General features: G+C 46.5%; 1 long non-coding RNA gene across 1 annotated transcript; it reads right to left on the bottom strand.

The window, feature by feature from the left end:
- Positions 1–129,122: 129,122 nt before the first annotated feature.
- Positions 129,123–131,837, bottom strand: LOC123497560 (uncharacterized). Its single transcript, XR_006671362.2, has 3 exons — positions 131,257–131,837; positions 131,107–131,160; positions 129,123–130,998 (listed from the first exon to the last, which is right to left on the bottom strand). It is a non-coding gene; the product is annotated as an uncharacterized lncRNA (long non-coding RNA).
- Between the last annotated feature and the right edge of the window lie 12,342 nt (positions 131,838–144,179).

Here is a 144,179-nt window from a genome sequence, read left to right as displayed (position 1 = left end):
TATATTTGGTATCCATGGGTTATTTACCAATGTTAAACACCCTGCCAAATTGCAGCTAAATTGGAATAAGGAATAAAGCACTTCCTTTGCAAAATTTCAGAGAAGGCAGAAACTTGCATTGGGTCATGTGCCAAATTTTCAAACTGAGGAACATATGATTAGGATGGAAGTAGTGATTATATAGCAAGGACAAGCTCCATAATTTATGTGTGAATTTTCTCTACTATAAAAATAGTAGTTCCTTTGGAAAATGGCAGAAATGCAATATTGGCATTATATAGTGCTGATAAATCACCATCTCAGATCTCCATAACCATATCTCTCTTGGCTAACCGGCCAAGCAATATACCATCTCGATCAACTCATGATCAAAACCACACGGTGATCTTTCCGGCGATCGCTACCATGACCAACACTTGGTCTCAAATTGTGATCTTTCCGGCGATCACAACCACGACCAACACTTGGTCTCCAACATCATCATCAACATCCTGCCAAAATGTACTGCTCAACATATCAACATATAAATCACCTATAAGTCATTCCGTGATGTGAGTGTTGATCAAACGGTGGGACCTAGTAGTTGTGTACTTGACAAGTTCGATATTTTGTCCATCTATTTGTACGCTGCATGCTCATTGTTGCACTCATGTTTAATATGCTCATGATAATGGAGAAGAAAATAAAATGACTTAATAATAACAAACCTCCTCCGTCATCGATGGGATCGAGGCATAGTGCCACCAAATCGAACTTTTTCAGTGCAGCCACATTTGCCTTTGTGGGAAGGCCTTAATGCGAGCTATTGTCGTGACCTCTCGCCGGTGCCTCCCACTAGGGAAGGTTATGGGCGTGCTTAACGTGATCAGGTAAGCAGACATAACCTTGTGTGCTCGTTTTTGAGATTTTTAGTACCAGTCCCCGAGTGGGAGTGTCCCCGAGTGGGAGTTGACCACGACGGTGGTCGGGGTGTCTTTGGTAGACACGGGGCCACCCAGGACCAGCCCATTGCGGATTGGGTCGGAGTGGCCGGGAGAGCGTCATGGCAGTAGGTTGGTTTCGTCGGAATGCCGTTGGTCCACCCGAATGGGATGACGAGGTCATGGGTTCCGTGGTGTGGGTACAGTGTGCTACCTCTGCAGAGTGTATAAAGTCTATCGATAGCAACAGTTCGTAGTAGGTCCCACTATCAGGTCTTGGTCGAAATGGAGGACAAACCGAAATAATTAAGTTGGTAAATAAATATGTGATAACAAGAATATGGTAACTTGAACTATGAGATAGTCGTGAGGAGTCACGATGATATTTTGATGATGAGATAAGTGGTTGTGATCGCCGTAAGGATCACGGGCCAAATATTGGTCGTGGTTGTGATCGCCGTAAGGATCACGGTTGGAGACCAAGTGTTGGTCGTGGTTGTGATCACCGTAAGGATCACGAGTTGTTCTTGAGAAAGACCACTTTGGTGGTGTGTTTGTGATCCAGAGATGATCACAGTTGATAAGAGAGTCCGAGGGACTCGGTGCACAAGTTTGGTTGCATTGCTGGAATAATATATCATTATTTGCATTTAAAGAACCATGATAGAACAGAAGATGATTGCATAATGTTAACATGCTATGTCTGCATTGGATATTATTGGTAGTTTATTTCCAGCCTAGTTTCTTGATGCCATGCTATGCTTTGATTGACATGTTAAATTATGCCATGATTGAGATGATATGCTTTGCCATTGCCATGTTAGAAGCAATTACTTAACATGGCATGATATAGATCAACTGAGCATGAACCACATCATAGCATCTACTAACATGGCAATAACATGGCATATAAAAACATGCTTCTAACATGGCAATAGCAAAGCATATCATCTCAGTCATGGCATAATTTAACATATAAATCAAAGCATGGCATGACATCATGAAACTATGCTGAAAATAAATTACTGATCATATCCAATGCAGACATAATATGTTAACTTTATGCAACCATCTTGTGTTCTGCCTTGGTTTTTAAATGCAACATATTACTCATGCAATGCAACCAAACTTGTGCACTGAATCCCTCGGATTCTCTTACCAACGGGTTGCCTCGCAACAGAACGGTGATTTTTCCGGTGATCACAACCATGACCAACACTTGGTCTCCAACACTTATCGAGACCTCGTCTCGTGATCATATCAAAACATCATCGTGAATTCTCACGACTATCTCATAGTGCAAGTCATCATATTTTTGTTATCACATATTTATTTACCAATTTAATTATTTCAGGTTTATCCTCCATTTCGACCAAGACCTGATAGTGGTACCTACTACGAACTGTTGCTATCGATAGACTTTATACACTCTGCTGAGGTAGCACACTGTACCCACACCACGGAACCCATGGCCTCGTCATCCCATTCGGGTGGACCAACGGCATTCCGACGAAACCAACCTACTGCCATGACGCTCTCCCGGCCACTCCGACCCAATCCCCAACGGGCTGGTCCTGGGTGGCCCCGTGTCTACCAAAGACACCCCGACCACCGTCGTGGTCAACTCCCCCTCGGGGACACTCCCACTCGGGGACTGGTACCAAAAATCTCGAAAACGAGCACACAAGGTTATGTCTGCTTACCTGATCAGGGTAAGCACGCCCATAACCTTCCCTAGTGGGAGGCACCGACGAGAGGCATGACAATAGATCGCGTTAAGGCCTTCCCATAAGGCAAATGTGGCTGCACTAAAAAAGTTCGATTTGGTGGCACTATGCCTCGATCCCATCGATGACGGAGGAGGTTTGTTATTATTAAGTCATTTTAATTCCTTCTCCATAATCATGAGCATGAATGCAACAATGAGCATGCAGCATACAAATGCATGAACAAAATATTGAACTTCTCAAGTGCACAACTATAGCATAATGAACGTGACAATACCAAGTAATAGCATATCAACGGTGCATTACAATCCTCATAACATTTTATAACGATGACATGCAAATAAAGTAGAGTAGTGACATGGCATTATTAATACTAACATTCTAATTAGCATGGCAAAGATATCATGAAAACACAAGCGTGCATGACAGGCATAATGGAATAACTGTAGACGAAAACGATGCGAAACAACTGCAACTACACACACACAAGGTGCAAGCAAAGTCAACATGCAAGTTCGGGACTCATGATAAGAGGTTGGCTTGCCTGGGGGTCGACAAATACTCCGGGAAAAAGTGCAGAACGATCGCGGAAAGATTTGCCGGAAACAGTTCTCTCGCGGAGGGGGCTATTTACGGGCAAGGGCATAGTGGTCATTTTCACTGCGTGAAAACATTATGAAAATTATACCAACGGAAAGAGCTCGACGAACAGAGAACATGAGCGCTGGAATCACGTTAATCGGAGTTACGGTTGCAAAGATACGGCCATTGGAATGATAGGGACTAATCTGTAAAATAAAATTCATAGACAGGCCCTTGTCGTTTAAAACAGAAAGCGCACTAAGGAAAATACGTTTTCAGAGAAGGGAAAGCACATTACTGACCGAAGGCGACAGAAAGTACGTTTTTAGAAAACGAAAACGCATTCCTATCTGAAGCGCGGCGAAGTACGCTTTCGGGAGATGAAAGCGCATCCGACCCGGGGCGTATCCACTTACGCCAGGTCAGCGAGCCAGGTCAACCCCTGGGTGGCTGACTTGTGGGGCCCGCATGGAGGTGGGGCCCACCCGGTCGGTCTTCTCCTTCCTCCCGCGCGGTGCTCGCCTGGCCGAGGGAGCAGGCGCGCCCCAACGGCGACCTTCGGCGCATCCGGCCACCATAGGAGACGGGCGACCTACCGAAATGCGCAGGACGGAGAGGCGCATCTCGGGGTGGTGGTTAGTGCCGCCGAGGAGCACCAGAGAAGGGACTGCAGGGCCCGCGGCGGAGAGGAGCTTCGGTCGCCGGTGAAGTGGGGGCTACGGTGGAGGAGAGAAGAGGCCGAGGCTATGGGGCGGCTCGCCAGACCTTGGGGAATGCTCTGGTGGTGGAGGAGCTAAGGGGGAAAGAACGAGGTCGCCGGATTCAAGATGGACAGAGGCGGCAGCCACGACGGCGATGGAGAACAGAGAGGGGCTCCGGGCTCAGGGAGGGATGGTGGACTACGAGAGAGCTCGGGGACGCTATATATAGCCGCGGGGAGAGCTCGGGAAGGAGGGGAGGAGGTGGCACACGGCAAGCGACGTGTCCGCGCACCAACAAGGGCGCAGTGTCGGAAGGCGCGGCCAAAGCTCACGGGCAGCAGCGGGAAGGCGACGAGGAGGAAGCAGACGCGGAGCAGAGGCTCACGGAGACGAGCAACGCACGCGGACGAGAGGGAGAAGAAGACAGAAGCGAGGAAGAAGACGATGGCTACAGCAGCTCACTATTTGGTCGTTGGCACGGCTCGTTGGAGAAGAAAACAAAGGGGGCTAGAGGTCCAGGGGAAGAGGACGGCGAGGGGGAACTGTGGGGCATTAATGGCGAGGCCAGAGCTGGTCGGAGCAGCGCTGCCGACGACAACAGTGGCTAGACCACCATTTTCGCTGGTTACACGCGTGGTCACCACTGGCATGGCACGCTCTGGGGTTTTTACTGATGTAAGTTCATGTCTACCGCATAGTCCTTCCAGCGTGGAGTGTTACCATGGTGAAAGATCGGGCAGAGACAAATGGAGATGAGTGAAACAAGCTCCACAAGTTTGCTGTTGCAAACTTGGCAACATCCTAGAGATTAAACCAGAGAGGGTAAATGGTAAACTTGATGTCCGGGAGGCTTGGGGTAGAAAGGGCTACGATCCTGGGAGTTTTGAGGTAAAATGGACAACTATTTACCATAGTTGCTGTACAACCACCAAAACTGACCCAGAAACTTAATCATGATGAAACACTCACTAGGAGTGATGGATTGGGCTATAACTTGGCAAAGCCTGATGATTCGAACATACCATGATGCTGTAAAAAGTTCATACCAAATGGACTCACCAAAATGGTACTTCCTTCACAGCTATCATTTCTGTCCAAAAACTTCAGAAAAATCCTCAGGGCAATTGGTCTAGTGAAATGAGCCACAATCTTGTGGAGATAGGTTATATGAGTAGCAGAAGGCCTCGAAAAATTATCAGCCATAATGGAGCAAGATAAAATACACTTGCTTCACAAACTGAAAATTTGGACAGAAAGCAAGAATTGCTCCTGTGCTCACATAGTTCAATGAAATGACCTGAATTTGGGTGGAGACTAATGATTTGAAATATAGGAGAGGATGGCAAAGTTTCATCCCATTTTGAAACCCTATGAAGGTACTTCCTTCACAAAGTTGTATTTTGGTCAGAAACTTTGAAAAATTGCACAGGGAGCTAGGATAAATGGATTGAGCTTATCTTTGGTATCCATTTGTGGTTTACCAATGTTAAACACCCTGGCAAATTGTAGCTCAATTGGATTTAGGAATAAATCACTTCCTTTGCAAAATTTCAGAGAAGGCAGAAACTTGCATTGGATCATGTGCCAAATTTTTGAACTGAGGAACATAAGATGAGGATGGAACTAGTAATTATATAGCAAGGACAAGCTCCACAATTTATGTGGGAATTTTCTCTGCTATAAAAATAGTAGTTCCTTTGGAAATTGGCAGAAATGCAATATTGGCATTAAATAGGAAAATGCAATTTTCCTTATTTAATTATGGCCAATATACTTGCCAGAGCTTGGATTAGGCATAAGCATCAACTCCACCAATTCCCATGAATTTAGGAGATGGCTAGATATGCCTTTGGATTTTATTCCTAAGAAAGGCAAGAAAAGGAATAAATCATAATTCAAAAATATTGCATTGGACTTAGCAATATTTTTGCATATCCAAGGTTAAGAAATATAGGATGATCTCTGGGATCAATTGGGAGGATCAACAGAACAAGGAAAATGGTGGATCCTTTGTAATCACAAAGGCATATCCAAATTCCAAAAATTTGGAATTAGGGTTTAAGAGGAATTGAGCTGATGCAAATGAGGTCTTGCCCACTGAAAAAGACATGAGCAAGATTTTGAAAGGTTGGAAATGACAAAATTTTCTCAGGGTCATCCAGCAAACTTAGGAGAAAATTTTGAAAATGAGTGCCAGGAGAGAATAACAGCACAAAAATTGATAACCCAATTTTGGGGCTGTTACAACTCTTCCCCCCTTAAAAAGAAATCTCGTCCTCAAGATTCCTAGGGTTACGGCACAAACGAAAGAATAACAACTCCGGAGAAAAACCTCGGGGTTAATTTTTAACCCTTTGGTTAAATTCAAACGAGTTGGGGGCACCGAGAAAAAAAAATCGCGGATTCCTCCACGAAACGTAGGTGTCGAGGTAGAATCAAGGGTGAAACCTGTATCGGGGTAGATGTACTGGATCGAGTGAAATAAAGTTGGCAGTGTTCCTCTGGAAAGGAAATCGGGAGAAAGAATTAGAGACGAGGAATTTCCAGACGGAAATACCTCTGTGAGGTTCTGGATTTGAAAATCCGGCACACGGTGTATGCACAGATAAATAGGGGTATGTGACTTTGCATCTCCCCGAGTACTGCCCGAATGTAGTCGTGGGTGAACCGGGTATGCGTGCAGTATTCAGAAAAATCTAAACTAGCAAACAGACACAGGCAATAAACATGCAATGGAAAACACACCTGGCAAAATCATTCTAAGGTGTTTTAATGCTAGTGGGTATATATATAATCCTGGCATATATATACCTACACCAGCGCGCATTTTATTATAGACTCGAGACGAGTCAATGTTATTTTAGTGTATGTGATCTACTAATTAAAATCTTGTTAGCAACACAGTGTCAACCCTGTCAAACATTTCTGCTTAACAGAGAGACAAGCAAAAACAACACAAAAACAAAAGCACAAAAACATACATAGAACACAGAATACGGACTACAACAGTACCAGCAGACAACAGAACACGAACGCGCTACGCGCTAAACGAAGCAACTCATCTAGGGATACATAGTTCTACCCTCATATCGAGGATGAACTGACAGACTGATCATCTTACTGCTTGACTGAGGTCATGCAGAGGATTTGCCTTGCTGGGGCTCTCCGGGAGGACGAAGACTGAGCGAATCTCCATCTTCATCATCCGACACTTCTATGGGTTGGGGTTCGGCTGCTGGGGGTGTTGCAGAAATTGATCCGAGCAAATGCTGCTGGTGGATCTGTAAAAGAGCCTTGTCGAGGGTGACGATGTTGGGTCTAGGACACAACACGGGTTGAGAGGACAGCACTGGTTCGGATGACGTTGGACAAATGACTTGAGATGCGAATTTACGAGCCTCGCGGTAAGCTTCCTTGACGACTCGCACCGCATTGTTGTCCAGAGTTCGAAACTCGGCAAGCATCTGGGAAATCATCATCCCCTGGGCTGTAATATACTGCACCAGGCGAGCGATTGCAGGGTCATCTCCTTGGCTAGCGGGAGAAGGCTGCATTCCTACCTCTGTCACAATGGGGTAGAAGCAGAAATCACGCCTTGCTGCCATATGCGGGTATCTGGTTTGGAGGTGAAGCATAGCCTCCAGAGCAGCGGCCTGAATGGCTAAATCAGAGGTAGGCATAGCTCTACCCTGAAAAACCAACGGCTGGCCATCCGCTGCTAGGCTGATGCACACTCTTGCATCGAAGCGATGAAGGTGAGGGACGGGTGATGATTGGAACACCAGGTAATCGGGCCTAGCCTTGCAGCCAAAGGCTTTGGTGAGCATCTCAGTAAGAAGGGGTGGAAAGCCAGTGTGGTTGACGGCACCGGTGCGGCTGTGAATCTTGGGAGCGTTGAAGGTGCCAGTCATGGCTGGAGTGCTACTAGCTAGGCTTCTCTGCAGGGACATGGTTGACTCAGGGGTGAGCGATACGGCGAGCGGACAGGGGGATTTCATAGGCAGCTATGCGGGACATGCCCGCATGGTGTGGCCCCTTTCCCTTAATGGCGAAGGGTGAGCGGTGTGGCCGACCAGAAAGGATATGGTTGCTATTCGCACCACGGATAACTAGGCGGGGACAGCGGGGTGAGGACGTGTCCATCCCGACTGCGCCACCAATTGATTAACAGTGGCCATGCCAGATGCAGGGATGGGTCAAATCCCTTAGGGCCATTACTGGTTAATGGTGGCGATGATCTAATGCTAGGATAACCAGCCCGACTCCGGGAGTGGCTGTTTGTGCTTCGGCCCCTCTTCCTCTCGTCGGTTTCGCGTGCGCGAGCGTGTCCAGCAGCTGGCCCGTGTCATCGGCGATCACCTGGACCCCTCTCCCCCACCGTCCGCTTCCTCACTGACGCTCGTCGCCGAACGCCCACGAGAGCACAGTGCTCCGTTTGGCTCTGCTCGTCGCCGTCGTCATCCTCCCTGTGCTCGCTTGCCCGCCTCTGCCCCGTGAGAGACTCCACTGTGCCTCCCTCGTCGCCTGCCTCCAAGTTCATGCGCGCGGGCACGCGTCCACGGCGCCGGACACGCGTCCGCGGCGACGCCAACCTAGCCTCCTCGTCCCGCAGCTATATAAGCCCGTCCCGGGTGCGTTTCTCCTCACCAGCGACCTCTACCCACTCCCCACGACTCCCTGGCCACTTCCCCGAGCTCGAGTCGCCCTCCAGGACAACCATTGCCGCCATGGCCGCTTCGGGTCTCCTCCTCAATTGGCTCGAGCTGAGCCCTCCCTGTCCTCATATCCACCACCACTAGAAGCCCCTCACTCCTGCGACCCTCCCCACCCCCTCTGCTTCTCGCCGGAGTGCCTCAGGCTGCCGCTACCTCGTTCGGTCTCCGCCTCGCCGTCCCTCTGGTGTCGCGGGTTCTAGCCACCCTAGCTCTCCCCGGCGCCCGCTTCCTCTCTGAATGGAGGTGGCGTGGACTCCCGAGCCCTCTGGTGGTGTCGCCTTCGCCGGAGACGGCCGGAGCCGGCCGGCCCGTCGCCGGTGACGCGCCCTCCCCTGCCTCCTCTGTACCGTGTGGGAGCAGGACGAGGAAGAAGAAGACAGGGGCCAGGAGGGCCCTCTTCTCATCGCGGGCCCCGCGTGGCAGCCTCAGCCCTGTTGACCCAGGTACGCTGACGTGGATAAGTGGAGGCGTAATCCACAGATTACGTCTTCGCTTCCCGAAAGCGTAGTTTCGTCTTTCTTTAGACCAGAATGCGCTTTCGCTGATCTGAAAGCGTATTTCTTTTCTGTTTCAGCGTGGAATATGTTTTCCAGAGGAGAAGGCGTATTTCTGCCTAGTGCACGTTTTGTTTTTCTGGCTGAGGACCTGTTTGTCATGATTTTATTACAAATGGGTCCCTGGCAGAAAAACTATCATATCTTTTCACTCCCAACTCTAAATGAGGTGAATCCAAAGCCCACTTCTTCGTTTCATCGAGCCCGTTCTGATGGATTCATTTTCACGATGTTTTGACATTCTGAAAATGACCATTTTACCCCTGCCCTTATTCAGCCCCCTTCGAGAGAGTACGTTTACCGGTGATTCTTTCCGCGAGCCTCTCACACTTCTTCACGGAGATTTCTACCACCCCAGGCAAGCCACACCCTCCATTTGCATGATTGCAATGCAGTGACATGGTTTCTTTATTTAAACTTGTTTAAAATATTGTGTTAGCTAGGTATGATTTGTTCATGGCATTTCTCGGAGTATTGTTTGATCTTGATATTGCCATCATATTGCTTGGAGTTCTAGGATTAATATTTTGATGATTATGTGGATGACATGTTGTAACACCCCGCATGTAACTTGCCATATTTGTAACTCCGACTCTTGCCATTTTCGGCTATGTGATATGTTTTTCCCTCCGTTGTCGGGTTTTGTCTTTCGTTTTATATTTTGTCATGTCATGCATTTGCATATCATGTCATCATGTGCATTGCATTCGCATACGTGTTCGTCTCATGCATCCGAGCATTTTCCCCGTTGTCCGTTTTGCAATCCGGCGCTCCTATCTCCTCCGGTGCACCCCTCTTGTTTTCTTTCGTGTGCGTGTGTCAAACTTTCTCGGAATGGACCGAGGCTTGTCATGTGGTCTTATTACACCACCCGGAGACTACCGGTCAAGTTTCGTTCCATTCGGAGGTCGTTTGGTACTCCAACGGTTAACCGGACATCCGCAAAGTCCATTTGAGTGTCCAGCAAAACCCCCCTCTAAAACCAGCCCAAAACCCACCAAACTCTCTTCCATGCTCTAGGTCGTTCGATCACGATCGTGTGGGCGAAAACCGCACCTCATTTGGAGCCTCCTAGCTCCCTCTACCTATATATATATGTGGGCATCCCGAATTACAAACGCAGTCTAAACCCTAGCTCCTCCCTCCGCGCCGCGCCGGACGCGTCCGCCTGCGCCGGACAACGTCCAACCGCCACCCCTCCGCGAATCACACGCTGCCACGTGTCCTCCGCCGCCGTCTCGCCCGCACCCCCGCGAGCCCACGGCCGGCCCGCCCCGGGCAGCACCGGGCCCGCGCGCCTCGCTACCCGCGCCGCCGGGCGCCGCCGCCGCCATCACCGCCGGGCGTCGCCGCCGCCATCGCCGCCGGCCGGCCCCGCCTTCACCGCCACCGCCCGCCGCCGCCGGTCTCCCCGCCGGACCCCGCCGCCGGCGCACCACCGCCTCCTTCCCCGGGCCGCCGCGCCTCCTCTCCCTCCTTCCCCGTCGCCGGCCAGGAGCTCCCGTCGCCGGCCAGGGGCACAGGCCCGATCCGATCTGGTACCCTCGTGCCTGTTGACTTCCTCTCGAGCCCCCTCTTTTCTTCCAAGTCTGGAAATCTTATCAGTATCTTGCTCTGTTCCCGATGCGATAACTTTGTGCATGTAGCTCCGATTCGCGCGTATAGTATGTCTAATTGTTCGACTCGTGATGCTCTTCATTTTGTTCAATTGCACCATGTTCATTAAAGGTCATCTTGATGCCCAAATCTTCGTTGGAAGAGGGCTAATTGCTGTTATTCTCTGCTTCTTATACGAACTTGTAGATTTGTCATTTTTGTATCATTTATTCTGTGCATCTTTTGAGCATGAGCTCTACATGTGTTTTGGAGTATGCCATGCCATCTTTCCAGTGGTGTAGTCCATGTATTTTTGTGATCTCTGTGGTGACTAGCACAAGCATGCAAAATAGGTCCCGTAATATTTCTGATTTCAGGGACTTAGTGATTTCTCTAAGTCCTTGTCGGCTGTAATTTTGTTGCCATGTAAACTTGATGCTACAGAGAGATCCATGCATATTTTGGAGATGTTCAGTAAGGATGTTTTGTAGCTATAGTTGTAATTGATCCATTCCTGAATTTTTTGCAATTTTAGAGTGACATAGCATGACTCAATCTTGCTCTACTTTTGCTATAAAATATTTCTGGCAGATTCTTAACATGATATGCAGTTTTGCCAAGCTTATTGTAGTTGATCCATACATGCTATGCAATTGTTCTTCGGATGGTTAGCTTAATAAACATGCCATATTGCTGTAGGTATGCTTGGTTTGTCATGCATTGCTCTGTAGTGAGTGCATCAAGCTCACAAAGAGGCCTACATATTAATATTTCTGCCATGCTCTGATTTCTGCTAAGTCTGAAACCTGATAACGAAACTTGCTATGTTTACCTGCTTGCCATCATATCTTCTGGTCCTTTTTGGCTTATAGTCAGTAAGGGACTTTTGTCATGTGCATTTAGTAGAACACTACCATGCCTTGTTTTGCTATGTTAAGTTCCTGTAGCATGTTGATTTCGTGCTCTGTACATTGCTACCTGATGCTGTTTTCTGTCATGTCCAGTTTTTCACTAAGTCTGTGAACCTGTAATCTTTTGCACTTTTGCCATGCTTGTTTGAGCTTGATATTTTGTGAACTAGCCGTAGCTCAGTGTTCATTGTTTGTCAAGAATCTCCTGTAGATTACTGTAATGTGCTTTGTTGCTATGTTGGGGTGCTGTAGCATTGTTACTTGTTGTATTTTAAGTGCTATCTTGCTGTTTATCGCAGATTAGTGTCATTCTTGTTTTGCTTGCCATTTGCAAACCGTGCATCCGATTCCGGTGATCTTTATATCGATTTCGACCGAAATCATCTCATCTTTCCAGTGGCATGCTTGATTTGCCAAGTTACTGCCATGTTCATCATTTTCCTTCCGGAGCACGCATATGCATCGCATATCATATCTTGCATATCATACATGTTTTGCATCATGTTGCTTGCGCATTTCTCGTTGTTGATTGTGGTTCCGTTTGTTTGTGTTCTTGTCTTGGGTAGAGCCGGGAGACGAGTTCGTGAACAAGGAACCTGTCGAGTACGCTTACGAGGATCAAGCTTTCGACAACTCTGAGAATCTTGCAGGCAAGATGACCACCCCTCGAAATCACTTCTATCTTTGCTATGCTAGTTGTTCGCTCTATTGCCATGCTCGCTACCTATCACTTGCTATATCATGCCTCCTATTTCAGCCATGTCAGCCTCTAACCATCCTCTCCTAGCAAACCATTGTTTGGCTAAGTTACCGCTTTTGCTCAGCCCCTCTTATAGCGTTGCTAGTTGCAGGTGAAGTTGAAGTTTGTTCCCTGTCGGAACATGGATATGTTGGGATATCACAATATCTCTTATTTAATTAATGCATCTATATATTTTGGTAAAGGGTGGAAGGCTCGGCCTTATGCCTGGTGTTTTGTTCCACTCTTGCCGCCCTAGTTACTGTTTTACCGGGATTATGTTCCTTGAGTTTGCGTTCCTTACGCGGTCGGGTGATTTGTGGGACCCCCTTGACAGTTCGCCTTGAATAAAACTCCTCCAGCAAGGCCCAACCTTGGTTTTACCATTTGCGACCTATACCTTTTTCCCCCGGGTTTTCTAGAGCCCGAGGGCCATCTTTATTTTAAACCCCCGGCCAGTGCTCCTCTGAGTATTGGTCCAAACTGTCAGTCGCCGGTGGCCACCAGGGGCAACTCTGGTCTGGCCTATCGGAAGCTTGGACAATCCGGTGTGCCCTGAGAACGAGATATGTGCAGCTCCTATCGGGATTTTTCGGCACATTCGGGCGGCTTTGCTGGTCTTGTTTTACCATTGTCGAGATGTCTTGTAAACCAGGATTCCGAGACTAATCGGGTCTTTCCGGGAGAAGGTTTATCCTTCGTTGACCGTGAGAGCTTATGATGAGCTAAGTTGGGACACCCCTGCAGGGTATTATCTTTCGAAAGCCGTGCCCGCGGTTATGAGGCAGATGGGAATTTGTTAATGTCCGGTTGTAGATAACTTGTCACTTGACCCAATTAAAATACACCAAGTGCGTGTGTAACCGTGATGGTCTCTTCTCGGCGGAGTCCGGGAAGTGGACACGGTCTGTGTTATGTATGACGTAAGTAGGTGTTCAGGATCACTTCTTGGTCATTGCTAGATGACGTCCGTTCCTTTGCTTCTCTTCTCGCTCTCATATGCGCAAGTTAGCCACCATATATGCTTTTGCCGCTGCAGCTCCACCTCTTTGCACCATTCCCCCCTTTAAGCTTAAATAGTCTTGATCTCGCGGGTGTGAGATTGCTGAGTCCCCGTGACTCACAGATTCTACCAAAACAGTTGCAGGTGCCGACGATGCCAGTGCAGATGATGGCGTCGATCTCAAGTGGGAGTTCGACGAGGAACGTGGCCGTTACTATGTGTCTTTTCCTGATGATCAGTAGTGGAGCCCAGTTGGGACGATCGGGGATCTAGCATTTGGGGTTGTCTTATTTTCATCTGGATTTTGACCGTAGTCGGTCTATATGATTGTATTTTGGATGATGTATGAATGATATTTATGTATTGTGTGAAGTGGCGATTGTAAGCCAACTCTTTATCCCATTCTTGTTCATTACATGGGATTGTGTGAAGATGACCCTTCTTGTGACAAAACCACTATGCGGTTATGCCTCTAAGTCGTGCCTCGACACGTGGGAGATATAGCCGCATCGTGGGCGTTACAAGTTGGTAATCAGAGCCATCCCCGACTTAGGAGCCCCCTGCTTGATCGAATCGCTGGCGTTGTTGAGTCTAGAACAAAAATGTTTTGAGTCTTAGGATTATATATATCGGAGAGTAGGATTATTTTTACTCCTCAGTCCCTTCGACGCTCTGGTGAGGTCTTCTGACGTAGAAGTTTTGACTATTCTCTCCTCAAATTTCACTAAATTTTTTTTTAGGATCACGCGGGTATCTTGGAATCGTTCCGATGGATTTGTGACGAGAACATTGTTCTTGGTGCCTCCTGTCATTTAGGGGTTGTGGCAGTGTCTCGGGGAGTTGAGCTCCGAGGTGTTGTCGTCACAATTTTATCGTTGCAGTTCTGGAATACCTGAGTTTCGCCGACATCGAAATCTCTTTTATGCAGTTGTTGGTGAGATCACCTCGACGCCACCCAGTACTGGGGCGGGAGTTCGGGAGTATTGCCATAACTTGTATAACGGATGTTTTTCGAAGGTTGAGGTAAACGATTTCCGAAGGTTTCTTGGTTATGTGTTGACGGATGGATACAGCTGGATCTAGGGATTGTTAGTTTGGGTGATATATTTGTGTCCCCTGTATCCCCTACACCAGATTGCATAACCAGAAAGTTTCGGGAGTTTATAAGTGGGAATTCAAGTAGCCTTAGGATATCTTCCGACAGACGCATGATATGAGATTGGGGTTCGACGTCTAGTGGTCCGCCTTTCCACGGTTGATTTTATAGTGGTCTCGTTGTTTCTTAAAGAGTCCATGGCTTTGCCGACTCGGGGACGCTTCGTATGTCATGTGCACAGCCTTGTACATGATGGTGCTGTACGATTGAGCCCGTGTGGGCCCCACCACGAAAACTTCGAACGAAATATCTATCATATGTTTGTTCCGGCTTATTCTGCAAGCCAATACTTGTTTTATTTTGTATTGTGGTATTCGAGTTGCTTCGAATTCATATGTTCGTTCCATATCTTTTCAAGTGGCTTCTCAACCTATGGAAGTGTGATGATTTACTACGGAATTCATTCGTTCATCTTCGTTCGAATGTTTATTGTGAAGAATATATGTTGCAATTTCTATCCGTTGATTCTACTTATCTTTTGTCTATCTAGATGCTAACGGATGTCACCCTCTTCAGGATGGCTCCGCCAATGCGTCAGAATCCGGATCGCAATGAAGGGAGTCAAGCGAACCCTCCGCCACCACCTCCACCTCCGGAGGCATGGTAGGCAATCATGGCAGCCACCAACGCCAATGCTCAGGTGATTCTGCAACTCTTGCAAGAACGTACTCAAGGGCAAGGCAATCAAGGTCAAGGCAACAATCAGTTTCACTTTGCCACTCTCAACCAGTTTCTCGCAAATCAGCCCAAGTCTTTCAGCTACTGTGCCGAGGCCACGGATGCCGATGATTGGCTCGTGGTCATCAACAAGCATTTTGAATGTAGCAATGTCAGGCCTGAGGACTTTGTCAAGTTCGCTTCTTTCCAGCTCAAGGACCAAGCTGCTGATTGGTATCAACAATACAAAGATTCCAGAGGAGGTCGTGTGATCACTTGGACTGACTTCTGTCGGGACTTCAAAGCGCACCACATTCCACAAAGTGTTGTCGAGAGCAAGCGTGAGGAGTTCCGCAATCTCAAGCAAGGAAACATGTCTGTGTATCAATACAACATTCAGTTTCAGAAACTTGCTCGCTTCGCTAAACAAGACGTTCCTGATGAGAAGAGCATGATCTATCACTTCGTGGGTGTTACACATGTGCCTTCGGATTCTTAGTGGTTATTATGATTTTTTACATGATGGTATCTCGTGATATTTTGGAGTATTACTTTGGATATCATGCTGCCTTTGGATTATTAGTGGTTAGTATGATTATTTTTCATGATGCTAGTTCACGTTACGTTGCTTGGAGTATTATTTTCGGAGATGATGTTTACATGTGGATCTTAGCCGAATAGCTTCATTCTTGTTATTGGAGTAGTAGGATTATGGATTTTTGGATTCATCATGACAGTAGTGTTGTGCTACCCTTGGAGTATTTTGAGATGAGGAGATTATGCTTGGATTATTTGTTGGATATTGATATGACATGGATTATAGGTTGATAGATGATATTGGAGTATCAGTTACCACAGTTATATATTTGGGGATAAATTCCGTCATTAAGTTGGTCAGGTGCCACCGAACCGGGCTTTTCTAGTGCAACCACATTTGCCTTTATGGGAAGGCCCTAATGCGGTCTATTTTCATGTCTCTCGCCGGTGCCTCCAACGAGGGAAGGTTATGGGCGTGCGTACCCTGGCCCGGTAAGCAGACGTAACCTTGCGTGCCCGTTGTTGTTGTTATGTATCCGGTCCCCGTGAGGGACGTTTTGGCCACGATGGTGGTCGGTGTGTCTTTGCTAGACACGGGGCCACCCAGGACTAAACCCAGAAGGGATGTTGGTCGGAGTGGCTGGGAGAGTGTCATGGCAGTAGATCGGTTTTGTCGGAACGCCATTGGTCCACCCGAATGGGAGTACGAGGCAATGGGTTCTGTGGTGTGGGTACAATGTGCTACCTCTGCAGAGTGTACTAATCTATCAATAGTCGTGTCCTCGGTCATGGGCATGGGTTCGTACTAGGTCCCACCATTTGATCAACACTCACGTGACGGAATGACTTATAGGTGATTTATATGATGATATATTGTGAGCACATTGTACCCACACCACAGATGATGATGATGATGTTGGAGACCAAGTGTTGGTCATGGTTGTGATCGCCGGAAAGATCACAGTTTGAGACCAAGTGTTAGTCATGGTAGTGATCGCCGGAAAGATCACCGTGTGGTTTTGATCATGAGTTGATCGAGATGGTATATTGCTTGGCCGGTTAGCCAAGAGAGATATGGTTATGGAGATCTGAGATGGTGATTTATCAGCACTGTATTAGTTTCATCTCATGCTTAGTAGTTGCTTCATCATGGTAGTTGTTAATTAATTAACCTATTAATGCTATGTTATTGTCTTGCCTTGATGTTTATGGTTGTTGTGAGCTTGCAAGTACATTCAATGTACTGACCTGGCGTGTCATGCCAGATTGCAGGTGATGCCATGATTGCTTGATTGCTTGTCGAGCTTGCTGTGCGTGCGAGCTAGATCGTGTCCCAGCCAGAGTCCCTGCGGAGTGGAGTTCACCACCTTCGTCGTTGTTCCGCTGCTAGAAGTATTCCGCTGCTACGAGTTGTTCCGCTGCTAGCATAGAGCAAGTATAGTATCGCAGGCGTGGTGTCGCAGTGCTGATTTGCTTCTTTGTAACATCGGACCCTTGTAATTATTATTCTTGTAATAAGAGCTGATTTGTTCTATTTCAAGCAGTGCCGTATTCCAGAGAATTCTCCTCGATCTCTGGGCTGGAATATGGGGCCTTCTGGTTTCTCTGAGCCGGGGTGCCACATGCTTGGTATATGCCCTGTGGCACCCCGATCCGCATGGAGTAGGGGGCCTTCGCACGTCAACCCAGGATAACACCTGACGCACGACAGGTCCAAGATACAACATGGCAGGTACAAGAATATTCATCAAATACATGTATAGAGGAGTACATCATTGATGAATACAATCATCTAGCATAGCCCTAAGGCTATAAACTGACAGCGGAAGTCTGATAAAAATGGCGGCGGAAGTCTTGGTTTGGCAGCATAACAACTCTGGCTGGGCTCCACAACTCACAGGACTGGCAAGATTACGGCCTAGCACGACGGATCAAGCGAGGAATACGGGTACGACCTACAAAACTGGCATGACACGCCAGGTCAGTACATTGAATGTACTTGCAAGACAACCAAATACATAGCATCCAAACAAGCAGAAGACAAAGCAAGAACTAAACATGGCATGATAAAAATCAACTAAGCATGAACAAAATCATAACATCTACTAACATGGCAATGACATGGCATATCAGAACATGATTATAACATTGTAATAGCAAAACATAAAATTTTATCTCAATCATGCCATAACTTAACATGTCAATCAAAGCATAGCATGGCATCAAGAAACTATGCTGAAAATAAACTACCAATAATATCCAATGCAGACATAGCATGTTAACATTATGCAATCATCTTCTGTTCTATCATGGTTCTTTAAATGCAAATAATGATATATTATTCCAGCAATGCAACCAAACTTGTGCACCGAGTCCCTCGGACTCTCTTATGAACTGTGATCATCTCTGGATCACAAACACACCAACAAAGTGGTCTTTCTCAAGAACAACTCGTGATCCTTACGGCTATCACAACCACGACCACCACTTGGTCTCCCACCGTGATCCTTACGGCGATCACAACCACTTATCTCATCATCAAAATATCGTCGTGACTCCTCACGACTACCTCATAGTTCAAGTTACCATATTCTTGTTATCACATATTTATTTACCAACTTAATTATTTCGGTTTGTCCTCCATTTCGACCAAGACCTGATAGTGGGACCTACTTCGAACTGTTGCTATCGATAGACTTTATACACTCTGCAGAGGTAGCACATTGTACCCACACCACGGAACCCATGGCCTCGTCATCCCATTCGGGTGGACCAACGGCAATCCGACGAAACCAACCTACTGCCATGACACTCTCCCGGCCACTCTGACCCAATCCCCAACGGGCTGGTCCTGGGTGGCCCCGTGTCTACCAAAGACACCCCGACCACCGTCGTGGTCAACTCCCACTTGGGGACACTCCCACTTGGGGACTGGTACCAAAAATGTCAAAAACGAGCACACAAGGTTATGTCCGCTTACCTGATCAGGGTAAGCACACCCATAACCTTCCCTAGTGGGAGGCACCGACGAGAGGCATGACAATAGATCGCATTAAGGCCTTCCCAGAAGGCAAATGTGGCTGCACTGAAAAAGTTCGATTTGGTGGCACTATGCCTCGATCCCATCGATGACGGAGGAGGTTTGTTATTATTAAGTCATTTTAATTCCTTCTCCATCATCATGAGCATGAATGCAACAATGAACATGCAGCATACAAATGCATGTACAAAATATTGAACTTCTCAAGTGCATAACTATAGCATAAAGAACGTGACAATACCAAGTAATAGCATATCAACGGTGCATTACAATCCTCATAACATTTTATAACGATGACATGCAAATAAAGTAGAGTAGTGACATGGCATTATTAATAATAACATTCTAATTAGCATGGCAAAGATATCATGAAAACACAAGCGTGCATGACAGGCATAATGGAATAACTGTAGACGGAAATGATGCGAAACAACTGCAACTACACACACACAAGTTGCAAGCAAAGTCAACATGCAAGTTCGGGGCTCATGATAAGAGGTTGGCTTGCCTGGGGATCGACAAATACTCCGGGAAAAAGTGCGGAACAATCGCGGAAAGATTTGCTGGAAACAGTTCTCTCTCGGAGGGGGCTGTTTACGGGCAAGGGCACAGTGGTCATTTTCACTGTGTGAAAACATTATGAAAATGCAACCAACGGAAAGAGCTCGACGAACAGAGAACGTGAGCGCTGGAATCACCTCAATCAGAGTTACGGTTGCAAAGATACGGCTTTTGGAATGACAGGGACTAATCTGTAAAATAAAATTCACACACAGGCCCTTGTCGGTTAAAATAGAAAGCGCGCTAAGGAAAATACGTTTTCAGAGAAGGGAAAGCGCATTACTGACCGAAGGCGACAGAAAGTACGTTTTTAGAAGACGAAAACGCATTCCTCTCTAAAGCGCGGCGAAGTACGCTTTCGGGAGACGAAAGCGCATCCGACCCGGGGCGTCTCCACTTACGCCTTCGGATTCTTAGTGGTTATTATGATTTTTTACATGATGGTATCTCGTGATATTTTGGAGTATTACTTTGGATATCATGCTGCCTTTGGATTATTAGTGGTTAGTATGATTATTTTTCATGATGCTAGTTCACGTTATGTTGCTTGGAGTATTATTTTCGGAGATGATGTTTACATGTGGATCTTAGCCGAATAGCTTTATTCTTGTTATTGGAGTAGTAGGATTATTGATTTTCGGATTCATCATGACAGTAGTGTTGTGCTACCCTTGGAGTATTTGGAGATGAGGAGATTATGCTTGGATTATTTGTTGGACATTGCTATGACTTGGATTATAGGTTGATAGATGATATTGGAGTATCAGTTACCACAGTTATATTTTTGGGAATAAATTTCGTCATTAAGTTGGTCAGGTGCCACCGAACCGGGCTTTTCCAGTGCAACCACATTTGCCTTTATGGGAAGGCCCTAATGCGGTCTATTGTCACGTCTCTCGCCAGTGCCTCCAACGAGGGAAGGTTATGGGCGTGCGTACCCTGGCCCGGTAAGCAGACATAACCTTGTGTGCCCGTTGTTGTTGTTATGGATCCGGTCCCCGTGAGGGACGTTTTGGCTACGACGGTGGTCGGGGTGTCTTTGGTAGACACGGGGCCACCCAGGACCAGCCCGTTGGGGATTGGGTCGGAGTGGCCGGGAGAGTGTCATGGCAGTAGATCGGTTTCGTCGGAACGCCGTTGGTCCACCCGAATGGGATGACGAGGCCATGGGTTCCGTGGTGTGGGTACAGTGTGCTACCTCTGCAGAGTGTATAAAGTCTATCGATAGCAACAGTTCGTAGTAGGTCCCACTATCAGGTCTTGGTTGAAATGGAGGACAAACCGAAATAATTAAGTTGGTAAATAAATATGTGATAACAAGAATATGGTAACATGAACTATGAGATAGTCGTGAGGAGTCACGACGATATTTTGATGATGAGATAAGTGGTTGTGATCACCGTAAGGATCACGGGCCAAATATTGGTCGTGGTTGTGATCGCCGTAAGGATCACGGTTGGAGACCAAGTGTTGGTCGTGGTTGTGATCGCCGTAAGGATCACGACGTGTTGCCTCGCAACCGAGCAGTGATCTTTCCGGCGATCACAACCATGACCAACACTTGGTCTCCAACACTCACCGAGAGCTCGTCTCGTGATCATATCAAACCATTGCCGTGACTTCTCACGAATATCTCATAGTGCAAGTCATCACATTTTTGTTATCACATATTTATTTAGCAATTTAATTATTTCAGGTTTATCCTCCATTTTGACCAAGACCTGATAGTGGGACCTACTACGAATTGTTGCTATCGATAGACTTTATACACTCGGCAGAGGTAGCACACTGTACCCACACCACGGAAGCCATGGCCTCGTCATCCCATTCGGGTGGACCAACGGCATTCCGATGAAACCAACCTACTGCCATGACGCTCTCCCGGCCACTCCGACCCAATCCCCAACGGGCTGGTCCTGGGTGGCCCCGTGTCTACCAAAGACACCCCGACCACCGTCGTGGTCAACTCCCACTCGGGGACACTCCCACTCGGGGACTGGTACCAAAAATCTCAAAAAGGAGCACACAAGGTTATGTCCGCTTACCTGATCATGGTAAGCACGCCCATAACCTTCCCTAGTGGGAGGCACCGGCGAGAGGTCACGACAATAGCTCGCATTAAGGCCTTCCCATAAAGGCAAATGTGGATGCACTGAAAAAGTTCGATTTGGTGGCACTATGACTCGATCCCATCGATGACGGAGGAGGTTTGTTATTATTAAGTCATTTTATTTCCTTCTCCATCATCATGAACATATTTAACATGAGTGCATAATGCCGCATACAACTATAACATAAAGGACACGACAATACCAAGTAATAGCATATCAACAGTGCATTACAATCCTCATAACATTTTATAACGATGACATGCAAATAAAGTAGAGTAGTGGCATGGCATTATTAATAATAACATTCTAATTAGCATGGCAAAGGTATCATGAAAACACAAGCGTGCATGACAGGCATAATGGAATAACTGTAGACGAAAATGATGCGAAACAACTGCAACTACACACACACAAGGTGCAAGCAAAGTCACCATGCAAGTTCGGGGCTCATGATAAGAGGTTGGCTTGCCTGGGGGTCGACAAATACTCCGGGAAAAAGTGCGGAACGATCGCGGAAAGATTTGCCGGAAACAGTTCTCTCTCGAAGGGGGCTGTTTACGGGCAAGGGCATAGTGGTCATTTTCACTGTGTGAAAACATTTTGAAAATGATACCAATGGAAAGAGCTCGACGAACAGAGAACATGATCGCTGGAATCACCTCAATCGGAGTTACGGTTGCAAAGATACGGCCGTTGGAATGATAGGGACTAATCTATAAAATAAAATTCATAGACAGGCCCTTGTCGGTTAAAACAGAAAGCGCACTAAGGAAAATACGTTTTCAGAGAAGGGAAAGCGCATTACTGACTGAAGGCGACAGAAAGTACGTTTTCAGAAAACGAAAACGCATTCCTCTCTGAAGCACGGCGAAGTACGCTTTCGGGAGACGAAAGCCCATCCGACCCGGGGCGTCTCCACTTACGCCAGGTCAGCGAGCCAGGTCAACCCCTGGGTGGCTGACTTGCAGGGCCCGCATGGAGGTGGGGCCCGCCCGGTCGGTCTTCTCCTTCCTCCCTTGCGGTGCTCGCCTGGCCGAGGGAGCAGGCGCGCCCCAACGGCGACCGCCGGTGCATCCGGCCACCATAGGAGACGGGCGACCTACCGAAATGCGCAGGACGGAGAGGCGCATCTCGGGGTGGTGGTTACTGCCGCCGAGGAGCACCAGAGAAGGGGCTGTAGGGCCCACGGCGGAGAGGAGCTTCGGTCACCGGTGAAGTGGGGGCTACGGTGGTGGAGAGAAGAGGCCGAGGCTACGGGGCGGCTGTACCCACACCACGGAAGCCATGGCCTCGTCATCCCATTCGGGTGGACCAATGGCATTCCGATGAAACCAACCTACTGCCATGACGCTCTCCCGGCCACTCCGACCCAATCCCCAACGGGCTGGTCCTGGGTGGCCCCGTGTCTACCAAAGACACCCCGACCACCGTCGTGGTCAACTCCCACTCGGGGACACTCCCACTCGGGGACTGGTACCAAAAATCTCAAAAACGAGCACACAAGGTTATGTCCGCTTACCTGATCAGGGTAAGCACGCCCATAACCTTCCCTAGTGGGAGGCACCGGCGAGAGGTCACGACAATAGCTCGCATTAAGGCCTTCCCACAAAGGCAAATGTGGCTGCACTGAAAAAGTTCGATTTGGTGGCACTATGACTTGATCCCATCGATGACGGAGGAGGTTTGTTATTATTAAGTAATTTTAATTCCTTCTCCATCATCATGAACATGAATGCAACAATGAGCATGCAGCATACGATTGCATGAACAAAATATTGAACTACTCAAGTGCACAGCTATAGCATAAAGAACATGACAATACCAAGTAATAGAATATCAACGGTGCATTACAATCCTCATAACATTGTCTAACGATGACATGCAAATAAAGTAGAGTAGTGACATGGCATTATCAATAACAACATTTTAATTAGCATGGCAAAAGATATCATGAAAACACAAGCATGCAAGATAGGCATAAAGAAATAACTGCCGATGAAAACGATATAAAATAACTGCAACTACACACACACACACAAGGTGCAAGCAAAGTCAACATGCAAGTTCGGGCTCATGATAAGAGGTTGGCTTGCCTGGGGGTCGACGAATACTCCAAGAAAAAGTGCGAAACGATCGCGGAAAGATTTGCCGGAAACAGTTCTCTCTCGGAGGGGCTGTTTACGTGCAAGGGCAAAATGGTCATTGTCACTGTACGAAAACATTATGAAAATGATAGCAACGGATAGGGCTCGACGAACAGAGAACGTGAGCGTTGGAATCACCTCAATCGGAGTTACGGTTGAAAAGTTGTGGCCGTTCACTTCTTAGGCAGAAAATGCACTCAAGCAGTGAACGTTCACAAAATAAGCACTTCAGCGAGCGGGGCTGAAAAGAGAAAACGCATTTCAGAAAACACGTCTTCATAACACTGAAAGCGTATTCCTGACAGAAGAAGCAGCAGAGTACACTTTCGTTAACCGGAGACGTACTTACATGAAATGCACTTCCACTTAATCCAGTCAGCAGGTCCGCCACGTCAGCACTGAGACAATGACAGGCGGGGCCCATGGCCTCTTCCCTCTCCTCCCACCTGGCCTTCTTCTCCAGCGCGACGCAGAGAACAGGGGCAGGCCGGCCGCCGACCTGGCCGTTGCCTCGCTGCTCCCCGGGGACGGATGACAAGCGGAGGGGCTCCGCCACTCCACGCCGTGCCTGCTGGTGGCCGCGGGGTTGCGTGGGACGGCCCACAGTGCCGACGCCACGACTCGGGCGCCATGGCCGGAGCAAGGCAGGGTCAGGGTCGCAACAACAGGGCTTCCCCGGTGGAACTGGAGGGCGGCGGAGACTCCGCGGGATCCAGAGGGAGTAGGGGACGCCGAAGAAAGGGAGGGGAAGGGCCATGGACAAGAAGTGGCCGAGGGGGATCGGCGGCGATGCTTTGGCCATGGAGCGGATAGGGGAGCTCCAAGGCGAGGGGAGAGCTACGGGTGTCGAGGGGAGGAGTGGAAGGGGTCGGGGAAGCTGCAGATGAGCTCGGACGAGGCGCGGACGGGCTATATATAGCCGGGGCAAGGGCACCCGAGCTGAGCTCCGCCGAGCGAGTCCGGCCACGGCTCTGCCGGCCGCAGCAGTCATGGGGGCGCACGGGAAGGCGACGAGGAGGGTGCGGACGAGCGCCAGGGAGTCACGGAGACGAGCAAGGCTCGAGGACAAGAGGAGGAAGCGGACACCGGCGATGAAGAGGACGAGCTCACGGGCACGCACTGTTCGAGCGTTGGCACGGCTTGCCGGAGAACAAAACTAAGGGGGGCAGCGGTCCAGAGGGAAGACGACGACGAGGGGGGCTACTGGACATTAATGGCGAGGCCAGAGGCGGTCGAAACAGCGCTGCCAACGAGAACAGTGAATAGACCACCGTTTTGGTTGGCTGCCCTCGTAGTCACCACTGGCATGGCACGCTCTGGGGTTTTAACTGATGTAAATTCATATCTACCGCGTAGTTCTTCCAGAGTGGAGTATTACCATGGTAAAGAAACGGGCAGAGACAAATTGAGCTGAGTAAACCAAGCTGCACAAGTTTGCTGTTGCAAACTTGGCAACATCCTATAGATAAAACCAGAGAGGTTAAATGGTAAAATGGTTGTCTGGGAGGCTTAGGGTAGAAAGGACTACGGTCCTGGCAGTTTTGAGGCAAAATGGACAACTCTTTACCATAGTTGCTGTACAACCACCAAAACTGACCCAGAAACTTAATCATGATGAAACACTCACTAGGAGTGATGGATTAGGCTATAACTTGGCAAAGCCTGATGATTTGAACATAACATGATGCTGTAAAAAGTTCATACCAAATGGACTCACCAAAATGGTACTTCCTTCACAGCTATCATTTCTGTCCAAAAACTTCAGAAAAATCCTCAGGGCAATTGGTCAAGTGAAATAAGCCACAATCTTGTGGAGATAGGTTATATGAGTAGGAGAAGGCCTGGGATGTGAAGGTACAGGGAGTACCATTGCCAGGCCTTCTCCTACTCATATAACCTATCTCCACAAGATTGTGGCTCATTTCACTTGACCAATTGCCCGGAGGATTTTTCTGAAGTTTTTGGACAGAAATGATAGCTGTGAAGGAAGTACCATTTTGGTAAGTCCATTTGGTATGAACTTTTTACAACATCATGGTATGTTCAAATCATCAGGCAGTTTTGGTGGTTGTACAGCAACTATGGTAAATAGTTGTCCATTTTACCTCAAAACTCCCAGGACCGTAGTCCTTTCTACCCCAAGCCTCCCGGACATCAAGTTTACCATTTACCCTCTCTGGTTTAATATCTAGGATGTTGCCAAGTTTGCAACAGCAAACTTTTGGAGCTTGTTTCACTCATCTCCATTTGTCTCTGCCCGATCTTTCACCATGGTAACACTCCACGCTGGAAGGACTACGCGGTAGACATGAACTTACATCAGTAAAAACCCCAGAGCGCACCATGCCAGTGGTGACTACGAGGGCAGCCAGCCAAAACGGTGGTCTAGCCACTGTGGTCGTCGGCATCGCTGCCCCGACCGCCTCTGGCCTCGCCATTAATGCCCAGCAGTTCCCCCTCGTCGTCGTCTTCCCTCTCGACCGCTGCCCCCCTTCGTTTTCTTCTCCGACGAGCCGTGCCAACGACCGAAACAGTGTGCTCTTGTGCATCGTCGCCTTCCTCCCCGGTCTCCTCTTCCTCCGTTCGTCTCCGAGCGTTGCTCATCTCCGTGAGCCTCTGGCGCTCGTCTGCATCCTCCTCACCGCCTTCCCGCCGCTTCCCGTGAGCCTTGGCCACGCGTGCGCCGTCGCCGACGCGCGGACACGTCGCCCGCCGCATGCCACCTCCTCCCCTCCTTGCCCCGGCTATAAATAGCCAGCCTGAGCCTTCTCCGAGCAAGCCAGCCCCCTCCCCTCTCCCTCTGGAGCCCTCTCACAGCCGTGCCCGGCCGAATCCCTCGCCGGAGCCCGGCAATTTAGCTGGAGTTTGTCCTCGGCCTCCGCACCCAACCTCCCTCTCAGGCCATTCCCTGCCCAGTCTGAGCCCATGGATGGACGCGCCACTCTCCGGCGACCTTTCCCGACCCGTCGTCCCTCCATTTCCCTCACTGGAGCCCCGTGTCCACCCGAGCCCGAAGCCCCTCTCCGCTGCGTGCCCCGCTGCTTCTTCTCCCGCGCTCCTCGCCGGCAACAGAGCCCACCATGAGATGCGCCTAGTCCTCCTGAGCTCGTGGGTAGGTCGCACGCCGCGAGTGGTGGCCGGAGTCGCCCGCGCTCCTCGTCGGGGCTATCCCCTGCCTCGGGTCGTCGAGCCCCCGAGTGGGAGGAAGAAGAAGGCCAGGCGGGCCCCGCCCAGCGTTGACCCTGCCTCTGGGCCCCGCCTGTCAGGCTCTGCACGCTGACTAGGGCGGCTCGCTGAGCTGGCGTAAGTGGAGACGCCCCACGCGAATGTGCTTTCGTTTCTCGAAAGCGTACTTCGTCGCGGCTTCAGAGAGAAATGCGTTTTCGTTTTCTGAAACGTACTTTCTGTCGCCTGCGGTCAGTAATGCGCTTTCCTTTAGCCGAAAGCGTATTCCTCCTCTTCTTCGGGCCAGAATGCGCTTTCCTCTCTGGAAAGCATATTTCTGAGAAAGACGCGATCTGTTTTTCTGCCAGGGGCCAGTTTGTAATGATTTTCTTTACAGATAGGTCCCTGGTAGTTAAACAATCATATCTTTTTACCCGTAGCTCCGAATCTGGTGATTCCAAAGCCCACGTCTTTGTTTCGTCGAGCCCGTTCTGTTGATATCATTTCCATAAACAGCCTCCTCCGAGAAGGAACTGTTTCCGGCAAATCTTTCCGCGATCATTTCGCAATTCTTCCCGAAGTATTTGTCGACCCCCAGGCAAGCCAACCTCTTATCATGAGCCACGAACTTGCATGTTGACTTTTCTTGCACCTTGTGTGTGTGTAGTTGCAGTTGTTTCACATCATTTTCGTCTGTAGTTATTATGCCTGTTATGCATGCTTGTGTTTTCATAATATCTTTTGCCATGCTAATTAAAATTTTATTATTAATAATGCCATGCCACTACTCTACTTTATTTGCATGTCATCGTTATAAACTGTTATGAGGATTGTGATGCACCGTTGATATACTATTGTCGTGTCCTTTATGTTATAGTCGTGCACTTGAGGAGTTCAATATTTTGTTTGTGCATTTGTATGCGGCACGTTGCACTCATGTTAAATATGTTCATGATGATGGAGAAGGAAATAAAATGACTTAATAATAACAAACCTCCTCCTTCATCGATGGGATCGAGTCATAGTGCCACAAAATCGAACTTGTGCAGCCACATTTGCCTTTGTGGGAAGGCCTTAATGCGAGCTATTGTCGTGACCTCTTGCCGGTGCCTCCCACTAGGGAAGGTTATGGGCGTGCTTACCCTGATCAGGTAAGCGGACATAACCTTGTGTGCTCGTTTTTCAGATTTTTGGTACCAGTCCCCGAGTGGGAGTGTCCCCAAGTGGGAGTTGACCACGACGGTGGTCGGGGTGTCTTTGGTATACACGGGGCCACCCAGGACCAGCCCGTTGGGGATTGGGTCGGAGTGGCCGGGAGAGCGTCATGGCAGTAGGTTGGTTTCGTCGGAATGCCGTTGGTCCACCCGAATGGGATGACGAGGCCATGGGTTCCGTGGTGTGGCTACAGTGTGCTACCTCTCCAGAGTGTATATAGTCTATCGATAGCAACACGTTCGTAGTAGGTCCCACTATCAGGTCTTGGTCGAAATGGAGGATAAACCTGAAATAACTAAATTGGTAAATAAATATGTGATAACAAAAATATGGTGACTTGCACTATGAGATAGTCGTGAGAAGTCACGACGATGTTTTGATATGATCACGAGATGAGGTCTCGATAAGTGTTGGAGACCAAGTGTTGGTCATGGTTGTGACCGCCGGAAAGATCACCGTTCGGTTGCGAGGCAACCCGCTGGTACGAGAGTCCGAGGGACTCAGTGCACAAGTTTGGTTGCATTGCATGAGTAATATGTTGCATTTAAAGAACCAAGGCAGAACACAAGATGGTTGCATAAAGTTAACATATTATGTCTGCACTGGATATAATCGGTAGTTTATTTTCAGCATAGTTTCATGATGTCTTGCCATGCGTTGATTTATATGTTAAATTATGCCATGTTTGAGATGATATGATTGATTTTGCTATTAGCATGTTAGAAGCATGTTTTGATATGCCATGTTATTGCCATGTTAGTAGATGCTATGATTTTGTTCATGCTTAGTTGATTTTTATCATGGCATGTTAAGTAATTGATATGAGATAGGTTGTTGCATACGCTTGGTTCTCGCTTTGTCTTATGCTTGTTTGGATGCTATGTATTTGGTTGTCTTGCAAGTACATTCAATGTACTAACCTGGTGTGTCATGCCAGTTTTGTAGGTCGTACCCGTATTGCTCGCTTGATCCGTCGTGCTAGGCCGTAACCTTGCTAGTCCTATGAGTTGTGAGCCCAGCCAGAGTTGTTATGCTTCCAAACCAAGACTTCCGCCGCCATTTTTATCAGACTTCCGCTGTCATTTAATAGCCTTAGGGCTATGCCAGATAATTGGGTTATCAATTTTTGTGCTGTTATTCTCTCCTGGCACTCATTTTCAAAATTTTCTCCTGAGTTTGCTGGATGACTCTGAGAAATTTTGTCATTTCCAACCTTTCAAAACCTTGCTCATGTCTTTTTCAGTGGGCAAGACCTCATTTGCATCAGCTCAAATCCTCTCAAACCCTAATTCCAAATTTTCGGAATTTGGATAGGTCCTTTGTGCTAACGAAGGAGCCATCATTTTCCTTAATCTGTTGATCCTCCCAATTGTTCCCAGAGATCCTCCTATCTTTCTAAACCTTGGATATGCAAAAATATTGCTAAGTCCCATGCAATATTTTTGAATTGTGATTTATTCCTTTTCTTGCCTTTCTGAGGAATAAACTCCAAAGGCATAGCTAGCCATCTCCTAAATTCATGATAATTGGTGGAGTTGATACTTATGCCTAATCCAAGCTCTGGCAAGTATATTGGCCATAATTAAATAAGGAAAATTGCCTTTTCCTATTTAATGCCAATATTGCATTTCTGCCATTTTCCAAAGGAACTACTATTTTTATAGCAGAGAAAATTCCCACATAAATTGTGGAGCTTGTCCTTGCTATATAATCACTAGTTCCATCCTAATCTCATGTTCCTCAGTTCAAAATTTTGGCACATGACCCAATGCAAGTTTCTGCCTTCTCTGAAATTTTGCAAAGGAAGTGCTTTATTCCTTATTCCAATTTAGCTGAAATTTGGCAGGGTGTTTAACATTAGTATATAACCCATGGATATCAAATATGAGCTCAATCCATTCAACCTAGCTCCCTGTGCAATTTTTCAAAGTTTCTGACCAGAATACACCTTTGTGAAGGACGTACCTTCATAGAGTTTCCAAATGGGATTAAACTTTTCCATCCTCTCAAGTATCTCAAATCATTAGCCTCCACCCAAATTCAGTTCATTTCATGGAACTATGTGAGCACAGGAGCAATTCTTGTTTTCTATCCAAATTTTCAGTTTGTGAAGCAAGTGTATTTTATCTTGCTCCATTATGGCTGATAATTTTCCCAGGCCTTCTCCTACTCATGTAACCTATCTCCACAAGATTGTGGCTCATTTCACTTGACCAATTTCCCTGAGGATTTTTCTCAAGTTTTTGGACAGAAATGATAGCTGTGAAGGAAGTACCATTTTGGTGAGTCCATTTGGTATGAACTTTTTACAGCAGCATGGTATGTTCAAATCGTCAGGCTTTGCTAAGTTATAGCCCAATCCATCACTCCTAGTGAGTGTTTCATCATGATTAAGTTTCTAGGTCAGTTTTGGTGGTTGTACAGCAACTATGGTAAATAGTTGTCCATTTTACCTCAAAACTGCAAGGACCGTAGTCCTTTCTACCCTAAGCCTCCCAGACAACCATTTTACCATTTAACCTCTCTGGTTTTATCTCTAGGATGTTGCCAAGTTTGCAACAACAAACTTGTGCAGCTTGGTTTACTCAGCTCACTTTGTCTCTGCCCCTCTCTTTACCGTAGTAACACTCAAGTTACGAGATCATGTCTTCTGGCAACACACAACATATTAGTACAGAAAACAACCGCTTTATTGATGCTAGCGGAACAGAGTTCATATTACAACAGTGGTCGAGGCCAAGCGGCACACTCCGTGCGGCCTCGACTCGAACAACTACGTGGCAGCGGAATAACCTCGTAGCGGAAGCTCCATATCACAGGGACACTGATGTGGACACGATCTAGACTCGAACAGCGCTCCTTTCCAACGAGACTTTCCTGAAATCTAGCATGACACGCCAGGTCAGTACATTGAATGTACTTGCAAGCTCACAACAAGCATAATCATAATGACAAACAATACCATGATATTTAACCAATTATTAATAATGCAACATTATATGTCAACATGCTGTGATCAAGCCCGAACGTCCCTCAGGACAGCTTACCAACTGTGATCATCTCTGGACCACATACACACCACCATAGTGGTCTTTCTCAAGAACAACTCATGATCCTTACGGCGATCACAACCACGACCATCATTTGGTCCCAAATACCTCGATGGCCTTTCTGCCATCCATTGACAATGCAAAGTTCATAGCTTAGTGTGCAATTTTTATTAAACGTTGACTCATGGTGGGACCTAGTACGAGGTGTCCGTGACCGTGGACTCGGCTATCGATAGATTATACACTCTGCAGAGGTAGCACACTGTACCCACACCACGGAACCCATGGCCTTGCATTCCCTTTCGGGTGAACCAATGGCATTCCGACAAAACCCCTCCATTGCCAAAGCACTCTCCCGGCCACTCCGACCCAAATCCCCAACGGGCTGGTCCTGGGTGGCCCCGTGTCTACCAAAGACACCCCAACCACCGTCGTGGTCAAAACACTCCCACTCGGGGACTCGGTACCATAATCTCATCAATGAGCACACAAGATTATGTGTGGTTACCGGGCCAGGGCAAACACGACATAATCTTCCCTAGATGGAGGCACCGACCAGAGGCCGTGTCAATGGACCGAATCAAGGCCTTCCCACAAGGCAAATGTGGTTGCACTGGAAAGAAACTCGATTCAGCGGCACCATGACCCAATTAACGGTATATTCAAGTTGAGTTATATTCAGGATTAACTTTTAACTAAAAATGACCAGTGTCATAGCATGCCATGAAATGCAAAACAACACATGCATCACATATTGATAAAAATGACCGACGTCATCCATATGCACTCCAAGCATAAACATCAACAACTCATATTACTCTACTTGGTCAAAATGACTCACAACTTAACCAAAATATTTGGCAACAAGTTTTATTAATTTCCTACGCAAGAAAGTAACTCCGATAAATTTTTCATATGCTTGACCAAAAGATATCATTATCAACAACTCTTAATTTCTTTATCACTAAGTTGGGTTCAAACATTCTGTAAGACAAGTAATATGATTAAACAAGTATTTGACAGAATATTTTCTAACAAATTTTTATCAATTTAAGAATGCAAACACAAAGCTTTAAATAATTACTCACATGCATAAAAAAATTATTTCTAACATCACCTCAAATAAATTTTAACTTGCTTTACCCACTTAAACTAGTTTCAACTATTCTGTAAATCAAGCATAACAACTGACCAATACTTAACAGAATACAAATAATTCAATAATTATTTAAATGCATGGGTTAATCATTTCATTTAAGTGAGAAAATCACAAATATTGAAATGGCATCATAAAAATGTTGATGTGGCTTGCCTTAGTGCAGATGAGGTTCACAAGCCTCCTGGTGATCCTCAAGACAAACTCACCTTCTGAAAATAATTTTAAACACAAAAAGAGAATATCAAGAACACTTCTGAAATTCACCAGAAATTCTAAACAGCTCAGAAAAATCTCATCTTTGGTGAGCTATTAGATTTCCTTTCAAAGAACACAATGCAAAGAGAATCATCTCATTTGGACTTATGGTTAAAAAGTTAAAATTGTTTGAAGCTCTCTGGAATATAAATGAATTTGAATAAAAAGAAACAGCTGGGGGTGTGACGTCGAAGGCGTAAAGCCCAGGGGCGCCACCACTCGTACCGCTTCGCGCGTCTACTGAGTGGCTGACTAGCGGGCTGATACCATGCCCTGTGGCACCCCGATCCGCATGGAGGGGGCCTTCGCACGTCAGCCCAGGATAACACCTGACGCACGACAGGTCCATAATACAGCATTCCAGGTACAAAAATATTCATCAAATACATGTATACGAGATTACATCATTGATGAATACAATTATCTGGCATAGCCCTAAGGCTATTAAATGACAGCGCAAGTCTGAAAAATGGAGGCGGAAGTCTTGGCTTGGCAGCATAACAACTCTGGCTGGGCTCCACAACTCACAGGACTGGCAAGGTTACGGCCTAGCACGACGGATCAAGCGAACAATTCGGGTATGACCTACAAAACTGGCATGACACGCCAGGTCAGTACATTGAATGTACTTGCAAGACAACCAAATACATAGCATCCAAACAAGCAGAAGACATACCGTGAACCGAGCGTATGCAACAACCTATCTCATATCCATTACTAAACATGGCATGATAAAAATCAACTAAGCATGAACAAAATCATAGCATCTACTAACATGGCAATAACAAGGCATAATAAAACAAGATTATAATATGGTAATAGCAAAACCTATCATATCATCTCAAAGATGGCATAATTTAACATATAAATCAATGCATGGCATGGCATCATGAAACTATGCTGAAAATAAACTACCGATTATATCCAATGCACACATAGCATGTTAACTATATACAATCATCTTCTGTTCTGCCTTAGGTTTTTAAATGCAACATATTACTCATGCAATGCAACCAAACTCGTACACTGAGTCCCTCGGACTCTCTTACCAGCGGGTTGCCTCACAACCGAAAGGTGATCTTTCCGATGATCACAACCATGACCAACACTTGGTCTCCAACACTTATCGAGACCTCATCACGTGATCATATCAAAACATCGTCGTGACTTCTCACGACTATCTGATAGTTCAAGTCACCATATTCTTGTTATCACATCTTTATTTATCAACTTAATTATTTCAGGTTTATCCTCCATTTCGACCAAGACCTGATAGTGGGACCTACTACGAACTGTTGCTATCGATAGACTTTATACACTCTGCAGAGGTAGCACACCGTACCCACACCACGGAACCCATGGCCTCGTCATCCCATTCGGGTGGACCAACGGCATTCCGACAAAACCAACCTACTGCCATGACGCTCTCCCGGCCACTCCGACCCAATCCCCAACGGGCTGGTCCTGGGTGGCCCCGTGTCTACCAAAGACACCCCGACCACCGTCGTGGTCAACTCCCACTCGGGGACTGGTACCAAAAATCTCAAAAACGAGCACACAAGGTTATGTCCGCTTACCTGATCAGGGTAAGCACGCCCATAACCTTCCCTAGTGGGAGGCACCGGCGAGAGGTCACGACAATAGCTCGCATTAAGGCCTTCCCACAAAGGCAAATGTGGATGCACTAAAAAAGTTCGATTTGGTGGCACTATGACTCGATCCCATCGATGACGGAGGAGGTTTGTTATTATTCAGTCATTTTAATTCCTTCTCCATCATCATGAGCATGAATGCAACAATGAGCATGCAGCATACAAATGCATGAACAAAATATTGAACTTCTCAAGTGCACAACTATAGCATAAAGAACGTGACAATACCAAGTAATAGCATATCAACGGTGCATTACAATCCTCATAACATTTTATAACGATGACATGCAAATAAAGTAGAGTAGTGACATGGCATTATTAATAATAACATTCTAATTAGCATGGCAAAGATATCATGAACACACAAGCGTGCATGACAGGCATAATGGAATAACTGTAGACGAAAACGATGCAAAACAACTGCAACTACACACACACAAGGTGCAAGCAAGGTCAACATGAAAGTTCGGGGCTCATGATAAGAGGTTGGCTTGCCTGGGGGTCGAGGAATACTCCGAGAAAAAGTGCGGAACGATCGCGGAAAGATTTGCCGGAAACAGTTCTCTCTCGGAGGGGCTGTTTACGTGCAAGGGAAAAATGGCCATTTTCACTATTTGAAAATATTATGTAAATGATACCAACGGAAAGAGCTCGACGGACAGAGAACAGGAGCGTTGGAATCACCTCAATCGGAGTTATGGTTGCAAAGATACGGCTGTTTGAATGACAGGGACTAATCTGTAAAATAAATATTCACAGACAGGCCCTTGTCGGTCAAATCAGAAAGCGCACTAAGGAAAATACGTTTTCAGAGAAGGGAAAGCACAGTACTGACCGTAGGCGACAGAAAGTACGTTTTCAGAAAACGAAAACGCATTCCTCTCTGAAGCGCGGCGGAGTACGCTTTCGGGAGAGGAAAGCGCATCCGACCTGCCCTGTGGCACCCCGATCCGCATGGAGCAGGGGGCCTTCGCACGTCAGCCCAGGATAACACCTGACGCACGACAGGTCCATAATACAACATTCCAGGTACAAAAATATTCATCAAATACATGTATATGAGATTACATCATTGATGAATACAATTATCTGGCATAGCCCTAAGGCTATTAAATGACAGCGCAAGTCTGAAAAATGGAGGCGGAACTCTTGGCTTGGCAGCATAACAACTCTGGCTGGGCTCCACAACTCACAGGACTGGCAAGGTTACGGCCTAGCACGACAGATCAAGCGAACAATTCGGGTATGACCTACAAAACTGGCATGACACGCCAGGTCAGTACATTGAATGTACTTGCAAGACAACCAAATACATAGCATCCAAACAAGGAGAAGACAAAGCGAGAACCGAGCGTATGCAACAACCTATCTCATATCCATTACTAAACATGGCATGATAAAAATCAACTAAGCATGAACAAAATCATAGCATCTACTAACATGGCAATAACAAGGCATAATAAAACAAGATTATAACATGGTAATAGCAAAACCTATCATATAACCACAAACATGGCATAATTTAACATATAAATCAATGCATGGCATGGCATCATGAAACTATGCTAAAAATAAACTACCGATTATATCCAATCCAGACATAGCATGTTAACTATATACAATCATCTTATGTTCTGCCTTAGGTTTTTAAATGCAACATATTACTCATGCAATGCAACCAAACTCGTACACCGAGTCCCTCGGACTCTCTTACCAGCGGGTTGCCTCACAACCGAACGGTGATCTTTTCGATGATCACAACCATGACCAACACTTGGTCTCCAACACTTATCGAGACCTCATCACGTGATCATATCAAAACATCGTCGTGACTTCTCACGACTATCTCATAGTTCAAGTCACCATATTCTTGTTATCACATCTTTATTTATCAACTTAATTATTTCAGTTTTATCCTCCATTTCGGCCAAGACCTGATAGTGGGACCTACTACGAACTGTTGCTATCGATAGACTTTATACACTCTGCAGAGGTAGCACCCTGTACCCACACCACAGAACCCATGGCCTCGTCATCCCATTCGGGTGGACCAACGGCATTCCGACGAAACCAACCTACTGCCATGACGCTCTCCCGGCGACTCCGACCCAATCCCCAACGGGCTGGTCCTGGGTGGCCCCGTGTCTACCAAAGACACCCCGACCAACGTCGTGGTCAACTCCCACTCGGGGACACTCGCACTCGGGGACTGGTACCAAAAATCTCAAAAACTAGCACACAAGGTTATGTCCACTTACCTGATCAGGGTAAGCACGCCCATAACCTTCCCTAGTGGGAGGCACAGGCGAGAGGTCACGACAATAGCTCGCATTAAGGCCTTCCCACAAAGGCAAATGTGGCTGCACTGAAAAAGTTCAATTTGGTGGCACTATGACTCGATCCCATCGATGACGGAGGAGGTTTGTTATTATTAAGCCATTTTATTTCCTTCTCCATCATCATGAACATATTTAACATAAGTGCAACATGCCGCATACAAATGCACGAACAAAATATTGAACTCCTCAAGTGCACAACTATAACATAAAGGACACGACAATATCATATCAACGGTGCATTACAATCCTGATAACATTGTATAACGATGACATGCAAATAAAGTAGAGTAGTGACATGGCATTATCAATAACAATATTTTAATTAGCATGGCAAAAGATATCTTGAAAACACAAGCATGTAAGATAGGCATAAAGAAATAACTGCCGATGAAAACGATATAAATCAACTGCAACTGCACACACACACACAAGGTGCAAGCAAAGTCAACATGCAAGTTCGGGGCTCATGATAAGAGGTTGGCTTGCCTGGGGGTCGAGGAATACTCCGAGAAAAAGTGCGAAACGATCGCGGAAAGATTTGCCGGAAACAGTTCTCTCTCGGAGGGGCTGTTTACGTGCAAGGGTAAAATGGTCATTTTCACTATACGAAAACATTACAAAAATGATACCAACGGAAAGGGCTCGTCGAACAGAGAACGTGAGTGTTGGAATCACCTCAATCGAAGTTACAGTTGAAAATTTGTGGCCGTTCACTTTTTAGGCAGAAAATGCACTCAACCTGTGAACGTTCACAAAATAAGCACTTCGGCGGGCGGGGCTGAAAAGAGAAAATGCATTTCCGAAAACACGTCTTCATAACACTGAAAGCGTATTCCTGACAGAAGAAGCAGCAGAGTACACTTTCTTTAACCGGAGACGTACTTACATGAAATGCGCTTCCACTTAATCCAGTCAGCAGGTCCGCCACGTCAGCGCTGAGACAATGACATGCGAGGCCCACGACATCTTCCCTCTCCTCCCGCCTGGCCTTCTTCTCTAGCGCGACGTAGAGAACAGGGGCGGGCCGGCCGCCGACCTGGCTGTCGCCTCGCTGCTCCCCGGGGCCGGATGACAAGCGGAGGGGCTCTGCCACTCCACGCCGTGCCTGCTGGTGGCCGCGGGGTCGCGTGGGACGGCCCACAGTGCCGACGCCACGACTCGGGCGCCATGGCCGGAGCAAGGCAGGGTCAGGGTCGGAACGACAGGGCTTTCCCGGCGGAACTGAAGGGCGGCGGAGACTCCGCAGGATCCAGAGGGAGTAGGGGACGCCGAAGAAAGGGAGGGGAAGGGCCCGAGTCGTGGATATGAGATCACCGCTAGACTATGGGTCTAATGACAATAGACTATGACGTGTTAACTGGACGCTAGACACGAGTAAATGTGAGTGTCGGTAGCAGTTATAGCTGGTTGTTGCATTGTAGTCATTTGATTATTATTTTTATGCTAACCTATTAATGGTTGTTAGTGTAGATGGCTCCGGTGCCGTATCCGTGCCAGTTGCAGTTGATGCCGTACACGTCACCGCACCTTCTCCGCAACGTGTGGCATCGGCTGTACCCTCACGGAGACAAACCAGTCTACCGTGTGTACCGGGAGCGTCTAGCAGACTCAGTGTATGAGTATCACGCAGTGGTTACTCTGCGCACCAGTGCCGATTCCGGCTCTTACACTCGCACTTCTCGGAGCGGTTACGCCTCCACCGCTTCTCAGGCTGTCCAGTTTGCCGCATTTGAGGTCCTTGTCGAGCTTCGTTATACCGAGGTTCAAATGCAGCATCACCCAGGATTCTATTACTACCCATCTCTGCACGACAACGGTCGTGTCCGTTTTCCTCTCGTTAACCCGGAGTCTGATAGTGTTGCTAGCCATCTTGCTCGCTATATCACTGCTAGCTATCTGATGATCCACGAGCTGGCTCGAGAGCTGACTCGTGGCCGTACTGCTTTAGCCACTACCTTGGTCACTACTAGATCCACCACTACTCCATCTTCACTGGGATTTACCCCTCATGTCCCAGTTAGCTATAGCTCCCCTATTTCGCCGGTTACTCCCCAGAGTAGCACAGGCGTTCCGACCGTGAACCCTCTCAGTACTCCTGCCGAGTGGGTCTCACTTCTTGCTACCCCTGCAGCCCCGATGTTTCATCCTACCCCTGCCCCTGAGGGAGAGCCCTCGAGGCAGCGTCGTCGTGTTACCTTTAACCCGGAGGTTTCCGTTAACCACGTCAGTTCGGGATCTGAGACCGCTTCAGGGGAGGACACCGCAGCACCAGCAGAGTAGTAGTGTCTTTGAGTATTCGCAGTCGTTTAGATGGTGTACGGATGTAGTTTTATGAGTCATGATGCTTCATGTATGAGAGTAGTGGAACCAGTCAGGTTGTTAAATTTTCATGTATGAGTCTATGTATAATTATGATGGGACTTTAATCGCCGTATTCTCTTCGCTCTTTTGTCTTTTTCGAGAATTGTTGCTGGCTTTTCCCCAATTTTATTCTTGGATGTCTCTCATCTCGATTTCGTTGCCTTGGGAAAAATACTCAATAGGATGACGCGGGGAGGCGGCAGTAGCAACGTTCATGAGGGAACTCCTATTCGTCGTTCTGCACGACAGGTAGGATATTCTCCCGAGCCGTATGTTCAGCCACCACCTCCTCCGCCTGATCCTCCCTCCATCGAGCAATTTTTGCCTATGTTTGAAGAAAAAAGGAACAATGATCTGATTGAAATATTGAGAAGTGTGCAAGCTATAGTTGGACAAAATGGAAATCAGAATGGTCATCACTCAAACTGTCAGATTTTTAGAGGACCAATCCACCCAATTTCAGTCAGGTTGTTGACCCATTGGATGTAGACGATTGGTTGCGCACCATGGAGAAAAAGCTTGAGATCGCCCGTACTGAAGGAAATGATAAAGTCCCATTTGCAACCCATTACCTTGAAGGCGCAGCTGCCATACGATGGGAAAATACAAAAGCCATGTGGCCGATTGATGAGGAAGTCACCTGGGAAAAATTCAAGGATAAGTTCCGCAAATATCACATCACTACTAGAGTTATGAAGGCCAAGCAGCATGAATTTCTCGCGCTTGTCCAAGGAAATCAATCTATGGCCGAGTATCTGCAAAAATTCAATCATCTGGCCCGTTACTGTCTGTATGACGTAGCCACCGAAGAAAGGAAGATGGACAGATTTCTTGAAGGGTTTTCAAAAATTGCTAAACCTATGACGGAACTGCTCAAAAAGGATACAAAGTTTGAGTGGACCAAGGACTGTGAGAAGAGTTTTTATGAGCTAAAGATGCGTCTGACAACCACACCCGTATTGACTCTTCCAGACATTTATCGCAGCTTCGACGTGTACTGCAATGCCTCCAGACAAGGTATTGGTTGTGTATTGATGCAAGATGGCAAGGTAGTAGCCTATGCATCACGACAACTACAACCACATGAGGGAAATTATCCTACTCGTGATTTGGAATTGGCTGTAGTGGTTCATGCATTAAAAATTTGGAGACACTATCTCATTGGAAAAAGGTGCCAAATTTTTACCGACCACAAAAGCCTCAAGTACATCTTCACTCAGCCAGATTTAAATCTCCGTCAGCGAACATGGTTAGAGTTGGTCAAGGATTATGACCTTGGAATAAATTACCATCCAGGCAAGGCCAACGTCGTTGCCGATGCGCTCAGTCGAAAGCCCGTCAGCTTAAATGTCATGTTAAAATCATTGCCTACCGAACTTCAGGAGGAGATCGCTCAGCTCAACATGGTCATCGTGGATGCTGGCCTCACTAATATTTTGGAAGTTACCCCCACATTTGAGATGGAAATCAGCAAGGCCCAGCCAGATGACGCCAAGCTACAAAAACATGCAAGGCAGCCCCCAGATTTCTTCAAGGACAACTTCGGTACCCTCCTATTCCGTGGACGATTTTGTGTACCAAATCAACCGGACGTGAAGAGGAAAATCTTGTCAGAAGCACACGAATCCTCGTATTCCATTCATCCGGGAAGTACGAAAATGTATGCAGACCTTAAACAAATATTCTGGTGGAATGGGATGAAGAAAGACATTGCCTATTTTGTAGCCTGTTGCGACATATGCAACAAGGTGAAAGCAGAGCATCAGAAGCTAGCCGGACTTCTCCAACCACTGCCAGTTTCACAATGGAAATGGGATGATGTTTGCATGGACTTCATCACCGGATTGCCTAGGACTCAGCGAGGCAAAGATGCAATCTGGGTTATAGTGGACACCCTAACCAAGGTTGCTCATTTCATCCCGGTCAGCACCAGATACAGAGCAAATGAACTGGCGCAACCGTATGTATCCAGAATCGTCAGTCTGCATGGGGTACCCCGGACTATCGCTTCCGACCGAGGTTCTTTGTTTACCTCTGCTTTCTGGTCCCGCCTCCATCAAGCCTTGGGGACAGCACTAAAATATAGTACTGCTTATCACCCCCAGACGGACGGTCAGACAGAGCGAGTAAATCAAATACTCGAAGATATGTTGCGAGCCTGTGTGCTAGCCAACGGGGCGAACTGGGAAGATTGCTTGCCATACGCCGAGTTCTCGTATAACAACAGTTTGCAGACCAGTCTAAAGATGTCACCCTATGAAGCTCTATATGGTCGTAAGTGCCGCACTCCTCTAAATTGGTCTCAAGCTGGAGATAGCCATATCTTCGGAACGGATCTCAGGATGGAAGCCGAGAAACAAGTCAGGGAAATCAGAGACCGACTGCAATTGGCCAAATCCCGTCAGAAGAGTTATTATGATGCAAAGCACCAGCAGGTCAGTTTTGAACCCAGTGAACATGTGTACCTCCGAGTCACTCCTATGAAAGGAGTTAAGCGATTTCAGACTCGTGGAAAGCTGGCACCCAGATTCATTGGTCCATTCTCAATTATGTCTCGAGTGGGTACAGTTGCATACCAACTGGAACTACCCCCGGAGTTGTCAGAAATACACAACGTGTTCCATGTTTCGCAATTGAGACGATGCATATCCCTGCCTGAGAAAAGGACTGTAATGGCTGAGATAGAATTGACAAAGGATTTAACTTATGAAGAAAGACCGTCCAAAATTTTGGATCAAGTGGAAAGGGTCACTCGCAGCGAAGTCAGAAAATTTTCAAAGTTCAGTGGGAGCATCACACCGAGTCAGAAGCAACTTGGGAGCAGGAAGAGTTCCTTAAGAGTCAGTATCCAGAGTGGTTTTCCCAAGCAACCGAATCTCGAGGACGAGATTCATTCTAAGTGGGGGAGGTTTGTGACAGCTTGGTTTTTGCCCTTTTCTTATTTGCTTGAAATTTCATTTGAAAGTTTTTGAAACTTGGAGTTTCTGAATCTTTTCATTTGGACTTAAACACTTGGGCATCCTTGGCTTTCACCCAAGTGTTCACTTCTCTCCCAAACCATCACTTCACTTCTGATCCACCACAAAATAACCTTTTTAATATCATTTTCTCTCAAAAACCCTAAACAGATCTGTTTGCTTCAAGGCAACCCTAATTTTTATGGCTCAGAAAATTCAAAGATAATTCACAAATATTCTAGGGACCCTAGGGCACCTCCCTGAGCAAAAATATCTCATCACTTTTTGGAATATTTTTACTACAGAAAATCTTTTCTGTTCTGGACAGAAATGGTGGTTTCTACCGCAACTATCATTTTACTTGCTCCATTTAACCTGAACTTTCTTGTGCATCTTTACCTTAGTAACTTATAACTAGCCTCCAAAGCACAGCCCCAATCTCCCAGCCATTTGACCACAGTAACATCACAAAGTTACTGACCAGAAACTTACCTGGCTTGTAAAATCTTCTCTACTGCACCTGGATCCAAACCAAACCGTGGTAACCTTCAAAACTACCACGAACAACATGCCAGACATGATTTTTGGACGAAGCCTGGCCTCAGGAGAGAGTTCGCGCGGTGACCACGCGTGTCCACGATGCCAAGCATGCGTGTCGACGCGCTTTGGGTGACGCCGAGTGCTCTGTTCGAGCGTGGTCGCTTCCCCCGCCTGCCCAACCATGCCAAACCCCGCCACCATCATCGTCTCGATGTCCTTAGCTCCTCCCTGGCACTCGCCGACGCTAGAGCTCGCCGCAGCGAGCACGGGCAAGGTCCGGCCAGCCCAACAGTGCGGAGCGCACTGTGCTCGTCGCCATCCCCTTGATCCTGTGCTCGTCTCCGCTCGCCCACAGTGGCCGCGTGACCTCCGTCGCCTTCTCCCCCTCTCACTGACGCCGCTCGTTGCCGGGCGCCGTGGACAGGTGTCCACCGGCGGAGCCCGAAGCACCCCCGCCGCTCGCCTATAAATAGAGCCACCCCCAGCCTCCTCGAGCACCATCCAACACTCACACACACCCCACGATCGAGTAGGAAGCCGTAGCCCGGCCGGGCAGGCCTCGGGCCGCCGTCCCCAAGCTCGAGCTCGCCGGCGATCCCCTTTGGTCGGCGCGGTAGCTCCAGCCCCTCCCAGGCCTGGGCGACCCCTCCAAGGCCTCCGCCTCTCTCCGGTGAGGCCATCTCGCCCACTTGGAGCCTCTGGAGTGACCTCTGCTCGCCGTCTTCCTCAACTCCGGCGAGCTCCATGTTCTGCCTCCGCTTGCGAGCTAGTTTCCGACGCCGTTCGACCACCCCTAGCCACGCTACGGGTACGGGCAGGTGCTCCATCGTCCCCTTTCTCAATCCCTCCCTCTCGTTTGGGCCAAGGAGCCCTCGTCGCCGGCGAGAGCTCCGGCGAAGCCGCGGCCCTCTGTTTCTCTCTCCCTCTTCCCCCACCTGACTAGCGGGGCCCGCTAGTCAGCCACTCAGTACACGCGCGAAGCGGTACGAGTGGTGGCGCCCTTGGGCTTTACGCCTTCGACGTCACCCCCCAGCTATTTCTTTTTATTCAAATTCATTTATATTCCAGAGAGCTTCAAACAATTTTAACTTTTTAACCATAAGTCCAAATGAGATGATTCTTTTTGCATTGTGTTCTTTGAAAGGAAATCTAACAGCTCAGCAAAGATGAGATTTTTCTGAGCTGTTTAGAATTTCTAGTGAATTTCAGAAGTGTTCTTGATATTCTCTTTTTGTGTTTAAAATTATTTTCACAAGGTGAGGCTTGTCTTGAGGATCACCGGGAGGCTTGTGAACCTCATCTGCACTAAGGCAAGCCACAGCAACATTTTTATGATGCCAATTCAATATTTGTGATTTTCTCACTTAAATGAAATGATTAACCCATGCATTTAAATAATTATTGAATTATTTGTATTCTGTTAAGTATTGGTCAGTTGTTATGCTTGATTTACAGAATAGTTGAAACTAGTTTAAGTGGGTAAAGCAAGTTAAAATTTATTTGAGGTGATGTTAGAAATAATTTTGTTATGCATGTGAGTAATTATTTAAAGCTTTGTGTTTGCATTCTTAAATTGATAAAAATTTGTTAGACAATATTCTGTCAAATACTTTTTTAATCATATTACTTGTCTTACAGAATTTTTGAACCCAACTTAGTGATAAAGAAATTAAGAGTTGTTGATAATGATATCTTTTGGTCAAGCATATGAAAAATTTATCGGAGTTACTTTCTTGCGTAGGAAATTAATAAAACTTGTCGCAAAATATTTTGGTTAAGTTGTGAGTCATTTTGAGCAAGTAGAGTAATATGAGTTGTTGGCGTTTATGCTTAGTGTGCATATGGATGACGTCGGTCATTTTTATCATTATGTGATGCATGTGTTGTTTTGCATTTCATGGCATGCTATGACACCGGTCATTTTTAGTTAAAAGTTAATCCTGAATATAACTCAACTTGAATATACCGTTGACTGGGTCATGGTGCCGCTGAATCGAGTTTATTTCCAGTGCAACCACATTTGCCTTGTGGGAAGGCCTTGATTCGGTCCATTGACACGGCCTCTGGTCGGTGCCTCCATCTAGGGAAGATTATGTCGTGTTTGCCCTGGCCTGGTAAGCACACATAATCTTGTGTGCTCATTGATGAGATTATGGTACCGAGTCCCCGAGTGGGAGTGTTTTGACCACGACGGTGGTCGGGGTGTCTTTGGTAGACATTGGGCCACCCAGGACCAGCCCGTTGGGGATTTGGGTCGGAGTGGCCGGGAGAGTGCTGTGGCAATGGAGGGGTTTTGTCGGAATGCCGTTGGTCCACCCGAATGGGAATGCGAGGCCATGGGTTCCGTGGTGTGGGTACAGTGTGCTACCTCTGCAGAGTGTATAATCTATCGATAGCCGAGTCCACTGTCACGGACACGTCGTACTAGGTCCCATCATGAGTCAACGTTTTATAAAAATTGCACACTAAGCTATGAACTTTGCATTGTTAATGGATGGCAGAAAGGCCATCAAAGGATTTTGGGACCAAATGATGGTCGTGGTTGTGATCGCCGTAAGGATCACGAGTTGTTCTTGAGAAAGACCACTATGGTGGTGTGTATGTGGTCCAGAGATGATCATAGTTGGTAAGCTGTCCTGAGGGACGTTCGGGCTTGATCACAACATGTTGACATATAATGTTGCATTATTAATAATTGGTTAAATATCATGGTATTGTTTGTCATTATGATTATGCTTGTTTTAAGCTTGCAAGTACATTCAATGTACTGACCTAGCATGTCATGCCAGATTTCAGGAAAGTCTCGTTGGAAAGGAGTGCTGTTCGAGTCTAGATCGTGTCCACATCAGTGTCCCTGTAATATGGAGCTTCTGCTACGACGTTATTCCGCTGCCACGTAGTTGTTCGAGTCATTAATACACTCTGCAGAGGTAGCACATTGTACCCACACCACAGAACCCATGGCCTCGTACTCCCATTCGGGTGGACCAACGGCGTTCCGACAAAACCGATCTACTGCCATGACACTCTCCCGGCCACTCCGACCAACATCCCTTCTGGGTTTAGTCCTGGGTGGCCCCGTGTCTACCAAAGACACACCCACCACCGTCGTAGCCAAAACGTCCCTCACGGGGACCGGATCAATAACAACAACAACGGGCACACAAGGTTATGTCTGCTTACCGGGCCAGGGTACGCACGCCCATAACCTTCCCTCGTTGGAGGCACCGGCGAGAGACATGACAATAGACTGCATTAGGACCTTCCCATAAAGGCAAATGTGGTTGCACTGGAAAAGCCCGGTTCGGTGGCACCTGACCAACTTAATGACGGAATTTATCCCCAAAAATATAACTGTGGTAACTGATACTCCAATATCATCTATCAACCTATAATCCAAGTCATAGCAATATCCAACAAATAATCCAAGCATAATCTCCTCATCTCAAAATACTCCAAGGGTAGCACAACACTACTGTCATGATGAATCCGAAAATCAATAATCCTACTACTCCAATAACAAGAATAAAGCTATTCGGCTAATATCCACATGTAAACATCATCTCCGAAAATAATACTCCAAGCAACAGAACGTCAACTAGCATCATGAAAAATAATCATACTAACCACTAATAATCCAAAGGCAGCATGATATCCAAAGTAATACTCCAAAATATCACCAGATACCATCATGAAAAATAATCATAATAACCACTAAGAATCCGAAGGCACATGTCATCCACAGAATCATCAAAATATTAATCCTAGAACTCCAAGCAATATGATGGCAATATCAAGATCAAACAATACTCCGAGAAATGCCATGAACAAATCATACCTAGCTAACACAATATTTTAAACAAGTTTAAATAAAGAAACCATGTCACTGCATTGCAATCATGCAAATGGAGGGTGTGGCTTGCCTGGGGTGGCAGAAATCTCCGAGAAGAAGTGTGAGAGGCTCGCGGAAAGAATCACCGGTAAACGTACTCTCTCGAAGGGGGCTGAATAAGGGCAGGGGTAAAATGGCCATTTTCAGAATGTCAAAACATGGTGAAAATGATTCCATCAGAACGGGCTCGACGAAACAAAGAAGTGGGCTTTGGATTCACCTCATTTGGAGTTGGGAGTGAAAAGATATGATAGTTTTTCTGCCAGGGACCCATTTGTAATAAAATCATCACAAACAGGCCCTCGGCCAGAAAAACAGAACGTGCACTAGGCAGAAATACACCTTCTCCTCTGGAAAACGTATTCCACGCTGAAACAGAAAAGAAATACGCTTTCAGATCAGCGAAAGCGCATTCTGGTCTACAGAAAGACGAAACTACGCTTTCGGGAAGCGAAGACGTAATCTGTGGATTACGCCTCCCCTGATCCACGCCAGCGTACCTGGGTCAACGGGGCTGAGGCTGCCACGCGGGGCCCGCGATGAGAAGAGGGCCCGCCTGGCCCCTGTCTTCTTCTTCCTCGTCCTGCTCTCGCACGGGACAGAGGAGGCAGGGGAGGGCGCGTCACCGGCGACGGGCCGGCCGGCTCCGGCCGTCTCCAGCGAGGGCGACGCCACCTGAGGGCTCGGGAGTCCAAGCCGCCTCCATTCAGAGAGGAAGCGGGCGCCGGGGAGAGCTAGGGTGGCTGCAACCCGCAACACCAGAGGGACGGCGAGGCGGAGACCCAACGAGGTAGAGGCGGCCCGAGGCACTCCAGCGAGAAGCAGAGGGGGCGGGGAGGGTTGCCGGAGTGAGGGGCTTCTAGTGGTGGTGGATATGAGGAGAGGGAGGGCTCGGCTCGAGCCAATCGAGGAGGAGACCCGAAGCGGCCATGGCGGCAATGGTGGTCGTGGAGGGCGACTCCAGCTCGGGGAAGTGGTCAGGGAGTCGTGGGGGAGTGGGTAGAGGTCGCTGGTGAGGAGAAATGCACCTGGGACGGGCTTATATAGCCGCGGGGCGAGGAGGCCGAGCTGGCGTCACCGCGGACGCGTGCCCGCGCGCATGAACTTGGAGGCAGGCGACGAGGGAGGCACAGTGGAGTCTCTCACGGGGCAGAGGCGGCCAAGGTAACACGGGGAGGATGACGACGGCGACGAGCAGAGCCAAACGGAGCACTGTGCTCTCGTGGGCGTTCGGCGGCGAGCGTCAGTGAGGAAGCGGACGGAGGGGGAGAGGGGTCCAGGTGATCGGCGATGACGCGGGCCAGCTGCTGGACACGCTCACACGCGCGAAACCGATGAGAGGAAGAGGGGCCGAAGCACAAACAACCACTGGACGCGGCCACTGCACACAGAGCGCGTGCATAGAAATGCCATTAACGCAGTCACCGTGTGCACTGGCATGTAGCGGGGGAGAGGGGCTTGACCATGTTGTCTAGTGGTAAGTTCATCCAGTGTAGGTTTCAACTCCGGTGGTAGCTCGGTTAAAAGTGATCTGGTTAAACGGTAAGAACCCTCTGAAGTTTACTGCAGTAAACTTGGGTGAGCACTAGTGATCAACAGGAAGGGTTTTGGATCCAATGGAGTTGTCTGCGAGGTTGAGGTAAAGAAGGACTTTCATCCTGGTAACTTGGAGAAGAATTGTATCAAGATAAATCATAGTTGCTTTGCAACTGACCAAAATGGTCAAGAAATGAGATTTGGATGATGCACTCAAGTGGTGTGGCCACTTGAGCTCAAGTTTGGCAAGGCTTCATTATTTGATCATATAAAGATGTTGTATAAGTTTCATACCAATTGGATTCACCAAAATGGTACTTGCTTCACAAACATCCTTGCTGACCAGAAACTTGCACAAATTCTAAAGGAAGAATAGCTTGATGAACCATGCCCAAAATGTGTGGAGGTAGGTTATATGAATAATAGAAGGCCTAGAAAAACTGGCAGCCATAATGGAGAAAGAAAAAATATACTTGCTTCACAGACTGAAATTTTGGGCAGAATCAAAGAATTGAAGATGAGCTCACATGGAGGCATGACATGAGCTCTACTTTGCTGGAGGGCTATGATCTGATGATATGAGGGATCATGCAAAATGGCAACTCATTTGGATATGCCTAGCTTGCACCTCCTTCACAAAGCTTCTTTCTGGGAAGAAACTTTGGAAAATCATAATTAAATATTTACTAGGCAAATGAGGTTGCATTTTGGCATGTGGGAATGATATGGACAGGAAAAGGTGTCCAAGGTGTTGGAGATCAATTGGGAAAAGGAAAATAGCACTTGCTTCACAATGTGCCATTTAGGGCAGAATAGGAAATGAATTATTTCAGCATGATGATAAACATGACAAATGAAATATTTTGCCATATTTGAGAAAGATATGATCCAAATTTTTTTTGAGAATTATTTGGGAATTTTAGGAGTGATGGAAATAAAGGTTGCTTCACAACCTAGGGCAGACAGGGTTATTCCTTTAATAGAAAAAGAATATTCCCGAGAAAAAGAAATTAGGGTTTGGTCAAGCAGGGGAGTGACATGATCTTGGCAAGGTTTTGAGAATGATGAGCCACTTGGGAGGGAAAAAGAGGATGATTTCCCAGGTGACAAGGCCACAGAACCACTCCAAAAAGAAAAACAGAGCAAAAACCAATTAAATTAAAAGAAAAAGAAAAGGGCCAAAATCCAGGCTGTTACAACTCTTACCCCCTTAAAGAAATCTCGTCCTCGAGATTTAGTTGCTCTGGGAACAAGTATGACTTGAGGATACCGTTTCCAACTCGGGCATCCTTTTTCCTTTATTTATTGTTCCCCCAAGATTTAGATGATCAACTTACCTTGCTCTGGGGTGGCTATTCCCCAAATTTTGATGGGTCTTTGCTCATATACCTGACTTTGATTTTCTCATATCTGCGGTGATGTCCGATGGATCTGATCATAAATTTCCTTTTGGTCATGAGAACCTTTTTATTTCTGTCATGGGGTTGCTGCAAGCCTTCTGGGTTCAATAAATGCTTAGAATTAATCATGGCCATCTTCTGACGGGATCTGACTGCTCATAGGTGCACTGATTTATCTTGATTTATTTCCTTTGGCTCGAGCCTCGAATATTTATATCTTGAGACTATGCCCGACAGGGGCTGGCGGTCAAATACTTTTCCTGACAGACTGACCGTGTACTTGATTCTGTCGGCGAGTATACCGGGTCTGAGCTGATTATTCGGCTTTTGACTTTCTCATTTTGTTGGTATACCCATTTTTGGTAATACGCTGTGATATGTTTTAACTCTGCCGTTGAGGTCAAACTGTTGAGGTTGCAAAGGAATCTTGGATCTGACAGAACAGACTTGGATATTCCGCACTAACCATATGAAGCGGTCAGCGAGATATGAAAATCCTTGTAAATAGAGTAGGCCGCTGAAGGTGTATGTCATTGTGGATCCATATGGAATTATGGCCTCCAACTGACTTGGGGTATCCGGACCCTGATGGTTGTGCAAAATACATCATACATTTGTTGTCAGTCTCACCCTTTAACGGTCATGATTTTCTTTGTCCGGATATCTTACTGAAATAACTTGGCATTATTCCTTCTACTTATTTTCTGACCTGTGTTCGCACATATATGACATATACTCGGGGTTTGTAGCTGTACGGAGCTCATTGCTTTCTTAGGTATATCTGCTGGATCAGTGTCGTATCCCGTATAAGTGACCGATCTGACCCGGCATACATGCGTACCATATGTATAATAATCATATGCAACTGAATACCCTATTATTGCGGCAGGCATATGTTTTGACTGAATTGCTCCGATCCCATGCCTTTGCATGGTGACCACACTATGCACCGTTCTCAGAGATTATATGATGAGTTGGCAGTATATGGCAGAGCTGAGGAAGAGGCCGAGCACCATTAAAACATGTCGGGGCACTGTGCTCCCGTGGGCGTTCGGCGGCGAGCGTCGGTGAGGAAGCTGCCTGAGGGGGAGAGGGGTCCAGGTGGACGGCGACGATGCGGGCTAGCTGTTGGACACGCTCACGCGCGCGAAGACGACGAGAGGAGGAGGGGCCGAAGCACACACAGCCACTGGGCGCGGCCACTGCACACCGAGCGCGTGCATAGTGATGCCATTAACGCGGTCACCGCGTGCACTGGCATGTAGCGGGGGATAGAGGCTTGAAAATGTTGTCTAGTGGTAAGTTCATCCAGTGTAGGTTTCAACTCCGGTGGTAGCTCGGTTAAAAGTGCTATGGTTAACTGGTAAGAACCCTCTGAAGTTTACTGCAGTAAACTTGGGTGAGCACTAGTGATCAACAGGAAGGGTTTCGGATCCAATGGAGTTGTCTGAGAGGTTGAGGTAAAGAAGGACTTACATCCTGGTAACTATGGGGGGGTTTGGATCAAGATGTAACAGAGTTGCTTTGCAACTGCCAAATATGGTCCAGAATCAAGATTTGGATGATGCACTCTGATGAAGCATCAACTTGAGCTCAAATTGGGCAAGGCACAGTCATTTGGTCCTATGAAGATGCTCAAAAAGTCTCATACCAATTGGCCAAGCCAAACTGGTACTTGCTTCACAGACATCTCCTCTGGACAGAAACTTGCAAAAATTCTAGAGGAATAATGGCTTGATTAACCATGCCCAAAATGGGTGGAGGTAGGTTATATGGATAATAGAAGGCCTAGAAAAATTGGCAGCCATAATGGAGCAAGATAAAATATACTTGCTTCAGAAACTAAAATTTTGGGCAGAATCAAAGAATTGAAGATGAGCTCACATGGAGGCATGATATGAGCTCTAGTTTTGTGGAGGGCTATGATATGATGATATGAGGGATCATGCAAAATGGCAACTCATTTGGATATGCCTAGCTTGCACCTCCTTCACAAAGCTTCTTTCAAGATAGAAACTTTCGAAAATCATAATTAAATAATTACAAGTCAAATGAGGTTGCATTTTGGCATGTGGCAATGATATGGACAGGAAAAGGTGTAAAAGGAGTTTGAGGTCAATTGGGAAAAGGAAAATAGCAATTGCTTCACAATGTGCCATTTAGGGCAGAATAGGAAATGAATTATTTGAGCAAGATGATAAACATGACAAATGAAATATTTTGCCATATTTGAGAAAGCTATGACCCAAACAATTTATGAGAATTATTTGGGAATTTTAGGAGTGATGGAAATAAAGGTTGCTTCACAACCTAGGGCAGACAGGGTTATTCCTTTAATAGAAAAAAGAATATTCCTGAGAAAAAGGAATTTGGGTTTGGTCAAGCAGTGGAGTGACATGATCTTGGCAAGGTTTTGAGAATGATGAGCCACTTGGGAGGGAAAAAGAGGATGATTTCCCAGGTGACAAGGCCACAGAACCACTCCAAAAAGAAAAACAGAGCAAAAACCAATTAAATTAAAAGAAAAAGAAAAGGGCCAAAATCCAGGCTGTTACAACTCTTACCCCCTTAAAGAAACCGCGTCCTCGAGATTTAGTTGCTCTGGGAACAAGTATGACTTGAGGATATCGTTTCCAACTCGGGCATCCTTTTTCCTTTATTTATTGTTCTCCCAAGAATTTCAGATGATCAACTTACCTTGCTCTGGGGTGGTTTTCCCAAATTTTGATGGGTCTTTGCTCATATACCAAATCCTTTTGCTGACGTTGATTTTCTCATCTCTGCGGTGATGTCCGATGGATTTGATCACAAATTTCCTTTTGGTCATGAAAACCTTTTTATTTCTGTCATGGGGTTGCTGCAAGCCTTCTGGGTTCAATAAATGCTTAGAATTAATCATGGCCATCTTCTGACGGGATCTGACTGCTCATAGGTGCACCGATTTATGTTGATTTATTTCCTTGGGCTCGAGCATGTGGCATACACCAGAGATTTGACTGCCTTCTGTCGTGAGCAATATAACGGTGCATGGAGTTATAGCTATGTCATACCTCAAATATTTACATCTTGAGACTTTGCCCAACATGGGCTGACGGACAAATGCTTTCCCTGACAGACTGACCGGGTACTTGATTCCGTCGGTGAGTATACCGGCTCTGAGCTGATTATTCGGCTTTTGACTTTCTCATTTGGTCGGTATACCCATTTTTGGTAATACGCTTATCAAGCGGGTCAGCGGGATATGAAAATCCTTGTACATAGAGTAGGCCGCTGAAGATGTATGTCTTTCTGGATCCATATGGAATTATGGCCTCCAACTGACTTGGGGTATCCGGACCCTGATGGTCGTGCAAAATCATCAAACCTTTGTTGTCAGTCTCACCCTTTAACGGTCATGATTTTCTTTGTCAGGATACCTTACTGAAATAACTTGGCCACACATGTCCTTGATTCTTCGTATGACCATGACTGTGGCTAGTGCAATATTGTTGGCATTATTCCTTCTGCTTATTTTCTGACCTGTGTCCGCACATATATGACATGTACTCGTGGTTTGTAGCTGTACGGAGCTCATTGCTGAGGCCAATCATACAAGAAGGTGACAAGAGTTCATGAGATCCCCTTGTAGGTGCGGAATATTGGCCTTGGTGGGCATTGTCAAGACTGTTACTTCCGCGATGTCATATTCAGATCTTGTCGATCCTTGCATTACATATGGTGTGTATCTCTGCTTATCTTCATTTGCATGACTTATGAGGTTGTTGGTTTCGTACTTGAGAAGATTCTCCTCGGGTTTGCTTGTTGAGAAAAATTTATTTCCGTCTGTCAGAAGCTTTAACGAGGTATCGTGTTGAGAAAGACCGGGTACCGTGGACCAGAAATTTTTCACATATCATGTTGAGGAAAAATTTGAGGAGCCTTACCTCATAAATTTCTTCCTATAGCGTGTAGAATAATGCTGGGTTTCTTATATCCAAAACTTCATACTGATATGCTGACTGGAATCCATGCACACTTCCATAATATTTTGCGGCTCATTATTTGCATGAGAAAATTTGTTTGACTGTCTTCCTTGAGCATATCACATCCCGACTTTCTCTGGGAGTATAACATATTTCAAGTACCATTTATTGCTGAGCCAAAACTTTGCCTATGATCCATATCTTTGACTGAAAAATATACCGTTGGTCTTGCATCTGACTTGTCTTTCTGCTGGCTGGATCATTACTGCTGTAGAATTCATGCGGATAATCAATCCAAGACACAATTGGTATTCTGAGCAGATATTCCTTATATCATGCGGTTGACTGAGAAGGCCATAATGTTTAGCAGAGCTTCTTCCAAATATTTGAAATACTTATTACTTCTTCGAGTCCGGTGTCAGTTGATGAGCAACTCTTTATAGGGGAAAAATAATGTAACACCGGGGCCCAAAAAGAAAGAAGCAAAACAAAACTCAACTAAACAAAAGCACACAACAACAATCAATTCACACACAATCAATATCACATATTACTGCTAGTCACACAATATGCATGCCTACTTAAGCACACAAATTTCGTGGGATCTCCGGTTCTACGATCTAGCATGCTGTGACGATGTGCACGAGGATGAATAAATGTGTGGAAGAATTGGTGTAAACAGCGCTACACGAAGTGCTAGCTTAGCCAGGTAGCAGCCTGGACTAGCTCGGAGGTGAGGACACACTCGGTAATCATGTAGCGGGACACGAAGGTCGCAACCACATTATTATCAAGCGGACAGAAAAAGATCCGTACTCGTCCAAGAAATAGGATAGCGGGGAAAAACTGAGGCTGCTGACATTGCCCTTTCTTGATAACTACGATCATTAAGGGTTGCCAAAATGACAAGAAAAAGGACAATCCGTGATAGAAGCATGTCTACCACCGAAACAAAAGGTGGGGCTGAAGGAAATAATTCGGCGCGATACCTGAGCACCATTTTTGCAAATAGTGTCAGGATCACTTGGCATCACTCTGCTGGGACAGGAATGACGCCAAACACCGAAGAATGAGCAAGAAAAGAAATCTGGAGATATGCAAAGGCTGAGCTGTAGTGGATCCGGACCGATGCCATCTACACTCACCAGATTAAACCGTTAGTAAAAAAATAAGGCTACATGCATGCTATGCAACAAACAAATGCAGCAACCAAATGCAACAAACAAGACCACCTCTAAACTACCGATTTCTACCGGTTTCTACCGCTCGCGCTGACTAGTTATCCCTGCAGAGAAGCCTAGCTAGTAGCACTCCAGCCATGACTGGCACCTTCAAAGCTCCCAAGTTTCACAGCCGCACCGGTGCCGTCAACCACCCCGGCTTTCCACCCCTTCTTGCTGAGATGCTCACCAAAGCCTTTGGATGTAAGGCTAGCCCCGATTACCTGGTGTTCCAATCATCACCCGTCCCCCACCTTCATCGCTTCGATGCAAGAGTGTGCATCAGCCTAGCAGCGGAGGGCCAGCCGTTGGTTTTTCAGGGTAGAGCTATGCCTACCTCTGATTTAGCCATTCAGGCCGCTGCTGTGGAGGCTATGCTTCACCTCCGAACCAGATACCTGCATATGGCAGCAAGGCGTGATTTCTGCTTCTACCCCATTGTGACAGAGATAGGAATGCACCCTTCTCCGGCTAGCCAAGGAGATGACCCCGCTATCGCTCGCCTGGTGCAGTATATTACAGCCCAGGGGATGATGATTTCCCAGATGCTTGCCGAGTTTCGAACTCTGCACAACGATGCGGTGCGAGTCGTCAAGGAAGCTTACCGTGAGGCTCGTAAATTCGCATCTCAAGTCATTTGTCCAACGCCATCCGAACCAGTGCTGTCCTCTCAACCCGTGTTGTGGCCTAGACCCAACATCGTCACCCTCGACAAGGCTCTTTTACAGATCCACCAGCAGCATTTGCTCGGATCAATTTCAGCCACACCCCCAGCAGCCGAACCCCAACCCATAGAAGTGTCGGATGATGAAGATGGAGATTGGCTCAGTCTTCGTCCTCCCGGAGAGCCCCAGCAAGGCAAATCCTCTGCATGACCTCAGTCAAGCAGTAAGATGATCAGTCTGTCGGTTCATCCTTGATATGAGGGTAGAACTATGTATCCCTAGATGAGTTGCTTCGTTTAGCGCGTAACACGTTCGTGTTCTGTTGTCTGCTGGTACTGTTGTAGTCCGTATGCTGTGTTCTATGTATGTTTTTGTGCTTTTGTTTTTGTGTTGTTTTTGCTTGTTTCTCTGTCAAGCAGAAATGTTTGACAGGGTTGACACTTTGTTGCTAACAAGATTTTAATTAGTAGATCACATACACTAAATTAACCCTGACTCGTCTCGAATCTATAATAAAATGCGCGCTGGTGTAGGTATATGTATACCAGGAGTACATATACCCACTAGCATTAAAACACCGTAGAATGATTTTGCCGGGTGTGTTTTCTGTTGCATGTTTATTGCCTCTGTCTGTTTGCTAGTTTAGATTTTTCTGCATACTGCACGCATACCCGGTTCACCCACGAGTACATTCGGGCAGTACTCGGGGAAATGCAAAGTCACATATCCCAATCTATCTGTGCATACTCCGTGTGCCGGATTTCCAACTCTAGAAACCCCGCAGAGGCATTTCCGCTTGGAAATTCCTCGTCTGTAATTCTTTTTCCTGATTTCTTTTCCGGAGAAACACTGCCAATTTTATTTCACTCGATCCAGTACATCTACCCCGATACAGGTTTCACCCTTGATTCTACCTCGACACCTACGTTTCGTGGAGGAATCCGCAATTTTTTTTCTCGGTGCCCCCAAATCGTTTGAATTTAACCAAAGGGTTAAAAATTAACCCCGAGGTTTTTTCCCGGAGTGGTTATTCTTTCATTTGTGCTGTAACCCTAGGAATCTCGAGGACAAGATTCTTTTTAAGGGGGGAAGAGTTGTAACAGCCCCAAAATTGGGTTATCAATTTTTGTGCTGTTATTCCTTCCTGGCACTCATTTTCAAAATCTTTCTCCCGAGTTTGCTGGATGACTCTAAGAAATTTTGTCATTTCCAACCTTTCAAACCTTGCTCATGTCTTTTTCAGTGGGCAAGATCTCATTTGCATCTGCTCAATTCCTCTTAAACCCTAATTCCAAATTTTTGGAATTTGCATATGCCCTTGTGATTACAAAGGAGCCACCATTTTCCTTTTTCTGTTGATCCTCCCAATTGATCCCAGAGATCATCCTATCTTTCTTAACCTTGGATATGCAAAAATATTGCCAAGTCCAATGCAATATTTTTGAATTATGATTTATTCCTTTTCTTGCCTTTCTGAGGAATAAAATCCAAAGGCATATCTAGCCATCTCCTAAATTCATGAGAATTGGTGGAGTTGATACTTATGCCTAATCCAAGCTCTGGCAAGTATATTGGCCATAATTAAATAAGGAAAATTGCCTTTTCCTATTTAATGCCAATATTGCATTTCTGCCAATTTCCAAAGGAACTACTATTTTTATGGCAGCGAAAATTCCCACATAAATTGTGGAGCTGGTCCTTGCTATATAATCACTAGTTCCATCCTCATCTCATGTTCCTCAGTTCAAAAATTTGGCACATGATCCAATGCAAGTTTCTGCCTTCTCTAAAATTTTGCAAAGGAAGTGCTTTATTCCAAAATCCAATTGAGCTGAAATTTGGCAGGGTGTTTAACATTGTTAAATAACCCATGGATACCAAAGGGGAGCTGAATCCATTCATCCTAGCTCCCTGTACAATTTTTCAAAGTTTCTGACCAGAGCACAAGTTTGTGAAGGAAGTACCTTCATACTGTTTCCAAATGGGATGAAACTTTTCCATCCTCTCAAGTATCTCAAATAATTGTACGCCAGCCAAATTCAGTTCGTTTCATTGAACTATGTGAGCACAGGAGCAATTCTTGTTTTCTGTCCAAATTTTTAGTTTGTGAAGCAAGTGTATTTTATCTTGCTCCATTATGGATGATAATTTTTCCAGGCCTTCTCCTACTCATATAACCTATCTCCACAAGATTGTGGCTCATTTCACTTGACCAATTACCCTGAGGATTTTTCTGAAGTTTTTGTACATAAATGATAGCTGTGAAGGAAGTACCATTTTGGCGAGTCCATTTGGTATGAACTTTTTACAGCATCATGGTATGTTCAAATCATCAGGCTTTGCCAAGTTATAGCCCAATCCATCACTCCTAGTGAGTGTGTCGTCATGATTAACTTTCTGGGTCAGTTTTGGTGGTTGTACGGCAACTATGGTACATAGTTGTCCATTTTACCTCAAAACTCCCAGGACCGTAGTCCTTTCTACCCCAAGCCTCCCGGACATCAAGTTTACCATTTACCCTCTCTGGTTTAATCTCTAGGATGTTGCCAAGTTTGCAACAGCAAACTTGTGGAGCTTGTTTCACTCATCTCCATTTGTCTCTGCCCGATCTTTCACCATGGTAACACTCCACGCTGGAAGGACTACGCGGTAGACATGAATTTACATCAGCTAAAACCCCAGAGAGCGCCATGCCAGTGGTGACTACGAGGGCAGCCAGCCAAAACGGTGGTCTAGCCACTGTTGTCGTCGGCAGCGCTGCTCCGACCGTCTCTAGCCTCGCCATTAATGTCCTATAGCTCCCCTCGACGTCGTCTTCCCTCTGGACCTCTGGCCCCCTCCATTCTCTTCTCCGGCGAGCCGTGCCAACGACCGAGCAGTGCGCGCCCGTGAGCTCGTCGTCTTCCTCGCCTCTGTCCGCTTCCTCCTTTCGTCCCCGAGCGCCTCTCGTCTCCGTGAGCCTCTGGTGCTCGTCTTGACCCTCCTCGTCGCCTTCCCGTGCGCCTCCGTGACGGTTGCGGCCGGCAGAGCCATGGAGGGATGCGCTCGGCGCTGCCCGGCTCGGCCACCCCTCGCCGCGGCTATAAAAGGAGCCCGCGACCCCCTCGAGCTCTTCATCAGCTTCCTCACCCTCCTCTACGCCTCCCCAACCCATCCTCTCGTCCCCGGTGTCACCCCTCAGGAACAACTCGTAGAAGCGGAAAACTTCTAGCAGCGGAATAACGACGAAGGTGGTGAATTCCACTCCGCAGGGACTCTGGCTGGGACACTATCTAGCTCGCACACACGGCAACCTCGACAAGCAATCAAGCAATCATGGCATCACCTGCAATCTGGCATGACACGCCAGGTCAGTACATTGAATGTACTTGCAAGCTCACAACAACCATAAACATCAAGGCAAGACAATAACATAGCATTAACAGGTTAATTAATTAACAACTACCATGATGAAGCAACTACTAAGCATGAGATGAAACTAATACAGTGCTGATAAATCACCATCTCAGATCTCCATAACCATATCTCTCTTGGCTAACCGGCCAAGCAATATACCATCTCGATCAACTCATGATCAAAACCACACGGTGATCTTTCCGGCGATCACTACCATGACCAACACTTGGTCTCCGACATCATCATCAACATCCTGCCAAACTGTTACTGCTCACAATATATCATCATATAAATCACCTATAAGTCATTACGTCATGTGAGTGTTGATAAAACGGCGGGACCTAGTACGAACCCATGCCCATGACCGAGGACACGACTATCGATAGATTAATACACTCTGCAGAGGTAGCACATTGTACCCACACCACAGAACCCATGGCATCGTACTCCCATTCAGGTGGACCAACGGCGTTCCGACAAAACCGATCTACTGCCATGACACTCTCCCGGCCACTCCGACCAACATCCCTTCTGGGTTTAGTCCTGGGTGGCCCCGTGTCTACCAAAGACACACCGACCACCGTCGTGGCCAAAAGTCCCTCACGGGGACCGGATCCATAACAACAACAACGGGCACACAAGGTTATGTCTGCTTACCGGGCCAGGGTACGCACGCCCATAACCTTCCCTCGTTGGAGGCACCGGCGAGAGACATGACAATAGACCGCATTAGGGCCTTCCCATAAAGGCAAATGTGGTTGCACTGGAAAAGCCCGGTTCGGTGGCACCTGACCAACTTAATGACGGAATTTATCCCCAAAAATATAACTGTGGTAACTGATACTCCAATATCATCTATCAACCTATTATCCAAGTCATAGCAATATCCAACAAATAATCCAAGCATAATCTCCTCATCTCAAAATACTCCAAGGGTAGCACAACACTACTGTCATGATAAATCCGAAAATCAATAATCCTACTACTCCAATAACAAGAATAAAGCTATTCGGCTAAGATCCACATGTAAACATCATCTCCTAAAATAATACTCCAAGCAACAGAACGTCAACTAGCATCATGAAAAATAATCATACTAACCACTAATAATCCTAAGGCAGCATGATATCCAAAGTAATACTCCAAAATATAACCAGATACCATCATGAAAAAAATCATAATAACAACTAAGAATCCGAAGGCACATGTCATCCACATAATCATCAAAATATTAATCCTAGAACTCCAAGCAATATCATGGCAATATCAAGATCAAATAATACTCCGAGAAATGCCATGAACAAATCATACCTAGCTAACACAATATTTTAAACAAGTTTAAATAAAGAAACCATGTCACTGCATTGCAATCATGCAAATGGAGGGTGTGGCTTGCCTGGGGTGGTAGAAATCTCCGAGAAGAAGTGTGAGAGGCTCGCGGAAAGAATCACCGGTAAACGTACTCTCTCGAAGGGGGCTGAATAAGGGCAGGGGTAAAATGGTCATTTTCAGAATGTCAAAACATGGTGAAAAGGATTCCATCAGAACAGGCTCGACGAAACGAAGAAGTGGGCTTTGGATTCACCTCATTTGGAGTTGGGAGTGAAAAGATATGATAGTTTTTCTACCAGGGACCCATTTGTAATAAAATCATCACAAACAGGCCCTCAGCCGGAAAACCAGAACGTGCACTAGGAAGAAATACGGCTCCTCCTCTGGAAAACGTATTCCACGCTGATATAGAAAAGAAATACGCTTTCAGATCAGCGAAAGCGCATTCTGGTCTAAAGAAAGACGAAACTATGCTTTCGGGAAGCGAAGACGTAATCGGTGGATTACGCCTCCACTTATCCACGTCACCGTACCTGGGTCAACGGGGCTGAGGCTGCCATGCGGGGCCCGTGATGAGAAGAGGGCCCGCCTGGCCCCTGTCTTCTTCTTCCTCGTCCTGCTCCCGCACGGGACAGAGGAGGCAGGGGAGGGCGCGTCACCGGCGACGGGTCGGCCGGCTCTGGCCGTCTCCGGCGAGGGCGATGCCACCAGAGGGCTCGGGAGTCCACGCCGCCTCCATTCAGAGAGGAAGCGGGCGCCGGGGAGAGCTAGGGTGGCTGCAACCCGCGACACTAGAGGGACGGCGAGGCGGAGACCGAACAAGGTAGCGGCGGCCTGAGGCACTCCAGCAAGAAGCAGAGGGGGCGGGGAGGGTCGCCGGAGTGAGGGGCTTCTAGTGGTGGTGGATATGAGGAGAGGGAGGGCTCGGCTCGAGCCAATCGAGGAGGAGACCTGAAGCGGCAATGGTGGTCGTGGAGGGCGACTCGAGCTCGGGGAAGTGGTCAGGGAGTCGTGGGGGAGTGGGTAGAGGTCGCTGGTGAGGAGAAACGCACCCGGGATGGGCTTATATAGCCGCGGGGCGAGGAGGCCGAGCTGGCATCGCCGCGGACGCGTGTCCGGCGCCGCGGACACGTGCCCGTGCGCATGAACTTGGAGGCAGGCGACGAGGGAGGCACAGTGGAGTCTCTAACGGGGCAGAGGCGGCCAAGGGAGCACGGGGAGGATGATGATGGCGACGAGCAGAGCGAAACGGAGCACTATGCTCTCGTGGGCGTTCGGCGGCGAGCGTCCGCGAGGAAGCGGACGGAGGGGGAGAGGGGTCCAGGTGATCGGCGATGACGCGGCCACTACACACAGAGCGCGTGCATAGCAATGCCATTAACGCGGTCACCGCGTGCACTGGCATGTAGCGGGGGAGAGGGGCTTGACCATGTTGTCTAGTGGGTAGTTCATCCAGGGTAGGTCTAAACTACAGTGGTAGTTCGGTGAAAACTGCTATGGTTAAGTGGTAATCACCCCCTGAAGTTTACTGCAGTAAACTTGGGTGAACACTGGTGATCAACAGGGATTTTACTGGTGCCAAAGAGTTTGTCTGGGGTGATTAACTAAGGAAGGACTATGATCCTGGAGGTTTTGAGGCATAATGGAGCACAAACTAACATAGTTGCTTTGTAACTCACATTATGTGTCCAGAATCAAGATTTGGATGATGCACTCACATGGAGTAACCACTTGAGGTAAAACTTGGCAGGGTTTCGTGATTTGTCCAGATAAAGGTGCTGTAAAAATTTCATACCAATTGGTTTTACCAAAATGGTACTTCCTTCAAAGCGTTCCCTCTGTCCAGAATCTTGCAAAAATTCTAGAGAAATATTGGCTTGATGAACCATGCCCAAAATGGGTGGAGGTAGGTTATATGGATAATAGAAGGCCTAGAAAAATTGGCAGCCATAATGGAGCAAGATAAAATATACTTGCTTCACAAACTAAAATTTTGGGCAGAATCAAAGAATTGAAGATGAGCCCACATGGAGGCATGACATGAGCTCTACTTTGGTGGAGGGCTATGATATGATGATATGAGGGATCATGCAAAATAGCACTAATTTGGATATGCCTAGCTCGCACCTCCTTCACAAAGCTTCTTTCTGGGAAGAAACTTTGGAAAATCATAATTAAATAATTGCTAGGCAAATGAGGTTGCATTTTGGCATGTGGGAATGATATGGACAGGAGAAGGTGTCCAAGGAGTTGGAGATCAATTGGGAAAAGGAAAATAGCACTTGCTTCACAATGTGCCATTTAGGGCATAATAGGAAATGAATTATTTGAGCATGATGATAAACATGACAAATGAAATATTTTGCCATATTTGAGAAACATATGATCCAAACAATTTTTGAGAATTATTTGGGAATTTTAGGAGTGATGGAAATAAAGGTTGCTTCACAACCTAGGGCAGACAGGGTTATTCCTTTAATAGAAAAACGAATATTCCTAAGAAAAAGAAATTAGTGTTTGGTCAAGCAGTGGAGTGACATGATCTTGGCGAGGTTTTGAGAATGATGAGCCACTTGGGAGGGAAAAAGAGGATGATTTCCCAGGTGACAAGGCCACAGAACCACTCCAAAAAGAAAAACAGAGCAAAAACCAATTAAATTAAAAGAAAAAGAAAAGGGCCAAAATCCAGGCTGTTACAACCGTTGTGCCACCCTGGCTCAGAGCAACCGGTTTTACCAAAATGGTACTTCATTCACAGCTATTCCCTCTGTACAGAATCTTGCAAAAATTCTAGAGGAATATTGGCTTGATGAACCATGCGCTAAATGGGTGGAGGTAGGTTATATGGATAATAGAAGGCCTAGAAAAATTGGCAGCCATAATGGAGCAAGATAAAATATACTTGCTTCACAAACTGAAATTTTGGGCAGAATCAAAGAATTGAAGATGAGCTCACATGGAGGCATGACATGAGCTCTACTTTGGTGGATGGCTATGATATGATGATATGAGGGATCATGCAAAATGGCAACTCATTTGGATATGCCTAGCTTGCACCTCCTTCACAAAGCTTCTTTCTGGGAAGAAACTTTGGAAAATCATAATTAAATAATTACTAGGAAAATGAGGTTGCATTTTGGCATGTGGGAATGATATGGACAGGAAAAGGTGTCCAAGGAGTTGGAGATCAATTGGGAAAAGGAAAGCACTTGCTTCACAATGTGCCATTTAGGGCAGAATAGGAAATGAATTATTTGAGCATGATGATAAACATGGCAAATGAAATATTTTGCCATATTTGAGAAAGATATGATCCAAACAATTTTTGAGAATTATTTGGGAATTTTAGGAGTGATGGAAATAAAGGTTGCTTCACAACCTAGGGCAGACAGGGTTATTCCTTTAATAGAAAAAGGAATATTCCTGAGAAAAAGAAATTAGGGTTTGGTCAAGCAGTGGAGTGACATGATCTTGGCAAGGTTTTGAGAATGATGAGCCACTTGGGAGGGAAAAAGAGGATGATTTCCCAGGTGACAAGGCCACAGAACCACTCCAAAAAGAAAAACAGAGCAAAAACCAATTAAATTAAAAGAAAAAGAAAAGGGCCAAAATCCAGGCTGTTACAACTCTTACCCCCTTAAAGAAATCTCGTCCTCGAGATTTAGTTGCTCTGGGAACAAGTATGACTTGAGGATACCGTTTCCAACTCGGGCATCCTTTTTCCTTTATTTATTGTTCCCCCCAGATTCAGATGATCAACTTACCTTGCTCTGGGGTGGCTTTTCCCCAAATTTTGATGGGTCTTTGCTCATATACCGAATCCTTTTGCTGACGTTGATTTTCTCATATCGGCGGTGATGTCCGATGGATCTGATCATAAATTTCCTTTTGGTCATGAGAACCTTTTTATTTCTGTCTTGGGTTGCTGCAAGCCTTCTGGCTTCAATAAATGCTTAGAATTAATCATTGCCATCTTCTGACGGGATCTGACTGCTCATAGGTGCACTGATTTATCTTGATTTATTTCCTTTGGCTCGAGCCTCAAATATTTATATCTTGAGACTTTGCCCGACAGGGGCTGACGGACAAATGCTTTTCCTGACAGACTAACCATGTACTTGATTCTGTCGGCGAGTATACCGGGTCTGAGCTGATTATTCGGCTTTTGACTTTCTCATTTTGTCGGTATACCCATTTTTGGTAATACGCTGTGATATGTTTTAACTCTGCCGTTGAGGTCAAACTGTTGAGGTTGCAAAGGAATCTTGGATCTGACAGAACAGACTTGGATATTCCGCACTAACCATATCAAGCGGTCAGCGAGATATGAAAATCCTTGTAAATAGAGTAGGCTGCTGAAGGTGTATGTCATTGTGGATCCATATGGAATTATGGACTCCAACTGACTTGGGGTATCCGGACCCTGATGGTCGTGCAAAATACATCATACATTTGTTGTCAGTCTCACCCTTTAACGGTCATGATTTTCTTTGTCAGGATACCTTACTGAAATAACTTGGCCACACATGTCCTTGATTCTTCGTATGACCATGACTGTGGCTAGTGCAATATTGTTGGCATTATTCCTTCTTCTTATTTTCTGACCTGTGTTCGCACATATATGACATATACACGGGGTTTGTAGCTGTACGGAGCTCATTGCTTTCTTAGGTATATCTGCTGGATCAGTGTCGTATCCCGTATAAGTGAACGATCTGACCCGGGATACATGCGTACCATATGTATAATAATCATATGCAACTGAATACCCTATTATTGCGGCAGGCATATGTTTTGACTGAATTGTTCCTCTAACAAAATTATTGGGAATCTGATCCTTGAGATGTACTGCCATATACTGCGAACTCATCATATAATCTTTGAGAACGGTGCATAGTGTGGTACTAACGCGGACTGGGTGGCTTACGAGGGAAGCCATCCAAGTAGCTTGCTGAGGAAGACTCTTAGATTCTGCTCGAGGCTTTTGTCTGGGTAGCGTGCAGTAGAAATCTCGATAGCTTACACCTGAAGCTTGGTCGGATTATTGTGCTGGAGAAACTTGAGTTCCATACTTGAGAAGCTTCTCCTCGGGTTTGCTTGTTGAGAAAAATTCATTTCCGTCGGTCAGAAGCTTTTACCGAGGTATCTTGTTGAGAAAGACCGGGTACCTTGGGCGGGAAATAGTTCACATATCATGCTGAGGATAAATTGAGGAGCCTTGCCTCATAAATTTCTTCCGATAGCGTGTGGAATAATGCTGGGTTTCTTATATACAAAACTTCATACTGATATGCAGACTGAAATCCATGCACACGTCCATAATATTTTGTGGCTGATAAACCTTACCTCTGATTCATACCTTTGACAGAAAAATATACCGTTGGTCTTGCATCTGACTTGTCTTTCTGCTGGCTGGATCATTACCGCTGTAGAATTGATGCGGATAATCAATCCAAGACACAATTGGCATTCTGAGCAGATATTCCGTATATCATGCGGTTGACTGAGAAGGCCATAATGTTTAGCTGAGCTTCTTCCAACTATTGGAAATACTTATTACATCTTCGAGTCCGCTGTCAGTTGATGAGCAACTCTTTATAGGGGAAAAATAATGTAACACCGGGGCCCAAAAGAAAGAAGAGAAAGAAAACTCAACTAAACAAAAACACACAACAACAATCAATTCACACACAATAAATGTCACATTTTACTGCTAGTCACACAATATGCATGCCTACTTAATCACACAAATCACGCGGGATCTCCGGTTCTACGATCTAGCATGTTGTGACGGTGTGCACGAGGATGAATAAATGTGTGGAAGAATTGGTGTAAACAGCGCTACACCATGTGCTAGCTTAGCCAGGTAGCAGCCTGGACTAGCTCGGAGGTGAGGACGCACTCGGTAATGATGTAGCGGGACACGAAGGTCACAACCACATTATTATCAAGCGGACGGAAAAAGATCCGTACTCGTCCGAAAAATAGGATAGCGGGGAAAAACTGAGGCTGCTGACATTGCCCTTTCGTGATAACTATGATCTTTAAGGGTTGCCAAAATGACAAGAAAAAGGACGATCCATGATAGAAGCATGTCTACCACCGAAACAAAAGGTGGGGCTGAAGGAAATAATTCGGCGCGATACCTGAGCACCATTTTTGCAAACAGTGTCAGGATCACTTGGCATCACTCTGCTGGGACAGGAATGTCGCCAAACATCGAAGAATGAGCAAGAAAAGAAATCTGGAGAAATGCAAAGGCTGAGCTGTAGTGGATCCGGACCGATGCCATCTACACTCACCAGATTAAACCGTTAGTAAAAAAATAAGGCTACATGCATGCTATGCAACAAACAAATGCAGCAACCAAATGCAACAAACAAGACCACCTCTAAACTACCAATTTCTACCGGTTTCTACCGCTCGCGCTGACTAGGGCGTCCTACAGCCAGACCTGCTCTGCTACCAAGCCTGTGGCACCCCGGCTCAGAGAAACCGGAATGCCCCGTATTCCAGCCCAGAGATCGAGGAGAAGTCTCTGGAATACGACACTGCTTGACATAGAACAAATCAGCTCTTATTACAAGAATAATAATTACAAGGGTCTGATGGTACAAAGAAGCACATCAGCACTGCGACACCACGCCTGCGATACTATACTTGCTCTATGCTAGCAGCGGAACAACTCGTAGCAGCAGAAAACTTCTAGCAGCGGAATAACGACGAAGGTGGTGAATTCCACTCCGCAGGGACTCTGGCTGGGACACGATCTAGCTCGCACGCACGGCAACCTCGACAAGCAATCAAGCAAACATGGCATCACCTGCAATCTGGCATGACACGCCAGGTCAGTACATTGAATGTACTTGCAAGCTCACAACAGCCATAAACATCAAGGCAAGACAATAACATAGCATTAACAGGTTAATTAATTAACAACTACCATGATGAAGCAACTACTAAGCATGAGATGAAACTAATACAGTGCTGATAAATCACCATCTCAGATCTCCATAACCATATCTCTCTTGGCTAACCGGCCAAGCAATATACCATCTCGATCAACTCATGATCAAAACCACACGGTGATCTTTCCGGCGATCACTACCATGACCAACACCTGGTCTCCAACATCATCATCAACGTCCTGCCAAACTGTTACTGCTCACAATATATCATCATATAAATCACCTATAAGTCATTCCGTGATGTGAGTGTTGATCAAACGGTGGGACCTAGTACGAACCCATGCCCATGACCGAGGACACGACTATCGATAGCATAATACACTATGCAGAGGTAGCACATTGTACCCACACCACAGAACCCATGGCCTCGTACTCCCATTCGGGTGGACCAACGGCATTCCGACAAAACCGATCTACTGCCATGACACTCTCCCGGCCACTCCGACCAACATCCCTTCTGGGTTTAGTCCTGGGTGGCCCCGTGTCTACCAAAGACACACCGACCACCGTCGTGGCCAAAACGTCCCTCACGGGGACCTGATCCATAACAACAACAACGGGCACACAAGGTTATGTCTGCTTACCGGGCCAGGGTACGCACGCCCATAACCTTCCCTCGTTGGAGGCACCGACGAGAGACATGACAATAGACCTCATTAGGGCCTTCCCATAAAGGCAAATGTGGTTGCACTGGAAAAGCCCGGTTCGTAGGCACCTGACCAACTTAATGACGGAATTTATCCCCAAAAATATAATTGTGGTAACTGATACTCCAATATCGTCTATCAACCTATAATCCAAGTCATAGCAATATCCAACAAATAATCCAAGCATAATCTCATCATCTCAACATACTCCAAGGGTAGCACAACACTACTTTCATGATGAATCCGAAAATCAATAATCCTACTACTCCAATAACAAGAATAAAGCTATTTGGCTAAGATCCACATGTAAACATCATCTCCGAAAATAATACTCCAAGCAACAGAACGTCAACTAGCATCATGAAAAATAATCATACTAACCACTAATAATCCTACGGCAGCATGATATCCAAAGTAATACTCCAAAATATCACCAGATACCATCATGAACAAAATCATAATAACCACTAAGAATCCGAAGGCACATGTCATCCACATAATCATCAAAATATTAATCCTAGAACTCCAAGCAATATCATGGCAATATCAAGATCAAACAATACTCCGAGAAATGCCATAAACAAATCATACCTAGATAACATAATATTTTAAACAAGTTTAAATAAAGAAACCATGTCACTGCATTGCAATCATGCAAATGGAGGGTGTGGCTTTCCTGGGGTGGCAGAAATCTCCGAGAAGAAGTGTGAGAGGCTCGCGGAAAGAATCACCGGTAAACGTACTCTCTCGAAGGGGACTGAATAAGGGCAGGGGTAAAATGGTCATTTTCAGAATGTCAAAACATGGTGAAAATGATTCCATCAGAACGGGCTCGACGAAACGAAGAAGTGGGATTTGGATTCACCTCATTTGGAGTTGGGAGTGAAAAGATATGATAGTTTTTCTGCCAGGGACCCATTTGTAATAAAATCATCACAAACAGGCCCTCAGCCGGAAAAACGGAACGTGCACTAGGCAGAAATACACCTTCTCCTCTGGAAAACGTATTCCATGCTGACACAGAAAAGAAATACGCTTTCAGATCAGCGAAAGCGCATTCTGGTCTAAAGAAAGACGAAACTACGCTTTCGGGAAGCGAAGACGTAATCTGTGGATTACGCCTCCACTTATCCACGTCAGCGTACCTGGGTCAACGGGCCCGCGATGAGAAGAGGGCCCGCCTAGCCCCTGTCTTCTTCTTCCTCGTCCTGCTCCCGCACGGGACAAAGGAGGCAGGGGAGGGCGCGTCACCGGCGACGGGCCGGCCGGCTCCGGCCGTCTCCGGCGAGGGCGACGCCACCAGAGGGCTCGGGAGTCCACGCCGCCTCCATTTAGAGAGGAAGCGGGCACTGGGGAGAGCTAGGGTGGCTGCAACCCGCGACACCAGAGGGACGGCGAGGCGGAGACCGAACAAGGTAGCGGCGGCCTGAGGCACTCCGGCGAGAAGCAGAGGGGGCGGGAAGGGTCGCCGGAGTGAGGGGCTTCTAGTGGTGGTAGATATGAGGAGAGGGAGGGCTCAGCTCGAGCCAATCGAGGAGGAGACCTGAAGCGGCCATGGCAGCAATGGTGGTCGTGGAGTGCGACTCGAGCTCGGGGAAGTTGTCAGGGAGTCATGGGGGAGTGGGTAGAGGTCGCTGGTGAGGAGAAACGCACCCGGGACGGGCTTATATAGCCGCGGGGCAAGGAGGCCGAGTTGGCGTCGCCGCGGACGCGTGTCCGGCGCCGCGGACGCGTGCCCGCGCGCTTGAACTTGGAGGCAGGCGACGAGGGACGCATAGTGGAGTCTCTCACGGGGTAGAGGCGGCCAAGGGAGCACGGGGAGGATGACGACGGCGACGAGCAGAGCCAAACGGAGCACTATGCTCTCATGGGCGTTCGGCGGCGAGCGTCGGTGAGGAAGCGGGCGGAGGGGGAGAGGGGTCCAGGTGATCGGCGATGACGCGGGCCAGCTGCTGGACACGCTCACGCGCGCGAAACCGACGAGAGGAAGAGGGGCCGAAGCACAAACAGCCACTGGACGCGGCCACTGCACACAGAGCGCGTGCATAGCAATGCCATTAACGCGGTCACCGCGTGCACTGGCATGTAGCGGGGGAGAGGGGCTTGACCATGTTGTCTAGTGGGTAGTTCATCCAGGGTAGGTCTAAACTACAGTAGTAGTTCGGTGAAAACTGCTATGGTTAAGTGGTAATCACCCCCTGAAGTTTACTGCAGTAAACTTGGGTGAACACTGGTGATCAACAGGGATTTCACTGGTGCCAAAGAGTTTGTCTGGGGTGATTAACTAAGGAAGGACTATGATCCTGGAGGTTTTGAGGCATAATGGAGCACAAACTAACATAGTTGCTTTGTAACTCACATTATGTGTCCAGAATCATGATTTGGATGATGCACTCACATGCAGTAACCACTTGAGGTAAAACTTGGCAGGGTTTCGTGATTTGTCCAGATAAAGGTGCTGTAAAAATTTCATACCAATTGGTTTTACCAAAATGGTACTTCCTTCAAAGCTGTTCCCTCTGTCCAGAATCTTGCAAAAATTCTAGAGAAATATTGGCTTGATGAACCATGCCCAAAATGGGTGGAGGTAGGTTATATGGATAATAGAAGGCCTAGAAAAATTGGCAGCCATAATGGAGCAAGATAAAATATACTTGCTTCACAAACTAAAATTTTGGGCAGAATCAAAGAATTGAAGATGAGCCCACATGGAGGCATGACATGAGCTCTACTTTGGTGGAGGGCTATGATATGATGATATGAGGGATCATGCAAAATGGCACTAATTTGGATATGCCTAGCTCGCACCTCCTTCACAAAGCTTCTTTCTGGGAAGAAACTTTGGAAAATCATAATTAAATAATTGCTAGGCAAATGAGGTTGCATTTTGGCATGTGGGAATGATATGGACAGGAAAAGGTGTCCAAGGAGTTGGAGATCAATTGGGAAAAGGAAAATAGCACTTGCTTCACAATGTGCCATTTAGGGCATAATAGGAAATGAATTATTTGAGCATGATGATAAACATGACAAATGAAATATTTTGCCATATTTGAGAAACATATGATCCAAACAATTTTTGAGAATTATTTGGGAATTTTAGGAGTGATGGAAATAAAGGTTGCTTCACAACCTAGGGCAGACAGGGTTATTCCTTTAATAGAAAAACGAATATTCCTAAGAAAAAGAAATTAGTGTTTGGTCAAGCAGTGGAGTGACATGATCTTGGCAAGGTTTTGAGAATGATGAGCCACTTGGGAGGGAAAAAGAGGATGATTTCCCAGGTGACAAGGCCACAGAACCACTCCAAAAAGAAAAACAGAGCAAAAACCAATTAAATTAAAAGAAAAAGAAAAGGGCCAAAATCCAGGCTGTTACAACCGTTGTGCCACCCTGGCTCAGAGCAACCGGTTTACCCTGCATTGCCAGCCCAGAGATCATGTCTTCTGGCAACACACAACATATTGGTACAGAAAACAACCGCTTTATTGATGCTAGCGGAACAGAGTTCATATTACAACAGTGGTCGAGGCCAAGCGGCACACTCGGTGCGGCGGAACAATATGTACATTATTTAGTGAACATAAAGGGGCCTCGACTCGAAAAATTACGTGGCAGCGGAATAACGTCGTAGCGGAAGCTCCATATCACAGGGACACTGATGTGACACGATCTAGACTCAAACAGCGCTCCTTTCCAACGAGACTTTCCTGAAATCTAGCATGACACGCCAAGTCAGTACATTGAATGTACTTGCAAGCTCACAACAAGCATAATCATAATGACAAACAATACCATGATATTTAACCAATTATTAATAATGCAACATTATATGTCAACATGCTGTGATCAAGCCCGAACGTCCCTCAGGACAGCTTACCAACTGTGATCATCTCTGGACCACATACAAACCACCATAGTGGTCTTTCTCAAGAACAACTCGTGATCCTTACGGCGATCACAACCACGACCATCATTTGGTCCCAAATACCTCGATGGCCTTTCTGCCATCCATTGACAATGCAAAGTTCATAGCTTAGTGTGCAATTTTTATTAAACGTTGACTCATGGTGGGACCTAGTACGAGGTGTCCGTGACCGTGGACTCGGCTATCGATAGATTATACACTCTGCAGAGGTAGCACACTGTACCCACACCACGGAACCCATGGCCTCGCATTCCCATTCGGGTGGACCAACGGCATTCCGACAAAACCCCTCCATTGCCAAAGCACTCTCCCGGCCACTCCGACCCAAATCCCCAACGGGCTGGTCCTGGGTGGCCCCGTGTCTACCAAAGACACCCCGACCACCGTCGTGGTCAAAACACTCCCACTCGGGGAATCGGTACCATAATCTCATCAACGAGCACACAAGATTATGTGTGCTTACCGGGCCAGGGCAAACACGACATAATCTTCCCTAGATGGAGGCACCGACCAGAGGCCGTGTCAATGGACCGAATCAAGGCCTTCCCACAAGGCAAATGTGGTTGCACTGGAAAGAAACTCGATTCAGCGGCACCATGACCCAGTCAACGGTATATTCAAGTTGAGTTATATTCAGGATTAACTTTTAACTAAATATGGCCGGTGTCATAGCATGCCATGAAATGCAAAACAGCACATGCATCACATATTGATAAAAATGACCGACGTCATCCATATGCACACCAAGCATAAACTTCAACAACTCATATTACTCTACTTGCTCAAAATGACTCACAACTTAACCAAAATATTTTGCAACAAGTTTTATTAATTTCCTACGCAAGAAAGTAACTCCGATAAATTTTTCATATGCTTGACCAAAAGATATCATTATCAACAACTCTTAATTTCTTTATCACTTAGTTGGGTTCAAACATTCTGTAAGACAAGTAATATGATTAAACAAGTATTTGACAGAATATTGTCTAACACATTTTTATCAATCTAAGAATGCAAACACAAAGCTTTAAATAATTACTCACATGCATAACAAAATTACTTCTAACATCACCTCAAATAAATTTTAACTTGCTTTACCCACTTAAACTAGTTTCAACTATTCTGTAAATCAAGCATAACAACTGACCAATACTAAACAGAATACAAATAATTCAATAATTATTTAAATGCATGGGTTAATCATTTCATTATGTGAGAAAATCACAAATATTGAAATGGCATCATAAAAATGTTGCTGTGGCTTGCCTTAGTGCAGATGAGGTTCACAAGCCTCCTGGTGATCCTCAAGACAAGCCTCACCTTCTGAAAATAATTTTAAACACAAAAAGAGAATATCAAGAACACTTCTGAAATTCACCAGAAATTCTAAACAGCTCGGAAAAATCTCATCATTGGTGAGCTATTAGATTTCCTTTCAAAGAACACAATGCAAAAAGAATCATCTCATTTGGACTTATGGTTAAAAAGTTAAAAAAAATTGAAGCTCTCTGGAATATAAATGTATTTGAATAAAAAGAAACGGCTGGGGGGTGACGTCGAACGCGTAAAGCCCAGGGGCGCCACCACTCGTACCGCTTCGCGCGTGTACTGAGTGGCTGACTAGGGGGCCCCGCTAGTCAGGTGGGGGAAGAGGGAGAGAGAAACAGAGAGGGCCGCGGCTTCGCCAGAGCTCTCGCCAGCGACGAGGGCTCCTTGGCCCAAACGAGAGGGAGGGATTGAGAGAGGGGACGATGGCGCACCTGCCCGTACCCGTAGCATGGCTAGGGGTGGTCGGACGGCGTCGGAAACTAGCTCGCAATCGGAGGCAGAACATGGAGGTCGCCGGAGTTGAGGAAGACGGCGAGCAGAGGTCACTCCAGAGGCTCCAAGTGGGCGAGATGGCCTCACCGGAGAGAGGCGGATGCCTTGGAGGGGTCGCCCAGGCCTGGGTGGGGCTGGAGCTACCACGGCGACCAGAGGGGATCGCCGGCGAGCTCGAGCTCGGGGACGGCGGCCCGAGGCCTGCCCGGCCGGGCTACGGCTTCCTACTCGATCGTGGGGTGTGTGTGAGTGCTGGATGGTGCTCGAGGAGGCTGGGGTGGCTCTATTTATAGGCGACCGGCGGGGGTGATTCGGGCTCCGCCGGTGGACACCTGTCCACGGCGCCCGGCGACGAGCGGCGTTAGTGAGAGGGGGAGAAGGCGACGGAGGTCACGCGGCCACTGTGGGCGAGCAGACACAAGCACAGGATCAAGGGGATGGTGACAAGCACAGTGCGCTCCGCACTGTTGGGCTGGCCGGACCATGCCCGTGCTCGCTGCGGCGAGCTCCGGCGTCGGCGAGTGCCAGGGAGGAGTTAAGGACGTCGAGATGATGATGGTGGCGGGGTTTGGCATGGTTGGGCAGGCGGGGGAAGCGAGCATGCTCGAACAGAGCACTCGGCGTCACCCAGAGCGCGTCGACACGCATGCCTGGCATCGTGGACGCGCGTGGTCACCGCGCGAACTCTCTCCTCAGGCCAGCCTTCGTCCAAAAATCATGTTTGGCATGTTGTTCGTGGTAGTTTTGAAGTTTACCATGGTTTGGTTTGGATCCAGGTGCAGTAGAGAAGATTTTACAAGCCAGGTAAGTTTCTGGTCAGTAACTTTGTGATGTTACTGTGGTCAAATGGCTGGGAGTTTGGGGCTGTGCTTTGGAGGCTAGTTATAAGTTACTAAGGTAAAGATGCATAAGAAATGTCAGGTCAAATGGAGCAAGTAAAATGGAAGTTGCTGTAGAAACCACCATTTCTGTCCAGAACAGAAAAGATGTTCTGTAGAAAAAATATTCCAAAAAGTGATGAGATATTTTTCCTCAGGGAGGTGCCCTAGGGTCCCTATAATATTTGTATATTATCTTAGAATTTCCTGAGCCATAAAAATTAGGGTTGCCTTGAAGCAAACAGATCTGGCTTAGGGTTTTTGAGAGAAAATGAATATTTTTCATTTAAGAAAAATATTCCAAAGGTTATTTTGTGGTGGATCAGAAGTGAAGTGATGGTTTGGGAGAGAAGTGAACACATGGGTGAAAGCCAAGGATGCCCAAGTGTTTAAGTCCAAATGAAAAGATTTAGAAACTCAAAGTTTCAAAAACTTTCAAATGAAATTTCAAGCAAATAAGAAAAGGGCAAAAACCAGGCTGTCACAAACCTCCCCCACTTAGAATGAATCTCGTCCTCGAGATTCGGTTGCTTGGGAAAACCACTCTGGATACTGACTCTTAAGGAACTCTTCCTGCTCTCAAGTTGCTTTTGACTCGGTGTGATGCTCCCACTGAACTTTGAAAAAATTTCTGACTTTGCTGCGAGTGACCCTTTCCACTTGATCCAAAATTTTGGACGGTCTTTCTTCATAAGTTAAATCCTTTGCCAATTCTATCTCAGCCATTGCAGTCCTTTTCTCAGGCGGGGATATGCATCGTCTCAATTGCGAAACATGGAACACATTGTGTATTTCTGACAACTCCGGGGGTAGTTCCAGTTGGTATGCAACCGTACCCACTCGAGACATAATTGAGAATGGAACAATGAATCTGGGTGCCAGCTTTCCACGAGTCTGAAATCGCTTAACTCCTTTCATAGGAGTGACTCGGAGGTACACATGTTCTCCAGGTTCAAAACTGACCTGTCGGTGCTTTGCATCATAATAACTCTTCTGACGGGATTTGGCCAATTGTAGTCGGTCTCTGATTTCCCCGACTTGTTTCTCGGCTTCCATCATGAGATCGGTTCCGAAGATATGGCTATCTCCAGCTTGAGACCAATTTAGAGGAGTGCGGCACTTATGACCATATAGAGCTTCATAGGGTGACATCTTTAGACTGGTCTGGAAACTGTTGTTATACGAGAACTCGGCATATGGCAAGCAATCTTCCCAGTTCGCCCCGTTGGCTAGCACACAGGCTCGCAACATATCTTCGAGTATTTGATTTACTCGCTCTGTCTGACCATCTGTCTGGGGGTGATAAGCAGTACTATATTTTAGTGTTGTCCCCAAGGCTTGATGGAGGCGGGACCAGAAAGCGGAGGTAAACAAAGAACCTCGGTCGGAAGTGATAGTCCGGGGTACCCCATGCAGACTGACGATTCTGGATACATGCTGTTGCGCCAGTTCATTTGCTCTGTATCTGGTGCTGACCGGGATGAAATGAGCAACCTTGGTTAGGGTGTCCACTATAACCTAGATTGCGTCTTTGCCTCGCTGAGTCCTAGGCAATCCGGTGATGAAGTCCATGCAAACATCATCCCATTTCCATTGTGAAACTGGTAGTGGTTGGAGAAGTCCTGCTGGCTTCTGATGCTCTTCTTTCACCTTGTTGCATATGTCTCAACAGGCTACAAAATAGGCAATGTCTTTCTTCATCCCATTCCACCAGAATATTTCTTTAAGGTCTTCATACATTTTCGTACTTCCCGGATGAATGGAATACGAGGATTCGTGTGCTTCTGACAAGATTTTCCTCTTCAAGTCCGGTTGATTTGGTACACAAATTCGTCCACGGAATCGGAGGGTACCGAAGTTGTCCTTGAAGAAATCTGGGGGCTGCCTTGCATGTTTTTGTAGCTTGGCGTCATCTGGCTGGGCCTTGCGGATTTCCATCTCAAGTGTGGGGGTAACTTCCAAAATATTAGTGAGGCCAGCATCCAGGATGACCATGTTGAGCTGAGCGATCTCCTCCTGAAGTTCGGTAGGCAATGATTTTAACATGACATTTAAGCTGACGGGCTTTCGACTGAGTGCATCGGCAACGACGTTGGCCTTGCCTGGATGGTAATTTATTCCAAGGTCATAATCCTTGACCAACTCTAACCATCTTCGCTGACGGAGATTTAAATCTGGCTGAGTGAAGATGTACTTGAGGCTTTTGTGGTCGGTAAAATTTGGCACCTTTTTCCAATGAGATAGTGTCTCCAAATTTTTAATAAATGAACCACTGCAGCAATTCCAAATCATGAGTAGGATAATTTCCCTCATGTGGTCGTAGTTTTCGTGATGCATAGGATAATTCCAAATTTTTAATAAATGAACCTTGCCGTCTTGCATCAATACACAACCAGTACCTTGTCTGGAGGCATCGCAGTATACGTCAAAGCTGTGATAAATGTCTGGCTGAGTCAATACGGGTGCGGTTGTCAGACGCGTCTTTAGCTCATAAAAACTCTTCTCACAGTCCTTGGTCCACTCAAACTTTGTATCCTTTTTGAGCAATTCTGTCATAGGTTTAGCAATTTTGGAAAACCCTTCAATGAAACAACGATAGTATCCAGCTAATCCAAGGAAACTCCGGATCTGTGTTACAGTCGTGGGCGGTACCCAATCAAGCACATCCTTTACTTTGCTTGGGTCCACGGCTATGCCTTCGGCGGATAGTACATGCCCGAGAAACCCAACTTGCTTGAGCCAAAATTCGCACTTACTGAACTTGGCATATAGCTGATGGTTGCGGAGCCATTGTAGCACTGCCCGGAGGTGATCCTTATGCTCTTCTTCACTCTTGGAGTAAATGAGGATGTCGTCGATAAAGACTACCACAAATTTTTCAAGGAAGTACATGAACACCTTGTTCATCATATGCATGAAGAAGGCAGGGGCATTGGTGAGACCAAAGGACATCACAGTATATTAGTAAAGACCGTATCGTGTAGTGAATGCGGTCTTAGGAATATCTTCCCTTTTAATCTTGAGCTGATGATACCCGGTCCGTAAATCAATTTATGAGAATACTTTAGCCCCACTGAGCTGATCGAACAGATCATCAATCCTTGGCAGTGGGTATTTATTTTTGATGGTGACCTCATTCAGCTGGCGATAATCTATGCACATACGGAGACTGCCATCCTTTTTACCCACGAAGATTGCAGGTGACCCCCATGGTGAAGAGCTGGGACGAATATAACCTTTCCGGAGTAATTCGTCAAGCTGTTTCTTTAGTTCCACTAATTCTGATGAGGGCATCCGGTAATACTTCTTGTATAATGGTACGGTTCCAGGCACAAGATCTATGGCAAATTCCAGTTCCCGATCTGGTGGCATGCCTGGCAGTTCTTCTGGAAACACATCAGAGTACTCACTGATCACAGGAATAAATTCCAATTCGACCACAGCAGTGCACACTAGTTCTGGCTTGGGTATATGCTTGCGAGCATAGAATTTGGTGAGCTGGCCATTCAGACTGGTTAAATTGACTTCTCGGGTTGCGCAGTTTATACAAACTTGATATTTGGTCAGCCAATTCATTCCCAATATAATATCCAACTGTTCAGACTCAATGATTATCAGAGATGTTGGAAAGTGGACCCCGTTGATATTGATCTCCAGATCACGGCTCACTAGATTGCTCTTGATTATAGATCCCGGGGTTTGTACCAGCATATTTTTGCCCAAAATTGTGCAAGGAAAATTGTTTTGGGCGGCAAAACTCCGAGAAATAAAAGAATGGGAAGCCCCAGAGTCAAATAAAATTACTGCAGGTATGTCACTAACAGAAAACATACCAATGATGACTTCTGGCTTCTCTTGGGATTCATCGGTGAGATATGATTCACGTGCCCAGTGAAGTTTTGCTGGGTTGGCCCTGACTCCATAAAGTTGACTTGTGGCCTGCTCAGTGCATTCACCTTGTGGTTCTTGGGGCACTGTTTGGCATAATGTCCGGGCTGCCCGCAAGTGAAACAAGAATTATTGTGCTGCTGCTCCTCATGCATTGGATTGGCCACAACATTCTTGACTTGAGTGGTGGTCTTGTTAACATTCTGCTGCCAATTTGGCCGGTATTCCACCTGAGTCTGCTGCCAGGTACGAGCCTTTTGCATAGGTTGCCCATCCTTCTTTGGCTCAAACTTGCGCTTGTTGTCGTTAACAGGCCTATTATCTGATATAAGCTTGTGTTCCCGTTCAGCAATGAATGCCTTGTCTACCAGAGTTTGGAAATCCGTGAAATCAAACATACTGAGAGCACTCCGAAGTTGCGGATTTAAACCTCCAAGAAATCTGTCCATCTTCCTTTCTTCGGTGGCTACGTCATAGAGAGAGTAACGGGCCAGATGATTGAATTTTTGCAGATACTCAGCCACAGATTGATTTCCTTGGACAAGCGCGAGAAATTCACGCTGCTTGGCCTTCATAACTCCAGTAGGGATGTGATATTTGTGGAACTTATCCTTGAATTTTTCCCAGGTGACTTCCTCATCAATCGGCCACATGGCTTTTGTATTTTCCCACCATATGGCAGTTGTGCCTTCAAGGTAATGGGTTGCAAATGGGACTTTATCATTTCCTTCAGTACGGGCGATCTCAAGCTTTTTCTCCATGGTGCGCAACCAATCGTCTGCATCCAATGGGTCAACAACCTGACTGAAATTGGGTGGATTGGTCCTCTGAAAATCTGACAGCTTTGAGTGATGACCATTCTGATTTCCATTTTGTCCAACTATAGCTTGCACACTTCTCAATATTTCAATCAGATCATTGTTCCTTTTTTCTTCAAACATACGCAGAAATTGCTCGGTGGAGGGAGGATCAGGCGAAGGAGGTGGTGGCTGAACGTACGACTCGGGAGAATATCCTGCCTGTCATGCGGAACGACGAACAGGAGTTCCCTCACGAACGTTGCTACTGCCGCCTCCCCGCGTCATCCTATTGAGTATTTTTCCCAAGGCAACGAAATCGAGATGAGAGACATCCAAGAATAAAATTGGGGAAAAGCCAGCAACAATTCTCGAAAAAGACAAAAGAGCGAAGAGAATACGGCGATTAAAGTCCCATCATAATTATACATAGACTCATACATGAAAATTTAACAACCTGGTTCCACTACTCTCATACATGAAGCATCATGACTCGTACAACTACATCCGTACACCATCTAGACGACTGCGAATACTCAAAGACACTACTGCTCTGCTGGTGCTGCGGTGTCCTCCCCTAAAGCGGTCTCAGATCCCGAACTGACGTGGTTAACGGAAACCTCCGGGTTAAAGGTAACACGACGACGCCGCCTCGAGGGCTCTCCCTCAGGGGCAGGGGTAGGATGAAGCATCGGGGCTGCAGGGGTAGCAAGAAGTGAGACCCACTTGACAGGAGTACTGAGAGGGTTCACGGCCGGAACGCCTGTGCTACTCGGGGGAGTAACCGGCGAAATAGGGGAGCTAGAGCTAACTGGGACATAAGGGGTAAATCCCAGTGAGGATGGAGTAGTGGTGGATCTAGTAGTGACCAAGGTAGTGGCTAAAGCAGTATGGGCACGAGTCAGCTCTCGAGCCAGCTCGTGGATCATCAGATAGATAGTAGTGATATAGCGAGCAAGATGGCTAGCAACACTATCAGACTCCGGGTTAACGAGAGGAAAACGGACACGACCTTTGTCGTGTAGAGATGGGTAGTAATAGAATCCTGGGTGATGCTACATTTGAACCTCGGTATAACGAAGCTCGACAAGGACCTCAAATGCGGCAAACTGGACAGCCTGAGAAGCGGTGGAGGCGTAACCGCTCCGAGAAGTGCGAGTGGAAGAGCCAGAATTGGGACTGGTGCGCAGAGTAACCACTTCGTGATACTCATACACTGAGTCTGCTAGACGCTCCCGGTACACACGATAGACTGGTTCGTCTCCGTGAGGGTACAGCTGACGCCACACGTTGCAGAGAAGGTGCTGTGACGTGTACGGCATCAACTGCAACTGGCACGGATACGGCACCGGAGCCATCTACACTCACAACCATTAACAGGTTAGCATAAAAATAATAATCAAATGACTACAATGCAACAACCAGCTATAACTGCTACCGACACTCACATTTACTCGTGTCTAGCGTCCAGTTAACACGTCGTAGTCTAGCGTGGCCTACAGTTAGCGCGGCCAGGATGTGATACGCTCAAGGAAGACAGTCAAAAAAAAATTATCATGCAAATGATCTGCCGCAAAATATTATGGACGTGTGCATGGATTTCAGTCTGAATATCAGTATGAAGTTTTGGATATAAGAAACCCAGCATTATTCCACACGCTATCGGAAGAAATTTATGAGGCAAGGCTCCTCAATTTTTCCTCAGCATGATATGTGAACTATTTCCAGCCCAAGGTACCTGGTCTTTCTCAACAAGATACCTCGGTAAAAGCTTCTGACCGACGGAAATGAATTTTTCTCAACAAGCAAACCCGAGGAGAAGCTTCTCAAGTATGGAACTCAAGTTTCTCCAGCACAATAATCCGACCAAGCTTCGGGTGTAAGCTATCGAGATTTCTACTGCACGCTACCCAGACAAAAGCGTCGAGCAGAATCTAAGAGTCTTCCTCAGCAAGCTACTTGGATGGCTTCCCTCGTAAGCCACCCAGTCCGCGTTAGTACCACACTATGCACCGTTCTCAGAGATTATATGATGAGTTGGCAGTATATGGCAGTACATCTCAAGGATCAGATTCGCAATAATTTTGTCAAAGGAACAATTCAGTCAAAACATATGCCTGCCGCAATAATAGGGTATTCAGTTGCATATGATTATTATACATATGGTACGCATGTATCCTGGGACAGATCGGTCACTTATACGGGATACGACACTGATCCAGCAGATATACCTAAGAAAGCAATGAGCTCCGTACAGCTACAAACCCCGAGTATATGTCATATATGTGTGAACACAGGTCAGAAAATAAGCAGAAGGAATAATGCCAACAATATTGCACTAGCCACAGTCATGGTCATACGAAGAATCAAGGACATGTGTGGCCAAGTTATTTCAGTAAGGTATCCTGACAAAGAAAATCATGACCGTTAAAGGGTGAGACTGACAACAAATGTATGATGTATTTTGCACGACCATCAGGGTCCGGATACCCCAAGTCAGTTGGAGGCCATAATTCCATATGGATCCACAATGACATACACCTTCAGCGGCCTACTCTGTTTACAAGGATTTTCATGTCCCGCTGACCCGCTTGATATGGTTAGTGCGGAATATCCAAGTTTGTAATGTCAGATCCAAGATTCCTTTGCAACCTCAACAGTTTGACCTCAGCGGCAAGTTAAAACATATCACAGTGTATTACCAAAAATGGGTATACCGACAAAATGAGAAAGTCAGAAGCCAAATAATCAGCTCAGACCCGGTATACTCGCCGACGGAATCAAGTACACGGTTAGTCTGTCAGGAAAAGCATTTGTCCGCAGCCCCTGTCGTGCAAAGTCTCAAGATATAAATATTTGAGGTATGACATAGCTATAACTCCATGCACCGTTATATTGCTCACGACAGAAGGCAGTCAAATCTCTGGTGTATGCCACATGCTCGAGCCAAAGGAAATAAATCAAGATAATCAGTGCACCTATGGGCTGTCAGATCCCGTCAGAAGATGGCCATGATTAATTCTAAGCATTTATTGAACCCAGAAGGCTTGCAGCAACCCCATGACAGAAATAAAAAGGTTTTCATGACCAAAAGGAAATTTATGATCAGATCCATCGGACATCACCGCAGATATGAGAAAATCAACGTCAGCAAAAGGATTTGGTATATGAGCAAAGACCCATCAAAATTTGGGAAAAGCCACCCCAGAGCAAGGTAAGTTGATCATCTGAAATTCTTGGGGGAACAATAAATAAAGGAAAGAGGATGCCCGAGTTGGAAACGGTATCCTCAAGTCATACTTGTTCCCAGAGCAACTAAATCTCGAGGACGAGATTTCTTTAAGGGGGTAAGAGTTGTAACAGCCTGAATTTTGGCCCTTTTCTTTTTCTTTTTGATTTATTGGTTTTTGCTCTATTTTTCTTTTTGGAGTGGTTCTGTGGCCTTGTCACCTGGGAAATCATCCTCTTTTTCCTTCCCAAGTGGCTCAACATTCTCAAAACCCCGCCAAGATCTTGTCAGTTCACTGCTTGACCAAACACTAAAATGTTTTTCTAGGGAATATTCCTTTTTCTATTAAAGGAATAACCCTGTCTGCCCTAGGTTGTGAAGCAACCTTTATTTCCATCACTCCTAAATTTTCCAAATAATTCTCATAAATGTTTTGTGTCATATCTTTCTCAAATATGGCAAAATATTTCATTTGTCATGTTTATCATCTTGCTCAAATAATTCATTTCCTATTCTGCCCTAAATGGCACATTGTGAAGAATGTGCTATTTTCCTTTTCCCAATTGACCTCAAACTCCTTTTACACCTTTTCCTGTCCATATCATTGCCACATGCCAAAATGCAACCTCATTTGCCTAGTAATTATTTAATTATGATTTTCCAAAGTTTCTATCCAGAAAGAAGCTTTGTGAAGGAGGTGCAAGCTAGGCATATCCAAATGAGTTGCCATTTTGCATGATCCCTCATATCGTCATATCATAGCCCTCCACAAAAGTAGAGCTCATATCATGCCTCCATGTGAGCTCATCTTCAATTCTTTGATTCTGTCCAAAATTTCAGTTTGTGAAGCAAGTATATTTTATCTTGCTCCATTATGGCTACCAATTTTTCTAGGCCTTCTATTATCCATATAACCTACGTACCTCCACCCATTTTGGGCATGGTTCATCAAGCCATTATTCCTCTAGAATTTTTGCAAGTTTCTGGTCGGCAAGGATGTTTGTGAAGCAAGTTCCATTTTGGTGAATCCAATTGGTATGAAACTTATACATCATCTTTATATGATCAAATCATGAAGCCTTGCCAAACTTGAGCTCAAGTGGCCACACCATTTGAGTGCATCATCCAAATCTCATTTCTGGACCATTTTGGTCAGTTGCAAAGCAACTATGATTTATCCTTTTCCAATTCTTCTCCAAGTTACCAGGATGAAAGTCCTTCTTTACCTCAACCTCGCAGACAACTCCACTGGATCCAAAACCCTTCCTGTTGATCACTAGTGCTCACCCAAGTTCACTGCAGTAAACTTCAGAGGGTTCTTACCAGTTAAACATAGCACTTTTAACCGAGCTACCACCGGAGTTGAAACCTACACTGGATGAACTTACCACTAGACAACATTTTGAAGCCTCTCTCCCCCGCTACATATCAGTGCACGCGGTGACCGCGTTAATGGCATCACTATGCGCGTGCTCTGTGCGCAGTGGCCGCGCCCAGTGCTGTTTGTGCTTCGGCCCCTCCTCCTCTCGTCGTCTTCGCGCGCGTGAGCGTGTCCAACAGCTAGCCTGCATCGTTGCCGTCCCCCTGGACCCCTCTCCCCATCCGGCAGCTTCCTCACAGACGCTCGCCGCCGAACGCCCACGGGAGCACAGTGCCCCAACATGTTTTAATGGTTCTCGGCCTCTTCCTCTGCTCTCCGGCGTCGCCTACCCCTCCGTGAGCTCTGAATCAATAGCTCGTCGTGTTCCCGCACCCTCCCGTGCTCGCTGGCCATCGCCAGAGCCTCGGCCGGACATGCCCGGCGGCACCCGAGACCATCTCCCTCGCCCGGCTATAAATAGCCATCCCCGAGCCCTCCCGAGCACCTCACCAGCCTCCACTCGCTCCACTACACCTCCCCATCCATCCGCCCGAGCCTCTGGAGCTCTCCTGCTCCACCATTGCCGCCATGGCCATGGGCCTCCTCATCCTAAATTCGCCTGGAGCCGATCCCCTCTCCCACTTCCTCCTCCACCAGAGCACCTACCAGACCATGGCGTAGCTCCCTCGCCGTTCCCCTCCTCTGCCAGAGCCCCGTAGCCTCAAGTTCGACGACGCCCGAAGCTCTTGTCCGCCGTGGCTGAGGCCCTGCTTCCTCCAGCTCTCGCCGACGCGCGTGAAGAGCCCATGCGGATGTGCCTCCCCGCGCTGGTCATTCCGGTGGCCGGGGCATTGCCTGAGTCGACCCGAGCCGCCCGGACAAGCGTCGACGCCGGCGGACTCCCTCTGGTCCATGGGCGAGCGCGAGGGAGATGAAGATGATGACACCACGCGCGTGGGACCCACACGTCAGCCACTCCGCGTTGACCCAGCCCAGCGATGACATGGAAAAGTGGCCGGCCACACCCTTAAGCCTCACATCTCTGACCAGCCCCGGGCCTGCGTGTTTTAAGTGAAAACGTATTTCTGTGAATACGTTTTCGCCTCTGGAAAATGCGTTCCCATTCTTCTTCAGCCCCGAATGCGTTTTCAGTTCAGTGAAAGCGTATTTCGCTGATTACGCTTTCTGTTTTTCTGTCCAGGCCCAGAATGTGAAGTTTTTCTTTACAAAGAGGTCTCTAGCAGAAAAACTATCATAAATTTTTGCTCGCAACTCCGTTTGAGGTGAATCCAAAGCCCACTTCTTCGTTTCGTCGAGCCCGTTCTGATGGAATCATTTTACCATGTTTTGACATTCTGAAAATGACCATTTGCCCCTGCCCTTATTCAGCCCCCTCCGAGGGAGTACGTTTTCCGGCGATCCTTTCCGCGAGTTTCTCGCACTTTGTCCCGGTGATTTCTTCCACCCCAGGCAAGCCACACCCTCCATTTGCATGATTGCAATGCAGTGACATGGTTTCTTTATTTAAACTTGTTTAAAATATTGTGTTAGCTAGGTATGATTTGTTCATGGCATATCTCGGAGTATTGTTTGATCTTGATATTGCCATGATATTGCTTGGAGTTCTAGGATTAATATTTTGATGATTATGTGGATGACATGTGCCTTCGGATTCTTAGTGGTTATTATGATTTTTTTATGATGGTATCTGGTGATATTTTGGAGTATTACTTTGGATATCATGCTGCCTTTGGATTATTAGTGGTTAGTATGATTATTTTTCATGATGCTAGTTGACGTTCTGTTGCTTGGAGTATTATTTTCGGAGATGATGTTTACATGTGGATCTTAGCCGAATAGCTTTATTCTTGTTATTGGAGTAGTAGGATTATTGATTTTCGGATTCATCATGACAGTAGTGTTGTGCTACCCTTGGAGTATTTTGAGATGAGGAGATTATGCTTGGATTATTTGTTGGATATTGCTATGACTTGGATTATAGGTTGATAGATGATATTGGAGTATCAGTTACCACAGTTATATTTTTGGGGATAAATTCCGTCATTAAGTTGGTCAGGTGCCACCGAACCGGGCTTTTCCAGTGCAGCCACATTTGCCTTTATGGGAAGGCCCTAATGCGGTCTGTTGTCATGTCTCTCGCCGGTGCCTCCAACGAGGGAAGGTTATGGGCGTGCGTACCCTGGCCCGGTAAGCAGACATAGCCTTGTGTGCCCGTTGTTGTTGTTATGGATCCGGTCCCTGTGAGGGACGTTTTGGCCACAACGGTGGTCGGTGTGTCTTTGGTAGACACGGGGCCACCCAGGACTAAACCCAGAAGGGATGTTGGTCGGAGTGGCCGGGAGAGTGTCATAGCAGTAGATCGGTTTTGTCGGAACGCCGTTGGTCCACCCAAATGGGAGTACGAGGCCATGGGTTCCGTGGTGTGGGTACAATGTGCTACCTCTGCAGAGTGTATTAATCTATTGATAGTCGTGTCCTCGGTCATGGGCATGGGTTCGTACTAGGTCCCACCGTTTGATCAACACTCACATGACGGAATGACTTATAGGTGATTTATATGATGATATATTGTGAGCAGTAACAGTTTGGCAGGATGTTGATGATGATGTTGGAGACCAAGTGTTGGTCATGGTAGTGACCGCCGGAAAGATCACCGTGTGGTTTTTATCATGAGTTGATCGAGATGGCATATTGCTTGGCCGGTTAGCCAAGAGAGATATGGTTATGGAGACCTGAGATGGTGATTTATCAGCACTATATTAGTTTCATCTCATGCTTAGTAGTTGCTTCATCATGGTAGTTGTTAATTAATTAACCTGTTAATGCTATGTTATTGTCTTGCCTTGATGTTTATGGTTGTTGTGAGCTTGCAAGTACATTCAATGTACTGACCTGGCGTGTCATGCCAGATTGCAGGTGATGCCATGATTGCTTGATTGCTTGTCGAGGTTGCCGTGCGTGCGAGCTAGATCGTGTCCCAGCCAGAGTCCCTGCGGAGTGGAATTCACCACCTTCGTCGTTGTTCCGCTGCTAGAAGTATTCCGCTGCTACGAGTTGTTCCGCTGCTAGCATCACTAGTAGAAAAAAGGGCTTAGGTCACAGGGCAGTTTTCACATTAGCCCCGGTTCAGTCACGAACCGGGACTAATGTGAGCATTGGTCCCGGTTCGTGAGCCCAGGGGGCCGGCCGGGGCCTCGTGGGCATTGGTCCCGGTTCGTATGGACCCTTTGGTCCCGGTTGGTGGTACAAACCGGGACCAATGGGCCACACTCCTGGCCCACCACCCTTTAGTCCCGGTTCATACCACAAACCGGGACTAAAGGGCTGGTCCTAGTTGCGGCCAGTGTTTAGTCCCACCTCGCCAACCGAAGGGCGCTCACACCAGTTTATAAGCCCGTCCCTCTATGCCTCGTTGAGCTTCTATTAAAGTGAAAATAGATGTCCTTATACAGGAAATTTGACTTAAATTCATAGTAAATTTCATAGAAATTTAGTATGAATTTAGGTTGAATTTTCTCTATAAGTGCATCTATGTTCATTTTCATATTTATAAAATACATAAACCTTAATAAAATAAATAAAACTAAATAAACCTTAATAAAATAAAATAAAATAAACTATAGTAACTACAATAAATAAACCTTAATTAATTAAGTAAAAATAGCAGCAGTAAAATAAATAAAAATAGCAGCAGTAAAACAAATAAAAATAAAATAATTAAATTAAAAGACATAAGTAATTAGAAATAAAATCAATAAGTTTTTTGTTGTAAGTAGAAAGAAAACCTTTTCAGAGTTCATTTGAAATGCTTTTCAATTTTAGGGTCTTATATCTCAAAATAATTACTAAATGCATGAAAAATAACAAATGAAGTGAGAAAGGATTGACAAATGATGATGTGGCTTTGAATGGTGCATTATGAACACACACAAAATCAGGAGTTCAAATAAGTTTAAAAAATGAAATCCCTTTGTAACAAACGAGTTTCCGGATGAAATCCTGGTACTTTGAAAAAGATTGTCCGTTTTGTACACGAATGCATCCAGTTTTTGCCGTAACCCTCTCAACTTTCTTGCACATGCTATGTGGATGGAATGATGATATCATGCCAACTTTCAACCTTTTCAGAGTTCATTTGAAATGCTTTTCAATTTTAGGGTCTTATAGCTCAAAATAATTAGTAAATGCATGAGAAATAACAAATGAAGTCAGAAAGGATTGAAAAATGATGATGTGGCTTTGAATGGTGCATTTTGAACACACAAAAAGTCAGGAGTTCAAATAAGGTTTAAAAAATGAAATCCCTTTGTAACAGACGAGTTTCCGGATGAAATCCTGATACTTTGAAAGAGATTGTCCATTTGGTACACGAAGTGCATCCAGTTTTTGCCATAACCCTCTCAACTTTCTTGCACATGCTATGTGGATGAACTGATGATATCAAACCAACTTTCAACCTTTTTAGAATTCATTTGAAATGCTTTTCAATTTTAGGGTCTTATAGCTCAAAATAATTAGTAAATGCATGAAAAATAACAAATGAAGTCAGAAAGGATTGACAAATGATGATGTGGCTTTGAATGGTGCATTTTGAACACACAATAAGTCTGGAGTTCAAATAAGGTTTAAAAAATGAAATCCCTTTGTAACAGACGAGTTTCCGGATGAAATCTTGATATTTGAAAGAGATTGTCCGTTTTGTACACAAAGTGCATCCAGTTTTTGCCGTAACGCTCTCAACTTTCTTGCACATGCTATGTGGATGAAATGATGATATCATGCCAACTTTCAACCTTTTCAGAGTTCATTTGAAATGCTTTTCAATTTTAGGGTCTTATAGCTCAAAATAATTAGTAAATGCATGAAAAATAACAAATGATGTCAGAAAGGATTGACAAATGATGATGTGGCTTTGAATGGTGCATTTTGAACACACAAAAAGTCAGGAGTTCAAATAAGTTTTAAAAAATGAAATCCCTTTGTAACAGACGAGTTTCCGCATGAAATCCTCATACTTTGAAAGAGATTGTCCGTTTTGTACACGAAGTGCATCCAGTTTTTGCCGTAACCCTCTCAACTTTATTGCACATGCTATGTGGATGAAATGATGATATCATGCCAACTTTCAACCTTTTCAGAGTTCATTTGAAATGCTTTTCAATTTTAGGGTCTTATAGCTCAAAATAATTAGTAAATGCATGAAAAATAACAAATGAAGTCAGAAAGGATTGACAAATGATGATGTGGCTTTGAATGGTGCATTTTGAACACACAAAAAGTCAGGAGTTCAAATAAGGTTTAAAAAATGAAATCCCTTTGTAACAGACGAGTTTCCGGATGAAATCTTGATACTTTGAAAGAGATTGTCCGTTTTGTACACGAAGTGCATCCAGTTTTTCCCGTAACCCTCTCAACTTTCTTGCACATGCTATGTGGATGAAATGATGATATCATGCCAACTTTCAACCTTTTCAGAGTTCATTTGAAATGCTTTTCAATTTTAGGGTCTTATAGCTCAAAATAATTAGTAAATGCATGAAAAATAACAAATGAAGTCAGAAAGGATTGACAAATGATGATGTGGCTTTGAATGGTGCATTTTGAACACACAGAAAGTCTGGAGTTCAAATAAGGTTTAAAAAATGAAATCCCTTTGTAACAGACGAGTTTCCGGATGAAATCCTGATACTTTGAAAGAGATTGTCCATTTTGTACACGAAGTGCATCCAGTTTTTGCCGTAACGCTCTCAACTTTCTTGCACATGCTATGTGGATGAAATGATGATATCATGCCAACTTTCAACCTTTTCAGAGTTCATTTGAAATGCTTTTCAATTTTAGGGTCTTATAGCTCAAAATAATTAGTAAATGCATGAAAAATAAGTAATGAAGTCAGAAAGGATTGACAAATGATGATGTGGCTTTGAATGGTGCATTTTGAACACACAAAAAGTCTGGTGTTCAAATAAGGTTTAAAAAATGAAATCCCTTTGTAACAGACGAGTTTCCGCATGAAATCCTCATACTTTGAAAGAGATTGTCCGTTTTGTACACGAAGTGCATCCAGTTTTTGCCGTAACCCTCTCAACTTTCTTGCACATGCTATGTGGATGGAATGATGATATCATGCCAACTTTCAACCTTTTCAGAGTTCATTTGAAATGCTTTTCAATTTTGGGGTCTTATAGCTCAAAATAATTAGTAAATGCATGAGAAATAACAAATGAAGTCAGAAAGGATTGACAAATGATGATGTGGCTTTGAATGGTGCATTTTGAACACACAAAAAGTCAGGAGTTCAAATAAGGTTTAAAAAATGAAATCCCTTTGTAACAGACGAGTTTCCGGATGAAATCCTGATACTTTGAAAGAGATTGTCCGTTTTGTACACGAAGTGCATCCAGTTTTTGCCGTAACCCTCTCAACTTTCTTGCACATGCTATGTGGACGAAATGATTATATCATGCCAACTTTCAACCTTTTCAGAGTTCATTTGAAATGCTTTTCAATTTTAGGGTCTTATAGCTCAAAATAATTAGTAAATGCATGAAAAATAACAAATGAAGTCAGAAAGGATTGACAAATGATGATGTGGCTTTTAATGGTGCATTTTGAACACACAAAAAGTCAGGAGTTCAAATAAGTTTTGAAAAATGAAATCCCTTTGTAACAGATGAGTTTCCGGATGAAATCCTGATACTTTGAAAGAGATTGTCCGTTTTGTACACGAAGTGCATCCAGTTTTTGCCGTAACCCTCTCAACTTTCTTGCACATGCTATGTGGATGAACTGATGATATCATGCCAACTTTCAACCTTTTTAGAGTTCATTTGAAATGCTTTTCAATTTTAGGGTCTTATAACTCAAAATAATTAGTAAATGCATGAAAAATAACAAATGAAGTCAGAAAGGATTGACAAATGATGATGTGGCTTTGAATGGTGCATTTTGAACACACAAAAAGTCTGGAGTTCAAATAAGGTTTAAAAAATGAAATCCCTTTGTAACAGACGAGTTTCCGGATGAAATCTTGATATTTGAAAGAGATTGTCCGTTTTGTACACGAAGTGCATCCAGTTTTTGCCGTAACCCTCTCAACTTTCTTGCACATGCTATGTGGATGAAATGATGATATCATGCCAACTTTCAACCTTTTCAGAGTTCATTTGAAATGCTTTTCAATTTTAGGGTCTTATAGCTCAAAATAATTAGTAAATGCATTAAAAATAACAAATGAAGTCAGAAAGGATTGACAAATGATGAGGGGGCTTTGAATGGTGCATTTTCACCACACAAAAAGTCAGGAGTTCAAATAAGTTTTAAAAAATGAAATCCCTTTGTAACAGACGAGTTTCCGCATGAAATCCTCATACTTTGAAAGAGATTGTCCGTTTTGTACACGAAGTGCATCCAGTTTTTGCCGTAACCCTCTCAACTTTCTTGCACATGCTATGTGGATGAAATGATGATATCATGCCAACTTTCAATCTTTTCAGAGTTCATTTGAAATGCTTTTCAATTTTAGGGTCTTATAGCTCAAAATAATTAGTAAATGCATGAAAAATAACAAATGAAGTCAGAAAGGATTGACAAATGATGATGTGGCTTTGAATGGTGCATTTTGAACACACAAAAAGTCAGGAGTTCAAATAAGGTTTAAAAAATGAAATCCCTTTGTAACAGACGAGTTTCCGGATGAAATCCTGATACTTTGAAAGAGATTGTCCGTTTTGTACACGAAGTGCATCCAGTTTTTGCCGTAACCCTCTCAACTTTCTTGCACATGCTATGTGGATGAAATGATGATATCATGCCAACTTTCAACCTTTTCAGAGTTCATTTGAAATGCTTTTCAATTTTAGGGTCTTATAGCTCAAAATAATTAGTAAATGCATGAAAAATAACAAATGAAGTCAGAAAGGATTGACAAATGATGATGTGGCTTTGAATGGTGCATTTTTAACACACAAAAAGTCTGGAGTTCAAATAAGGTTTAAAAAATGAAATCCCTTTGTAACAGACGAGTTTCCGGATGAAATCCTGATACTTTGAAAGAGATTGTCCGTTTTGTACACGAAGTGCATCCAGTTTTTGCCGTAACCCTCTCAACTTTCTTGCACATGCTATGTGGATGAAATGATGATATCATGCCAACTTTCAACCTTTTCAGAGTTCATTTGAAATGCTTTTCAATTTTAGGGTCTTATAGCTCAAAATAATTAGTAAATGCATGAAAAATAAGTAATGAAGTCAGAAAGGATTGACAAATGATGATGTGGCTTTGAATGGTGCATTTTGAACACAAGTCTGGTGTTCAAATAAGGTTTAAAAAATGAAATCCCTTTGTAACAGACGAGTTTCCGCATGAAATCCTCATACTTTGAAAGAGATTGTCCGTTTTGTACACGAAGTGCATCCAGTTTTTGCCGTAACCCTCTCAACTTTCTTGCACATGCTATGTGGATGAAATGATGATATCATGCCAACTTTCAACCTTTTCAGAGTTCATTTGAAATGCTTTTCAATTTTAGGGTCTTATAGCTCAAAATAATTAGTAAATGCATGAAAAATAACAAATGAAGTCAGAAAGGATTGACAAATGATGATGTGGCTTTGAATGGTGCATTTTGAACACACAAAAAGTCAGGAGTTCAAATACGGTTTAAAAAATGAAATCCCTTTGTAACAGACGAGTTTCCGGATGAAATTTAAACTATTCAAATTTGGAAACTAATGGAGTAACAGAAAGTTTATAATTATTCTGAGCTAAAAGCAAAAAGAATAGAAAAATAAAGCAAAAATCAAAAGAAAATAAATAATTCAAAAAACAAAAAAATACTGGAAAAATAAAAAAATGCCGCCTAATGGGCCACACGGCCTGCATACGACTAGAAACCCATCTGCACATGGGCCAGGATGCAGGCCCACAGGCCCAATAGGCCCAACATGGCAGTGACAAAGGTAGGCATGTATAATGCCTACATATTAGAGAGGAGCTCAGCACCTGAGCTGCAACGCAGCTTATAAACAGGTGCTGAGCTCTCTCAGCTAGCGAGGTGGGACTAAACTTCCCACCGCACCGCGCCAGCACATTAGTCCCGGTTGGTGGCTCCAACCGGAACCAATGCTCCCCTTTGGTCCCGGTTGGTGCCACCAACCGGGACCAAAGCCCTCTGCTTCCCGCCCTTTGCGCTGGTGAAAAGAGGCCTTTAGTCCCGGCTGGGGGCACCAACCGGGACCAAAGGGTGGGTATTGGTTCCGGTTGGAGCCACCAACCGGGACCAAAGCCTTTGCTATATAAGCAGCACTTTGGAAATTTTCTGATTTCCATCGCCAGTGTCCCCCCGACCGACGACGCCGCGAGCTCGATCTACGCCGCCAGGCTGCCCCACCGTCATCGCCGTCGCCCGTGCCCCCGAGCCCACGCCATCGCCCGTCGCCGTCGTCCTCCGCCCCCCGCCGCCATCGCCGTCGGCCTCCGCCGCGCGCCCCCGAGCCGCCGCCCTCCGCCGCCGGCCCGCCGCGGTCGCCGTCGCCCTCCGCCACCCTGTGAGCGCCGCCCCGATCCCCTCCTCCTCCTCCCTGTAATGGCCGCCGCCGCTGCCGCCGCGCCCCCTAGCTATAGTACTATACGTAGTTTAATTTAGATTTGTAATTTAGTTGTATTAATTTGGATGTGTAGTTAGATGTGTAGTTAATTTAGTTGTTGTAATTTAGATGTATTAATTTAGATGTGTAGTTTAGATTTTTCATATTTAGAAGTCATTTATGTATGTTCATATTTAGAAGAAAAAGAAGGAGAGAAAAAAGGAAAATAAGAAGAGGAAGAAGGAGAAGAAGAAGAAGAATAAGAAGAAGAGGAGAGGAAGTAGAGGAGAAATAAATAAGAAGATGAAAAAGAAGAAAAAAAGAGTAGAAGAAGAATTAGAATTAGAGGAGAAGAAGAAGAAATAGAATAATATATTATTATATTTTTTCTTCTTCTCCTCTATTCCTTCTTCTTCTCCTCTTTTTTTCTTTTTTTTCTTCGATCTCCTCCTCTATTCCTTTCTTCTTCTCCACTTTTCTTTCGTCTTCTTCCTCTTCTTATTTTTTATCGGGTATGTCGTTGTCGATATATGTACCCCCCTCCCCGATAACTTTTAGTAAGTACTACTTAGAAAGTGTTTAATAGAATTAGTTAGAAAAATAATAGAACTAGTTAAACTAGCTAGTTTATTTTTAGTAAGTACTACTTTATTCTATTTATAGTAAGGAAATTAATAGAACTAGTTTGTTTTTTTAGTTAAAGCAATTATTCCCGCATCGACGTCGACGATGCCTATCCCGCATCCTCGTCGTTGACTCGGCGGAGGAGGCCGGCTTGATCAGAGGGGCCATGTCCGGGACTGGGCTCCGCCGGGCTGGTTTTGGGAGGTGCTACCTTCCGATGGGCGTAGGTTGGTGAGGAACCAGCCCGTCGTTGACCCGATCCTTGTTTGATGGCGCTCGCGTGGGCCAGTGACGGTGCCGAGGCTTCCGGACACCGTGGAGGTGGTACGTCACCGTGTCAGCGAGGAGGACCAGCACGTCCGTCGCTACATGGTTGCGTTGGAGGGCTGGTTCGACAATACCTGGCAGGTTCTTCAGGTATCTCACTGGAGCTATGATCCTGTGATGGTTCCGTCCCTTTGGGTGTCCACCGCCCGCGCCGATACCCGTCGGGCGCTACTGTTCTAGCTGTACTAGCGATGCTATATGTATGTTAGTATTCAAGGTGTATTAGTGATAATATTCGGCGATGTACGGACGCATGGAGATGATGTAGTTTTGCTTATAATTGAATGCATCCTAATTTGAATACTACTTTATTTTGTGATTTGATTTTGCTTATTGAATGCTCAAAGTGGAAAACTACTCCGATCCTACTTTGAATGCTAAAATTGGAGAGCACTATGATTAGTTGATAGCTTATAGGGTTTTTGTTTTCGCAGAAATCTAGAAGCCCCGGGCCCCTCCATCATCCCCGCCGTCGTCCCCGTCACCGCCCCCTCCGACATCGAGGTGAGACCGGCCAAATCCTCTTTTAGAAAGATAATTAAACGATATTTCGGGTTGACTGTAAGTCTGTCGAGTCTCCACCATATATGAGAGGACGAAGAATCCCGACTGTTGTCGTGGGGGTAGCTTCTCCTTCGTTCCCGTGTGCTAGACAATTTGGTGTAATGCACTCGAGAACGAAAGGAGGAGCTACCATCACCGACGGTCGCAAATGTCAGAGAGGAATCAGTGAGGGAGAGTTCCACCATATATATATGAGAGGACGAAGAATCCCGACTGTTGTCGTGGGGGTCGCTTCTCCTTTGTTCCCGTGTGCTAGCTAGACATTTTGGTGTAATGCACACGGGGACAAAGGGAGGAGCGACCATCACCAACGGTCGAATGTATACACCACGTGAGCTGAGAGTTTTCAAGAAAAGACTCGACAAACCGATAGTCAACCCGTGATGAATAATAATTATCTAACTTAGGTTTTTTAGTACATATATTTAATTGTAGATGTTTAATATTTGAATTATGAACATAGGAAATGTCGTACTCGGACGACGAAAGTCTCCCGGGGGAGTGCGACTGGTGCCACGACGACCGAGGTCAGTGCGACAGGCCTCACCTGGACGAAGATCGGCGCTTCAGTATTAAGCTGGAGGAGACGTTCGATGTTGAAACGGTACGCAACGACGACAAGTGTTATTTTTTCGTAATTAAGCACGACTTCAACTATTTCAACGTGTACTTTTCATCTTTTACAATTCGGCTAGCTTATCCCATGCCATGCAAGACGCTACGTCTTGGAGAGGATGGGTTTTGAAGACCATGAAAGTATGGAAACAAAGAAAATTCACCTAAGGACCCATCATGATATAGATTTTGAAGTAAAGCTGTATAATTTTGAGAGCATAACCCATTTTGGTTGCAAAAATTGGGAAGCATTTTGCAAGATGTATGGTTTTGATGAGGGTATGCTTGTCACCATGGATCTTGGTGATCCTGACATCGAGCAAGACAATATGGACATTTGGGTCCTTGTTGATACGCCTCCAATTCTACCGCTATGTGAGTTTCTCAAACATAGTTATTAGCTAATTTATATTGTTCATTTCAAAATAGTTGACAGCTTATTTTCATTGACAGCTTATTTTGATTGTTCAAACAATGTGCGGAACATGGTAGACAGAACCTACTACACCGATGGCTCTAGGTTAACTTATAAGGAGAAAACTCATCTGGTCGGATTTTGTACTGATATTGAGAATTACAATATCTACAATCAAACTCCTCATCATTATGGTCCTCCATACGTGCCACTAGTGCACGTGTTGAACTACGGTAACTACTATGGAGATACCCTGGTAAGATTTCTTACTATTACGACATCCGTGCATATTTTGCATAGTTCTAAAACTAGTACATTATCATTGCTAACTATGAAGTTATTACTATGTTTTTCAACAGATAATCCCAGAGGATTGTGCGCCTCATTTGATGTATCAGAATGGTAGGCTTGATGTTTTGAATATACAACCAGGTCATCCTACGAATCTCAACTGTCCATACCGGATTTCTAAAAGAAGTGGAGACATGCAAATCAAAGAATGGAAAAAATGTATGGACAGTCGCAAGGAGCTTCTTGGAAGCAAAAGGAAGCGAGGCGCAAGAATTGGAGACAGGATGATCTCCATTCTCCATAATGGAGAGTCAGGGTCTATATTGTTTTATGCTATTTTACCTTAAAGAGGGTATTTCGGTCCTACCTAATACTGATGATCATGTGCTAAGAACAATTAAGTAGGGTTGGTTCGATGACTGTGAGGATGATGATCGTATGACTTGTTATTAATAACGAGTAGAAGTTGTATGATGATGATTAGTAGGACTTGTTATTATATATGATGATGCATGATGCACGCATGAAGAGTTATTATATATCAGCGGGTGAAATGAACATGGATTGGATTGAAGTGAAGGCAACATGCATGTGGTGCGCGTCGAAAGTAGTACAATCCAAACTTGATCAAGTCCGGATTAGTATTACTTTCGACATGCACCACATGTTGCCTTCACTTCAATCTAAGCCATGTTTAGGCATAGCAGTACCTAGCGTTGGTAAACCAAGCACGGAGATATAAGAGAGGACACTTCTCTCTAATAGCTACCTAATAACAACCTAAATTAACCCCCCAAACCCCCCCCCCCTTTCAAAAAAACAAAAACCTCAGCTCCTGCCAGGTGCTGACGCGTGGATGCCTATTGGTCCCGGTTGGTGGCACCAACCGGGACCAAAGGCCCTCCTGCCTGGGCTCCCCGCACCGGCCACGTGGACGACCTTTAGTCCCGGTTCGTGTAAGAACCGGGACTAAAGGGCTAGGGCATTAGTAACGACCCTTTAGTCCCGGTTCCTGAACCGGGACTAAAGGCCCTTATGAACCGGGGTGAAAGCCCCTTTTCCTACTAGTGCATAGAGCAAGTATAGTATCGCAGGCGTGGTGTCGCAGTGCTGATGTGCTTCTTTGTAACATCAGACCCTTGTAATTATTATTCTTTTAATAAGAGTTGACTTGTTCTATGTCAAGCAGTGTCGTATTCCAGAGACTTCTCCTCGATCTCTGGGCTGGAATACGGGGCATTCCGGTTTCTCTGAGTTGGGGTGCCACAGGCTTGGTAGCCCTAAGGCTATAAACTGACAGCGGAAGTCTGAAAAAAATGGCGGCGGAAGTATTGGTTTGGCGGCATAACAACTCTGGCTGGGCTCCACAACTCACAGGACTGGCAAGATTACGGCCTAGCACGACGGATCAAGCGAGCAATACGGGTATGACCTACAAAACTGGCATGACACGCCAGGTCAGTACATTGAATGTACTTGCAAGACAACCAAATACATAGCATCCAAACAAGCAGAAGACAAAGCAAGAACTGAGCGCATGCAACACCCTATCTCATATCAATTACTAAACATGGCATAATAAAAATCAACTAAGCATGAACAAAATCATAACATCTACTAACATGGCAATGACATGGCATATCAGAACATGATTATAACATTGTAATAGCAAAACATAAAATTTTATCTCAATCATGGCATAACTTAACATGTCAATCAAAGCATAGCATGGCATCAAGAAACTATGCTGAAAATAAACTACCAATAATATCCAATGCATACATAGCATGTTAACATTATGCAATCATCTTCTGTTCTATCATGGTTCCCTAAATGCAAATAATGATATATTATTCCAGCAATGCAACCAAACTTGTGCACCGAGTCCCTCGGACTCTCTTATCAACTGTGATCATCTCTGGATCACAAACACACCACCAAAGTGGTCTTTCTCAAGAACAACTCATGATCCTTACGGCGATCACAACCACGACCAACACTTGGTCTCCATCCGTGATCCTTACGGCGATCACAACCACGACCAATATTTGGCCCTTGATCCTTACGGCGATCACAACCACTTATCTCATCATCAAGATATCGTCGTGACTCCTCACGACTATCTCATAGTTCAAGTTACCATATTCTTGTTATCACATATTTATTTACCAATTTAATTATTTCAGGTTTATCCTCCATTTTGACCAAGACCTAATAGTGGGACCTACTACGAACTGTTGCTATCGATAGACTTTATACACTCTGCAGAGGTAGCACACTGTACCCACACCACGGAACCCATGGCCTCGTCACCCCATTCGGGTGGACCAACGGCATTCCGATGAAACCAACCTACTGCCATGACGCTCTCCCGGCCACTCCGACCCAATCCCCAACGGGCTGGTCCTGGGTGGCCCCGTGTCTACCAAAGACACCCCGACCACCGTCGTGGTCAACTCCCACTCGGGGACACTCCCAGTCGGGGACTGGTACCAAAAATCTCAAAAATGAGCACACAAGGTTATGTCCGCTTACCTGATCAGGGTAAGCACGCCCATAACCTTCCCTAGTGGGAGGCACCGGCAAGAGGTCACGACAATAGCTCGCATTAAGGCCTTCCCACAAAGGCAAATGTGGCTGCACTAAAAAAGTTCGATTTGGTGGCACTATGACTCGATCCCATCAATGACGGAGGAGGTTTGTTATTATTAAGTCATTTTAATTCCTTCTCCATCATCATGAACATGAATGCAACAATGAGCATGCAGCATACGATTGCATGAACAAAATATTGAACTACTCAAGTGCACAGCTATAGCATAAAGAACATGACAATACCAAGTAATAGCATATCAACGGTGCATTAAAATCCTCATAACATTGTATAACGATGACATGCAAATAAAGTAGAGTAGTGACATGGCATTATCAATAACAACATTTTAATTAGCATGGCAAAAGATATCATGAAAACACAAGCATGCATAACAGGCATAATAACTGCAGACGAAAATGATGTGAAACAACTGCAACTACACACACACAAGGTGCAAGCAAAGTCAACATGCAAGTTCGGGGCTCATGATAAGAGGTTGGCTTGCCTGGGGGTCGACAAATACTCCGGGAAGAAGTGCGAAATGATCGCGAAAAGATTTGCCGGAAACAGTTCCTTCTCGGAGGGGGCTGTTTACGGGCAAGGGCAAAAAGGTCATTTTCACTGTGTGAAAATATTATGAAAATGACATCAACGGAATGGGCTCGACGAAACGAAGACGTGGGCTTTGGATTCACCTCATTTGGAGTTGTGGGTAAAAAGATATGACCATTTAACTATCAGGGACCAATCTGTAAAGAAATCATTACAAACGGGGCCCTAGCAGAAAACAGATCGCGTCTTTCTTAGAAATATGCTTTCCACAAAGGAAAGTGTATTCTGGCCCGAAGAAGGGGAGGAATACGATTTCGGCTAAGGGAAAGCGCACTCCAGGAAATACGCCTTCGGGTTCCGTAAACGGAAAACAGCCAGAGGCGTCGGCACATAATTGACGTGGCAAGGCGGGGCCAACGCGGGGTCACTGACGAGGGGGACGCGCGCCTGGCCGAGGGGAGACGCCCGCCCCGCCGGCGCTCGCCAGCGCGTCCGGCCACGGCAGGCGACTGGCGACCTACCCATGGGCTCAAGAGGAGGCGCATCTCGTGGTGGTCTCTGTTGCCGGCGACGAGCACGGGAGAGGGAGTCACACAGCCCGCGTAGGAGAGGGGCTTCGGCCTTCGGTGAACTAGGGGCTCCGGTGGGGAAAACGGTCGGGCGAGGCGACGGGGAGGCTTGACGGACTCCGGGCAAGGCTCTGGTGGAGTCTAAATGGCGAGGAGCGCGCGGGATCGCCGGAATCGAGAGGGACACGAGGCGGCGACCACGGCGGCGATGGAAGTGGAGGAGTGACACCGGGGACGAGTGGAGGGGTTGGAGAGGCGTAGAGGAGGGTGAGGAAGCTGATGAAGAGCTCGAGGGGGTCGCGGGCTCCTTTTATAGCCGGGGCGAGGGGTGGCCGAGCCGAGCACCCCGAGCGCGTCCGTCCACGGCTCTGCCGGCCGCAGCAGTCACGGAGGCGCACGGGAAGGCGACGAGGAGGGTCAAGACGAGCACCAGAGGCTCACGGAGACGAGAGGCCCTCGGGGAAAAAAGGAGGAAGCGGACAGAGGTGAGGAAGACGACGAGCTCACGGGCGCGCACTGCTCGGTCGTTGGCATGGCTCGCCGGAGAAGAGAACGGAGGGGGCCAGAGGTCCAGAGGGAAGACAACGTCGAGGGGGAGCTGTAGGACATTAATGGCGAGGCCAGAGACGGTCGGAGCAGCGCTGCCGATGACAACAGTTGCTAGACCCCCGTTTTGGCTGGCTGCCCCCGTAGTCACCACTGGCATGGCACGCTCTGGGGTTTTAACTTATGTAAATTCATGTCTACCGCGTAGTCCTTCCAGCGTGGAGTGTTACCATGGTGAAATATCGGGCAGAGATAAATGGAGATGAGTGAAACAAGCTCCACAAGTTTGCTGTTGTAAACTTGGCAACATCCTAGAGATTAAACCAGAGAGGGTAAATGGTAAACTTGATGTCTGGGAGGCTTGGGGTAGAAAGGACTACGGTCCTGGGAGTTTTGAGGTAAAATGGACAACTATTTACCATAGTTGCTGTACAACCACCAAAACTGACCCAGAAACTTAATCATGATGAAACACTCGCTAGGAGTGATGGATTGGGCTATAACTTGGCAAAGCATGATGATTGAACATACCATGATGCTGTAAAAAGTTCATACCAAATGGACTCACCAAAATGGTACTTCCTTCACAGCTATCATTTCTGTCCAAAAACTTCAGAAAAATCCTCAGGGCAATTGGTCAAGTGAAATGAGCCACAATCTTGTGGAGATAGGTTATATGAGTAGGAGAAGGCCTGGAAAAATTATAAGCCATAATGGATTAAGATAAAATACACTTGCTTCACAAACTGAAAATTTGGACAGAAAACAAGAATTGCTCCTGTTCTCACATAGTTCAATGAAATGAACTGAATTTGGGTGGAGGATAATGATTTGAGATACTTGAGAGTATGGAAAAGTTTCATCCCATTTGGAAACACTATGAAGGTACTTCCTTCACAAACTTGTGTTCTGGTCAGAAACTTTGAAAAATTGTACAGGGAGCTAGGGTGAATGGATTGAGCTCACCTTTGGTATCCATGGGTTATTTAACAATGTTAAACACCCTGCCAAATTGCAGCTCAATTGGACTTAGCAATAAAGCACTTCCTTTGCAAAATTTCAAAGAAGGCAGAAACTTGCATTGGATCATGTGCCAAATTTTGAACTGTGGAATCATGATATTAGGATGGAACTAGTGATTATATAGCAAGGACAAGCTCCACAATTTATTTGGGAATTTTCTCTGCTATAAAAATAGTAGTTCCTTTAGAAATTGGCAGAAATGCAATATTGGCATTAAATAGGAAAAGGCAATTTTCCTTATTTAATTATGGCCAATATACTTGCCAGAGCTTGGATTAGGCATAAGCATCAACTCCACCAATTCTCATGAATTTAGGAGATGGCTAGATATGCCTTTGGATTTTATTCCTCGGAAAGGCAAGAAAAGGAATAAATCATAATTCAAAAATATTGGATTGGACTTAGCAATATTTTTGCATATCCAAGGTTAAGAAATATAGGATGATCTCTGGGATCAATTGGGAGGATCAACAGAACAAGGAAAATGGTGGCTCCTTTGTAATCACAAAGGCATATCCAAATTCCAAAAATTTGGAATTAGGGTTTAAGAGGAATTGAGCTGATGCAAATGAGGTCTTGCCCACTGAAAAAGACATGAGCAGGATTTTGAAAGGTTGGAAATGACAAAATTTTCTCAGGGTCATCCAGCAAACTCAGGAGAAAATTTTGAAAATGAGTTTGAGGAGAGAATAACAGCACAAAAATTGATAACCCAATTTTGGGGTTGTTACAACTCTTCCCCCTTAAAAAGAAATCTCGTCCTCGAGATTCCTAGGGTTATAGCACAAACGAAAGAATAACAACTCCGGAGAAAAACCTCGGGGTTAATTTTTAACCCTTTGGTTAAATTCAAACGAGTTGGGGGCACCGAGAAAAAAAATCGCGGATTCCTCCACGAAACGTAGGTGTCGAGGTAGAATCAAGGGTGAAACCTGTATCGGGGTAGATGTACTGGATCGAGTGAAATAAAATTGGCAGTGTTTCTCCGGAAAAGAAATCAGGAAAAAGAATTAGAGACGAGGAATTTCCAAGCGGAAATGCCTCTGCGGGGTTTCTAGAGTTGGAAATCCGGCAGACGGAGTATGCACAGATAGATAGGGATATGTGACTTTGCATTTCCCCGAGTACTGCCCGAATGTACTCGTGGGTGAACCGGGTATGCGTGCAGTATGCAGAAAAATCTAAACTAGCAAACAGACAGAGGCAATAAACATGCAACGGAAAACACACCCGGCAAAATCATTCTACGGTGTTATAATGCTAGTGGGTATATGTACTCCTGGTATACATATACCTACACCAGCGCGCATTTTATTATAGACTCGAGACGAGTCAGGGTTAATTTAGTGTATGTGATCTACTAATTAAAATCTTGTTAGCAACAAAGTGTCAACCCTGTCAAACATTTCTGCTTGACAGAGAAACAAGCAAAAACAACACAAAAACAAAAGCACAAAAACATACATAGAACACAGCATACGGACTACAACAGTACCAGCAGACAACAGAACACGAACGGGCTACACGCTAAACGAAGCAACTCATCTAGGGATACATAGTTCTACCCTCATATCAAGGATGGACCGACAGACTGATCAACTTACTGCTTGACTGAGGTCATGCGGAGGATTTGCCTTGCTGGGGCTCTCCAGGAGGACGAAGACTTAACCAATCTCCATCTTCATCATCCGACACTACTATGGGTTGGGGTTCGGCTGCTGGGGGTGTGGCTGAAATTGATCCGAGCAAATGCTGCTGGTGGATCTGTAAAAGAGCCTTGTCGAGGGTGACGATGTTGGGTCTAGGCCACAACACGGGTTAAGAGGACAGCACTGGTTCGGATGACGTTGGACAAATGACTTGAGATGCGAATTTACGAGCCTCACTGTAAGCTTCCTTGACGACTCACACCGCATCGTTGTCTAGAGTTCGAAACTCGGCAAGCATCTGGGAAATCATCATCCCTGGGCAGTAATATACTGCACCAGGCGAGCGATTGCGGGGTCATGTCCTTGGCTAGCGGGAGAAGGCTGCATTCCTACCTCTGTTACAATGGGGTAGAAGCAGAAATCACGCCTTGCTGCCATATGCGGGTATCTGGTTCGGAGGTGAAGCATAGCCTCCACAGCAGCGGCCTGAATGGCTAAGTCAGAGGTAGGCATAGCTCTCCCCTGAAAAACCAACGGCTGGCCATCTACTGCTAGGCTGATGCGCACTCTTGCATCGAAGCGATGAAGGTGAGGGACGGGTGCCGATTGGAACACCAGGTAATCGGGGCTAGCCTTGCAGCCAAAGGCTTTGGTGAGCATCTCAGTAAGAAGGGGTGGAAAGCCAGTGTGGTTGACGGCACCGGTGCGGCTGTGAAACTTGGGAGCTTTGAAGGTGCCAGTCATGGCTGGAGTGCTACTAGCTAGGCTTCTTTGCAGGGATATGGTTGACTGAGGGTGAGCGATACGGCGAGCAGGAAGGGGGCTTTTATAGGCAGCTATGCGAGACATGCCCGCATGGTGTGGCCCCTTTCCCTTAATGGCGAAGGGTGAGCGGTGTGGCCGACCCGAAAGGATATGGTTGCTATTCGCGCCACGGATAACTAGGCCGGGACAGCGGGGTGAGGACGTGTCGGTCCCGACTGCGCCACCTATTGATTAACAGTGGCCATGCCGTATGCAGGGATGGGTCAAATCCCTTAGGGCCATTACTGGTTAATGGTAGCGGTGATCTAAGGGATAAGTATAGAGGGTCAGATCGAGCGGTGTAAGCATATCATAGCGGTAGAAATCGGTAGTTTAGAGGTGGTCTTGTTTGTCGCATTTGGTTGCTGCATTTGTTTGTTGCATAGCATGCATGTAGCCTTATTTTTTTACTAACAGTTTAATCTGGTGAGTGTAGATGGCATCGGTCCGGATCCACTACAGCTCAGCCTTTGCATTTCTCCAGATTTCTTTTCTTGCTCATTCTTTGGTGTTTGGCATCATTCCTGTCCCAGCAGAGTGATGCCAAGTGATCCCGACACTGTTTGCAAAAATGGTACTCGGGTATCGCGCCGAATTATTTCCTTCAGCCCCACCTTTTGTTTCAGTGGTAGACATGCTTCTATCACGGATCGTCCTTTTTCTTGTCATTTTTGCAACCCTTAATGATCGTAGTTATCAAGAAAGGGCAATGTCAGCAGCCTCAGTTTTTCCCCGCTATCCTATTTCTTGGACGAGTACGGATCTTTTTCCGTCCGCTTGATAATAATGTGGTTGCGACCTTCGTGTCCCGCTACATGATTACCGAGTGCGTCCTCACCTCCGAGCTAGTCCAGGCTGCTACCTGGCTAAGCTAGCACTTTGTGTATCGCTGTTTACACCAATTCTTCCACACATTTATTCATCCTCGTGCACACCGTCACAGCATGCTAGATCATAGAACCAGAGATCCCGCGAGATTTGTGTGCTTAAGTAGGCATGCATATTGTGTGACTAGCAGTAAAATGTGACATTGATTGTGTGTGAATTGATTGTTGTTGTGTGTTTTTGTTTAGTTGAGTTTTCTTTTCCTTCTTTCTTTTGGGCCCCGGTGTTACATTATTTTTCCCATATAAAGAGTTGCTCATCAACTGACACTGGACTCGAAGAAGTAATAAATATTTCCAATATTTAGAAGAAGCTTAGCTAAAAATTATGGCCTTCTCAGTCAACTGCATGATATAAGGAATATCTGCTCAGAATGCCAATTGTGTCTTGGATTGATTATCCGCATGAATTCTACAGCGGTAATGATCCAGCCAGCAGAAAGACAAGTCAGATGCAAGACCAACGGTATATTTTTTCTGTCAAAGGTATGAATCATAGGCAAGGTTTTGGCTCAGCAATAAATGATACTTGAAATATGTTATACTCCAAGAGAAAGTCAGGATGTGATATGCTCAAGGAAGACAGTCAAAGAAATTTTCTCATGCAAATGATCAGCCGCAAAATATTATGGACGTGTGCATGGATTTCAGTCTGCATATCAGTATGAAGTTTTGGATATAAGAAACCCAGCATTATTCCACACGCTATCGAAAGAAATTTATGAGGCAAGGCTCCTCAATTTTTCCTCAGCATGATATGTGAACTATTTCCAGCCCAAGGTACCCGGTCTTTCTCAACAAGATACCTCGGTAAAAGCTTCTGACCGACGGAAATGATTTTTTCTCAGCAAGCAAACCCGAGGAGAAGCTTCTCAAGTATGGAACTCAAGTTTCTCCAGCACAACAATCCGACCAAGCTTCGGGTGTAAGCTATCGAGATTTCTACTGCACGCTACCTAGACAAAAGCCTCGAGCAGAATCTAAGAGTCTTCCTCAGCAAGCTACTTGGATGGCTTCCCTCGTAAGCCACCCAGTCCGCGTTAGTACCACACTATGCACCGTTCTCAGAGATTATATGATGAGTTGGCAGTATATGTCAGTACATCTCAAGGTTCAGATTCGCAATAATTTTGTCAGAGGAACAATTCAGTCAAAACATATGCCTACCGCAATAATAGGGTATTCAGTTGCATATGATTATTATACATATGGTACGCATGTATCCCGGGTCAGATCGGTCACTTATACGGGATACGACACTGATCCAGCAGATATACCTAAGAAAGAAATTTTTACAGCACCTTTATCTGGACAAATCACGAAACCCTGCCAAGTTTTACCTCAAGTGGTTACTCCATGTGAGTGCATCATCCAAATCTTGATTCTGGACACATAATGTGAGTTACAAAGCAACTATGTTAGTTTGTGCTCCATTATGCCTCAAAACCTCCAGGATCATAGTCCTTCCTTAGTTAATCACCCCAGACAAACTCTTTGGCGCTAGTAAAATCCCTGTGATCACCAGTGTTCACCCAAGGTTACTGCAGTAAACTTCAGAGGATTCTTACCAGTTAACCATAGCACTTTTAACCGAGCTACCACCGGAGTTGAAACCTACACTGGATGAACTTACCACTAGACAACATTTTCAAGCCTCTCTCCCCCGCTACATGCCAGTGCACGCGGTGACCGCGTTAATGGCATCACTATGCACGCGCTCTATGCGCAGTGGCCGCGCCCAGTGGCTGTTTGTGCTTCGGCCCCTCCTCCTCTCGTCGTCTTCGCGTGCGTGAGCATGTCCAACAGCTAGCCTGTATCGTCGCCGTCCCCTGGACCCCTCTCCCCGTCTGACAGCTTCCTCACCAACGCTCGCCGCCGAACGCCCACGGGAGCACAGTGCCCCGACATGTTTTAATGGTGCTCGGCCTCTTCCTCTGCTCTCCGGCGTCGCCTACCCCTCCGTGAGCTCTGAATCAATAGCTCGTCGTGTTCCCGCGCCCTCCCGTGCTTGCTGGCCATCGCCAGAACCTTGGCCGGACGTGCCCGGCGGCACCCGAGCCCATCTCCCTCACCCAGCTATAAATAGCCATCCCAGAGCCTCCCGAGCACCTCACCAGCCTCCACTCGCTCCACTACACCTCCCCATCCATCCGCCCGAGCCTCTAGAGCTCTCCTGCTCCACCATTGCCGCCATGGCCGTGGTCCTCCTCATCCTAAATTCGCCCGGAGCCGAGCCCCTCTCCCACTTCCTCCTCCACCAGAGCACCTACCAGACCATGGCGTAGCTCCCTCGCCGTTCCCCTCCTCTGCTAGAGCCCCGTAGCCTCAAGTTCGACGGCGCCCGAAGCTCTTGTCCGCCTTGGCTGAGGCCCTGCTTCCTCCAGCTCTCGCCGACGCGCGTGAAGAGCCCATGCGGATGTGCCTCCCCGCGCTGGTCATTCCGGTGGCCGGGGCGTCGCCTGAGTCGACCCGAGCCGCCCGGACGAGGGTCGACGCCAGCGGCCTCCCTCTGGTCCACGGGCGAGCGCGAGGGAGATGAAGATGACGACACCCCGTGCGTGGGACCCACACATCAGCCACTCCGTGTTGACCCAGCCCAGCGATGACGTGGATAAGTGGTCGGCCCCACCCGTAAGCCTCACATCTCTGACCAGCCCCGGGCCCGCGTGTTTTAAGTGAAAATGTATTTTTGTGAATACGTTTTTGCCTCTGGAAAACGTGTTCCCATTCTTCTTCAGCCCCGAATGCGTTTTCAGTTCGGTGAAAGCGTATTTCGCTGATTGCGCTTTCTGTTTTTCTGTCAAGGCCTAGATTGTGAAGTTTTTCTTTACAAAGAGGTCCCTAGCAGAAAAACTATCATAACTTTTTGCTCGCAACTCCGTTTGAGGTGAATCCAAAGCCCACTTCTTCGTTTCGTCGAGCCCGTTCTGATGGAATCACTTTCACCATGTTTTGAAATTCTGAAAATGACCATTTTGCCCCTGCCCTTATTCAGCCCCCTCCGAGGGAGTACGTTTTCCGGCGATCCTTTCCGCGAGTTTCTCGCACTTTGTCTCGGTGAGTTCTTCCACCCCAGGCAAGCCACACCCTCCATTTGCATGATTGCAATGCAGTGACATGGTTTCTTTATTAAAACTTGTTTAAAATATTGTGTTAGCTATGTATGATTTGTTCATGGCATTTCTCGGAGTATTGTTTGATCTTGATATTGCCATCATATTGCTTGGAGTTCTAGGATTAATATTTTGATGATTATGTGGATGACATGTGCCTTTGGATTTTTAGTGGCTATTATGTTTATTTTTCATGATGGTATCTGGTATTATTTTGGAGTATTGCTTTGGATATCATGCTGCCTTTGGATTATTAGTGGTTAGTATGCTTATTTTCATGATGCTAGTTGACGTTCGGTTACTTGGAGTATTATTTTCAGAGATGATGTTTACATGTGGATCTTAGCCGAATAGCTTTATTCTTGTTATTGGAGTAGTAGGATTATTGATTTTCGGATTCATCATGACAGTAGTGTTGTGCTACCGTACCCTTGGAGCATTTTGAGATGATGAGATTATGCTTGGATTATTTGTTGGATATTGCTATGACTTGGATTATAGGTTGATAGATGATATTGGAGTATCAGTTACCACAGTTATATTTTTGGGGATAAATTCCGTCATTAAGTTGGTCAGGTGCCACCGAACCGGGCTTTTCCAGTGCAACCACATTTGCCTTTATGGGAAGGCCCTAATGCGGTCTATTGTCATGTCTCTCGCCGGTGCCTCCAACGAGGGAAGGTTATGGGCGTGCGTACCCTGGCCCGGTAAGCAGACATAACCTTGTGTGCCCGTTGTTGTTGTCATGGATCCGGTCCCCGTGAGGGACGTTTTGGCCATGACGGTGGTCGGTGTGTCTTTGGTAGACACGGGGCCACCCAGGACTAAACCCAGAAGGGAGGTTGGTCGGAGTGGCCGGGGGAGTGTCATGGCAGTAGATCGGTTTTGTCGGAACGCCGTTGGTCCACCCGAATGGGAGTACGAGGCCATGGGTTCTGTGGTGTGGGTACAATGTGCTACCTCTGCAGAGTGTATTAATCTATCGATAGTCGTGTCCTCGGTCATGGGCATGGGTTCATACTAGGTCCCACCATTTGATCAACACTCACATGACGGAATGACTTATAGGTGATTTATATGTTGATATGTTGAGCAGTACAGTTTGGCAGGATGTTGATGATGATGTTGGAGACCAAGTGTTGGTCGTGGTTGTGATCGCCAGAAAGATCACAGTTTGAGACCAAGTGTTGGTCATGGTAGCGATCGCCGGAAAGATCACCATGTGGTTTTGATCATGAGTTGATCGAGATGGTATATTGCTTGGCCAGTTAGCCAAGAGAGATATGGTTATGGAGATCTGAGATGGTGATTTATCAGCATTGTATTAGTTTCATCTCATGCTTAGTAGTTGCTTCATCATGGTAGCTGTTAATTAATTAACCTGTTAATGCTATGTTATTGTCTTGCCTGGATGTTTATGGTTGTTGTGAGCTTGCAAGTACATTCAATGTACTGACCTGGCGTGTCATGCCAGATTGCAGGTGATGCCATGATTGCTTGATTGCTTGTCGAGGTTGCCGTGCGTGCGAGCTAGATCGTGTCCCAGCCAGAGTCCCTGCGGAGTGGAGTTGACCACCTTCGTCGTTGTTCCGCTGCTAGAAGTATTCCGCTGCTACGAGTTGTTCCGCTGCTAGCATAGAGCAAGTATAGTATCGCAGGCGTGGTGTCGCAGTGCTGATGTGCTTCTTTGTAACATCAGACCCTTGTAATTATTATTCTTGTAATAAGAGCTGATTTGTTCTATGTCAAGCAGTGCCGTATTCCAGAGACTTCTCCTCGATCTCTGGGCTGGAATACGGGGCGTTCCGGTTTCTCTGAGCCGGGGTGCCACACGCGTTGTGGCACCCCGGCTCAGAGCAACTGGTTTACCCTGCATTGCCAGCCCAGAGATCATGTCTTCTGGCAACACACAACATATTGGTACAAAAAACAACCGCTTTATTGATGCTAGCGGAACAGAGTTCATATTACAACAGTGGTCGAGGCCAAGCGGCACACTCGGTGCGGCGGAACAATATGTACATTATTTAGTGAACATAAAGGGGCCTCGACTCGAACAACTACGTGGCAGCGGAATAACGTCGTAGCGGAAGCTCCATATCACAGGGACACTGATGTGGACACGATCTAGAGTCGAACAGCGCTCCTTTCCAACGAGACTTTCCTGAAATCTGGCATGACATGCCAGGTCAATACATTGAATGTACTTGCAAGCTCACAACAAGCATAATCATAATGACAAACAATACCATGATATTTGACCAATTATTAATAATGCAACATTATATGTCAACATGCTGTGATCAAGCCCGAACGTCCCTCAGGATAGCTTACCAACTGTGATCATCTCTGGACCACATACACACCACCATAGTGGTCTTTGTCAAGAACAACTCGTTATCCTTACGGCGATCACAACCACGACCATCATTTAGTCCCAAATACCTCGATGGCCTTTCTGCCATCCATTGACAATGCAAAGTTCATAGCTTAGTGTGCAATTTTTCTTAAACGTTGACTCATGGTGGGACCTAGTACGAGGTGTCCGTGACCGTGGACTCGGCTATCGATAGATTATACACTCTGCAGAGGTAGCACACTGTACCCACACCACGGAACCCATGGCCTCGCATTCCCATTCGGGTGGACCAACGGCATTCCGACAAAACCCCTCCATTGCCACAGCACTCTCCCGGCCACTCCGACCCAAATCCACAATGGGCTGGTCCTGGGTGGCCCCGTGTCTACCAAAGACACCCCGACCACCGTCGTGGTCAAAACACTCCCACTCGGGGACTCGGTACCATAATCTCATCAACGAGCACACAAGATTATGTGTGCTTACCGGGCCAGGGCAAACACGACATAATCTTCCCTAGATGGAGGCATCGACCAGAGGCCGTGTCAATGGACCAAATCAAGGCCTTTCCACAAGGCAAATGTGGTTGCACTGGAAAGAAACTCGATTCAGCGGCACCATGACCCAGTCAACGGTATATTCAAGTTGAGTTATATTCAGGATTAACTTTTAACTAAAAATGACCGGTGTCATAGCATGCCATGAAATGCAAAACAACACATGCATCACATATTGATAAAAATGACCGACGTCATCCATATGCACTCCAAGCATAAACGTCAACAACTCATATTACTCTACTTGGTCAAAATGACTCACAACTTAACCAAAATATTTGGCAACAAGTTTTATTAATTTCCTACGCAAGAAAGTAACTCCGATAAATTTTTCATATGCTTGACCAAAAGATATCATTATCAACAACTCTTAATTTCTTTATCACTAAGTTGGCATCATAAAAATGTTGATGTGGCTTGCCTTAGTGCTGATGAGGTTCACAAGCCTCCTGGTGATCCTCAAGACAAGCCTCACCTTCTGAAAATAATTTTAAACACAAAAAGAGAATATCAAGAACACTTCTGAAATTCACCAGAAATTCTAAACAGCTTAGAAAAATCTCATCTTTGGTGAGCTGTTAGATTTCCTTTCAAAGAACAAAATGCAAAAAGAATCATCTCATTTGGACTTATGGTTAAAAAGTTAAAATTGTTTGAAGCTGTCTGGAATATAAATGAATTTGAATAAAAAGAAATAGCTGGGGGGTGACGTCGAAGGCGTAAAGGCCAGGGGCGCCACCACTCGTACCGCTTCGCGCGTGTACTGAGTGGCTCACTAGCGGGCCCCGCTAGTCAGGTGGGGGAGAGGGAGAGAGAAACAGAGAGGTCTACGGCTTCGCCGGAGCTCTCGCCGGCGACGAGGGCTCCTTGGCCCAAACGAGAGGGAGGGATTGAGAGAGGGGACGATGGCGCACCTGCCCGTACCCGTAGCGTGGCTAGGGGTGGTCGGACGGCGTCGGAAACTAGCTCGCAAGCGGAGGCAGAACGTGGAGGTCACCAGAGTTGAGGAAGACGGCGAGCAGAGGTCACTCCAGAGGCTCCTTGGAGGGGTCGCCCAGGCCTGGGAGGGGCTGGAGCTACTGCGGCGACCAGAGGGGATCGCCGGCAAGCTCGAGCTCGGGGATGGCGGCCCGAGGCCTTCCCGGCCGGGCTATAGCTTCCTACTCGATCGTGGGGTGTGTGTGAGTGCTGGATGGTGCTCGAGGAGGCTGAGGGTGGCTCTATTTATAGGCGAGCGGCAGGGGTTCTTTGGGCTCCGCCGGTGGACACCTGTCCACGGCGCCCGGCGACGAGCGGCGTCAGTGAGAGGGGGAGAAGGCGACGGAGGTCACACGGCCACTGTGGGTGAGCGGAGACGAGCACAGGATCAAGGGGATGGCGACGAGCACAGTGCGCTCCGCACTGTTGGGCTGGCCGGACCTTGCCCGTGCTCGCTGCGGCGAGCTCCGGCGTCGGCGAGTGCCAGGGAGGAGTTAAGGACGTCGGGACGATGATGGTGGCGGGGTTTGGCATGGTTGGGCAGGCGGGGGAAGCGAGCACGCTCGAACAGAGCACTTGGCGTCACCCAGAGCGCGTCGACACGCATGCCTGGCATCGTGGACACGCGTGGTCACCGCGCGAACTCTCTCCTCAGGCCAGCCTTCGTCCAAAAATCATGTCTGGCATGTTGTTCGTGGTAGTTTTGAAGTTTACCACGGTTTGGTTTGGATCCAGGTGCAGTAGAGAAGATTTTACAAGCCAGGTAAGTTTCTGGTCAGTAACTTTGTGATGTTACCGTGGTCAAATGGCTGGGAGTTTGGGGCTGTGCTTTGGAGGCTAGTTATAAGTTACTAAGGTAAAGATGCACAAGAAAGTTTAGGTCAAATGGAGCAAGTAAAATGGTAGTTGCTGTAGAAACCACCATTTCTGTCCAGAACAGAAAAGAATTTCTGTAGAAAAAATATTCCAAAAAGTGATGAGATATTTTTGCTCAGGGAGGTGCCCTAGGGTCCCTAGAATATTTGTGAATTATCTTAGAATTTTCTGAGCCATAAAAATTAGGGTTGCCTTGAAGCAAACAGATCTGGCTTAGGGTTTTTGAGAGAAAATGAATATTTTTCATTTAAGAAAAATATTCCAAAGGTTATTTTGTGGTGGATCAGAAGTGAAGTGATGGTTTGGGAGAGAAGTGAACACATGGGTGAAAGCCAAGGATGCCCAAGTGTTTAAGTCCAAATGAAAAGATTCAGAAACTCCAAGTTTCAAAAACTTTCAAATGAAATTTCAAGTAAATAAGAAAAGGGCAAAAACCAGGCTGTCACAAACCTCCCCCACTTAGAATGAATCTCGTCCTCGAGATTCGGTTGCTTGGGAAAACCACTCTGGATACTGACTCTTAAGGAACTCTTCCTGCTCCCAAGTTGCTTCTGACTCGGTGTGATGCTCCCACTGAACTTTGAATAATTTTCTGACTTTGCTGCGAGTGACCCTTTCCACTTGATCCAAAATTTTGGACGGTCTTTCTTCATAATTTAAATCCTTTGCCAATTCTATCTCAGCCATTGCAGTCCTTTTCTCAGGCGGGGATATGCATCGTCTCAAATGCGAAACATGGAACACATTGTGTATTTCTGACAACTCCAGGGGTAGTTCCAGTTGGTATGCAATCGTACCCACTCGAGACATAATTGAGAATGGACCAATGAATCTGGGTGCCAGCTTTCCACGAGTCTGAAATCGCTTAAGTCCTTGCATAGGAGTGACTCGGAGGTACACATGTTCTCCGGGTTCAAAACTGACCTGCCGGTGCTTTGCATCATAATAACTCTTCTGACGGGATTTGGCCAATTGCAGTCGGTCTCTGATTTCCCTGACTTGTTTCTCGGCTTCCATCATGAGATCGGTTCCGAAGATATGGCTATCTCCAGCTTGAGACCAATTTAGAGGAGTGCGGCACTTATGACCATATAGAGCTTCATAGGGTGACATCTTTAGACTGGTCTGGAAACTGTTGTTATACGAGAACTCGGCATATGGCAAGCAATCTTCCCAGTTCGCCCCGTTGGCTAGCACACAGGCTCGCAACATATCTTCGAGTATTTGATTTACTCGCTCTGTCTGACCATCTGTCTGGGGGTGATAAGCAGTACTATATTTTAGTGCTGTCCCCAAGGCTTGATGGAGGCGGGACCAGAAAGCGGAGGTAAACAAAGAACGTCGGTCGGAAGTGATAGTCCGGGGTACCCCATGCAGACTGACGATTCTGGATACATGCTGTTGCGCCAGTTCATTTGCTCTGTATCTGGTGCTGACCGGGATGAAATGAGCAACCTTGGTTAGGGTGTCCACTATAACCCAGATTGCGTCTTTGCCTCGCTGAGTCCTAGGCAATCCGGTGATGAAGTCCATGCAAACATCATCCCATTTCCATTGTGAAACTGGCAGTGGTTGGAGAAGTCCGGCTGGCTTCTGATGCTCTGCTTTCACCTTGTTGCATATGTCGCAACAGGCTACAAAATAGGCAATATCTTTCTTCATCCCATTCCACCAGAATATTTGTTTAAGGTCTTCATACATTTTCGTACTTCCCGGATGAATGGAATACGAGGATTCGTGTGCTTCTGACAAGATTTTCCTCTTCACGTCCGGTTGATTTGGTACACAAATTCGTCCACGGAATCGGAGGGTACCGAAGTTGTCCTTGAAGAAATCTGGGGGCTGCCTTGCATGTTTTTGTAGCTTGGCGTCATCTGGCTGGGCCTTGCTGATTTCTATCTCAAGTGTGGGGGTAACTTCCAAAATATTAGTGAGGCCAGCATCCACGATGACCATGTTGAGCTGAGCGATCTCCTCCTGAAGTTCGGTAGGCAATGATTTTAACATGACATTTAAGCTGACGGGCTTTCGACTGAGCGCATCGGCAACGACGTTGGCCTTGCCTGGATGGTAATTTATTCCAAGGTCATAATCCTTGACCAACTCTAACCCTCTTCGCTGACGGAGATTTAAATCTGGCTGAGTGAAGATGTACTTGAGGCTTTTGTGGTCGGTAAAAATTTGGCACCTTTTTCCAATGAGATAGTGTCTCCAAATTTTTAATGCACGAACCACTGCAGCCAATTCCAAATCAGGAGTAGGATAATTTCCCTCATGTGGTTGTAGTTGTCGTGATGCATAGGCTACTACCTTGCCATCTTGCATCAATACACAACCAATACCTTGTCTGGAGGCATCGCAGTACACGTCGAAGCTGCGATAAATGTCTGGAAGAGTCAATACGGGTGCGGTTGTCAGACGCATCTTTAGCTCATAAAAACTCTTCTCACAGTCCTTGGTCCACTCAAACTTTGTATCCTTTTTGAGCAGTTTCGTCATAGGTTTAGCAATTTTGGAAAACCCTTCAATGAAACGACGATAGTATCCAGCTAATCCAAGGAAACTCCGGATCTGTGTTACAGTCGTGGCGCTATGATCGCGCCGAATTATGATACGGCATGGTATCAGAGCAGCCAGGCTGGCATAGGTTATCCTAGCATTAGATCGCCGCTACCATTAACCAGTAATGGCCCTAAGGGATTTGACCCATCCCTGCATCCGGCATGGCCACTGTTAATCAACAAGTGGCGCAGTCGGGATGGACACATCCTCACCCCGCTGTCCCCGCCTAGTTATCCGTGGCGCGAATAGCAACCATATCCTTTCGGGTCGGCCGCACCGCTCACCCTTCGCCATTAAGGGAAAGGGGCCACACCATGCGGGCATGTCTAGCGTAGCTGCCTATAAAAGCCTCCTTTTCGCTCGCCGTATCGCTCACCCCTCAGTCAACCATGTCCCTGCAGAGAAGCCTAGTTAGTAGCACTCCAGCCATGACTGGCACCTTCAAAGCTCCCAAGTTTCACAGCCGCACCGGTGCCGTCAACCACCCCGGCTTTCCACCCCTTCTTGCTGAGATGCTTACCAAAGCCTTTGGCTGTAAGGCTGTCCCCGATTACCTGGTGTTCCAATCGGCACCCGTCCCTCACCTTCATCGCTTCGATGCAAGAGTGTGGATCAGCCTAGCAGCGGATGGCCAGCCGTTGGTTTTTCAGGGTAGAGCTATGCCTACCTCTGATTTAGCCATTCAGGCCGCTGCTGTGGAGGCTATGCTTCACCTCCGAACCAGATACCCGCATATGGCAGCAAGGTGTGATTTCTGCTTCTACCCCATTGTGACAGAGGTAGGAATGCAGCCTTCTCCCGCTAGCCAAGGAGATGACCCCGCAATCGCTCGCTTGGTGCAGTATATTACCGCCCAGGGGATGATGATTTCCCAGATGCTTGCCGAGTTTCGAACTCTGGACAACGATGCGGTGCAAGTCGTCAAGGAAGCTTACCGTGAGGCTCGTAAATTCGCATCTCAAGTCATTTGTCCAACGCCATCCGAACCAGTGCTGTCCTCTCAACCCGTGTTGTGGCCTAGACCCAACATCATCACCCTCGACAAGGCTCTTTTACAGATCCACCAGCAGCATTTGCTCGGATCAATTTCAGCCACACCCCCAGCAGCGGAACCCCAACCCATAGTAGTGTCGGATGATGAAGATGGAGATTGGCTCAGTCTTCGTCCTCCCGGAGAGCCCCAGCAAGGTAAATACTCTTCATGACCTCAGTCAAGCAGTAAGATGATCATTCTGTCGGTTCATCCTCGATATGAGGGTAGAACTATGTATCCCTAGATGAGTTGCTTCGTTTAGCGCGTAGCGCGTTCGTGTTCTGTTGTCTGCTGGTACTGTTGTAGTCCGTATGCTGTGTTATATGTATGTTTTTGTGTTTTTGTATTTGTGTTGTTTTTGCTTGTCTCTCTATTAAGCAGAAATGTTTGACAGGGTTGACACTGTGTTGCTAACAAGATTTTAATTAGTAGATCACATACACTAAATTAACCCTGACTCGTCTCGAGTCTATAATAAAATGCGCGCTGGTGTAGGTATATGTATACCAGGAGTACATATACCCACTAGCAATAAAACACCGTAGAATGATTTTGCCTGGTGTGTTTTTCATTGCATGGTTTTTGCCTCTGTCTGTTTGCTAGTTTAGATTTTACTGCATACTGCATGCATACCAGGTCCAACCACGAGTACATTTGGGCAGTACTCGGGGAAATGCAAAGTCACATATCCCTATCTATCTGTGCATACATCGTGTGCCAGATTTCCAACTCCAGAAACCTTGCAGAGGCATTTCCACTTGGAAATTCCTTGTCTCTAATTCGTTTTCCTGATTTCATTTTCGGAGGAACATTGCCAACTTTATTTCCTCGATCCAGTACATCTACTCCGATACAGATTTTGCCCTCGATTCTACCTCGACACCTACATTTCGTGGAGCTATCCGCGAAATTTTTCCGTACTCCGTGTGATTCTTGAGCTGGCGCAGCCACCTCACCTGCATCTAGACCCCACCACTACCATCGCCTCTGCCTTGCGTGGCGCAGGTAGATCGCCACCACCGCTCCATCGTAGCATGCGATTACTCCGCCGGCGCAAAGCGACGGAGAATCAAGCGTGGAGGAGGACCACCCAGTGCGCCATCTTCTCCCACGTCTCGAGCCACCGCACCCAACCGCGCGTTGTTCCGAGCTCGATCATTCCTGATGAGAATCAGCAGGAGGAGTGACGAGCCGATCAGCGTGCCTAGCAGCGCTGCGAGTAACAACCGCAACGCCACCCAGAACACCTCCTTGCCGAAGGAGCTCGGCTCGATCTCGCCCAAACCGAAGAGGTAGTAGAGCGGCATTGTGTTTGTGCGTTGGAGGAGAGCCGCGCTGCCGTTTTTATAGCCCAACCCCGGTGTACAGTGAGCGAGGTCCAGGAGAACCGATCGTCGCTCGATCACCGGCGTCCAGGAGGTGAATCCTCGAGCAGTGCCGACAAGGTGCTGGCCCGCGACGTGAGTGCTCGCTGCACGGGCGCCGTGCACGCCGCGCACTATGGCTTTAGGGTCCTCATCGCCCTAGGAGCTCGATGCATGCTGCACCAAGCTGCACGCGGAGCAGCAGCGTAGGACAAGCAGCGAGCCGGAGGTAGAAGAAGGAGGCTACCAGTGGGCCCTGGACCCACGTGTTAGCAGGTGAAACCACTGTTCATTGGGTGCATCTAGCATTTTTCGGGAGTTTGATCTCGATTGCCCCTAGTGGTGGATATATCCAGGTTTGCCATATCCCTCTCCAGGTGTACCAATTATCGGTGCCCCTATCTCGTTTGAATTTAACCAAAGGGTTAAAAAATTAACCCAAGGTTTTTCCCCGGAGTGGTTATTCTTTCATTTGTGCTGTAACCCTAGGAATCTCGAGGACGAGATTCGTTTTAAGGGGGGAAGAGTTGTAACAGCCCCAAAATTGGGTTATCAATTTTTGTGCTGTTATTCTCTCCTGGCACTCATTTTCAAAATTTTCTCCTGAGTTTGCTGGATGACTTTGAGAAATTTTGTCATTTCCAACCTTTCAAATCCTTGCTCATGTCTTTTTCAGTGGGCAAGACCTCATTTTCATCAGCTCAAATCCTCTCAAACCCTAATTCCAAATTTTTGGAATTTGATATGCCCTTTGTGAATACAAAGGAGCTCTGATTTTCTTTGATCTGTTGATCCTCCCAATTGTTCCCAGAGATCATCCTTTCTGTCTGAACCTTGGATATGCAAATATTGCTAAGTCCAATGCAATATTTTTGAATTATGATTTATTCCTTTTCTTGCCTTTCTGAGGAATAAAATCCAAAGGCATAGCTAGCCATCTCCTAAATTCATGAGGATTGGTGGAGTTGATAATTATGCCTAATCCAAGCTCTGGCAAGTATATTGGCCATAATTAGATAAGGAAAAATTGCCTTTTCCTATTTAATGCCAATATTGCATTTCTGCCATTTTCCAAAGGAACTACTATTTTTATAGCAGAGAAAATTCCCACACAAATTGTGGATGTTGTCCTTGCTATATAATCACTAGTTCCATCCTAATCTCATGTTCCTCAGTTCAAAAATTTGGCACATGATCCAATGCAAGTTTCTGCCTTCTCTGAAATTTTGCAAAGGAAGTGCTTTATTCCTAATTCCAATTGAGCTGCAATTTGGCAGGGTGTTTAACATTGGTAAATAACCCATGGATACCAAAGATAAGCTCAATCCATTCAACCTAGCTCCCTGTGCTATTTTTCAAAGTTTCTGACCAGAATGCAATTTTGTGAAGAAGTACCTTCATAGAGTTTCCAAATGGGATGAAAATTTTCCATCCTCTCTAGTATCTCAAATCATTAGCCTCCACCCAAATTCAGTTCATTTCACGAAACTATGTGAGCACAGGAGCAATTCTTGTTTTCTGTCCAAATTTTTAGTTTGTGAAGCTAGTGTATTTTATCTTGCTCCATTATGGCTGATAAGTTTCCCAGGCCTTCTCCTACTCATATAACATATCTCCACAAGATTGTGGCTCATTTCACTTGACTAATTGCCCTGAGGATTTTTCTGAAGTTTTTGGACAGAAATGATAGCTGTGAAGGAAGTACCATTTTGGTGAGTCCATTTGGTATGAAATTTTTACAGCATCATGGTATGTTCAAATCATCAGGCTTTGCCAAGTTATAGCCCAATCCATCACTCCTAGTGAGTGTTTCATCATGATTATTTTTCTAGGTCAGTGTTGGTGGTTGTACAGCAACTATGGTAAATAGTTGTCCATTTTACCTCAAAACTTCCAGGACCGTAGTCCTTTCTACCCTAAGCCTCCCAGACAACCATTTTACCATTTAACCTCTCTGGTTTTATCTCTAGGATGTTGCCAAGTTTGCAACAGCAAACTTGTGCAGCTTGGTTTACTCAACTCAATTTGTCTCTGCCCGTTTCTTTACCATGGTAATACTCACTCTGGAAGGACTACGCGGTAGACATGAATTTACATCAGTTAAAACCCCAGAGCGCGCCATGCCAGTGGTGACTACAAGGGCAGCCAGCCAAAACGGTGGTCTAGCCACTGTTCTCGTCGGCAGCGCTGCTCCGACCGCCTCTAGCCTCGCCATTAATGTCCAGTAGCCCCCCCTCGTCGTCGTCTTCCCTCCAGACTACTGCCCCCCTTAGTTTTCTTCTCCGGCGAGCCGTGCCAACGCTCGAATAGTGCGTGCCCGTGAGCTCGTCCTCTTCCTCGCCGGTGTCCGCTTCCTCCTCTTGTCCTCGAGCCCTGCTCGTCTCCGTGACTCCCTGGCGCTCGTCCGCACCCTCCTCGTCGCCTTCCCGTGCGCCCACATTACTGCTGTGGCCGGTAGAGCTGTGGCCGGACTGGCTCGGCGGAGCTCAGCTCGGGTGCCCTTGCCCCGGCTATATATAGCCCATCCGCGCCTCGTTCGAGCTCATCTACAGCTTCCCCGACCCCTTCCACTCCTCCCCTCGACACCCGTAGCTCTCCCCTCGCCTTGGAGCTCCCCTGTCCGCTCCATGGCCAAAGCATCGCCGCCGATCCCCCTCGGCCACTTCTTGGCCATGGCCCTTCCCCTCCCTTTCTTCGGCGTCCCCTACTCCCTCTGGATCCTGCGGAGTCTCCGACGCCCTCCAGTTCCCCCGGGGAAGCCCTGTTGTTGCGACCCTGACCCTGCCTTGCTCCGGCCATGGCGCCCGAGTCGTGGCGTCGGCACTGTGGGCCATCCCACGCGACCCCGCGGCCACCAGCAAGCATGGCGTGGAGTGGTTGAGCCCCTCCGCTTGTCATCCGGCCCCGGGGAGCAGCGAGGCGACGGCAAGGTCGGCGGCTGGCCCGCCCCTGTTCTCTGCATCGCGCTGGAGAAGAAGGCCAGGCAGGAGGAGAGGGAAGATGCCGTGGGCCCCGCATGTCATTGTCTCAGCGCTGACGTGGCGGACCTGCTGACTGGATTAAGTGGAAGCGCATTTCATGTAAGTACGTCTCCGGTTAAAGAAAGCGTACTCTGCTGCTTCTTCTGTCTGGAATACGCTTTCTGTGTTATGAAGACGTGTTTTCTGAAATGCGTTTTCTCTTTTCAGCCCCGCCCGCCGAAGTGCTTATTTTGTCAACGTTCACTGCTTGAGTGCATTTTCTGCCTAAAAAGTGAACGGCCACAACTTTTCAACCGTAACTCCGATTGAGGTGATTCCAACGCTCACGTTCTCTGTTCGTCGAGCCCTTTCCGTTGGTATCATTTTCATAATGTTTTCATACAGTGAAAATGACCATTTTGCCCTTGCACGTAAACAGCCCCTCCGAGAGAGAACTGTTTCCAGCAAATCTTTCCGCGATCGTTTCGCACTTTTTCTCGGAGTATTCCTCGACCCCCAGGCAAGCCAACCTCTTATCATGAGCCCCGAACTTGCATGTTGACTTTGCTTGCACCTTGTGTGTATGTGTAGTTGCATTTGTTTTATATCGTTTTCATCGGCAGTTATTTCTTTATGCCTATCTTGCATCCTTGTGTCTTCATGATATCTTTTGCCATGCTAATTAAAATGTTGTTATTGATAATGCCATGTCACTACTCTACTTTATTTTCATGTCATCGTTATACAATGTTATGAGGATTGTAATGCACCGTTGATATGCTATTACTTGGTATTGTCATGTTCTTTATGCTATAGCTGTGCACTTGAGTAGTTCAATATTTTGTTCATGCAATCATATGCTGCATGCTCATTGTTGCATTCATGTTCATGATGATGGAGAAGGAAATAGAATTACTTAATAATAACAAACCTGCTCCGTCCTCGATGGGATCGAGTCATAGTGCCACCAAATCGAACTTTTTCAGTGCAGCCACATTTGCCTTTGTGGGAAGGCCTTAATGCGAGCTATTGTCGTGACCTCTCGCCGGTGCCTCCCACTAGGGAAGGTTATGGGCGTGCTTACCCTGATCAGGTAAGCGGACATAACCTTGTGTGCTCGTTTTTGAGATTTTTGGTACCAGTCCCCGAGTGGGAGTGTCCCAGAGTGGGAGTTGACCACGACGGTGGTCGGGGTGTCTTTGGTAGACACGGGGCCACCCGGGACCAGCCCGTTGGGGATTGGGTCGGAGTGGCCGGGAGAGCGTCATGGCAGTAGGTTGGTTTTGTCGGAATGTCGTTGGTCCACCCGAATGGGATGACGAGGCCATGGGTTCCGTGGTGTGGGTACAGTGTGCTACCTCTGCAGAGTGTATAAAGTCTATCGATAGCAACAGTTCGTAGTAGGTCCCACTATCAGGTCTTGGTTGAAATTGAGGATAAACCTGAAATAATTAAGTTGATAAATAAAGATGTGATAACAAGAATATGGTGACTTGAACTATGAGATAGTCGTGAGATGTCACGACGATGTTTTGATATGATCACATGACGAGGTCTCGATAAGTGTTGGAGACCAAGTGTTGGTCATGGTTGTGATCATCGGAAAGATCACCGTTCGGTGGTGAGACAACCCGCTGGTAAGAGAGTCCGAGGGACTCGGTGTACGAGTTTGGTTGCATTGCATGAGTAATATGTTGCATTTAAAAACCTAAGGCAGAACAGAAGAAGATTGTATATAGTTAACATGCTATGTCTGCATTGGATATAATTAGTAGTTTATTTTCAGCATAGTTTCATGATGCCATGCCATGCGTTGATTTATATGTTAAATTATGCCATGTTTGAGATGATATGATAGGTTTTGCTATTACCATGTTATAATCTTGTTTTATTATGCCTTGTTATTGCCATGTTAGTAGATGCTATGATTTTGTTCATGCTTAGTTGATTTTTATCATGCCATGTTTAGTAATGGATATGAGATAGGTTGTGGCATACGCTCGGTTCTCGCTTTGTCTTCTGCTTGTTTGGATGCTATGTATTTGGTTGTCTTGCAAGTACATTCAATGTACTGACCTGGCGTGTCATGCCAGTTTTGTAGGTCATACCCGAATTGTTCGCTTGATCCGTCGTGCTAGGCCGTAACCTTGCCAGTCCTGTGAGTTGTGGAGCCCAGCCAGAGTTGTTATGCTGCCAAACCAAGACTTCCGCATAACAACTCTAGCTGGGCTCCACAACTCGCAGGACTGGCAAGATTACGGCCTAGCACGACGGATCAAGTGAGCAATATGGGTACGACCTACAAAACTGGCATGACACGCCAGGTCAGTACATTGAATGTACTTGCAAGACAACCAAATACATAGCATCCAAACAAGCATAAGACAAAGCAAGAACCAAGTGTATGCAACAACCTATCTCATATCCATTACTAAACATGGCATGATAAAAACCAACTAAGCATGAACAAAATCGTAGCATCTACTAACATGGCAATAACATGGCATATCAAAACAAGATTATAACATGGTAATAGCAAAACCTATCATATCATCTCAATCATGGTATAATTTAACATATAAATCAACGCATGGCATGGCATCATGAAACTATGCTGAAAATAAAGTACCGATTATATCCAATGCAGACATAGCATGTTAACTATATACAATCATCTTATGTTCGGCCTTGGTTTTTAAATGCAACATATTACTCATGCAATGCAACCAAACTCGTACACCGAGTCCCTCGGACTCTCTTACCAACGTGTTGCCTCGCAACCGAGCGGTGATCATTCCGGCGATCACAACCATGACCAACACTTGGTCTCCAACACTTATCGAGACCTCGTCTCGTGATCATATCAAAACATCGTCGTGACTTCTCACGACTATCTCATAGTCCAAGTCACCATATTTTTGTTATCACATATTTATTTACCAATTTAATTATTTCAGGTTTATCCTCCATTTCGACCAAGACCTGATAGTGGGACCTACTACGAACTGTTGCTATCGATAGACTTTATACACTCTCTAGAGGTAGCACACTGTACCCACACCACGGAACCCATGGCCTCGTCATCCCATTCGGGTGGACCAACGGCATTCCGACGAAACCAACCTACTGCCATGACGCTCTCCCGGCCACTCCGACCCAATCCCCAACGGGCTGGTCCTGGGTGGCCCCGTGTCTTCCAAAGACACCCCGACCACCGTCGTGGTCAACTCCCACTCGGGGACACTCCCACTCGGGGACTGGTCCCAAAAATCTCAAAAACGAGCACACAAGGTTATGTCCGCTTACCTGATCAGGGTAAGCACGCCCATAACCTTCCCTAGTGGGAGGCACCGGCGAGAGGTCACGACAATAGCTCGCATTAAGGCCTTCCCACAAAGGCAAATGTGGCTGCACTGAAAAAGTTCGATTTGGTGGCACTATGACTCGATCCCATCGTTGACGGAGGAGGTTTGTTATTATTAAGTCATTTTCTTTCCTTCTCCATCATCATGAACATATTTAATATGAGTGCAACATGCCGCATACAAATGCACGAACAAAATATTGAACTCCTCAAGTGCACAACTATAACATAAAGGACACGACAATAGTATATCAACGGTGCATTACAATCCTCATAACAGTTTATAACAATGACATGCAAATAAAGTAGAGTAGTGGCATGGCATTATTAATAATAACATTCTAATTAACATGGCAAAGGTATCATGAAACACAAGCATGCAAGATAGGCATAAAGAAATAACTGCCGATGAAAACGATATAAAACAACTACAACTACACACACACACAAGGTGCAAGAAGAGTCAACATGCAAGTTCGGGGCTCATGATAAGAGGTTGGCTTGCTTGGGGGTCGACAAATACTCCGGGAAAAAGTGCGGAACGATCGCGGAAAGATTTGCCGGAAACAGTTCTCTCCAGGAGGGGGCTGTTTACGGGCAAGGGCACAGTGGTCATTTTCACTGCGTGAAAACATTATCAAAATGATACTAACGGAAAGAGCTCGACGAACAGAGAACGTGAGCGCTGGAATCACCTCAATCGGAGTTACGGTTCCAAAGATACGGCCGTTGGAATGACAGGAACTAATCTGTAAAATAAAATTCACAGATAGGCCCTTGTCGGTTAAACCAGAAAGCGCACTAAGGAAAATACGTTTTTAGAGAAGGAAAAGCGCATTACTGACCGAAGGCGACAGAAAGTATGTTTTTAGAAAACGAAAAAGCATTCCTCTGTGAAGCGCGGCGAAGTACGCTTTCGGGAGATGGAAGCGCATCCGACCCGGGGCGTCTCCACTTACGCCAGGTCAGCGAGCCAGGTCAACCCCTGGGTGGCTGACTTGCGGGGCCCGCATGGAGGTGGGGCCCGCCTGGTCGGTCTTCTCCTTCCTCCCGCGCGGTGCTCGCCTGGCCGAGGGAGCAGGCGCGCCCCAACGGCGACCGCCGGCGCATCCGGCCACCATAGGAGACGGGCGACCTACCGAAATGCGCAGGACGGAGAGGCGCATCTCGGGGTGGTGGTTACTGCCGCCGAGGAGCAACAGAGCAGGTGCTGCAGGGCCCGCGGCGGAGAGGAGCTTCGGTCGCCGGTGAAGTGGGGGCTACGGTGGAGGAGAGAAGAGGCCGAGGCTACGGGGCGGCTCACCGGACCTTGGGGAATGCTCTGGTGGTGGAGGAGCTAAGGGGGAAAGCACGAGGTCGCCGGATTCAAGATGGACAGAGGCGGCGGCCACGGCGGCGATGGAGATCAGAGAGGGGCTCCGGGCTCGGGGAGGGTTGGTGGACTGCAAGAGAGCTCGGGGGCGCTATATATAGCCGCGGGAAGAGCTCGGGAAGGAGGGGAGGAGGTGGCACGCGGCGAGCGACGTGTCCGCGCACCAACAAGGGCGCAGTGTCGGCAGGCGCGGCCAAAGCTCACGGGAAGCGGCGGGAAGGCGACGAGGAGGAAGCAAACGCGGAGCAGAGGCTCACGGAGACGAGCAACGCTCGCGGATGAGAGGGAGAAGAAGACAGAAGCGAGGAAGAAGACGATGGCTACAACAGCTCACTGTTTGGTCGTTGGCACGGCTCGTCGGAGAAGAAAACAAAGGGGGCCAGAGGTCCAGGGGGAAGACGACGTCGAGGAGGAGCTGCTGGACATTAATGGAGAGGCCAGAGGCGGTCGGGGCAGCGATGCCGACGACCACAGTGGCTAGACCACCATTTTGGCTGGTTACACGTGTGGTCACCACTGGCATGGCACGCTCTGGGGTTTTAACTGATGTAAATTCATGTCTACCGCGTAGTCCTTCCAGCGTGGAGTGTTACCATGGTGAAAGATCGGGCAGAGACAAATGGAGATGAGTGAAACAAGCTCCACAAGTTTGCTGTTGCAAACTTGGCAACATCCTAGAGATTAAACCAGAGAGGGTAAATGGTAAACTTGATGTCCGGGAGGCTTGGGGTAGAAAGGACTACGTTCGTGGGAGTTTTGAGGTAAAATGGACAACTATTTACCATAGTTGCTGTACAACCACCAAAACTGACCCAAAAACTTAATCATGATGAAACACTCACTAGGAGCGATGGATTGGGCTATAACTTGGCAAAGCCAAATGATTTGAACATACCATGATGCTGTAAAAAGTTCATACTAAATGGACTCGCCAAAATGGTACTTCCTTCACAGCTATCATTTCTGTCCAAAAACTTCAGAAAAATCCTCAGGGAAATTGGTCAAGTGAAATGAGCCACAATCTTGTGGAGATAGGTTATATGAGTAGGAGAAGGCCTGGAAAAATTATCAGACATAATGGAGCAAGATAAAATACACTTGCTTCACAAACTGAATATTTGGACAGAAAACAAGAATTGCTCCTGTGCTCACATATTTCAATGAAATTAACTGAATTTGGGTGGAGGATAATTATTTGAGATACTTTAGAGGATGAAAAAGTTTCATCCCATTTGTAAACACTATGAAGGTACTTCCTTCACAAACTTATGTTCTGGTCAGAAACTTTGAAAAATTGCACATGGAGCTAGGGTGAATGGATTAGGCTCATTTGTGGTATCCTTGGGTTATTTAACAATTTTAAATACCCTGCCAAATTACAGCTCAATTGGACCTAACAATAAAGCACTTCCTTTGCAAAATTTCAGAGAAGGCAGAAACTTGCATTGGATCATGTGCCAAATTTTGAACTGTGAATCATGATATTAGGATGGAACTAGTGATTATATAGTAAGGACAAGCTCCACAATTTATGTGGGCATTTTCTCTGCTATAAAAATAGTAGTTCCTTTGGAAATTGGCAGAAATGCAATATTGGCATTAAATAGGAAAAGGCAATTTTCCTTATTTAATTATGGCCAATATACTTGCCAGAGCTTGGATTAGGCATAGGAATCAACTCCACAAATTCTCATGAATTTAGGAGATGGCTAGATATGCCTTTGGATTTTATTCCTGAGAAAGGCAAGAAAAGGAATAAATCATAATTCAAAAATATTGCATTGGACTTAGCAATATTTTTGCATATCCAAGGTTAAGAAAGATAGGATGATCTCTGGGATCAATTGGCAGGATCAACGGAACAAGGAAAATGGTGGCTCCTTTGTAATCACAAGGGCATATCCAAATTCCAAAAAAATTGGAATTAGGGTTTAAGAGGAATTTAGCTGATGCAAATGAGGTCTTGCCCACTGAAAAAGACATGAGCAGGATTTTGAAAGGTTGGAAATGACAAAATTTTCTCAGGGTCATCCAGCAAACTTAGGAGAAAATTTTGAAAATGAGTGCCAGGAGAGAATAACAGCACAAAAATTGATAACCCAATTTTGGGGCTGTTACAACTCTTCCCCCCTTAAAAAGAAATCTCATCCTCGAGATTCCTAGGGTTACAGCACAAACGAAAGAATAACAACTCCGGAGAAAAACGTCGGGGTTAATTTTTAACCCTTTGGTTAAATTCAAACGAGTTGGGGGCACCGAGAAAAAATTTCGCGGATTCCTCCACGAAACATAGGTGTCGAGGTAGAATCAAGGGTGAAACCTGTATCGGGGTAGATGTACTGGATTGAGTGAAATAAAATTGGTAGTGTTTCTCCGGAAGTGAAATCAGGAAAAAGAATTAGAGACGAGGAATTTCCAAGCGGAAATGCCTCTGCGGGGTTTCTAGAGTTGGAAATCCGGCACACGGCGTATGCACAGATAGATAGGGATATGTGACTTTGCATTTCCCCGAGTATTGCCCGAATGTACTCGTGGGTGAACCGGGTATGCGTGCAGCATGCAGAAAAATCTAAACTAGCAAACAGACAGAGGCAATAAACATGCAACAGAGAACACACCAGGCAAAATCATTCTACGGTGTTTTAATGCTAGTGGGTATATGTACTCCTGGTATACATATACCTACACCAGCGCGCATTTTATTATAGACTCGAGACGAGTCAGGGTTAATTTAGTGTATGTGATCTACTAACTAAAATCTTGTTAGCAACACAGTGTCAACCCTGTCAAACATTTCTGCTTGACAGAGAGACAAGCAAAAACAACATAAAAACAAAAGCACAAAAACATACATAGAACACAGCATACGGACTACAACAGTACCAGCATACAACAAAGCACGAACGCTCTACGCGCTAAACGAAACAACTCATCCTGGGATACATGGTTCTATCCTCATATCAGGATGAACCGACAGTCTGATCATCTCACTGCGTGACTGAGTTCATGCAGAGGACTTGCCTTGCTGGGGCTCTCCGGGAGGACGAAGACTGAGCCAATCTCCATCTTCATCGTCCAACAGCACTATGGGTTGGGGTTCGGCTGCTGGGGGTGTGGCTGAAATTGATCCGAGCAAATGCTCCTGGTGGATCTGTAAAAGAGCCTTGTCGAGGGTGACGATGTTGGGTCTAGGCCACAACACGGGTTGAGAGGACAGCACTGGTTCGGATGGGGTTGGACAAATGACTTGAGATGAGAATTTACGAGCCTCACGGTAAGCTTCCTTGACGACTCGCACCGCATCGTTGTCCAGAGTTTTAACTTGGCAAGCATCTGGGAAATCATCATCCCCTGGGCGGTGATATACTGCACCAGGCGAGCGATTGCGGGGTCATCACCTTGGCTAGCAGGAGAAGGCTGCATTCCTACCTCTGTCACAATGGGGTAGAAGCAGAAATCACACCTTGCTGCCATATGCGGGTATCTGGTTTGGAGGTGAAGCAGAGCCTCCACAACAGCGGCCTGAATGGCTAAATCAGAGGTAGGCATAGCTCTACCCTGAAAAACCAACGGCTGGCCATCCGCTGCTAGGCTGATGCACACTCTTGCATCGAAGCGATTAAGGTGAGGGACGGGTGATGATTGGAACACCGGGTAATCGGGGCTAGCCTTACAGCCAAAGGCTTTGGTGAGCATCTCAGCAAGAAGGGGTGGAAATCCGGGGTGGTTGACGGCACCGGTGCGGATGTGAAACTTGGGAGCTTTGAAGGTGCCAGTCATGGCTGGAGTGCTACTAGCTAGGCTTCTCTGTAGGGACATGGTTAACTGAGGGGTGAGCGATACGGCGAGCGGAAAGGGGGCTTTTATAGGCAGCTATGCGAGACATGCCCGCATGGTGTGGCCCCTTTCCCTTAATGGCGAAGGGTGAGCGGTGTGGCCGACCCGAAAGGATATGGTTGCTATTCGCGCCATGGATAACTAGGCGGGGACAACGGGGTGAGGATGTGTCGGTCCCGACGGCGCCACCTGTTGATTAACAGTGGCCATGCCGTATGCAGGGATGGGTCAAATCCCTTTGGGCCATTACCGGTTAATGGTAGCGGTGATCTAATACTAGGATAACCTATGCCAGCCTAGCTGCTCTGATACCATGCCCTGTGGCACCCCGATCCGCATGGAGCAGGGGGCCTTCGCACGTCAGCCCAGGATAACACCTGACGCACGACAGGTCCATAATACAGCATTCCAGGTACAAAAATATTCATCAAATACATGTATATGAGATTACATCATTGATGAATACAATTATCTGGCATAGCCCTAAGGCTATTAAATGACAACGGAAGTCTGATAAAAATGGCGGCGGAAGTCTTGGTTTGGCAGCATAACAACTCTGGCTGGGCTCCACAACTCACATGACTGGCAAGATTACGGCCTAGCACGACGGATCAAGCGGGCAATACTGGTACGACCTACAAAACTGGCATGACACGCTAGGTCAGTTCATTGAATGTACTTGCAAGACAACCAAATACATAGCATCCAAACAAGCATAAGACAAAGCAAGAACCAAGCGTATGCAACAACCTATCTCATATCCATTACTAAACATGGCATGATAAAAACCAACTAAGCATGAACAAAATCGTAGCATCTACTAACATGGCAATAACATGGCATATCAAAACAAGATTATAACATGGTAATAGCAAAACCTATCATATCATCTCAATCATGGCATAATTTAACATATAAATCAACGCATGGCATGGCATCAGGAACCTATGCTGAAAATAAACTACCGATTATATCCAATGCAGACATAGCATGTTAACTATATACAATCATCTTATGTTCAGCCTTGGTTTTTAAATGCAACATATTACTCATGCAATGCAACCAAACTCGTACACCGAGTCCCTCGGACTCTCTTACCAACGTGTTGCCTCGCAACCGAGCGGTGATCATTCCGGCGATCACAACCATGACCAACCCTTGGTCTCCAACACTTATCGAGACCTCGTCTCGTGATCATATCAAAACATCGTCGTGACTTCTCACGACTATCTCATAGTCCAAGTCACCATATTTTTGTTATCACATATTTATTTACCAATTTAATTATTTCAGGTTTATCCTCCATTTCGACCAAGACCTGATAGTGGGACCTACTACGAACTATTGCTCTCGATAGACTTTATACACTCTGCAGAGGTAGCACACTGTACCCACACCACGGAACCCATGGCCTCGTCATCCCATTCGGGTGGACCAACGGCATTCCGACAAAACCAACCTACTGCCATGACGCTCTCCCGGCCACTCCGACCCAATCCCCAACGGGCTGGTCCTGGGTGGCCCCGTGTCTACCAAAGACACCCCGACCACCGTCGTGGTCAACTCCCACTCGGGGACACTCCCACTCGGGGACTGGTACCAAAAATCTCAAAAACGAGCACACAAGGTTATGTCCGCTTACCTGATCACGGTAAGCACGCCCATAACCTTCCCTAGTGGGAGGCACCGGCGAGAGGTCACGACAATAGCTCGCATTAAGGCCTTCCCACAAAGGCAAATGTGGCTGCACTGAAAAAGTTCGATTTGGTGGCACTATGACTCGATCCCATCGATGACGGAGGAGGTTTGTTATTATTAAGTCATTTTATTTCCTTCTCCATCATCATGAACATATTTAACATGAGTGCAACATGCCGCATACAAATGCACGAACAAAATATTGAACTCCTCAAGTGCACAACTATAACATAAAGGACACGACAATAGTATATCAACGGTGCATTACAATCCTCATAACAGTTTATAACGCTGACATGCAAATAAAGTAGAGTAGTGGCATGGCATTATTAATAATAACATTCTAATTAACATGGCAAAGGTATCATCAAACACAAGCATGCAAGATAGGCATAAAGAAATAACTGCCGATGAAAACGATATAAAACAACTGCAACTACACACACACACACAAGGTGCAAGCAAAGTCAACATGCAAGTTCGGGGCTCATGATAAGAGGCTGGCTTGCTTGGGGGTCGACAAATACTCCAGGAAAAAGTGCGGAACGATCGCAGAAAGATTTGCCGGAAATAGTTCTCTCCAGGAGGGGGCTGTTTACGGGCAAGGGCACAGTGGTCATTTTCACTGCATGAAAACATTATAAAAATGATACCAACGGAAAGAGCTCGACGAACAGAGAACGTGAGCGCTGGAATCACCTCAATCGGAGTTACGGTTGCAAAGATACGGCCGTTGGAATGACAGGGACTAATCTGTAAAATAAAATTCAAAGACAGGCACTTGTCGGTTAAACCAGAAAGCGCACTAAGGAAAATACGTTTTCAGAGAAGGGAAAGCGCATTACTGACCGAAGGTGATAGAAAGTACGTTTTCAGAAAACGAAAACGCATTCCTCTCTGAAGCGCGGCGAAGTACGCTTTCGTGAGACGAAAGCGCATCCGACCCGGGGCGTCTCCACTTACGCCAGGTCAGCGAACCAGGTCAACCCCTGGGTGGCTGACTTGCGGGGCCCGCATGGAGGCGGAGCCCGCCCGGTCGGTCTTCTCCTTCCTCCCGCGCAGTGCTCGCCTGGCCGAGGGAGCAGGCGCGCCCCAACGGCGACCGCCGGCGCATCCGGCCACCATAGGAGACGGGCGACCTACCGAAATGCGCAGGACGGAGAGGCGCATCTCGGGGTGGTGGTTACTGCCGCCGAGGAGCACCAGAGAAGGGGCTGCAGGGCCCGCGGCGGAGAGGATCTTTTGTCGCCGGTGAAGTGGGGGCTACGGTGGAGGAGAGAAGAGGCCGAGGCTACGGGGCGGCTCGCTGGACCTTGGGGAATGCTCTGGTGGTGGAGGAGCTAAGGGGGAAAGCACGAGGTCGCCGGATTCAAGATGGACAGAGGCGGCAGCCATGACGGCGATGGAGATCAGAGAGGGGCTCCGGGCTCGGGGAGAGGCTCGGGGAGGGATGGTGGACTACGAGAGAGCTCGGGGGCGGTATATATAGCCGCGGGGAGAGCTCGGGAAGGAGGGGAGGAGGTGGCACGCGGCGAGCGACGTGTCCGCGAACCAACAAGGGCGCAGTGTCGGCAGGCGCGGCCAAAGCTCACGGCAAGCGGCGGGAAGGCGACGAGGAGGAAGCAGACGCGGACCAGAGGCTCACGGAAACAAGCAACGCTCGCGGACGAGAGGGAGAAGAAGACAGAAGCGAGGAAGAAGATGATGGCTACAGCAGCTCACTGTTTGGTCGTTGGCACGGCTCGTCGGAGAAGAAAACGAAGGGGTCCAGTGGTCCAGGGGGAAGACGACGTCGAGGGGGAGCTGCTGGACATTAATGGCGAGGCCAGAGGCGGTCGGGGCAGCGATGCCGACGTCCACAGTGGCTAGACCACTGTTTTGGCTGGTTACACGCGTGGTCACCACTGGCATGGCACGCTCTGGGGTTTTAACTGATGTAAATTCATGTCTACCGCGTAGTCCTTCCAGCGTGGAGTGTTACAATGGTGAAAGATCGGGCAGAGACAAATGGAAATGAGTGAAACAAGCTCCACAAGTTTGCTGTTGCAAACTTGGCAACATCCTAGAGATTAAACCAGAGAGGGTAAATGGTAAACTTGATGTCCGGGAGGCTTGGGGTAGAAAGGACTACGGTCCTGGGAGTTTTGAGGTAAAATGGACAACTATTTACCATAGTTGCTGTACAACCACCAAAACTGACCCAGAAACTTAATCATGATGAAACACTCACTAAGTGTGATGGATTGGGCTATAGCTTGGCAACGACTGATGATTTGAACATACCATGATGCTGTAAAAAGTTCATACCAAATGGACGCACCAAAATGGTACTTCCTTCACAGCTATCATTTCTGTCCAAAAACTTCAAAAAAATCCTCAAGGCAATTGGTCAAGTGAAATGAGCCACAATCTTGTGGACATAGGTTATATGAGTAGGAGAAGGCCTGGAAAAATTATCACCCATAATGGAGCAAGATAAAATACACTTGCTTCACGAACTGAAAATTTGGACAGAAAACAAGAATTGCTCCTGTGCTCACATAGTTCAATCTAATGAACTGAATTTGGGTGGAGGATAATGATTTGAGATACTCGAGAGGATGGAAAAGTTTCATCCCATTTGGAAACACTATGAAGGTACTTCCTTCACAAACTTGTGTTCTGGTCAGAAACTTTGAAAAATTGCACATGAAGCTAGGTTGAATGGATTGAGCTCATTTGTGGTGTCCATGGGTTATTTAACAATGTTAAACACCCTGCCAAATTGCAGCTCAATTGGACTTAACAATAAAGCACTTCCTTTGCAAAGTTTCAAAGAAGGCAGAAATTTGCATTGGATCATGTGCCAAATTTTTGAACTGAGGAACATGAGATTAGGATGGAACTAGCGATTGTATAGCAAGGACAAGCTCCACAATGTATGTGGGAATTTTCTCTGCTATAAACATAGTAGTTCCTTTGGAAATTGGCAGAAATGCAATATTGGCATTAAATAGGAAAAGGCAATTTTCCTTATTTAATTATGGCCAATATACTTGCCAGAGCTTGGATTAGGCATAAGCATCAACTCCACCAATTCTCATGAATTTAGGAGATGGCTAGATATGTTGTTCTGGTCAGAAACTTTGAAAAATTGCAGATGAAGCTAGGGTGAATGGATTGAGCTCATTTCTGGTATCCATGGGTTATTTAACAATGTTAAACACGCTGCCAAATTGCAGCTCAATTGGACTTAACAATAAAGCACTTCCTTTACAAAATTTCAGAGAAGGCAGAAATTTGCATTGTATCATGTGCCAAATTTTTGAACTGAGGAACATGAGATTAGGATGGAACTAGCGATTGTATAGCAAGGACAAGCTCCACAATTTATGTGGGAATTTTCTCTGCTATAAACATAGTAGTTCCTTTGGAAATTGGCAGAAATGCACTATTGGCATTAAATAGGAAAAGGCAATTTTCCCTATTTAATTATGGCCAATATACTTGCCAGAGCTTGGATTAGGCATAAGCATCAACTCCACCAATTCTCATCAACTCCACCAACTCCATCAACTCCTAAATTCATGAGAATTGGTGGAGTTGATGCTTATGCCTAATCCAAGCTCTGGCAAGTATATTGGCCGTAATTAAATAAGGAAAATTGCCTTTTCCTATTTAATGCCAATATTGCATTTCTGCCAATTTCCAAAGGAACTAGTATTTTTATAGCATAGAAAATTCCCACATAAATTGTGGAGCTTGTCCTTGCTATATAATCGCTAGTTCCATCCTAATCTCATGTTCCTCAGTTCAAAAATTTGGCACATGATCCAATGCAAGTTTCTGCCTTCTCTGAAATTTTGCAAAGGAAGTGGTTTATTTCTAATTCCAATTGAGCTGCAATTTGTCAGGGTGTTTAACATTGGTAAATAACCCGTGGATACCAAAGATAAGCTCAATCCATTCATCCTAGCTCCCTGTGCTATTTTTCAAAGTTTCTGACCAGAATGCAATTTTGTGAAGGAAGTACCTTCATAGAGTTTACAAATGGGATGAAACTTTTCCATCCTCTCAAGTATCTCAAATCATTAGCTTCCAACCAAATTCAGTTCATTTCATGGAACTATGCGAGCACAGGAGCAATTCTTGTTTTCTGTCCAAATTTTCAGTTTGTGAAGCAAGTGTATTTTATCTTGCTCCATTATGGTTGATAATTTTCCAAGGCCTTCTCCTACTCATATAACCTATCTCCACAAATTGTGGCTCATTTCACTTGACCAATTCCCCTGAGGATTTTTCTGAAGTTTTTGGACAGAAATGATAGCTGTGAAGGAAGTACCATTTTGGTGAGTCCATTTGGTATTAACTTTTTACAGAATCATGGTATGTTCAAATCATCAGGCTTTGCCAAGTTATAGCCCAATCCATCACTCCTAGTGAGTGTTTCATCATGATTAAGTTTTTGGGTCAGTTTTGGTGGTTGTACAGCAACTATTGTAAATAGTTGTCCATTTTACCTCAGAACTGCCAGGACCGTAGTACTTTCTACCCAAAGCCTCTGAGACAACCATTTTACCATTTAACCTCTCTAGTTTTATCTCTAGGATGTTGCCAAGTTTGCAACAGCAAACTTGTGCAGCTTGGTTTACTCAGCTCAATTTGTCTCTGCCCGTTTCTTTACCATGGTAATACTCCACTCTGGAAGGACTATGCGGTTGACATGAATTTACATCAGTTAAAACCCCAGAGCGCGCCATGCCAGTGGTGACTACGAGGGCAGCAAGCCAAAACGGTGGTCTAGCCACTGTTCTCGTCGGCAGCGCTGCTCCGACCGCCTCTGGCCTCGCCATTAATGTCCAGTAGCCCCCCTCGTCGTCGTCTTCCCTCTGGACCGCTGCCCCCCTTAGTTTTCTTCTCCGGCGAGCCGTGCCAACGCTCGAACAGTGCGTGCCCGTGAGCTCGTCCTCTTCCTCGCCGGTGTCCGCTTCCTCCTCTTGTCCTCGAGCCCTGCTCGTCTCCGTGACTCCCTGGCGCTCGTCCGCACCCTCCTCGTCGCCTTCCCGTGCGCCCACATTACTGCTGCGGCCGGTAGAGCTGTGGCCGGACTGGCTCGGCGGAGCTCAGCTCGGGTGCCCTTGCCCCGGCTATATATAGCCCATCCGCGCCTCGTCCGAGCTCATCTACAGCTTCCCCGACCCCTTCCACTCCTCCCCTCGACACCCGTAGCTCTCCCCTCGCCTTGGAGCTCCCCTGTCCGCTCCATGGCCAAAGCATCGCCGCCGATCCCCCTCGGCCACTTCTTGGCCATGGCCCTTCCCCTCCCTTTCTTCGGCGTCCCCTACTCCCTCTGGATCCTGCGGAGTCTCCGACGCCCTCCAGTTCCCCCGGGGAAGCCCTGTTGTTGCGACCCTGACCCTGCCTTGCTCCGGCCATGGCGCCCGAGTCGTGGCGTCGGCACTGTGGGCCGTCCCACGCGACCCCGCGGCCACCAGCAAGCATGGCGTGGAGTGGTTGAGCCCCTCCGCTTGTCATCCGGCCCCGGGGAGCAGCGAGGCGACGGCAAGGTCGGCGGCTGGCCCGCCCCTGTTCTCTGCATCGCGCTGGAGAAGAAGGCCAGGCAGGAGGAGAGGGAAGATGCCGTGGGCCCCGCATGTCATTGTCTCAGCGCTGACGTGGCGGACCTGCTGACTGGATTAAGTGGAAGCGCATTACATGTATGTACGTCTCCGGTTAAAGAAAGCGTACTCTGCTGCTTCTTCTATCAGGAATACGCTTTCAGTGTTATGTATACGTGTTTTCTGAAATGCGTTTTCTCTTTTCAGCCCCGCCCGCCGAAGTGCTTATTTTGTGAACGTTCACTACTTTAGTGCATTTTCTGCCTAAAAAGTGAACGGCCACAACTTTTCAACCGTAACTCCGATTGAGGTGATTCCAACGCTCACGTTCTCTGTTCGTCGAGCCCTTTCCGTTGGTATCATTTTCATAATGTTTTCATATAGTGAAAATGACCATTTTGCCCTTGCCCGTAAACAGCCCCCTCCGAGAGAGAACTGTTTTCGGCAACTTTTTCTACGGTCGTTTCACACTTTTTCCCGGAGTATTTATCGACCCCCAGGCAAGACAACCTCTTATCATGAGCCCCGAACTTGCATGTTGACTTTGCTTGCACCTTGTGTGTGTGTAGTTGCAGTTGTTTCACATCATTTTCGTCTGCAGTTATTATGCCTGTTATGCATGCTTGTGTTTTCATGATATCTTTTGCCAAGCTAATTAAAATGTTGTTATTGATAATGCCATGTCACTACTCTACTTTATTTGCATGTCATCGTTATACAATGTTATGAGGATTGTAATGCACCGTTGATATGCTATTACTTGGTATTGTCATGTTCTTTATGCAATAGCTGTGCACTTTAGTAGTTCAATATTTTGTTCATGCAATCGTATGCTGCATGCTCATTGTTGCATTCATGTTCATGATGATGGAGAAGGAATTAAAATGACTTAATAATAACAAACCTCCTCCGTCATCGATGGGATCGAGTCAGAGTGCCACCAAATCGAACTTTTTCAGTGCAGCCACATTTGCCTTTGTGGGAAGGCCTTAATGCGAGCTATTGTCGTGACCTCTCGTCGGTGCCTCCCACTAGGGAAGGTTATGGGCGTGCTTACCCTGATCAGGTAAGCGGACATAACCTTGTGTGCTCATTTTTGTGATTTTTGGTACCAGTCCCCGAGTGGGAGTGTCCCCGACTGGGAGTTGACCACGACGGTGGTCGGGGTGTCTTTGGTAGACACGGGGCCACCCAGGACCAGCCCGTTGGGGATTGGGTCGGAGTGGCCGGGAGAGCGTCATGGCAGTAGGTTGGTTTCGTCGGAATGCCGTTGGTCCACCCTAATGGGATGACGAGGCCATGGGTTCCGTGGTAGGTCCCACTATCAGTTCTTGGTCGAAATGGAGGATAAACCTGAAATAATTAAATTGGTAAATAAATATGTGATAACAAAAATATGATGACTTGCACTATGAGATAGTCGTGAGAAGTCACGGCAATGGTTTGATATGATCACGAGACGAGGTCTCGGTGAGTGTTGGAGACCAACTGTTGGTCATAGTTGTGATCGCCGGAAAGATCACCGCTCGGTTGCGAGGCAACACGTTGGTAAGAGAGTCCGAGGGACTCAGTGCACAAGTTTGGTTGCATTGCATGAGTAATATGTTGCATTTAAAAACCAAGGCAGAACATCAGATGATTGTATATAGTTAACATGCTATGTCTGCATTGGATATAATCGGTAGTTTATTTTCAGCATAGTTTCATGATGCCATGCCATGCGTTGATTTATATATTAAATTATGCCATGATTGAGATGATATGATAGGTTTTGCTATTACCATGTTATAATCTTGTTTTGATATGCCATGTTATTGCCATGTTAGTAGGTGCTAAGATTTTGTTCATGCTTAGTTGGTTTTTATCATGCCATGTTTACTACTGGATATGAGATAGGTTGTTGCATACGCTTGGTTCTTGCTTTGTCTTATGCTTGTTTGGATGCTATGTATTTGGTTGTCTTGCAAGTACATTCAATGTATTGACCTGGAATGTCATGCCAGTTTTGTAGGTCGTACCCGTATTGCTTGCTTGATCCGTCGTGCTAGGCCGTAATCTTGCCAGTCCTGTGAGTTGTGGAGCCCAGCCAGAGTTGTTATGCTGCCAAACCAAGACTTCCGCCGCCATTTTTATCAGACTTCCGCTGTCATTTAATAGCCTTAGGGCTATGCCAGATAATTGTAATTATCAATGATGTAATCTCATATACATGTATTTGATGAATATTTTTGTACCTGGAATGCTGTATTATGGACCTGTCGTGCGTCAGGTGTTATCCTGGGCTGACGTGCAAAGGCCCCCTGCTCCATGCGGATCGGGGTGCCACAGGGCATGGTAATAGAGAAGCCAGGCTGGCATAGGTTATCCTAGTATTAGATCACCGCTAACATTAACCAGTAATGGCCCTAAGGGATTTGACCCATCCCTGGCATCCGGCATGGCCACTGTTAATCAACAGGTGGCGCAGTCGGGACCGACACGTCCTCACCCCGCTGTCCCCGCCTAGTTATCCGTGGTGAGAATAGCAACCATATCCTTTCTGGTCGGCCACACCGCTCACCCTTCGCCATTAAGGGAAAGGGGCCACACCATGCGGGCATGTCTCGCATAGCTGCCTATAAAAGCCTCCTTTCCGCTCGCCGTATCGCTCACCCCTCAGTCAACCATGTCCCTGCAGAGAAGCCTAGCTAGTAGCACTCCAGCCATGACTGGCACCTTCAAAGCTGCCAAGTTTCACAGCCGCACCGATGCCGTCAACCACCCCGGCTTTCCACCCCTTCTTGCTGAGATGCTCACCAAAGCCTTTGGCTGTAAGGCTAGCCCCGATTACCTGGTGTTCCAGTCGGCACCCATCCCTCACCTTCATTGTTTCGATGCAAGAGTGTGCATTAGCCTAGCAGCGGATGGCAAGCCATTGGTTTTTCAGGGTAGAGCTATGCCTACCTCTGATTTAGCCATTCAGGCCACTGCTGTGGAGGCTATGCTTCACCTCCTAACCAGATACCCGCATATGGCAGCAAGGCGTGATTTCTGCTTCTATCCCATTGTGACAGAGGTAGGAATGCAGCCTTCTCCCACTAGCCAAGGAGATGACCCCGCAATCGCTCGCCTGGTGCAGTATATTACCGCCCAGGGGATGATGATTTCCCAGATGCTAGCCGAGTTTCAAACTCTCGACAACGATGCGGTGCGAGTCGTCAGGGAAGCTTACCGTGAGGCTCGTAAATTCGCATCTCAAGTCATTTGTCCAACGCCATCCGAACCAGTGCTGTCCTCTCAACCCGTGTTGTGGCCTAGCCCAACATCGTCACCCTCGACAAGGCTCTTTTACAGATCCACCAGCAGCATTTGCTCAGATCAATTTCAGCCACACCCCCAGCTGCCGAACCCCAACCCATAGTGCTGTCAGACGATGAAGATGGAGATTGGCTCAGTCTTCGTCCTCCCGGGGAGCCCCAGCAAGACAAGTCCTCTGCATGACCTCAGTCATGCAGTAAGATTATTAGTCTGTCGGTTCATCCCCGATATGAGGATAGAACTATGTATCCCGATATGAGTTGTTTCATTTAGCGCGTAGAGCGTTCGTGCTTTGTTGTATGCTGGTACTGTTGTAATCCGTATGTTGTGTTCTATGTATGTTTTCGTGCTTTCGTGCTTGTTTTTGTTTGTCTCTCGGTCAAACAGAAATTTTTGACAGGGCTGGCAATGTGTGCTAACAAGATTTTAATCAGTAGAGCACTTAAACTAAAAATAACCTTGACTCGTCTCGAGTCTATAATAAAATGCGCGGTGGTGTAGGTATATGTATACCAGGAGTACATATACCCACTAGCATTAAAACACTTTAGTATGATTTGCCTGCTTTGTTTTTCATTGCATGGTTTTTGCCTCTGTCTGTTTGCTAGTTTAGATTTTACTGCATACTGCACGCATACCAGGTCCAACCACGAGTACATTTGGGCAGTACTCGGGGAAATGCAAAGTCACATATCCCTATCTATCTGTGCATACACCGTGTGCCAGATTTCCAACTCCAAAAACCTTGCAGAGGCATTTCCGCTTGGAAATTCCTCGTCTCTAATTCGTTTTCCTGATTTCATTTTCGGAGGAACATTGCCAACTTTATTTCCTCGATCCAGTATATCTACTCCGATACAGATTTCACCCTCGATTCTACCTCGACACCTACATTTCGTGGAGCTATCCGCGAAATTTTTCCGTACTCCGTGTGATTCTTGAGCTGGCGCAGCCACCTCACCTGCATCTAGACCCCACCACCACCATCGTCTCTGCCTTGCGTGGCGCAGGTAGATCGTCACCACCGCTCCACCGCAGCATGCGATTACTCCGCCGGCGCAAAGCGACGGAGAATCAAGCGTGGCGGAGGACCACCAGTGCGCCATCTTCTCCCGCGTCTCGAGCCACCGCACCCAACCGCGCGTTGTTCCGAGCTCGATCATTCCTGATGAGAATCAGCAGGAGGAGTGACGAGCCGATCAGCGTGTCTAGCAGCGCTGCGAGGAACAACCGCAACGCCACCAAGAACACCTCCTCGCCAAAGGAGCTCGGCTCGGTCTCGCCCAAACCAAAGAGGTAGTAGAGCGGCATTGTGTTTGTGCGTTGGAGGAGAGCCGCGCTGCCGTTTTTATGGCCCAACCCCGGTGTACGGTGAGCGAGGTCCAGGAGAACCGCTCGTCGCTCGATCACCGGCGTCCAGGAGGCGAATCCGCGAGCAGTGCCGACAAGGTGCTGGCCCGCGACGAGAGTGCTCGCTGCACCGGCGCTGTGCACGCCGCGCACTATGGCTCTAGGGTCCTCATCGCCCTAGGAGCTAGATGCATGCTGCACCAAGCTGCACGCGGAGCAGCAGCGTAGGAGAAGCAGCGAGCCGGAGGTAGAAGAAGGAGGCTGCCAGTGGGCCCTGGACCCACGTGTCAGCAGGTGAAACCACTGTTCATTGGGTGCATCTAGCATTTTTTGGGAGTTTGATCTCGAGTGCCCCTAGCGGTGGATATATCCAGGTTTGCCATATGCCTCTCCGGGTGTACCAATTATCAGTGCCCCTATCTCGTTTGAATTTAACCAAAGGGTTAAAAAATTAACCCGAGGTTTTTCCCCGGAGTGGTTATTATTTCATTTGTGCTATAACCCTAGGAATCTCAAGGACGAGATTCTTTTTAGGGGGGGAAGAGTTGTAACAGCCCCAAAATTGGGTTATCAATTTTTGTGCTGTTATTCTCTCCTGGCACTCATTTTCAAAATTTTCTCCTGAGTTTGCTGGATGACTGAGAAATTTTGTCATTTCCAACCTTTCAAATCCTTGCTCATGTCTTTTTCAGTGGGCAAGACCTCATTTTCATCAGCTCAAATCCTCTCAAACCCTAATTCCAAATTTTTGGAATTTGATATGCCCTTTGTGAATACAAAGGAGCTCTCATTTTCTTTGATCTGTTGATCCTCCCAATTGTTCCCAGAGATCATCCTATCTGTCTGAACCTTGGATATGCAAAATATTGCTAAGTCCAATGCAATATTTTTGAATTATAATTTATTCCTTTTCTTGCCTTTCTGAGGAATAAAATCCAATGGCATAGCTAGCCATCTCCTAAATTCATGAGGATTGGTGGAGTTGATAATTATGCCTAATCCAAGCTCTCGCAAGTATATTGGCCATAATTAGATAAGGAAAAATTGCCTTTTCCTATTTAATGCCAATATTGCATTTCTGCCATTTTCCAAAGGAACTACTATTTTTATAGCAGAGAAAATTCCCACATAAATTGTGGAGCTTGTCTTTGCTATATAATCCCTAGTTCCATTCTAATCTCATGTTCCTCAGTTCAAAAATTTGGCACATAATCCAATGCAAGTTTCTGCCTTCTCTGAAATTTTGCAAAGGAAGTGCTTTATTCCTAATTCCAATTGAGCTGCAATTTGGCAGGGTGTTTAACATTGGTAAATAACCCATCGATACCAAAGATAAGCTCAATCCATTCATCCTAGCTCCCTGTGCTATTTTTCAAAGTTTCTGACCAGAATGCAATTTTGTGAAGGAAGTACCTTCATAGAGTTTACAAATGGGATGAAACTTTTCCATCCTCTCAAGTATCTCAAATCATTAGCTTCCAACCAAATTCAGTTCATTTCATGGAACTATGCGAGCACAGGAGCAATTCTTGTTTTCTGTCCAAATTTTCAGTTTGTGAAGCAAGTGTATTTTATCTTGCTCCATTATGGCTGATAATTTTCCAAGGCCTTCTCCTACTCATATAACCTATGTCCACAAATTGTGGCTCATTTCACTTGACCAATTCCCCTGAGGATTTTTCTGAAGTTTTTGGACAGAAATGATAGCTGTGAAGGAAGTACCATTTTGGTGAGTCCATTTGGTATTAACTTTTTACAGAATCATGGTATGTTCAAATCATCAGGCTTTGTCAAGTTATATCCCAATCCATCACTCCTAGTGAGTGTTTCATCATGATTAAGTTTCTGGGTCAGTTTTGGTGGTTGTACAGCAACTATGGTAAATAGTTGTCCATTTTACCTCAAAACAGCCAAGACCATAGTCCTTTCTAACATAAGCCTACCAGACAACCATTTTACCATTTAACCTCTCTGGTTTTATCTCTAGGATGTTGCCAAGTTTGCAACAGCAAACTTGTGCAGCTTGGTTTACTCAGCTCAATTTGTCTCTGCCCGTGTCTTTACCATGGTAATACTCCACTCTGGAAGGACTATGCGGTAGACATGAATTTACATCAGTTAAAACCCCAGAGCGCGCCATGCCAGTGGTGACTACGAGGGCAGCCAGCCAAAACGGTGGACTAGCCACTGTTCTCGTCGGCAGCGCTGCTCCGACCGCCTCTGGCCTCGCCATTAATGTCCAGTAGCCCCCCCTCGTCGTCGTCTTCCCTCTGGACCGCTGATCCCCTTAGTTATCTTCTCCGGCGAGCCGTGCCTACGCTCGAACAGTGCGTGCCCGTGAGCTCGTCCTCTTCCTCGCCGGTGTCCGCTTCCTCCTCTTGTCCTCGAGCCCTGCTCGTCTCCGTGACTCCCTGGCGCTCGTCCGCACCCTCCTCTTCGCCTTCCCGTGCGCCCCCGTGACTACTGCGGCCGGCAGAGCCGTGGCCGGACTCGCTCGACGGAGCTCAGCTCGGGTGCCCTTGCCCCGGCTATATATAGCCCGTCCGCGCCTCATCCGAGCTCATCTGCAGCTTCCCCGACCCCTTCCACTCCTCCCCTCGACACCCGTAGTTCTCCCCTCGCCTTGGAGCTCCCCTGTCCGCTCCATGGCCGAAGCATCGCCGCCGATCCCCCTCGGCCACTTCTTGGCCATGGCCCTTCCCCTCCCTTTCTTCGGCGTCCCCTACTCCCTCTGGATCCTGCGGAGTCTCCGCCGCCCTCCAGTTCCGCCGGGGAAGCCTTGTCGTTGCGACCCTGACCCTGCCTTGCTCCGACCATGGCGCCCGAGTCGTGGCGTCGGCACTGTGGGCCGTCCCACGCGACCCCGCGGCCACCAGCAGGCGCGGCGTGGAGTGGCGGAGCCCCTCCGCTTGTCATCCGGCCCCGGGGAGCAGCGAGGTGACGGCCAGGTCGGCGGCCGGCCTGCCCCTGTTCTCTACGTCGCGCTGGAGAAGAAGACCAGGCGGGAGGAGACGGAAGTTCCGTGGGCCCCGCCTGTCATTGTCTCAGTGCTGACGTGGCGGACCTGCTGACTGGATTAAGTGCAAGCGCATTTCATGTAAGTACGTCTCCGGTTAAAGAAAGCGTACTCTGCTGCTTCTTCTGTCAGGAATAGGCTTTCAGTGTTATGAAGACGTGTTTTCTGAAATGCGTTTTCATTTTTCAGCCCCGCCCGCCGAAGTGCATATTTTGTGAACGTTCACTGCTTTAGTGCATTTTCTGCCTAAAAAGTGAACGGCCACAACTTTTCAACCGTAACTCCGATTGAGGTGATTCCAACGCTCACGTTCTCTGTTCGTCGTGCCCTTTCCATTGGTACCATTTTCATAATGTTTTCATATAGTGAAAATGACCATTTTGCCCTTGCCCGTAAACAGCCCCCTCCGAGAGAGAACTGTTTCCGGCAACTTTTTCTGCGGTCGTTTCACACTTTTTCCCGGAGTATTTATCGACCCCCAGGGAAGCCAACCTCTTATCATGAGCCCCGAA

The sequence above is a fragment of the Aegilops tauschii genome, chromosome 3, assembly GCF_002575655.3.
Source record: "Aegilops tauschii subsp. strangulata cultivar AL8/78 chromosome 3, Aet v6.0, whole genome shotgun sequence".
Taxonomy (NCBI): domain Eukaryota; kingdom Viridiplantae; phylum Streptophyta; class Magnoliopsida; order Poales; family Poaceae; genus Aegilops; species Aegilops tauschii.
Note: the sequence above shows the minus strand (reverse complement) of the source record. Positions and strands in the feature narration are given on the sequence as shown.